The following is a 109,711-nucleotide window of genomic DNA, read 5'->3' on the forward strand; positions in this document are numbered from 1 at the left end:
TTTTTGGAAAGGGACATATTTTCCTCTCAGTGAAAACTGACACAAAATATTGAGGCTTTAAGGTAATTATGGCAAACAAGGGTGTATGAACACATGATTTATTTCCACAAGATAATGAACAAAGAGCAACTTTCCTCTTATCATTAGTCTCTTGATTTATTATGGATTGGACAACATTAAGCCCACAGAAATACAGCCTGGAACTATGAAAAACAAACAAACAAACATAAATACAGTAGAAGCATTTCTATTATTATTTATTTATTCTATTTTAAGGAGAAATTTGAGATGGGCCTAATAGTTTTTCGTGGAGGGAATCAGAGCCGGCCCTAAGCGAAATATGATTAGGGGGCCCCTCCAATTTTAGCGCTGCTGAAACTATAGATCTTTGTTAAATATAATTCACACACCCATTGTTTTCCGCTAGTGCCTCCACTGTGCAGCTGTGCGAAAATATTAGACAGTCGAGATTCAGACCCTCCTAGGGGGGTCCGGGTGTATGCCCCCTCCCGCCCCCCCCCCCCCCCCAGGAGATTTGTTTAACCTTTTTAAAGTGAAATGCATGAATCTGTTGCACTTTGAGAGGAAAATTAAGAGGCTAAATCTGAGAAATTTTGTGTGAACAAATAATTTGGAGACACTGGGTCAGATGAATTAGAAGCTATTGAAGAAGGACACATGGATTTTCCATAAAAATATTAATATTAAATACAATATTATGGAGGGTCCTCTGGGTTGGGCTTGGAGCTCTTTTTTTTTTACTGGACATATTAAATGCAGTGAGAGGAACGAAGCAGAAGAACTCTGTTGTCCTGCTACTGTATCTTTTTTTCCATAGACGAGGCTGAAATAGGCTATAGACTATACACAGTGCATGGGCAACTGAGGGCATCCCCATTTCCAATTGTTTTTAAATAAACTCAATACACACTGTTCATGGATGTGAACGTGACATGATAAGATAATTTCGGATTACCTCCCAGATGAACTGATTACATTTTTAGGCTATTAATTATCTTCTTGACCAAAACATTGTATTCTTTTTTTTGTATGAATACCTACATTTACATAATATGATGTTAATATCAAACACACAAACTGGAGGGAATAATAATAAGTGAAATACAAATTGCCTATGCTTTGTTTGAGGGTCAGAGCAGTTTGTTCTTTATTCACCCTAGAAGTTGATATAGAGAACAAAGAAAAAGACTCCGATACAGGGCCGGATGCCGACATATTTTAGACTTTTAGTATGTTATTTATTACTTATTCATGGGTCAAAAACAGTTGGAATGGTTTCTGTTGCAATTTTTTAAAGGTCCACCCCTATTTTCTCACAAAATGCCTGTACTATATTGGTCAGAATACAGGATGTACAAATTAAACAATAGTTAATTTCCAGGGAACACCTGATAATATTCATCATCACTGACAACAAGTTGTCCCAAACATAGACTGAACGGTCGCCACACTGTTAGGACCTCAAATTAACACGAGATCACTTTACCAATGGACAACATGGGGGTAGGGTGGGCGGGTGCATGTTAGTGTATTACTGTACTTACATATCCTACTACTTGTAGGCCTATTCACGGATAAAAACCTGTTAATATGTTGTCAATATACATGTGCTATAACTTCATAATATAGATAATGAACTGAATGTTTAATATGATATTTAATCACGAAGAAAACACCCCCACTACGTTCTAAAATGGTACGGCTCAATCGTTAGAGCTTCACTTTGGTTGAGGGAGCTTCCACACGCGATAGGGAAGTGGACGAACTTCTGTTATGGTTTTACTCAGATTAAAAAAGAACAATATTGCGTGTCTGAAGGAGATTTTGGAAGACTTGTGACTTAAATTTGAACTCATTCGCCTCGTCTAATGTGATGGTAAGTAACTTTCTTATTCTCAATCTAGCTAACTGAGTAGCCAGAGTTAGTGATGCACTTGTTGCGTGTGGTGGCAACGTTACCGTCCCATCCCAACCAAACATGCACCGTTTCCATAGAAAGCTGATTGACGTTGCTACGTTTGGGAGTAAAAAATAAAAGGGAACGAAAGAAGCAATAGCATACTAGCTTTAAAACTCGTGCTTTCAGACGTCAGCGTCGTCTGCTTCGTTTCAGATATGTCTGTAATTAACCAGTCTACACACAGAAACGTTGACATTAGTGGCGCGGCGGCTACTTGCTGAGGACCTACTGCGTTCAACAACTTTATCGCCCTTAAACCTACATACCATCCCACTGCAGACCACCGTTTGATAACTTCGGCAATGTGGGAACAAAATGTGAAGATTAAGTTTGAATCCCTCTCTCAGCCCATAACAAAGTTCGTATCACTCCGTTGCCGAGAACAGTTATTATCCTTCAAATGAGTCACCCCCTGATGTAAATCTGTCTGTCAGGGCTCTGAGGCAATACACCTTAAGAAATGCACTGGTCTGCTCCCCCCTTAAACTGAAGAAAAGCTTGCTCACTCTATTGTTTTCAAGTGGGATGCGTGTAAATGGTGTCCCCCTGTTTATAGACACTTCTTCTCCTTTTCCTCTATGGTTTTAGCTGGCAGTGGGGATGCCTGACACTTATTGGAGGAAGCTGTTTTTCCAACGTCCTGCAGTTTGCTCAGGGTAGGGATTATGACATATGAATTAAGACATGCAGATGGCTGCTCTCATGTGATGCCAGATTTTACTCTGGGCAGAAGCAAGGGGGATGTCTGAGGACGTCAGTCAGCGCTTTTTGATCTGATGGTAAACTATTGGGAGGTGTTATGCACTGAACACCAGTGTAGTTTAAATAGCCTACAGCTTAATAATATTACTCTGTATTTTTGGCTGATAAGGTTGGTAGGGCCTACGTCTTACCTCCTACATTACTAGTACTTATGGTACTTACTCAGTACTTCACAAGCTGTTTGTCTCTGATATTTCAGGCACATTTTGATGTATTAAGTTTTTATATAATTTAATTTATATCAAGGTGCCTAGAAACCTCTATGATTGAAAAGTATTTTCTGTCTTTGGTAGTGTTTTTCCAACATAGTATCAGTTAAAGGTGCACTGTGTAACTTTGGGTGTGTCAGAGACGTGAACATTTTCTAAGGTATTTTCTGATAACTGAATAAACAAAACTCTCCTCACAGGAAAATTGGTTCCCTGGAACACGGTTTGAAGTTAGAAAGCTACTTGAAACGATTATTTTTTGTTTATATGGAGCAGCAAGGCTTACAGTTTGGCTCCAGGTGCCTCAAATAAATTTTGTTTTGATTTATGATGATAGAATTGTTCAATACTAAGAATTACATGTAGGGCAAATATTTTTCGTAAACTATCTGCAGGCTCTGCAAATGTATACAAATCCCCCTCCTCTGAAACTGCATAGTGCAACTTTAAGTAAATGTATTGCGTTGAAGTCAAGTATGGGGAAAAAGTCTCAAATATGAACAAACGGTCAAAATTATCAGCCAAACATTGCATTGCAAGTACAGTGCAGATATGTTACAAGGTGCATACCTTTTTTCTTTACAAAATGATCTTATTTCGTTAAAATACACAGTGTAACACCGTTTTTTCAGAGTTAGGGCAGATACAAAAAGAAACCAACACAAAACACGACGCTCCTTAATCCTGAACAAAGCATTTTTTTCTCCTATTGGAAATATGTCTCTACTTTTCAGTCTTGTTATCACCATAGATTCTTTATAATAATACACCTGTGTCGTTGAAGTATACATTTGTTCTGTAAATGCAGCAGTGTTTTTATGATTTGACAGTAAAACTCACATTACAGTTTGAGTATAGTGTATTGTTTAAACGTTGACTCTGTTACGTTTTTGTACCATTTTCTCTAGTGTGAGTGAATGCACAGTATAGTTTGGCTTCGTCATAAAAGAGTCAGATGTTCGAGCTACCGGAATTTCAGGTTTTTGGATGTCTGTTACCACAGATGTGAGTGAGGCTGTGTTTCAACACGTTTATGAAATCATATTTGGTAGGACAAAGGTTTATTCCCTCGGAGCCAAGAAGATTCACTCATGTCGTTCCCATTAAGTGGTTTGAAAACTGGCAACACCTTTTTATTATTTCGATTTATTTACATATTATTTTGTCTTGAACAGAGAGACGCATTTGATGCTCTTGGACATATGTAAATAAATATATTTCTCCCCAATGTGAATGCCAAGCCAGTGAAGACTAGGAGTTAGGTGTTGAAAGACAAGCATGAAGCAAAGAAACTGCACTTTATTTGTGCAAGGATCTCTCTTTCCTTGCCGGTTGTTTGTTTTCTCAGTTGAAATTAAAATAGATTTTTTTACTTTTTGCTTGAAGGAGATTGGCTCCAGAGCAGGTTGGCTTTTTTTCTCTCTCTCTTACTGGTTATTATCCACAGCGGGATTTGAGAGGATCAGAGTCGGTGTACGGCAGTAATTAACCTGATTAATTGATTCTGAGACGTTAATCAGATGAGCCTCGTACCACTCGGGGCTCCGGGTCAGCAAAGAGTGGCAAGCTTCAGGTAGTCCCAGTCCAACGTGGCCATTTGTGTTTGTTAGAATACAATTCCTTTTTAATAATGTTGTGTTGCTTGTGGAATATGAAAGGTATACTATGAATGCACAATGATTATCTCATTTATTGATTCCTTGTTAATCACAGCTCCTTGGCCTTAAATATTTTCCCTGTTTTTTATACACTATTTTAGTGTATCTTTTTAAAAGTAGACTGTCATATTTTTTCAATCATTGTATTTGATTCATTGTTTGAATGTTACCTCTGGTGGATAAAAATATTTAAAATGTTTATTTTAAACATAAGCCGGCCTGTAACCCCTCAGAGGAGACACACCATGATAAGTTAATATTGAGTGTGGGGTAATGGGAGACCTGAGTGTGGTATGTTTTTGCTGTGACTAATTGACAGAATCCTAATGCAATATCAGTGCAATATCATGTTTCCCAGCCGAAACTAGACAATTTGTTTTGAATTCCATTGTGCTGTCTTCATCATTCACATAGAACTCCCTTTGGTTCATGTTTAAAAAAAATAAAAAAATTCTTATCACGCTATGATGTCATCCATCTTTCTTTTTTTTTTTAGATACAATATGGACGAACTGCCCTGGAACAGATAAAAAGTGAGGGAAAGGGGAAGCAAGAGAAGACCGGAGCAGTGTAAGAGAGGGAAAAGAACTTATTGCTGACACACACAAGACACCATGTCCACCTCGATAAAGCAGGAGAGAAGCATTTGTGTTTACCTCCCCAACAAAGAACAGCTGGACATCACTGTCGGGGTGGGTGTTTTATCTCTCCTAACAGAAGTTCTATTTGTTACTATAATGTTTTTCTCTGTACCATATCGTTTTTTTGGAATCTGTGAATGTGCATTTTATCAAGACTTCTTTTCTCTTTTCACCTGCTCCAGCCCAAGTCCACAGGGCAGGATGTTTTTAATGGTGTGGCAGAGCTTCTTGGAATCAAAGAACTGCACTTCTTTGGCCTCACAGTGGTGAAGGGTAAGTTCACTCTTATTCTAACCCCTCCAGCCTTTTGACCTAACAGGACTGAACACTTTGATCTGCAGGGTAGGGAGTTTTGTTGATCAGTTCACATAAAGGATTTTGTACCACACACCTTTCAGCCGTAAATCAGTTACTTTGTAAACAAGAGCGTCATCTCTGGATCATGACAACCATTTACCGCAGGGCTTTTCCAGTACCACTCTGTTGTTGGCGCTCGTTTATGTAACATTGTTGGAAAATGTTTTCTGCCAAAAGGCTGTCTGACTAAAAACCAAAAACAGCTTGATTCTGCCCTCCCCAGTCTGCATCATTTGAACAGCGTAATCCACCACAGAGCAAAGTTCTGAACTTGCTGTTTTCCCCCCGTGCTCCTGTTCTCGTCCTTTTAGTACAAATACGTTGAAATGCCTCGGTAATCTTGTGTGGCTCACCACTTGAACAGGCAGCCTTTTGTTTGTGCGTGGTGTTGGTCCAGCGATCACTTAGGCCTGGATTCCTGCAATATTAACTTCATTAAGCCTGGAATGCACCCCTTGCATTCCTCCTCTTCACTGAGGGGACGGATGGATTGATGATAGGAAGAGGAGGGTGGGGGGGGGACTAGTCATGACACAGGTCGACTGACTCAACTCCTACTCAAAGACCTCAATGAAGGATGAGTCAGGCGAGAGAGGAGAAATTGATGCTTTAAGGGAATGTTCAAAGTTTCCAAACCCCTCTGTGAGCATGATTAGTCTTCACAGAAGAGATAAGGGGGGTCGAATAGAAAATGCCAATGTCATGACTAGGGTTGCAAAGGGGTGGAAAGTTTCCGGTAAATTACCGGAAAGTTTCCAGAAACTTTCCACGGGAACTTTCGCTCGGGAATTTTGGGAATATTCAAAATTGGAAATTATAGGAATTAACCCATTGATGACTATGGCAATCTAGGATGCATGTCCTTAATGCCTGAGGGTTTTCTGAAAAAATAGTACGAATTGTCAAGTCTACCAAAACCTTAATATCTAAGCCTGTGTAGCACATAGAAACATGAAATAAAATACATTTAAAAGTTAAGGTTCACATGTTTTATTTAAACATGCTCCCTTAGCGCTTACAAACCAACAAATATTTCTAAAAATCTTATTTATTAAATATTGTTAATAAATAGATGCAATGTGTTGTGTGATTTTCGTCAGTAGTCTATAGTAGACCTTGATTCTGCGCACCAAACGCCACTAACTGTTCTGTCGCCGACATAGCTGGCGTATTTTTTTTATTATTATTTTAATTTTTTTTGATTGACATGATTTTCGGCAAACCACACAACTTTTGGGTGGTCACGTGGTCTTAAAAAAATCAGCAAAACCCACCTCATGTGTATTTGAACCAATGACAGTGCATTCAATGCTGGGAATGCCATGAAAATTAGATAAAGTAATAATGCTGCACGATGCAGCATCAGGCAGGAGAGCCAATGTGGCATCGCGCAGCAGCCGTCATCAATGGGTTAACACAATTGATTATTTTATGAACAATCAATAATTTCACTGAACAACAAAAAGATGAATGTAAATTATTACTCATCTGTCTGACCCCACCCATTCAATAAATAAAGTCAAATGCCCCCCCCCACCATGTGATGGAGGAATGCACAGAGCATGTAGGGGACGTGGCCTCAGTACCCCTGCAGTAGGATGTGTGCTATGTGCAATTTGCCAAGTGTACTTGCATAAAATCTGGTTGTTTTAGTCAAGATTATGCTAAAATATATTGTCCCCAACTATATTTAAAATCAAAGCTTAAGCCTCTGTAAACCTGGTCTAGTAAAAATCAATTTATGATATCAAGTTGGGTATCTCAATAAACTTTAAAAAAAAATCTGATTTGAAATTAAATGTTCATAAATATATTAAAACTTAGTTGAAAAAACTGCTTTTTACAGTCTAGAACGTTTGCCTGGACTGAAATAACATAGTTAGGAGAATTTAGTGCATTTGGGCTGCTTTAAATTTAGTAAATTCCCGTTTATTCCCGTTAATTCCCAAAATTCCCGTTAATTCCCATAAATTCCCGTTAATTCCCATGGAAAGTTTCCAACTTTGAAAATTCCCGGAATTTTGCAACCCTAGTCATGACTCATACAACCAAGCTGGGAGTGATACAGCCTCGCCTTTCAGCAGGTTGCAAACAGCTTTTTCAGTTTTAATTCACTGCCTAGGCTCTGTTATCAGGCATGTTGCTAGCTATGGTTGCCCCCATTTATTTACATACCCTCCGTTTACATATCACTTTACAGAGCCTAGGCTGTGTATTAACACTTTTTTTCTCCCAGCGCATACCCAATATGGACAGGTAGGGGATCGTGAGGTGATATTCACTGATTGTATGAATTGTTTTTTATCATCAAGTGTTCTCCAGAATTGCTGACTCCACCTTTTAACTTTGGTAAATGGCAGTATTAAGGGGTTTACATAATGGATAAAGATCAAAATAGTAGCTATGCTATGTTGAAAACATCTACCCATCTCCTCACATGTCTGCAGAATGTTTAACCAAACAGGCTCTTGCCAAAAGTGTTTTGTCTGTGCTGCCATTGTGTACAACTGGAATTAGAAATTGGATACGTCAACATTTGCATTGTTACTAGCTTCCTGGTATAGCCTCATTCACAAATGGAAGAACAAGGGCTTTTTTGAACCCTAATGAATCCCATTGTTGTGCACATTTTACGCTTGGTTACATCATTGTTTTGTTTGCATGCTAACTGTCTGCTTGTTTCCTGATTGTCTTTCTCCCTTCCAGACAATGAGCACATATTTTTAGACATGGACGAGAAACTGAATAAGTACTTTCCTAAGGACTGGAAGCAAGATTCAGGAAAGGTAAGGCAGCTTGTTGCCATGGGTAGCATGTTCTAGTGAAGTGGGGAGCATTTACTTTTTTGCTGTGTGTGTGACCCACTCCAAAGCATTGCACTTGTCAGTTAATTGGGAGGCACGGCCCAGTGGCTACATACCCCAACTTTTTATTTAGCATGACAAAAAGATGCCAACACACACACACACACACACACACACACACACACACACACACACACACACACAGGCTCTTTTTTTAACATGGGTCTTCCTGCTTACAGGGGTTACAGAAGAAACCGTTACCTCTGGTGCTTTTCCTCAAACTGCAGTACTACATAGAGAACGGTAGACTGCTTTGGTAAGTCTTCTGGTCTTTATGGCTATTCTTCACTTCTGGATAAGCTTGTGTTTTCATTTTATCGCTGATGTTCTTTTGTTTATTTTTCATCTGTCTCTGTCCTCCTCTCTGACATCTATTTGTTTGCCTTCCCTCCTACTGCAACCCCCCCTCCCTTATTTTTTTTTTGTTGTCTTTTTGTGTGCGGTACCAGTGAACGGAAGGCACGGCATCTCTACTATTCTGACCTGCGGGAGCGAGTGCTGCGCTCAGAATGTCGTCAGCAGGAGGAGGTGTACTTCCAGCTGGCAGGTTACGCATTGCAGGCTGACTTTGGTGACCAGCCGCTGCCCAGGGAAGACATGGAGGGCGCTCCTTACTTTGAACCCAAGGAGTACTTTCCCCCTTGGGTAGGTGTTACCATGATGTGTCAGGAGGAGCATTTACAAACACTTTGAATGTAACTTGACCGTCAGTTTTAAAGTTGACTCTGTAATAGATTCAAAGGTGGATTCTGGAGAAGGCTTGTTGTCAGAATCGCTTTTTTGTCAAATTCAGTGAATATCTCTTCATGATCCGCTACCTGTCTGTGCTGTGTGTGCGCTGAAAAAAATCCAGTGTTAATACACAGCCAATGCACTGTAAACTGGCATGTAGACAAATGGTATTTTTTAACAAAAGGGCCCACCGTAGCTTGCAACATACCTGTTAACAGAACCTAGGCTGTGTAATAACCCTGGATTGTTTGTCAGCCCACACACCGTATGGACAAGTAGCAGATGATGAGGAGATATTCACTTTTTTTCACTATTTTGACAAAAGGGGGAATTTGACAATAAGCATTCTCCAGAATCGCTGACTCCACCTGTAATAGATTTAAATGTGCTTGAGCGTATGTTGTGCTCTGTGCCTAATAACATGTGCATATAACATTCTTCTTTCTGTAGATTGTAGCTAAGCGCGGGGTAAACTATCTCCTCTGCCATGGGCCCAAAGTGCATCAGGAGCAGTGGGGCCTGTCTACACGTGATGCCATCCTGCTCTTCATCCGGGAATCATGTCGACTGGAGGATGTACCTGTCACATTTTACAGACTTCAAAAGGTCAGAAGTAAATTTGGTATTTCAGCGTAATTAAAGGTGCAGTGTGTAAAGGGAATTCACATTTTTCGGAACAGATTTGATTTAATATAATATTAATAAGTATTCTTTAACCCTTGGGTATCCTTAACTTTTACTACGCCTTGGTTACCTTATAAACTGCCATAAAAACATTATACATTAATATTTTTTTCTACTTTTTTTTTACAAACCTTTTATCCCACTTGACCTCTTCACATACATATCAAATATTCATTCATATGTAATTGCTTTTAACCCTTTACATGCAAGTTTATGTGATGACGTGAGCCATTTTTATTTAAAAAAACACAATAATTGAAAAATTTCTCATATAATAGATGCAAAGTGGATTTTTTTAAGTGGGATAATTAGACTCTAGGATATGTTAATGATTTGCAATAAAACTGCTTTTGATATATGTTTAGTATTTGTGCAGTCACAGATGCAAATAAATACTCCCTCTCATGACCTTAGAGGACAAAAACGTCCTCTCCCTATAAACTGCCATAAAAACATTATACATTAATATTTTTTTCTACTTTTTTTTTACAAACCTTTTATCCCACTTGACCTCTTCACATACATATCAAATATTCATTCATTTGTAATTGCTTTTAACCCTTTACATGCAAGTTTATGTGATGACGTGAGCCATTTTTATTTAAAAAAACACAATAATTGTAAAATTTCTCATATAATAGATGCAAAGTGGATTTTTTTGAGTGGGATAATTAGACTCTAGGATATGTTAATGATTTGCAATAAAACTGCTTTTGATATATGTTTAGTATTTGTGCAGTCACAGATGCAAATAAATACTCCCTCTCATGACCTTAGAGGACAAAAACGTCCTCTCCCTATAAACTGCCATAAAAACATTATACATTAATATTTTTTTCTACTTTTTTTTTTTAAAACCTTTTATCCCACTTGACCTCTTCACATACATATCAAATATTCGTTCATTTGTAATTGCTTTTAACCCTTTACATGCATGCTTATGTGATGACGTGAGCCATTTTTATTTAAAAAAACACAATAATTGAAAAATTTCTCATATAATAGATGCAAAGTGGATTTTTTTGAGTGGGATAATTAGACTCTAGGATATGTTAATGATTTGCAATAAAACTGCTTTTGATATATGTTTAGTATTTGTGCAGTCACAGATGCAAATAAATACTCACACTCATCCTCTCCCTATAAACTGCCCTAAAAACATTATACAGTAATATTTTTTTCTACTTTTTTTTTTAAAACCTTTTATCCCACTTGACCTCTTTACATAAATATCAAATATTCATTCATTGTTAGTTGCTTTTGACCTTTTAATTCCAGTTTCTTTGATGATGTCAACAAAGTAACAAAGTAAACCTGCAGCCACCTGAAAACCCACAAATTGCACATTACAGCTGCACACATATGCATGCGCACAAAGACACACACACATACACACACAGTAATTTCACAACACACACACAGACACAACCCTAAGGTATCCATATGGATCCACACTTTCCATTAATTTCTCATATGTCTTATGTTTAGGCCTGCAACTCTAAAAAATTACAAAAAAGTACAAAAATGGTTTTAGGGAGCATATTTGATCCTCAAAAAAAACTGGAGAAAATAAATGATTGAGCTAGATAAGGCTAAAAAAGCTATTTTGGTGTCTTAAGTGTTGGATTATTGCCTAATATCATCAAATTTACATGTGTTTGTCATCATGGCTATGGTTTGAAAAAATAAAGTTTAAATTGGGCCATTTTTTCCATACACGTTTGAGTTTGTAAAGTTTGGCTGTGTGTACACAAACACACACACTATATTTTCTCAATACACACATATGCACCTCACACTAGCATCCCTACCAACACACTCACACCATTTAGGTTGAATTTTTTTTTTCTATTGCACTGTGGGGGGCAGGACCGAAAACCTGGAAAATGCTTGTAATTCAACCCTATGCCAAATATAGGGAAATGGCTCAAAATTTTGATGGTGTTGAAAATGATCAATTTTGATGCTTTGTGTCTAGGATGAAAGCATAAAATCATTGAAAAAAATATGTTATGCTGTAATGACAGCAGGATCAAATTGGTGAAAAAAGGCCATTTTGAATGGGAGTCAATAGGGGACAAAAACGTCCTTAGGGAGCTGAGAGGAACAAAAAAGTGTACAGCCTTTATAATAGATGGTACAAAGTTGCTGAGTAGAAATAAACAAAATATTTGAAAAAAAAAAATCCCTGGCCAAAAATATTTCAGCTAACATAAGCACAGCCAAAGTTATACACAAAAAAGAGCGTAAAAAAAGTGCGAAAGGACAAAAACGTCCCCAAGAGCACCAAAGGGTTAATAAGTGCATAATCACATGAATATAGAAGTTGTTGTTTCTGTTATTACCTTGGAATGAGCGTTACATATCTACAGAGGGACGGGGCGCCCTCCACAGAGGCAGCCATATTTCTAAAGTATCACAGAACTGACAAACTTAACAACCGTATGTGTTTTCATACTGTTTATAGTGGGCCTCTGCAGGAAATGAGGAAGAATAAGTACAATACAATAAATAATGAAATACATCTTCACCTCATCACTTGATATTGTGGAACGACTTGTGGTGGTGGATGATGCCATCTTTCGTATCTAGCTTCCTGTCCTTGAAGGCCACCATAGCTTCTGCCAATTTTTAGAGACATAGGGTTGCAACCTAATGATAATGCCAAAGTACACATTAATACACAGTGTACCTACAATTGTAACGAGTTTCGTGAATTGTGTTTTTTTTAGCACATACCATAATGCAAGGTGTGTTTATTTGAATAACTGATTTTGAAAATTAAAAATAAGGACTAACATTTTTTTAGGCTGCCAGGGTATGGAGTTAGCTTTCTGTCCATTTTTAGTGCACGGCCAATTTAGTTGCATTTCTTCCCTCTGACTGACTGAAATGCTGTCTTTCCCAACACTAATACGGTTAGTTTTGCTTCATTTGAGCTGTGCTGGACAGATGATTATGGGGGTTACGTAACCCTCCCATCTATCTATTCCAGTTTATTGTCCTCCTTCTCATTTCAAATCACTCATCTAACGAGTGATGTTTTGAAAACTGGCCCATCCATTGCGTAATGTGCTCCCACTATTAATTTGTAGTTAGCAGCAGCCCAGTGTTTCCCTGTGAAGTAGGAGAGGGGGGGTGGGCAGGGGGCTCAGCTGTGGAATGGTTATCTTATCTGAAGCACTCAGATGCCTCTCTTGACATCTCATCTTTCATTTGCCCAGGACAAAAAGGCGGAGAAAGGAACAGCATTGCTCGGTCTGACCCTACGAGGAATGCAGGTTTATCAGGTACGTGTGAGTGTGTTATAAATGCACAGTATATGCGTCAGCACGTACGTACTCTTAAAGAGTGAACCTGGGTTTGCTCAAAGATTCGCTCTTTGTATCTGTGTGATGCTATAAAACCTCTGCCCAGACGTGTGAGGAATGTGTGGGATTGCCACGGACAGCAATGCATGAGGAGATAGGAGCCTGTCAGTTGTTTGATCTGTCCATCAGAGGCCATCTGGGGGGATTAGGGCTCCAGGCCTGGCTGATTAAAGAGCCAACAGACCGTGAGATGGCTCAAGTAGCCCTTGGCCTCTACGCCAAGTCAAGATGGCCCCTGCAAACAAAAAGCCAATTGATTATTGATCATGAATATATAAAACTAAAGAACTAACAATATACCGTACTTCTCGGACTATAAGCCGCAACTTTTTCCCAATTTTTCGACCCTGTTATTACACAGCACAGTATATGTTCTGTAGCTACTAGGGATGGGCGTTAGTAATCGAGTACTCGAGTACTCCTCGTTTCAAATGAACTCGATTGGTGGATGAGGAAAATCGTTTTTTTTTTTTTTTTTTTGTGTTTGTAGCCTTTAGGCCGGCCGGCGGGCCGCCCCCTATTTTAAAATGTTATATACGTGTACAAAACGGATAAAATAAAGTTTAACAAAATTAAATATTTTGATGCAAGTGCAATAAACTGAGCGTTAGGTCAAAAAGCAACTGCCACCTCTGGGCCACCGCAGCGCAGCCTGTGTTCTCCACAGCACCGCGGAGCTGAACACGGTCTCTCCTTTCTCCAGAACATTGTCAGGCATATAACTGTCCAATTATTTCAAAGCAGATGATAAAATTACGTTTATAAAAAGGGGAGATGACACCTGCTACTCTCAGTTAGTAATGAGTAGCCTAGACTCCAGGTGAGCATGCAAGGTGCTCTCCGCTTGGAAAGAAAAGTAAAGAAGAAGCAAGGCTTACTTCAAGCACATTCGCTCCGAGCCAACAACAATCCCCTCTGTGCACGAATTCTTACATATGATAATTAAACATTATAACACCTGCGGCTCATAGTCCAGTGCGGCTTATAGTGCGGAAAATACGGTATAGTATTTTTTTTAAATATCTAATAAATCCAAGTAAATGAAACCTCTGGAAATCCGTTTAGCTTTTTTCCAGACACTGAAGGTCACAAACCTTTGACCTATTTCTTTAATATTCCTTCTTTTGTATTGATAGGAGGTGAACAACATACGGCAGCTGCTGTACGACTTCCCCTGGTCAAATGTGGGACGTCTCACCTTCCTGGTTTGTACATTACTCATTTCCATCCTGTCTTAAGATAAGGGAGGAATCATCGTAATTATTTAACAGGTATTAGCTTATGTACGCTTTGAATAATGTGTTTTCCTCTTCAGGGTAAGAAATTTGAGATCCAGCCAGATGGCTTGCCCTCAGCCAGGAAGCTTGTTTACTACACAGGGTCATCGTTCCGCTCTCGCCACCTCCTCCTGCACCTGAGCACCAGCCATCGCATCTACCTGAGCCTCCAGCCTGCCCTCAAACACCTACGCCAGCTGGAGAACACTGAAGGTAGGAGGGAGGGACAAGTCAATACAAGGACATGTTTAGTAGCATTATCTTTATTCATTACAGTTTGGCTTGGGGCCACTCTTTTATTCTTAGCAGAACACTTGATTAGCCACTGGAAGGTAAAACACAACTTAAAGGAATAGTTCAAAAAAAAAAATGTTTGCCTCACTTTCCAGGCTCTAGAAAAGACGACAGAAACCGTTTCTGTAACTGTGTGTGCAATTTTAATAAGGAAATGGGCAAAGGTCGCTCGTCTAGGTTAGCTTAGCTGAAACACTGCTAGTCGAAGGGAGCAGGTCAAAAGATAAACTTGACAACATCACTAAACACTCCTGTGTGCTTGTTGGGACTTGTTTATGTACCACTTTGTATTGAGCTCCTATTTTTTTAGGCACTTCCTGGTTTCCTTCGCGTATGGTTTTGTACGGTTTATGTCGCCTTACTTTGGGACGGACAGTGAGGCAAAAACCTAAAACTCCAAATGTTGAACTATTCAGGGAGATAAAACTAAATACAAAAGGTGATATAGAAGATGTGTTATCAGTCTTATTCATGTCCCAATACTCAAAACTGCTTTAGTAGTTAAAGGAGAAAGCGGTGAGATTAATTAGTGCTTTGTTACTAGGGCGCAGCCATCTTGAACTGTCAAATTCAGTGATGTCTCAGGAATGGTGAGCTGCAGCTAGTTACAGCGGTGAAGATTTGACAGTTAACTGGTTTCCCGAAATGGCGAATCAAATCCCACAGGAGGAGGGTCATACTGTATTACTACATCCTGTAATATCGACCTTCAGAAAAACAAAGTCAGCTTTTCTATCCATACACTACCATGTTTTACCTCTAAAGCGAAAAAGCAGTCTTCAAATACTCGCTAGTAGCTTTAAAGGCATACTAAGCGATTTAATCTTTTGTCAAAATCTATCTACTCACCATCTGCTGCCTTTCTGTCGGTTGTTTGCACACATTAGAGGCTAGTGAGCATCAAATATTAATGCGGGTAGTATAAACATATTCAATTGTTCGCAAGCGTTCGCGGGAGATGTTCTAGTATGTCGTTTAAATGGGGAAAGTCTACCTACAGACCTCTGTAGTGATTACTTTCTGCCTTTCTGACTATGAGGAAAGCTACCAATTTTATAGTATAAGGCTGAAGGAGATCAGGACCAACAGACAGAAAAAGGCCATTTGAACCCCAGACATAAAAAATAGGGTCGCTGATTGATGACTAATTTTGAGCATTTCAATAAGAAACAAACAAAAAAAACTTGTATTTTCCTCTTTAGAGAAAAAGCGATACAGAGAGTCCTACATCAGTGATGACATGGACATGGACCCCCCTGGCAGCGAGAGCAGCCCAGGTCTGTCCCGACACTCCACCAGCAGCTCCGGTATTGAAGCTGACGCCCGTCAACACAGCCTCTCCATGGAGGAGGAGGGACACCGACAGGCAGAGAGGTGTCTCAGCTCAGCCACCAGCCACGGCAGCTCCTGTACCTCTGGCTTTGACGCAGGCAGTAAGGCTCCAATAGAAGACGAGGGCTGGCAAGAGGAGGGTGAGAGGATATTTTTTACTGAAATATTTTATTTTGGTGGCCCTGCGCCTTTTCTTAATGTACTGTGGTATTTGTGTTGAGTTTTCCAAATACTGTGCATGTGTTTTCAAATCGATGAAGATCTTTGCTTAATTTGCGTTTTATATATTTGCATGTGTTGTTGTGTGTCAAGGTCTCAGGGCAACCGGATTGTATCCATCCATACCACGGCACATTAAACCTTGTGCCTTATTTGTTAAATGAATAGGCAGTTTGTACATGAAAGCAGCTGTGTGCCATGCTGATCTTGTGTTGTACCTTTGTAATTTTCTTTAGAGAGTAATGTTTTACTTGAGATCCATTTCTGTGCTTTTTCAGATTATGGGCTATGCAAAGCATGTTGCTTAAAAAAGATAATACGATTTCATTATACCATATTTTGTTTCGTCTGCTTTGTATCTGTGCTCTTGCGTTGGCCAGAACCTAAAACTCTAATATATGCAGTCTTTAAAACAATCTTAAAAACATGTAAGGCCACAACAGATGAACAAGAGATTTCTTTAAGATTTGAATGATTCCTAAAACTTCTTCTCCAGTGATGAATATCAATGTTGGAAGTCCAGAGGAGGTTCTTGTGGATGACCCTGCTGAGATGTTCCAGTTGGCTGACCTTCTTGAAGGAGTGTCGGTCGATTGTTCAGAACTCTCCTCAGAGACTCTCTCGCCAGGTAGGAATAATTTGATCGTGACATACATGAAACCATATTGTATTTTCTCTCATCCCACCAGTTAAAAATACATTATTTAGCATGCTCAAATTGTTTGCCCTAATCTTTGTCAAAAATACTCTACAGAGAACCAAGCGTGTCCTTCAGACAGTGATGAAGATCTTGAGAAATTACATAACAAGGATATTTTAACCCAGGTTGGCGCTCTCTCATCTTTCCCTTGCCTTTCTTTGTCTTTTCCTTGCTTTGGATTTCTCTGCTGTATTTTTCTTACCTTTACACCCTGTCCTATGTCCTAGGTGCTGAATTCTAAGGCCCAAGTTTGCGTGGATCGACACAGTAGCCACAGTCTAGACGATGTACGTCTGTTGCCGCCTCCTGCGCCCCTGGGGAAGACGCTGCCACCCGATTCCTCCCACAGCTACACCTTTGGCCTGCCCGATGCCTCAACAAACACAAAGACCCCTGTTGATGACATTCACTACCCTCTTTTGCACTGCCAAGCCAAACCTACCTTTTATGGCCGCAGGTCCAACAACTGCCTCTCCCTGGACATGTTAGGGGATGAACAATTCCTGGAATTCATACTTTAAAACAACGTTAAGTGCTGACATTCACAGACACGCTTAATACGTAGGTAGGCACCACATGTATGTCTCAGTGTTTTCTCTGTGGTGATGGACAACGAGGGATGTGAGACATTATTAAAAATGGAGGGGGCCCCTCATTCCTCATAGAAAAGCTCTGGACTGGATAACTGAGATCTAAATAAGCATCTATGCAATCGGAGCATATTTATTTATGTTGTATATTCTGTACATACTACGTGCACTATTTTGTTTCATTTCACATTTCTGATCACCTCGATCAAAAACATTTCTATTCAGTTGTATTGTCTTTGTAAAGTTTACTCTGTCAAACAGAGTGTACATGTATGAATAGGTGAATGTCAAGGGCATAAACATTTGGCAAAAACAGACTTTTTTGAGATTTTACTATCATGCAGTCATGTGCTGCATTTAACGTGCATAGGATGGGACTTACTTTTCTCACCATTAGCCTTTTAGCTAATGTAATCAAACACTACAATTATATTTCCTTGTTTTATTTTCAGAAGCCACAGTGCTACTGTTTGTTTTGCTCCTATACGCCTTTGTCCTCCTTTTGTTTTTATTTCTATTCTTTTAATCATATTTTATAATGTACTCTATTTTTGTACTATGTGCTCGGTCATGCTTTTCCTATTAGTCTGCCACAGCAATGTAGCTGCCGATGTGGAAAATGTAACCTCTTTACGGCTGGTAACGCATTCATCCAAAGTTTTCCCCATTCTATACTCTCCTCGCACTGTTGCATTTACAACAGAGAAGTATTATTTGTACAGCACTATTTCTGTAAACAACAAGTGTATTATGCATCTGCAGTATTTTGTATTATGTAACACACAAACTAAGAGCCTTTCTGTCTTTTTTTTTCTCTGGCATTATTCTCACTGTTTTATAAACAATAACTGGTCTGCAAAAGAACTGATGTCATTAGCCAATATGAACTCACTTTGAAAGATTGTCAATGCCTTTAATCAATGAACTGCCAGTGTTAATTCACAATACTGAACAATTCATTTTTATCCAAACCAATGTTTTTTTTTATGATAGTGGAAATAAAATCTTAATTTACTACTTAATCTACTAAATGAAACCAGATGTTTTTACTTATTGTTCTGTTGCACCAGCATAGTGGTCTTTGTATGTTTGCTTTTGATATCCACTTAATGAGTAGGCGGCCTTTTAGGTATACAGTATTGTTTTCAAAAGCACAAAGCACCAGTACTTTGAATAAAATAATTAATAAGGCACTGTATTCAAATTCAAAAAAGGTGTTTCTGCATATCAGATGGATAGATACTTTATGGATCCCGAAAGTCTGACATCCAGTAGCAGCAAAAATATGTAATACAATTTTTTTTAAAACCCTCCGACCCCTAACCCTGTCAAGTTAACACTGTACAAAAACAAGAGAAATTAAAACTTAGTGTAAAAAATTATAAAATGTAACCTTGCAGAAAGATAAATAAAACACTAAGTTAAAAAAATAAAATAAAATCTAACCTTGCAAAAAAAAGATTTCCTATTTTTTTTTATAAAATATTCTAAGAAGCAGCATACATGAGCAATAATAAGTCTCACTGGGTTTGCTATTAACTACATTTGTTAATACAAAAATATTATTACACAAAAATTCAACCTCTTTGTTGTGCAAAAAAATACCAAACTTGATATGATACTTCAAAACAGGTGTAGGCTGTAGGTATGTGATTCACAGGAAAGCATGTTATATCGTATAACATGATTTTTAGCTAAACACTCGTCCAAAAAATGCCTTCCTTTTAGTGTAAAAAAAAAGCAGCTTTGCTTGTGTCACTACCACTTCTCGCGAGAGTTTGAGGTTACGTTTGCGGAAGTTTACATTCCCTTTGGAGACGCGTGTAGCATGAGCTCATGGCAGCTGCTGTCAAAGCCGGTAGTGGCGTAACTTTTGCTTTATTGTCCCTCTCAGTGTAACAACCCTACAAAATGTATTCCGTTTTAATGAACGCCGTGTTGTCCAGCTCTCCTGACTACGGCCTTTTGTTTGAGTCTCTGTCCTGGCCGAGTGACTCATGGCCAAGGACGGAGCGGGTGGAGGCGCTGACAGCTTTCATTGAGGGACTCGGACCGCTTTTATCCGACTCGGACACGACTCCGTTATCAGCTACGGATAGAAAATCCATTACAGATAAAATCGACTCGGTGGTTTGGACCCGGTGTTTGCCTCTCCTCTCCAGGATATCTAGGGAATCTGGTGATGATGTGCGGTGCAGGGAGAGCACCGCTGCTGTCTGCAGGCTGCTGAGCGTCTGTGTCCCGCTGTGTGATGATGAGGCAGTACCAGGCCGGCTGGCTCAGTCTGTCCTGCCTTCGCTTCATCTTTCAGAGGAGGAGGAGGTGTGCGGTCCGGGACGACTGGGTGTGGATGTTGCCAGTGAGGTCATGGCTGCTCTGTTGCCTTCTCTGACCGGGGATGAACAGCTCACACTTGCCACCCTGTCATGCGCCTTGTCCTGCATTAAAACACTCCCTGATGATGCACTGGTCTCCAAAATCACAGTGAGGCTTATCCTGACTCTCCTGAACTGCTGCCACGGCGCGAGGTTGACGAGCGTCCTCAAGTTGATCCTGGATGATCAGTGCAGCTGGCACTCAGCCGAGCGCACAGCTGTGGTCACGGAGAGGGCTCTGCTGTGTTTGACCGCTCTGTCAGACCACCTGCTGGCACCTCACAGACCTAACTCTTCCTCCGGCGAGCCAGACCCTCGTCTGACCCTCCAGTTCTGGAGGCTGGTCCAGGACGGACTGACTCACAGAGACAGCCTGTCACGCAAGAGGGCTTTGTACCTTCTGAAAAAGTGCGTGGCCCTTTCAGAGGAGGAGGGGGTGGACTGCCCTCTGTCTCCATCACGAGAAGGTAAAAATGGTCAGATTATTTGTTTTGATGATACTGTAGGCCAACAACATTAAAGGTGAGTACAGTGATTCTGGAGAATTATTTTTGTTAAAAACACTTTTTGTCAAAATCAGCGGATCTCCTCAGGATCCACTACCTGTCGGTACTACTGTGCGTGCACTGTAAAAAAACCCGGTGTTAATACCATAGATAGTAAATAAGGTTAATACACATCCTAAGCTCTGTAAACTGGTATGTAAACAAAGGGGGACCACTGCTATCTAGCATTTACAGAGCTTAGGCTGTGTATTAACACTGGATTTTTCAGTAGCAGATCGTGATGAGATATTCACTAATGATTATGATATGAAGCAATTCTGACAAAAACAGAATCACTGACTCCAAAGGTGAAGGTCATCAGTGATGAAAGGACTGTTTCACTCTTGCAGATGAGATCTTGTTCAGATGGGCCCCTGACAGCAGCAAGTTGCTGAGAGAGTTCTGGGAGGATTATGCGCTGGTGATGGAGACCCTGGAGGAAAACCAGGTAGAGAATCCCACACAAGTGTCAATGCACTGCCAGTTCAGATGCTATACAGTTTATACATGTTACAGCTGCCTTTCTCTTTTTCCCCATGTAGGTTCATGTTGTCCGGCCAGTTCTAAACAGAATAGACACGTTGATCCTCACAACGGCGAATGATAGTCAAGGTAACACTAGAACTGGGTAAAGTAATGAGTTACTTTCCTTTGTTTTTTTTTAGAAAGATTAGGAGATATGCGCAAATCTACTATTTTTCACCAAAACAGATACTGTCAAATATGATTATTATACATGTTTGCCTTTGTTGGTGATTGTATGTATAAGGTTATAAGGGCTTTATGCAACACATCATTAATTCTAATTCAAAAGAGCAAGAAATATATACGAAAAATGCGAAAAGGTTTAAATGTAGGCCTCATACATGGCATGTTGCAGTCTCGCTATTCTGAGTTTCGATTGTAACATCTCCAAACTAAAGACAATGTTGAGTTTGTCACACAAAGAAACTTCAACTTCAATAGATATCATATTAGCTGATCTTTGCAATAACTTAATTATAAGCTATGGTCTTCAATTGAATTTTCTTTCATAGTTAAAATAATTGTATTTTAAAAAAAGACTTTGGAATTTGGATCGGTACGTGGATCGGTGGCATCAGTCAGATATCTGGTTAATTTTCTAAGAAAATATGATGAAGTTGTATTTTTCTCAATGGAAACAGATATGCGGTGAAAGTGCCAGCGTGGTAGCCTGTGCTTGTTCTCTATGTGTGTTTTGCAGCCGCATGTGGAGGCCTCTTCCACCCCTCCTGGCTGCTTTGTGTGTACCAGCGGATGTTCCACAGTGAGAACAAGTCCTTAATGAGAGAGGGAGTGTGTCATCTGCTGGAGCTGCGGGTCCTGCAGCAGCCAGACTTTGCTTTGGCCTTTTCCCAGGTACGGACAGGCCTCAGACACATTTGTATCTTAGGTATACTGGTACACAAGTTGTGTTTCATTGAAGTTTGCTCTTCTGTTGCTCTGCTCCTCAGTTCCTCGTTGGCCCTTTTATGGACGTTCTGTCAGAAACTTCACTCTTTCACAGGTGAGGGGTTTTTTTTTAAATCAATGTGCAGAGCAAATAAATGAAATGCCTCATGAATGATCATGTTATTAGGTTTCTTTTTTCTTTTGCACCTGCTCTCATTATCCCTCCTTCTATCCTCGCGTAGGTCAGTCGGGCAGAATGTAGGAGATTGTCCCGAGCTCGGTGCTAAACTCGAAGTTTTCCTGGCCAGCTTCTTCAGTAGCCTCCCGTCAGAGCATAGAGGTAAAGAGAGAATGCAATGTTATCAAAGCTCTGCGTCACTTCTCATGGCTTAAAGAAAAAATGCTGTTCAATCTCTTGACTATTGTGTTTGCACTGTAGGGCGTATATTGCTGCAGATGATTCAGCAGCTTTGCTCTAAGCACTGGTGTGCCGTGCCTCTCCTCTTCCTCTCCCAGGCTCTATCCAAACTCCCGCCAAGTCCTCTGCTGGGGGTGGACGGGCTGGCTGCTCTCAGGTACATCATGGTCTTTATAGATAGACAGACTCATGTGTGTGTTGTAGCTGACATTGCAATGCTTGATGTGGATGTGTTGTTTTAACAGGGAGGTACTGCGCTCCACCATGATGACCCATCAAGTCCTATTGAGAGGTGCCGCTCAGTGCTTCCTGCTGAATAGCGCCCTCCGTCTCACAGATGTGGTAAGACAATAGTGCAGTCAGTGAAAATACAGTCTATGGTTTAAAACAAGTGAAACACCTTACAATATTAAATGATGGCAGTATTGTCGAACAGTATTTTGATCAACGGTTAATCATGATGTTAGTTTGTACCCCTGACTGTTGAAATGACCCAGTATATCATTGTGTGTGAATATGCTTGTAAGCTGATGCAATAATACAATATAAATGAATGCATAAACAATTAAGTAATCAGATATCATTTATCAAGTCATTTATCAATTCAAAATCAAAATAAAATAGCTGTTTTTTTTGCTGCTTTTTCTCTATTTTTTTTCTTTTCTTGAACACTAGTTGCAGCTCTAGTGCAAATACTGAAAAACATTGTATCTGTAAAAAAACAAACCACCCAAATGACAGTTAAACATTGAAGTGACTTTAGGGCTGTTGCACTGCATTGTAAGGTTTCTATTATTTTGTCACAACCCCTGTGCTCAGCTCTAACGTTAGTGAGCTCTACAATACAAAGTTTGCTTGTTCCAGAGCGCAGTGACCCTGGATGATGTTTTTAGCTTCCTGATGGATTTCCGTTCAGACGAGTCTCTGTGCAGAGGGACGCAGATCTGGAATCAGGTAAGCCCAATGCTCATCCTGACTAAAAGGTGACTCAATGTGGGGATGATGTATGATTTATTAATTTTTCCTCTCGACATATTTGTGACATTTGCTTGCAGACTTGTGCTTGGCTATCAGAAAATGAAGGCAGTTTCAAGCCCAGGGTTATGGTTGGAGACTGTCCCGATGTGGCCACAAAGACAGAAACTGTAAGAGACTATGTGAGAAGTGAGATGCTAACCTACCTCCGAGTCCCAGCTAGCACAGGTATGTCTGACAGTGAGACAAAGGTCAAGTGGACGATTCTGTCTGTAAACATGATCATTTAGGTTATTCTTTTTGGAGTTGGCGTTAATTATTCTCCCTGCTCCTCAGGTCATACTGAGACGTTACCTGACCCAAGAGAGGCTGATAAGTTGGCCAGGGCCATTCTGCTTTGCGTGGACATGGAAGGTAATCAACTGGAGGTAGAGACCGGTAAAACTCTGGAGTCCCTGCTGTCTCCGCTGCTGGAAACCCTGAGCAAAGTCAGTACCAACATCTACCTGCCTCTGCGTAAGAGTGACAAGAGCCTGCAGCTGATCCTGCGCCTGCTCCAGCTAGCAAGAATACCAAACACAGAGGAGCCAGGTTTGTCATGATTCATTTATATAGCTGTCAGTTTTTGCTGCACTTTTGGAAGAAATACCAGAATATCCTTGTATATACCACCATCATATCAATGTATGTAATGGTGGTGGTAATGCTATCATAAAAAGTGTTTTTTTTAAATCTACCGTAATTGAAAAGTATCAATGTGCTCTCTGAAAAAACAACTCTGTAACATTTCATGAATGGAGGGATACTTTGTTTTCACTTTTTGTCTTACATTTAGACACTTGTATTCTTAAAGGAAGGTCGCTAATATTATCCTTCTATCCATAGATTTAGTAACTCATGCCCTGGATTAAGTCTCTTTTTTTTGTATTGAGTCATTAAACACATAATTGGTAGTTTGCAGGTTGCAGCCAGAAGACCTACATAACATCATTTGTTTCAAGTTTTTTTTTAAATGCCCAGCTAGATTCCAGAACTTCTGAAAACGAAATTATTCATTGTAATTTTGGCAAAACTTTCTAAAATGTTTACCTTTAATTCATGCTCATTTAACTTATTCTAGTAGTACTTTTTTACTCTGCTCTTTCTCAGTGGACAGCGTGATGGCGTTCATGGAGAAGCTTGTTTTCAAAGTTGTCGATCCGATGGAGGATTTCATCTTGAGGCGTATGTGTGGGGAGCTGCAGGAGGTAAACAGCAAGTCAAGCGAGTCACCATCACTCCAATTAGCAGAGATCCCCCTAGGGGCTAACTCCAGGGTTCCCATGGTCATGAAATTATTGGAAAAGCTTTGAATTTACATACATTTTTGCCAGAGTTTAAAACATTTTCATACACAATTTCCCCAAAAAGTCCAGCGTGATGCAAAACTTGAGGATTACCATTGTTTAAAATCTTGCTTGACAAGAATGCCTGGTAAGTGCATGTTAAATAATGTATGGCTAAATACAAATAAAACACATGGCTTCATCGAAATGCGGTACAAATTTCATTATTGAGCCATTATGATTGCGAAATAAGCATAAACAAGGTTATGGAAATTCGGTAACATTCCATGGAAACGTTTGAAAATGTATTGGTGAAAATGTGTGGAAAGGGAACTGTGTAAATCTGATGTGTAAATGTATGTGGGTTTTTTTTCTTCAGCTGTGTGATGTAGAGCGGGCAGAGCTGTATCTGTGTGTCCTGAAGCAGCTGGTGGTCATGTACAGCTCTACACCACAGCACCACAGTAGAACTCAGCAGACATATCTCCCTAAACTCATTCAGTACAGCCTGAAGGTCCTGCAAGAACCAAGCCAGCAGGTACAAAGCTAAGTATTAAGCTGCCATTACGTCGGGCAGGAATCAAGGAAACATTTTTTTTTTAGTTGCTTGATAATTCAACACTTGTTTTTCTGTTGCCAGATCCAGTCTGTAGCAAACCAGGTGGCAAGAGCGGTTGCTATGGCGTCCCTGGCTACAGTATGCAGCTTTGTGGAGCAGGAAGTGATTGACATGCGATCAGAGACCATTTGTGCTCTGAAATCACTGAATGACTACTTCTACAATCCAGTGTCGTCCGCCTCCCAAGACCAGTCCCCTCTGGGAAACTTCAATAAACGCCTGCAAAAGCCACAAAATGAAGACGGTTCGAGGTCAGAACTGAGTGAGCCTTAAAGCTACAGTGCGTAACTGTGTCATATAAATGAATGTCGGTACATTCAAGCCATCGCCAAACGAGTTGACACAAACTTGATAAAGCCTATGTGCTCCACAAAAACCCTCTATGTATTCCCCAGTATGGCAGCTTTTACAAACTGATGCCAGCCCCTGTAACTGGCAAAGGTGCTCACACAAAATCCCATGAAGCGCCCAAGAAATGTTTCAGTTGTTTCAGTTGCTGCTACGAAAAAATCTGGACGTATAGCAGAAAGTATAAAATCCATGCCCGCCTGATCACCGAAGGCTTACCTCATGTAGATGTTTGGACAGTGTTGCTGTAAATACTCAGAATTCCTCATGGGGGCGACTGGAGTTACACACTATAGCTTTAAAATGTAGGATCAATTTTCAAAAAAACATGGTTCAGACGAGATCTGCCTTGAAGATGAATAAAAGTAAACACTCTGATTTTGGTAAAATCATTTTTTCCCTTCAGTGACGTTGGAGTGCAGGGTCCTCTGCTGCAGGAGTGGGGGCGCATTGCTGCCAGTTTCATGCGGGACCAGTGGATATGTCTGAGCGTCCTGATTAAGGCTGTTGGGATTCCACAGTCTGTAGAAGAGATTCCCAGAGTGTCGGAGACTCTCACGGCTGCTCTGAGCTGCAGCGTGGAGGCATTGGCTCTGCTGCCCAGTGACCTGGTGCTGCCTGCGCTCACCTTTATGGAGACAGTGCTGCCGCAAGTGAGTCTCACGTAAAATGAGGTGTATCTATGTTTATCTATCTATCCATCAAGGCAATATCTATCTGGTGTGTTTCTGATGAGCTGTCTGTCTTGTTTTCATCCCAGTTGATCCTTTATAATGAGCCCATCTGCGTGGAGGCTGTGAGTCTGAGCTGGGAGCTTGTGCAGGGGCTGAGCACCAATGCCCATGACTTCTGGCTGGCCCTCAAAGGCTTCATCTCCATGGCCTTCCACCGCAAACTGCTGGAGACGACAGACGCCCAGGCCCCCACACTTCTGGTCACCTTGAAACAGGTAGATTAAAATCAGGATAGTAGAATGGTGTATGGTGATTTGCATTTTCAACTTAGCTTTTCTGTAATATAATGTATATATGTGGTGGTGTTTTTTTTATAGATTGCCACCGAGCTGATGGAGCTGTCTCAGTCCAAGAGCGGAGTGTTCGGAGTGCTGCTTCAACACTGCTGTCAGACGTGGCTGCCCGCAGAGCGAGGCAGCGGTGACGAGGCTGACGCCATGTTTTCTAGTGTTTTCCAATATGTTGACATAGTCGCTAAAGCTTGTGTCTATGGACCAGTGTTTAGAAGAGATCAAAGGTACCTTTCAACTGCATTTCTTACATTTGTTCAACTCTTCTCTTAGGACCATTTGAATTGATTTAACTGTTCTTTCAAAGGCTCATCCAGGATGTCCAAACATATGTGGAGCAACTCGGTGAAGAGTGTGCCGCCAATGTTGCTGTCACAAGGTGAGCTGCAGGTTCTCTTTGCTAGCAAAAATAATGATTTAAAAAGTAGCGCCACTAGAGGTCTCCCTTGCTGTGCATATGTTTTCACATTGGAACTGATGCCTTTTAAATTTGTACAGTGATGACAGGGACGATCAGTTGCCCCGCACATGTGTACTGGCTTTCCTCAACCGCCTGGATCCCTCTAATCTGCAGCATGAAAGACTGATGGAGGAACTGGTCATGGATTTAGTGAAAAGGGTAGGCTGAATATATCTTCCAATATCAAAAAACAAGACGATATCATCTTAATCCCTTCTTGGACATTCTGATCCCTGGTTTAAAAGTCTGTTAGAGACAAGCCCGGCTGTATTGTGATTTGTCTGTTCTTGGTTTGCATAGTGTCAATAAATAACGTTCTGAACTACACTTAGGAATGTAGGGGAGTTTTTCATTAAGATTATATGTTGAGCATCAGTTATGGCTCATTAATCAACACTTCACACCAATTTTCATTATCTCCTTCTACCTCCCCCACACCCTCGTATCTCCAGGATAATGACATATCAAAGTCAAAAGTACGTTACTATACCAACTCTCTGCAACATCGTGTCAAAAACAGAGTGTGGCAAACACTGCTGCTGTTGCTGCCAAAACTCAGAGAGGTGAGACGGTTACACTAACACTCACAATTACACAGAAAAGAACAACTCAGGGAGTCAGACTTGTTTATTGTGTGTGTTTGTGTGTGCACATCCAGGAGTTTGTCGCCACTTTGCTGATGCGTGTATATGAAGCTGGATATTGCAGTAACCAGGCCTCAGTCAAGTACCTGATTGAGTGGATGATGATTCTGGTCCTCATCCGCTATCCACAACACATGGACAGCTTTTGGGACTGCTTCAACATGGTAAGGCTGGGCTCTCTCTGAAAATAAAACACTGTGTTATAAGTGTGACACAGTTGATGATCACTGAATCCCGAATGACTTGTGTTTTTCTGTACAGGATCATGAAAAGACCAAGACGAGCGTGTGCACCTTCCTGTCAGTCCTGGTACATTTCAGTGTCATCCTCCCTAATCTTAAGGATCAGGTAAAGCCTTGTGATGTTCTATCTCCTTCATAAAACTATTCCTCTGTACATCGCCTCTCAGTATTTCTAAGATCTCTCTCCCTGTGCGTTTTAAGGCTGCGCAGTTGCGCAAAGCACTGGACATTATCCTGCAGTGGTGTTTCAACCACAACTTCAGCGTGCGTCTGTATGCCTTACTGGCCCTGAAGAGGGTGTGGAGCTTGGCAGAGGTCTGGCCTCAGGATGGGGCTGAGGGTTTACGAGGGTTGTCCACAGTGATCAAGGCCTGTCTGAATCAGGCTGAGGCCATGCAGAGCACAGGGTGAGAGACAAACAGCTACAATAGTTACAAGAGTTTTTTTTGTATTATACCCATGTGCTTATTTGAGTATGTGTTTGCTGTGTCACCATTCAGAAATGCCAACAAGAACTGGATAAGGATTCAGGAGCATTTTTTCTTTGGTGCCTTTCAGCCCATCAGGGATTACAGTGTTGAGGTGTGCTAGTATGTTTCTGGCAAACAGATTAAACACAGTAATAACATGCTTACACTACACTACTCATATATTTTCTAACATACTTTCCTTTTCTTTCTTTCCTAGACCCTATTCTATACTTTTCCCAGTCTGTCAGAGTTGGCTGACGATGAGTGGATTCCACCCTGGAAGTTTGAGAAACTGTTGTGTTTTTCTGAAAGTCCATCTTTTCCTCTAAGAAACTCAGCTCCAGACCTGAGCCAGCTGCAGCCCGGGGACTGGATCCAGCAAGACAAAAGTAACAGTAGCAACCCCTCACAAACAGCAGGGACTACTTTATACAGCAAACCAACCATAATCTTCTTCTCCTCATCCTTATATCTCTGACTGTTCATAGTGTTGCATCTTTCTAGATGAGCAGCATAAAGAGGACCGCTGGGCCGAGGTGCAGAAGAAAATCACTCCGTGGAGGTTAGGGATCCAGGAGCAGGAGCCCGAGCTTCAGCTGGTCCCACAACAGAGGGCCGCTCGCCTGGGCAAAGCGCATGGGGCCCTGCTGGTGGTAGCCTCACTTATCGACAAGCCAACCAATTTAGGAGGTAAGGAAGCGGCACGGCACATTGTGAAATCATTTCATCGTTACTTCTTTGTGAAGAATTAATAGCTAAATGTCCAACAAATTCCTCCTGGATTTGTGTTCGATTTTGAAGAACCAACTAAAAGACAGGCTATTGTTTGCTTTCACATTGATAATCAGGGGCAAAGAGGTCAAACACAGCTGCCACCAAAATAAATCACTTGAGCTCCCTTATCGGAGTTTTGAAAAGGGAATGTCCAGCTTTCATCACAGACACTGCTATTTTATGTTCTCCGCCGACACCTTTTTTCTCAGATGATAAGGGGCAGAATCAATCAGAATTTGTTTATAGAGGAAAAGACTCATTTCCAAAGCCAATATTGATACTGGTGGGATGATGTAAGCAAGGGGCATAAGCTTGGGCTTTCTGTAAATGTTTCACCTGAAATCACCTTTCTGCCATTACAGGCGTATCTTTGCCTATCTGTCCGTGCCCATTATGATAGACTGGTATACGTATAATGAGTCATAAGTAAAAGAAATAATGATTATAAAGGAAAAGCCCCCCTTTTCCTCATTATAGATTGTGTTCATTGGGTTTGCTTGTTGTTGTTCTAGGTTTGTGCAGGACGTGTGAGATCTTCGGTGCCAGTGCTCTGGTTCTGGACAGCCTCCGTCACGTCACTGACAAACACTTTCAGTCCCTGAGCGTCTCTTCTGAACTATGGCTTCCTCTGCTAGAGGTAGAGCGCGTAAAAGATTCCCCATTTCCCTCCAGTGATCAAGATGTATGCTCCGATCTACCCAAGAAATGTGTTATTTGATTTTAAAATATTATTTTTTACATTTAAAGTTACGGTTTCAATAACTAATATTAACTAATTATGAAGTGTGCCTCAGTAGTGGTCATTTTAAGTTTATTTAGGTGTAAAGAGGTGCATGTTTGAGAGATGTCTCATCACTCCTCAGTTTAATTTAGAAGTGGTGGGTGTTTCTAAACGCTCATTCCACTTGAACTCCACACAAGCTCCTTCTTTTTTGCTCAACTTTTGAGATGCACGGCTCTAGTACAGTAACTGTTGCCATGGAGATGTGCTGCTTATTCCGTTGGGGTCGCTCCAGGTCTTGAGCGACTCTTCATTCACCACATGGAGCAGAAAGAGTGAACACATCTGCTTTCGATGATGTAACAATGTGATAGGCAGATTTCCACATAGGAAGCATTATGGCCCACCATAATACATGTATGTGTGAAAAGAGTTTAAAAAGTGTTGATTTCACAGTCCTTTTTAATGTAAATGGATTTACTGTTTGAAATGAAACGTTTATGTATCTGTCCCTCAGGTGAAGCCCATTGAGCTCACTGACTTTCTTCTGTTAAAGAAGAGTGAAGGGTACTGTATAGTCGGAGTTGAGCAGACAGCCAACAGTGAGAGCCTACAGGAGTACCAGTTCCCAGAGAAGACCCTTCTACTTCTGGGGTATGACGGCATTGAATGCTCTTCTTTCCCCATCTATAAAACTACACACAACAAGGTTCACATACTGTACATGCTTGCAAGCTTCTCCATTCCCGTGCCTGTGTGTCTCTCACGTGGGTAAAGCTGTGAGCTGACGAGGCTGTTTAATGTTATCTCTCCGGTTTAGTGTGTTTCCCTGCGGGGCCTCTCCTCCCCATGGTGGACCTGTCAGGACATGTTGGGCTGTAATTGGCTCTGGAGAGCACAGGAAATAAATGACAGTACAAGCAGTGTGATGACAGTGGCAGAAAAAGCCTTCCTCTAGTGGAGTTCAAGGCGGGCTGCTTCCGTTTGCCTGTTGAGTCAACAGGAAGCAAGAAATCCTTTTGTTAAACCGTTTGTAGCTACACAGAAAATAATAACTAATAATTATCTTAGGTTAAGTTGCCAAGTTATGTTGCTTTATTGTCAATTGAATTAACACAAGGCGACATTGAAATTTGTCTTTTTGCATATCCCCTCTCAAGACACCATACTCCAGAGGGCTCCTTGCTCAAGGGCACAATGGTAGAGATTGTGGGCACCGTATAATACCAGCCACCACTAGATTTACAACCAACAGTCACTTAATTATAAGCGGTTTGCTACTGCAGTAGTGTGATTCCCTCTCCTCGTCGCATGTTTACACAGCTGTTATTGCAGTCAGCCCGGTAGAGGGCAAAATATTAATATGTATCACGCCTGTTTAGGTGTTGTGTTTTGTTGTCTCAAATGTGTATGTGAGCTGATTGTAGTCGTGCTTTCACTGCTGTGCTCTCCCCAGCACGGCACGGCGCTGCTCCAATTTCTCATCAGGTCGCATATTATCTCAACCAGTTGCACTCGGTGATAAATGTAGCTCATCGAATCCTGCTTTCCCACTGCGCGGGCCCCCTCTGTAGACTCATTATTATTATCATAATGCCAAACTCATTACCTCTTTATGTTTCCTTAGATGGCCTGTATTGCTGGATCAAAGTGTGTACTTTGAGTTTGAATTACTCTTGGACTTGAGTCATCCGTGTAAAAATAAAAGCTTATTCCCTTATAGTTGTGAAAATGGTAAGTGATTAATTTTGCCTCTCATGGTAAAATGCCGCATTAAATAAATATAGATGGGAGCATCATTAAGCCAAATGAAAGGTTAAATGAATTGCACATTTATTTTGGTGTGTATATACGATTCACCACAAACAAATAGTCGGATGTTCGGATTCAGGAAGTCCATGTTGCCTTATTGCTGACATGATACACATTCCGATGTATTTGCTGCAGTAGAATTGATTTCCTTGACAATTTGAATACATTTCATTGATTCTTTCAGTGAATTAACGAAACACACTCCATCATGTCCCAAAGGGTGAGAAACCCTCTGACTTTTTATTGTCTATAAATTCTCTTTTTTCTCTGACACAAATAAACTTTGGAGGTAAACACTGAATTATTTCCATAGTAGGTATACAAATGTGGTCAGATTTTAAAAGAAGAATTTAATATTTCTGGAAATATGCTTATTTCTTCTATTTCCTGTACAATTAATAAAGCACAAAGACTGAATAAAGGGGGGATAGGTAGCTCCGTCCCAGCACCTCTACAGCTCTTTAATTAACACCTTATATCATTATTTTATATTGTTTGTTTAAGCCGTACAAACACCAATGTGTAAAATCAAAGGTTGCCATCAAGCCAAGTTACCAGATGCTGGCTGTTGCTCTTTATTTATTGTTCAAACATTAGAGTGGCATGATCAATCTTCCAATCCTAATCTCGGCCTTGCAAGCGAATAAGACTAAACTTCCTACATTTTAAATTATTCCTTTGAAGGTATTAAATCTAAGAACTAAAAAACGTCCTGCAAAATACTGCGCTGCAAACAGTACTAGCCATTTTATAAAGAAACAAATACATTTACACTTGACGCTTAATCTTCCATTTGACTTTGTCCTATACTCTTTCCCTTCTCATAGCAATGAGCGAGAAGGTATACCTGCCAATTTACTCCAACTGCTGGACGTGTGTGTGGAGATCCCGCAGCAGGGCATAATCCGTTCACTCAACGTTCATGTGAGCGCCGCCCTGCTCATTTGGGAATACACAAGGCAACACCTCACCTCCGGCTCAACTGAGGTCAACAATACACACAGCTGAAGAGGAGAGCAAAGAGTGTGACCTTACCATTATGGGACTTCCATGTTGTGTCTGGATGGGACTCCTGCCTGCCTTTTCAAGTTTTGAATGTGGTCAGCAGCAGTCATCATCAGTGTTGCTCTAGTGCCTTAATGACAGTCATGAATATACATCAGCTGTGGTTATTACATCTAAATATTCCTCTGAGCAAGCTGTTACATTAATGGAGGCGATCTCTATTCTTGGCAGAGCAGCACCTTTTTGAGGAGAAGGCATCCTGTTTATGAGAGCAATTAGTTTTTGCCTCGGAGCACCAGAACTGTATGCTAATATTATTTTTACCCAGGAAAACTGCTGGACATGAAATATAAATGCTGCTACAATTTGTTGATAGGCATAATTTTCTTTTTCCCTGCTGTGTTTTTATTGCAGTTTGTAATTTTTAAATTGTAAACTGTTTTTGATACACAAAAAATAAATAAAACGTTGACATTAGTAAACCTTTTATGTTGACGTTGATTGATTGAGATTGCAAGAACAAAGGAAGCACGGAAGGGGTTACATAAGGTGGCCTACAGTTGTTCTCGCACTGTTCACGCACCCTCCTACCTCCTTTTCAAACGCAAAGGAGGTTGTTCACCTGGAGACCGCGGGCATAGCAGATGGAGTAGCCTACATTGGGTGACACTTATTTCGTTGTGCTTCGGGTCGCGCGTGCCCGTGTGTCATGATGTGATGGCGTACGGGTTGTACCTACAGAGTGGGGACATGGCTGACCCGGATGGCCCCTGGTCGTCTCTGTTGGCGGCCCCGGCGGTCAACGCGAGCTGGACGGCGGGCGCAGGACTCGGCGGTGGGACCGAACGGGTCCAACTGCTCCTTGAGATCCTCATGGTGCTGATGTGTCTGGGCGCTGTGACAGGTACACAATTACCTGTTTTCTGTGTGTGTGTATTTATTTAACAAAGCATCAACAACACTTTTAACATATTCTGTCCCTTGATAAGAAAACATGACTACTTGCAAATGAACTAAGCAGGAGCGCATTCCTCAGTGATTTCACAAAGGATTAACACGGTGACCTACTTCAGTTTTATGCTTGTACAAAAAGAAAATTCTTAATGCGTTCTAATTAGTTGACATTTCGCAATAATTTGCAAGCAATGTGGTCATTTTAGGGTTGCCAGGTTTCTAAGTATCCCTTTGGCACGTGTATCCTCTTCGACTTCCAGCTTGTAATTTTAGCTATTTTAATTAAATTGTCCAAAATGTAAAAGTCAAAGGCTTCTATTTTGACACTTGAAAATAGGTTACATGGTTTGTCTGAAAGTTCGACCAATTTCACTAATTAACATTTGACTGCGACCCTTTTATTATTGAATGTTTTTACGGCCAAACTGATGTGTTTTTTTAACTAGATCTTCTAACTTTATTGATTACTAGAAGAAGAAAAAACTGACTGAAAAGAAGATTGTTATTACAATGAATGAATTAATAATTAGAAACTGATTTACTAATGCTTTGCAGCACCAAAACATTCCATTCACCTCTATAATGTTGTGGAAGCACGAGAATATCAGTTTTCAATAATACCTCATCAAATTCAAATATATCCATATTTATCTACACTGTATCTTGGATAAACTGATCTATGGACTAAGTTAATTTGACAAAAGCTACTTGCATGACTGCTCACCTAATTAAAAATAATGGGCTCAGCATTCTGCTGTCTCAAATAAGTACTTTTTTGTTCCATTTAAACTCAGAACTTTTTTTTTACATCAAATGCAAACTGTCTTCAATTTTCTGAATTTGCGTACTAAATCACAGATTTTCTGCTCTGCGGCTTTTGTCTCTATTGCTGGGTTACAGATGGTAAGGGGGCTGCGGCTGCTTTGTCTAGAATTGACGTCTGTGTCATTGTGTCTGTAGGTAACATTCTTGTCATTGCTATTGTGGCTGCAACCAAGACTTTCCACTCTGTGACATCTGTGCTGATAACGAACCTGGCCATCAGCGACCTCCTGGTGGGCGTCGGAGTGATGCCTTTTGTGGCTATGTCCATCGTCAACCCTGGATGGGTGGATCGCACTGTATGTCACCTCTACCCAACACTACGAAATACTTTTTTAACAATCATGTAACATCACAGCATTAATGTCTGACATGCCCTAACATTGACCTCTTATGTCACATCACCTATTATCTTTTTGACGCAGTGATCGTTTGGTGATGACATTCCGTCTCTCTCTCCTCTCTCTATCTAGGACCTGTGTTTGTACGTGGGTTACACCTCCTCTGTGTACTGTACCGCGTCTGTGTTGACACTAGCGGCCATTGCCCTGGACCGCTACCACTCCATCGTGGACTGCCTGCGCTACAGTTCGCGCTGCACCGTGTGGAGGACCTCCGCTGTGGTGCTGTGGATCTGGCTGCAGGCCCTAGCCACCAGCTGCCCCCCCCTGCTGGGCTGGAGCTCCGTCAGCTATGTGGCGCCCATGTACAGCTGTGCGGTCAACTGGGCCAGCAGTCCCAGCTACACAGCCTTCATGGCTCTCCTCTCCTACCTCATACCGGCCGCAGTCATCCTCTTCTGCTACGTGAACATCGTCAAGGTGGCCCGCAGTCACGCCAGGAGGATCCACACTCTGGAGGACTCAGTCCAGCGCAGTGGCAGGAGCTCCAGCTCCAGCTCTGCCTTCGCTTCGTGTGAGTCACCTCACCACCAGCGCTTTGGGAGCCTCCACAGCCCCTCCACACTCATCTATCACGTTAGTGGACAGTTTGTGTCTGAGGGGGTTTATCAGGATATCAGCCCTTCTCTCCCTGACTCTGCCGCGGAGCTGAGTAGCTCCTCATCCAGAGGTTTCTTCTCATTCCTAGCTCAGAGCTCCTCCCAGCCTCTGCCAGCACCAGCCCCTCAGAACTCCCAGCAGCAGCAGCACACACACCACCAGGGAGTGCTCCGTCTCTTCATGGTCATCACAGCCTTCTTCCTCTGCTGGACACCGTATATAGGCGTGGCTCTGGTTCAGGCCACGGAGACGGCAATCTCGGGCCAATCCAGCCTGGTTCCGCCCTCCGCCGTGACCTTCTCCTATTGGCTGGTGTTGCTGAACTCTGACATCAATCCACTGCTGTACGCTCTGCTCAGCAAGCGTTTCCAGGGCGCCTTCCAGGGACTGAGGCAAAAGATCAGAGCCCGTCTAGGGAGTGTGGTGGGCAGCAGGGGAGGAGGGGGGGAGGAAGGGAACAGCGACCCCTGCACAGTGACCACCACCCATACAGGTCCACCCGCCCACTCTGAGCCTTCAACTTGTGACAATTCAAGGTATTCCTCCTCTGTTTTCACTGTCAACTGCGCCAATTTTAAACATAATCCAGTGGAGCACCTGTGCAAAGTGTGTCAACGTGGAAACACCTGCCCATCTTGCTCCTCCGTGTGGCAACATGACTCTTCCAGTGGTGAGGGGATGGTGGATTGTCTGCAGGTCCCCTCACGGCCACAAGAGGGCAGCAGACTACCTTTCTCTGCTTTGACCAAGGAGCGCCAAGCCACTTTCTTCTACGGCCAGATAACATTGACAGTAGAGCATGATGTTGGTTAGTCTTATTCCTGCAATAAACTGTGGAGGAGAGATCTTCACCTGTGGCATTCAGACTAGGACCGCAACTAACACATGTTTTCATTATGGATTAATGGCACCACAACACTGAGGAGAAAGAGAAAAAAACCTGGGACAAAGTGATGTATTGAAAAGAAATATTTTATATAGTACATGTGATTACACTCCAAGACACGCAACAGTAGATCTAATAAACCCATCATTTATTCACGCTCTTTCATTATTTCTTTCCTCAAATGTGATAATCATATGTTGTATCTGCAGTGTAAAAATCATCATTCCTTACAAAGGTTTACATTTATGTCTAGCAATAATTCCAGAGGAATACAATATTATTATTTATTGTCATTGAGAATGACAATGGGGAAACAGTGCTAATTTACTCTATTGCAAAAGAAAGAAAAGGCAGTGAAGTGGACCCGTTGGCTGTTATCTGCTCGTACAGAATTTGCATGCTCGTCCTGCATCACTCACTGTCCCCTCAAGGTTAGTAAGCAACCAAATGCAAAACATATCAAAAGTCCTGCACATGGTGAGTGCATTAAGAGTTTTGTTCCAAAAAAATAAAAACAATAATGCAACTCGGTTAGAAGGGTAGTATTAAAATGTCTCTCTGCAGCAGACCGTGTTGGCACTGTCAAAAACAGACAGCCCGTAGCGAGCATGTGTGGTCGATGGGTGTTCGTACATTCACAGCAAGGCAGAGTTTGCATCGGTCGCTTTACGGCTACATACCTCTCCCTCAAGCCACAGTGGGACAGTGTTTACCTGCTGAAAAAAAAGTTTATTGCCAGATTAGACACTTTAATGTGATGGGTAAACGGAAGGGAGGCTCAGTGATAGCTATGGTTGATATTCAACATTATTAAAGGGGTCTTACAGAGTTTTGGATGAAGGTGTTAGTGCTTTTAGTCCGACCAATGATTGGGATACCTGAACCATTAATTGTGAAGGTTGGCTACATAATTTTTTTTTTTACCAGCTAATGCACAGTGGGGAATAAATCACAATTAATAGTATCTGAATGGCAATACATGTGAATACCTGTTTTACCTGTATTGCTTGTTTAATAAAATGTTAATAATGTTTTTCAGCCAATGTCTCTACAACAGAACATGTGAGCCAAGTGCTTTTATGGATGGACTGAACGCACACACATTTGAAACCAACTCGTGCACTGAAAACTTCCATCCAATAGAGATAATGCTTTAAGATCTCTCGTGACTAAACTGTGAAAGCCTGAGCACTGGGTGTCGGCATAGACAGAGTTTAGCCTCAGGAAAGCGCATTACCACAGGGGGCCAATCAGTGTGGTCAAAAAAGGACCTGACCCTCTCCTCTCAGTGAAGTGAGGCGCTTCATCAGCTCGCATTTGATCCTCAGATATCCAGACAGGTCCCCTCACACCAGATGTGCCCACACACAGCTTCAGGGGACGTTCAAGGTGTGAAACACAGCTATGTACAGTGCATGAAAGGCAGGTAATATGTCAGGATATCTTTACACCTGAGGGGGCGCCACTGTGGGCCTCTCTTTTCGTTTTCAGGCATTCAGCAATTTTAAGCATTCTTCTTTGGATCTTAAGGGTGTGCGAATGTGTACACATTAAAGACAGCAAGTCAACAACTGGGTTAGGCCCCCGCCTCGGCAAAGTGGGCAAGTCTTCCCAGGTGCAAGGATGTAGTGAATGGAATGTTTAAGAGGTACAGCAAAAATGAATTAATACATGAAGCAATCGGTTTTCACCTGATCATTGTTTGGGGGGCAAGAGGGATTACATTTGATATGAGTCCATGCACCGACTCGTCTGTGCCTCCTCCTGCATCTCCCCCCTCTCAGCCCAAACGTCTCACAGCTTATGATCAGTCATAAAGAGAGGGCAGGTCAAATGTCCTGACATCAACACTTAAGATGTGTCTTCTCCCTTGTGTGTGTGTATGTGTGTGTGTGTTGGCATGGTTGTATTTTACGGCGTCAGTGTGCAAATGTTGACATGGAGTTCCTGGTTCTCCCTCTCCAGTTGAGCCCCGTGGCGGCCCCTGCTTCGCCGCTGGCCTCCGCCGGCTCGTCACGTTTGCGTAGCTTGGTGTAGAGCTGGATGAAGCACTGGTCCCAGTCCTCGGGTAACAGCAGCATGAGGAAACCCAGGCAGATGATGAACACAGCGATGAGGCGTACTGTGTTGAAATGGATTTCACACGTGTAGAAATCCACCACTGAAAAAAATAGCAAGCATGCATTTGACTGAGCATTATGAAGGAATGTGTTAAAGCTCCCATATTATACACTTTTCGGTTCTATTATACACCATATTATCTGGTCTTAGTGGTCCCTAATATGTTTTTCTTTAATTGTTTGCTGAAAAAAACTTTCAGATAATTTATTGTACTATGCTGATGTTCAGCTAATCTCACAATGGCCTATTTTTTAAAAAGAGCTGCAGCTCCCCTCGTAAATATACAATCTTTGAGCTCCCCCCGCCCCCTGTCCGGAAGCGAAGCCAGATACGCCTCGCCCTCTGTCTGTCAGGGCCGTGGACCAATAAGAAATAGGGGTGTGGGCTGCACAGTGGAAGCTTCTGGCTTTCCAGTTTTTGAGGTCAGAAACGAGGAGAATTCTGACTGGAGTATATTGGGGGGGAGGGGTGGGGGTTTCAGAAAGGGGGAGAGTGAGAAAAGGAGAGATTGTTATTTTTTTAAATATTTTGGCAGTCTCTAGGCACACTGTGGACCCATGGATATGTTAGAACACATTTAAAAAGTGCATTTAGCATAATATGTGACCTTTAATGTTGTAATGAACAAACAAGGATTAAAGGTCACATATTGTGCTCATTTCCCACAAAACTGTAATTGCAATTTACTAGAAACTGTTTTCATGGTCTAGTGTCCAAAAAAATCCTTCATATTTCTAACAGCGCCATTGCTGGATTTCCTCTTTTCAGCCTATGTCTGAAACGCTCAGTTTTATACTCTTTATAAGCCCCGCCTACCAAAAAGCCCAGACTGCTCTGATTGGTCCTGAATCTAATTGCTGGTTTGAATCTAACTGCCACTTAGATTCAGGGGTATCTGGTGGTGTGCTTATCACAGACTGAGGTAGTGCTAAGTACAGTTGGTAATGGTGGTAACTCTCGAGTCTCTAGTCACACGGGACACATATTTATGTTGAAATACACATGAAAAATTGTATTTTTCATAGGAGGTGACTTTAATGTAAAAGATCATTATGCAATGTGGTATGTAAATCACCACAAACTATTTAAATATGGATGATAAAACAAAGACTTACTTGCGTTCACAGGAACACTTAAGATGATGCCAAGGGAGATTAATGTTGGGTATGTTATCGCGATGCCAAAGTTCACCAGAACGTTGAAAGCTGTGGGAGGAAGCAAAACCATAAAAACTTTCAAATATGACATTCATGGGTTACATAATCCTACCAGCATCAGGTTTATGTAAGACATTGATTCATGTTTCATCTTTGCGTACCAAAGAGCAGGCCCGCGACCCCACACAGGTACGCCCACGGAACGTCCTGAGGTGAGCTGATGTACTCCACACGGGTAAAATACAGGATGACCGGCACGAAGCTGATGAAAACAAAGTTAGCGCTTCCCACGATGCTCAAGAAGAGTGCGGCTTCTCCAAATTTGGCACTGCCCAGGACCATCTTGAAGAGCACCTGAGGATAAAGAAGGAGGTGGCTCACATAATAATCTACAACCCTTAATGGGATATTGCAGAAGGTGCACCTGCCAAGCACCTGTCGTGTCTTTGGCACAATGCCGCTGATGTCTGTTTATCACATTAGGGGCAGCACAGACAGCAGGCTTGAGCAGACCAGACCAGAGCTCCATCAAAATATAGCAATCTGTCCCGTAACCTTCTTTATCGGGGCATCGCAGCCCCGAGGCCAACAACCAATCACCCACATAACATACCACGCACCTGTCAGCTGAGTCTCACATTTCATAATCTCATCCTGTCCTCTGCCACCTGGTTACATAAGTAGACGGGAGCTAGTCCATGGATTTCTTATATAAAATGGGACTATTCATACATAGGTTAAGCTATTTAAAGAAAACCATTTTTGTTCCACTGCAAATGAAGGCATTCATGGACTCCACCTTTGAAGAAAGGTGCACAAGCTTGGTGATGAGTGTTCAACCAACTTACCTTGTAGAGCGCTGACATGGACGCAGAGGCCACGACCAAAGTGATGCCGATGACTGAGTGGCTGTGGAATCCGTCAGCATAGGTCATCATCACAATGCCTGCTATGGCAAAGATTGCAGCCACGATCTGCAGACAGAGAGAGAGAGACACAGAGACAGAAAGGAGTTGGAATGTCAGTGAGTGACGGATGGGCGACATGCTGCTCGCAGTGTGGGGATAACGACGCCAAAAGTTCTACTGCTGTGCAGGGACACAGCAGGCCCACATGGTCTCTCCACTTAGTCATTCACTGCAGACATCACAAGCCTCACAGGAAAGGGCTCGTAATGGCATAATTAATATGTGTTTTAGTTTATTGTCAGCAGGCTGCTCATTTGGTATTTTACGGGCATCCATTAACACACACACAAACGCGCCCCCCACTCAAATGAAATATGTTCACACAGTCACAGGGCAAGCGCTTCCAACATAGGACAGACAGGCAGTATCTACATTCTACAGTGTTTGCTTAATTGTCTGACATTGATTTTTAGTTTCACTGTCATCATGTAAACAAATCAAACAGCCCCCCCACCCCCTTCTCCACCAACCCACTACCTCCCAGTCGCTGCCTTTGCAATTATCACAGCTTCAAAACAGCACCAAAAACCATCTGTTTCATCCCGCTTTTAACTGAGCCTTAAACAATCCCAACCAAAACCTTCTCATCTTTGCTTTATCACATTTGTCTTTGCTGTACGTTGTTGAGGTTCATGCGGCTGTAGCTGTGTGCGTTAGGATACAGGGGCGCACTCCAGCTGAGTGGATTAGCTCTGCATTAAGGAGGTGTCAGGATGACAAATGAGTCGCGCATATTTTTTTTGCTTGGAGAAAGCCCTTGGGCACCTTTGGCAAAAACGGTTATTTCTGCACTGCCAGTCACAGAGACAGTACATCTTTCATTTTGACCGACTGTTTTGCTTCCAAGGCTGGCGATTCTGCGTGTGTCGGTTTTTCACTTTCTTGAGATGGTTCAGCACAATGTGTGGGTCGGACGGGGAGAGTATCATGACCCCCACACTGGGTTTCTGCGGTGTGTGGATGCTAACTGTATCTAACTTCCTTTTACTATGGATAAATCCAAACACAACTTGCACGTCAACCCCAAGGCTCTTCCATTCCAATTCATAACCTTCTGACCTGCTCCGACCCTGCCGTTGACACCAAACTGAGCCATATACTGTATTTATGTACTCTACATAATGCCACTGAACCATGCAACATCCCTGATAAACAAGGAAGGTTTAGCATTTAGCATCCCCTATCCTTCTCTTCTTCCCTCCTTCATAATCGTGACAAACCCGTCCAACATTCCCTGCAGTGCTGCAGACATCCAAACACTGCAATCCCCTCCACCAAGCAAGAGAATGGGAGAGAGAGAGAGAGAGAGAGAGAGAGAGAGAGAGAGAGAGAAAGAGCTGGGGGTGTGTAGGAGAGACAGTGGCAGGATTATTTCAGTACTTGTCTCCTACTGAGGCCTTTCATCGTAGATAGTGGGGGGTAGGGGAGTAGGGGCATACACCCGGGAGAGACAGGGCGGTTGCGATTGTACAAAAGAGAAGAAAAGAAAGGAGGCATGGAGGTGGGGGGGGGGGTTCATTCTGCAGAGTGCGGGACGGATAGATATCAAAGCATCTGTGGAGGTGCACTGGGAGGAGAGTACTTCAATTGACATAGCGAGACCCCTTCATCTGGACCAATCCAGAGATGAACTTGAATGCAGACCAAACACCAGGAGGCCAACTCGAATGACACAGTGAACATCTGGTGGGAAATCAAACCCTCGCACACAGGTAACATGCTCTTTACAAGCCCCCTACGGTGTTTGAAGCTCACACATAAGACTGTTAATGCAGTCAGAGCAGTCCAACATGTTATTTATTTTGGGAACAGGATTATTTTGTCGTCATGAGTGAACTCCTGCACAATAGACTGAGAGATAAACACTCCGATACACTGGGAGGAGGAGAGAGTGGTCTTTATCTCCAACAAAAGCCAATCAAGACATAATAAGAAGAAGGCTGAGGGCACCTGAAGGTTATCTTGTTATCTTCTGTTAGCCAACATACTGCAAGCCTTTGCAGCAGCATTGTAGTTAGGGTGGAATGACATATTGGTGAGTCAGTGTTATCAGCTTGATAAGAGACACACACACACACACACCGTAGGGAAAAATATTCACCATAAATTTTGTCCGAAATCACTTAATGTTGTAGAACCAAAAGCTACATTGATAGCATGAAACCTTATACGTATATAATGTAGGACACAAGTGTTGCAACATGTCATTATTCATGCTATTATTATCCTTCCGCAGGGGATAGCTGATTGCCCGAGGCACCATGTTTTTGTGTCCATGTTTTTGTGTCGTCCGTCTGTCCATCACTCTGGGGCTAATAAGCGCAACATCTCAAGAACGCTTGGGGAGGGATTTGAGGGATTTCCTTCAAACGTTGCACAAATGTTGAATGTGACTCAAGGAGGAGGTATTGGAAGGCATAGGTCAAAGGTATTGGAAGGCATAGGTCAAAGGTAAAGGTCACTGTGCCCTAACGCCTCATGAATGCAATATCTCAAGAACGCTTTGCATGATTTTCGTCAAATTTGGCACAAAGTCAGACTTTGACTCTAGGATAAAACATTTTGGAGGTCAAATGTCAAGGTCACTGTGATCTGAAATCTTCTGAGCACAATCATTCAAGAATGCATTGAGGGATTTTTGTCAAATGTATTGAGAATTTGCACTTAAAGGTGAACTGATCAGATTGTGGAGGTCAAAGGTTACTGCAACAGTACCATATTGCAGCTTCTTAGAAGCTTTACCTTCTACAAAGCAGTGTCTGACCACCACTGTACTTTCACTGTTCGGCAATTGTATCACTCCCGCATACGAACGCTAGCAGGTAGTTCTAGTTTTATATGAAGAGTGACAACAAAGCTCTCACATACACGACCGGCACATGCACTCACCCTGACCCCCATGAAGCGGTCTCTGAGTACAATCCATGACAGCAGGAAGACGAAGGCCTTGTTACAACAGAAGAGCGCCGACACGTCTGTTGTGTTGATCTTCCTGAGGGCCTGCAGGTACAGGTAGTTGGTGAGGATCCACAGCAGGCCGAAGGGAGCCACCTTGGTGAAGAACACCTTGGGGGTCAGCCCATCATCCCCGAAAAACCTACAGCACTCCCTGCACAGGGAAGCAATGCAGGGCACAGTGTTAACCAATCTGAGAGTTGACGACTTTATTGTTATACTTATTACGGTCGGGGACTATAATCAATACTTATTCATATAAACAGCTATGTCTGCACGAATGATTGCAGAGAGACCAGAACATGAAGTAATTCCCATTTTAACAGTTACATCTGAAAGAAAATTGCATTGCAGACAGTGCATTTGAGACCAACTCATTTTCTACTGCAGGGCATGAGAAATGTTAAGAAATGAGAGTGGCTGTTGTAACATTCATTATGACAAGACAGTTTGGCAAGACTCCCAGGGTTCAGTTTCTGAATATGATGTTCCATATGCGTATACTATTGGAGGATCAAATCTGTCAATGTTTTTTAAATACACTAGGGACAGACACACACATGTTTCTGGGGGCATATGGATGTGTTGGGTGTCTGTGGCGAGCTTGTGATGACTCAGTGTGTAAGGAATCCTAGTCAGCGCAGTCTTGCTTGGAGTGCTTTGAAAGCAAAACGAAAACATTTTGACACTTTGTCATCTTGATTCAACTTCAAGGGGCTGGATTACTGGCCAACCATGAAGCTAAGTCACATACAATTGTTGTTTTGCAGGAGCTATATCTTCACTCAATTCTGATCTGAAGTCTGGACTAGATCCCTTTGAGACTAAACCCAAGAAGCTGTAAGTATTCAAATTTTTGAAAACGATATAAAAAAAGAAATGATTAATCCTTTAGTTAAAGCAGGAATTCTAAAGCTATCGGCCTGACAGCCAATGTTTCACAATGTAATGTGAAAGGAACCAAACCATGACATAATACTGTGAATCAATATCAGTCACTATCTGATCCTACGCTGTGTTTCCAAAGGTTCTACTCAAATGATATGTTACGCTGCATTGATCTACTGTGTTGCCAAGAAATTGTTCTTGAACTCCTAAACCAACTATTTTCATGTTTTTCCTCTTTTCCTCTAAAAGAATCTCGTCCTGTGAAAGTGATGAAGCGGCAAAACAATTTGATTGGCAGGTAACATGACATAGTAACAAAGTCATGTGCAGCCTTCAGAGAGGACAAATGAAGTCACAGGGGTGTGTGCAGCTGAACTACAGAGCTGATCCCCACCCACCACACCTGCCACCCCATCTCCCTCTTTCTCTCCCTGTGCTGAAGTAGCAAAGCAGAGCAGAGATAAGACTTTTGCCTACGGACCATGATTTATGGACTGTTTTTCAACTGGTAAAGCACTTACATTTTATCCACTTACACTCCATTCTTTCTTTTTGCTGCAGCAAGCACAACTAAACAAGGCATTGGGAGCTCGATATTACACAACATTATAGTAAGTGCTGGGTGCTTTTTGGAAATCAAATAAAAAGGGAGTGACTGTGCATGATTACTCGGCAGACATGGAAGGTAAACACCTCAAGCTCATTAAGTGAGTTTTATCAGCAAGCCTAAACGATGAGATTCATACAATTAAACACGAGGTGTGTGTTTCCTCAGACACAAAGATTGTGGTCTTTGTAAGAAACTAGCACACCATTTCAGAAGAGTGCAATATTGTTTTTCCCCAAATGGAAACACTGTTATGTTTGATGTTTATTGTTGCTTTATGAGTAAACTAACTTCTTCCTTTAATCTGACTTTAATGGATTTATTCTTATAGATATCTTTGCTTATCCTTACTGATCTATTTGTGACTTTGGGTTGACAGTTGCCTATGTGTGGGACTGGGGACCACTTTAACCAGTGAGTGATTATTCTCTTTACATTCCATTCCATTTACAAAGGAAAGATTTTTGTTTGACATAATGTTAAACAAGTGATTGTCTGTTGTCTAGCCTATATTTTATGTTTCGGACCCCAGGAAGACTAGCTCTCACTCCGGTGTGTTGCTAATGGGGATCCTAATAAATCAAATCAAATCAACTGAGGGAAGGTCAGGAACAAATATAAATATATGATGTAATGTAAAAAATGTGTATTTCCCACAAGCTTTTAAAAGGTGTCCATTCAATTTGCCTGAGCACTTCAGCCGTTTAGGTTTCGATCAGTATAAAGAAGAAAAGTGAGATTATTTGTACTAACAACTGCATCGCATTGTTGTCTACTGAGGCTGCTGCTAATGGGCCAATTGCTTTCTCTTCCATGATTGCTGAAGCCTGTGCATCATTGGTGAGTGCATAAAGACAACCATTATCTTTGATCGTGGCTGAGTTGACATTGATGGTTGATATTTTACTTGAAGCCATTTCTGATGTAGTGGAATAATAATATCGTGACTTCATATTGTGGTGTGTGTATTTGGCTTTGTAGCCATGACAATAGGAAGAAACACTGAGATAAGTAAAGAGAAAAAATCAAGAGAATTAAAGCAATATCATTGGTAGACCTAGCCTGGCTCCGCCCGCCTACCTACTTCTGCTCAAATTTCATTTTCCCTTCAGTAGTCAGTCTGGGTCTGCGGTATATTCATGTGTTCCTGCTCGAACAGATTTCTACCGGTCCAAACAGCGAACAGAGGGAGTGGCTGAGAACGATGACGTCGAGGTTGTGCGCCAGTTTCAGTTGTAGTCATAGGAAGACAATGGATAAGAATACGAGAGAAGCTATTCAGTCTGTTGTGCCGAATATTGATAAATTAAAGCTGGGGTGGTTAACTTTTTCACTATATTATTTATTTGGCAAAAATGTCATATAAGCCATTCAGCTATATGTAGGTGAAGTGGTCTGAGAATATCTACTTATCACTTTACTCTCCCCTGCCTCTGTGTGCATGTACACTTTGACCAATCAGGGCGAGGCTCCGATTCTCCGCTCTTATTGGCTGTTGGGACCGTCCGTTCACCTTGGCAAGTTGAGAGAGCGTTCACGACCTTAGCAGTCAGACAGTTTGGCACTACGGCAGCCAACAATGTCTACAATGTCTACAATGTCCTATTTCCCGTTAAACAACAACTGCTTACATCGCTAAGACAGCAATGATACGAGGAAAGACGGGGGAAAGACACTAGTTGAAAAGACATTAACGCGCATAACTGTCGTTTGGAGGGAGGAGCTACAGCAGGTAGAGCGTGTCAGGTAGGGACCAGAGAGAACACAAGTGGAGCGGTTGAGGTATTTAGATTCGAATCTCTATCCCAACTGCTATTTTCTCCCAAATCATATACCCCAGCTTTAAAGCCGGAGCAAGAACAAGCTTTGCTGAGTTTTATTGGTTTCCGGCCGGCCCCGTTGCAAGTCATACGTCACGACCAAACGCTATGCGATTGGGCACTGGGCAGATCCAATCATTTTAAACCTCAACAGACACCCGCCGCCAAGTGCCAATTGAGCAGTTCCAGACCTTCTGTACAAATGATATGAAGTACGATGGTCTGGTAGAACCATGCTATGCTAGACCCTCATTTAGTGAAATTATTAATACTCTCCCCCCAGTTAATGGTACACTGATTAATGCTTTGTTTAAATCACTAAATAATACCACTGTTCATTGAGATTCAATTGCTCTGGTTCAAGTTCAACCTACATGTTTAATTCAATATGAAAACTCTGATTCAGTCCTGCTTTTTCCGCCTAAGGAACATCAAGACTTGGTAAAATGTCACTCTGGCTAGTCCAGAACTTGTCAAAACAAAGAAAATGTGCGCATTAACCCTGGTATCAGCTTCTCAGTGAGTTTAAGGATGGTCTTTTCTGACTCTAAAACATCCTCCCGCAAAGTCTTTCGAGAAGCCAAATCCAAAATCAATTGGTTGACTTACTTTTGCAGGTTACACATTTATTCTTCCTTGCTTTATGTATTGTTATACACATTATTTATGTTATATAAATAATGTTTTCATGTCCTGTCACAGTGATCTCACCTGAATCTCTGTCTGGGCGTCTGCCTCTCTGGACTCTTACACAGGTGTCCGATGTAGTAGAGGGGGAAGAAGAGGCAGTTCCAGGTGGTGGCGAACCAGGTGAGAGTGAAGGGGGCGTCGAACTGCTTAAAGGTCAGCTTGGCCAGCTGGGTGGAGCCTGCCCAGGAGGAGCACACACACATCACCATGGCGACCCCCCAGAGGGCTTTGCTCAGCTGCACGGTGGTCACTCTGATGCAGCAGTGCAGCCGTCTCTTGCTGGGACCGGACTCTGCTCCTCCGGCCGCACCGCCTGACGTCTGCGCGTCTGTGGGGCCCACCACACTCTCCCTGGTGCGCTCTTCTCCTGTGGATGGAGTCACACATACACACACACAAGCACACAGACACACACATGATTAACATGCTGATACTGCAAACTTAGTTTATAACAAGCGATGTGTTCTTCAATATTGTTTCAGCTGAGCAAATGTTCCTCTCTTTTAGACCTGATTCAAGCACATTTCTTTAAACTCAAACTGTAAAAACTGTATATGATTAATCCACGTGCATAAATTATTGGATAACATTTGGTAGTGATTCAGAACAAAGACTTCAGCCTGCGAGGGTGACTGCAGGTCACCCACGTCTCCCATGTTTCCAGCTATAAATAGCTGCTTCCACAGTTTAATTGAACTTGAGGGTAATCAATCAGACATCTGAGTTAAAAATGTGGTGATCAACTGTGACAGGCTGCAGGCAAACAGAGGACAAGTGAGGGCAGATCTGATATCCAATCCAAGGCAACCTCCTCTTTCCCTCACGAGTTACGACGACTGTGTGTGTGTGTGTGTGTGTGTGTGTGTGTGTGTGTGTGTGTGTGTGTGTGTGTGTGTGTGTGTGTTTGCCAGTGTGTGCAAAGGCACCCGCAAAAACACTTAACTTTTCTATTGCTCCTGTCAAAACCCAATAGCCTCCATACTTCAATCTTCAATAATGTGTGAATTGAAGCAAAGTGTTGACATGCTGTTTTCTCTCCCACCCACACTCACTCTGTACTTTCAAAAAAGATTCCCTTGCCAAGGTTATTTTGTTCCCTGGAGTCATTCAACTTAAGTGTGGATACACTGTGTATAGTCTACTTGAAATAATTCATTCATAGCTGTGTAATCTGGAGTGAATCTAAAAAAAAGTTCTCAAGATTATCTTGTTATGGTTCAAGTCCTCTGTATGGACATTCATTCTTCAGAAACTAGATAGCCTACATTATTCAGACAGCAGATGTGCCCCCATTTATTCTCAGTGGTATTTAGTATGAACGACCATACACATAACTTGGCAAAGACTAACAGCAACAAAGAACACCGATACTATCATCACTAAAGCCCCGATAAATCATTTGAAAACTGTCTTAAACGAAACGGGACCCAGAGCTATACTTTCACCCTTGTGCACAAAACTGCAAAGACCACAATGACAGTCCCTCATCTCAGCTTCATAACTGTTGTATAATTCTCTTCCATCCTCTTCTACAGCTTTCTGCCTTCCAACAAGTAAAAAATAAATAAAAGAGATCTCCCCAGTGTTGCCAGAGGTACCAATGTGCCGCAGGGAGCCTTTTGCCGATTCATCTGCTCTGTACGCTGCTGACTGGAATACAGAACGCACAAGAACAAATCCAACTTAAAGGTGCAGTCAGCAATTCTGGAGAATGCTTCTCTCATGATCTACGACCAGTGTTGATAAGCCGCCTAGGCTTACCCTTTGTTTACATACCAGTTTACAGATCCAACCTGTGTAAATAATTTGGCAACAAGCGTTCTCCAGAATCGCTGACTCCATCTTTAAAGGCATACTAGGTGATCTCCAGCAAACAATGGTTTATGTTTTATACTAACAGCGAAAATGGTGCAAGTGGGCCGTTCCCCGAGATGTCAATAACGACCTGGCCTTTGTTAGTATAAACACAAACAGCTGCTGGCTCTAATCCAGGCTTTTTAGATCGCTGTTAGCAGAGCCACGGCTGTGTGTAAACACCCAACTTTTTTCTCAGCGGGCACACATGACGGACAGGTAGCGGATGGTGAGTAGATCTTAGCAAAAATTAATTTGACAAAAGGTGTTCTAGATTACAAAAAGCTTATTACAGAGTCACACTGTTTGAATAATTTGATATTTGGCATCAAGAGGACATTGACCTACCTCACTCTTATAACTGCTTGGTCTTGTGTCCATGTATTGCCATGTACCTGCATACATTTAGAATGACACGACCTTCATTTTAATGTGATCTGTAATCAATAGTCTCGTGACGTATAATATAATCGGTTTAATATGTATTTCACAAAAGAGGGCGTCCATCATGGCCAATGAGGCGACTCGTTCTCTCTCTGACCTTGCCAGGTGGTTTCATCATATCAGAGATGAACTGCTCTGATGACCATCGCCTCCCATGCTAATACCCCGGCTTCCCCAGGCTCTCTGCTCAATGCACAAGAGATGCTGTTTGTGCACTGCGGGGAAAGAAAAATCATAAACGTGATGCAATCAAGATGAAATGATGCTGCTTTATTTGGACATCCTGAACAACGCACGAGCACCAGGCAGCTATGACGGGCCCAAGGCAAATTTGAGCAGTAATCAAAGAGAGCATTGTCTGCTATTGCGATGGTGTGATGAATCAGCAAAGACCCAAAAAAAGAAATAAAAGGAAACACATGGATATCTGTCACAGTCTTGGGCACAAGGGTGAGAGTTACGTTTCTCTATTCTGAGCTGGGAGCCTCTTTGTCTTGTTCTGAAGGTCATCTCTTGTTTACGCTGCTGCTCAGTTTTTTTTTTTTCCTTCCTGGGCCTCCGTCCCACATCCCCTGGCCCTGGCCACTACTCCATACTGCAGCACAGCTTAATCTTTCTAAATGCAGTGATGGGCCAAGCCAATCAGCCCCCAGTGAGGCACTGGGCTCAGCATTTCCAGCTCTGCCACATCACATGGGAAGACATAATGAACTGTCATGACAACGTTAAGGAGTCGTGATATTACTGTCACACCGCTCAAGCTCTTCAATGAAGCTGTTATACTGGAATATGTTTCATATATGATACGTTCTCTCTTCTATTTATTGAACACTGTTAGAATATTAACACTTTTATGAATAGATGCTGAGAAATCTATATGTACGTGTAGCCTATTCATACTTTGCCCAACTGAAGCCCTGGCTCAACCATTTTAAAAGGTAATGCACTTCTTTGAACATTTATCCTGACAGTGACTGTTGACACTGTATCAACCTTGAGTGTCTGGAATTAACACTATGAACAGCACACAGGACTCATCAGTTTGAGAGAGCTGGGTCAGTAGAGTGGCCCATTGACCATTATTACAATGACTCCAGAACCATGAAAGAATCGCCTTGTGTAACGGATAAATTAGTCATAGAAAGCTCAAACTGATATGGATTCCCCAATCAAATTTCAGCTGTCAAGGTCGGCCCGTGATGCCAAGACGACTGCAGCCTGCACTGCAATCTTTGGTTTGATTTAGAGTATTTCCCCGTTGATCTCAGCCTTTTTTAGTGGTAAAGCTGATTTAGATGAGGTGTATGTTGTAGATTGGTGTATTACTAAAGATGCTTCATTTAACGCTAAGGTAAGTTTTTCCACTCATTCGACACATTCTATATCCAAATGTCCTAAAATGAACCAAACGGGAATCCGTGAAATCACTGAAGAAAGTAAAAAAGCTCTTACAGCCTCTCGTGGTTGAAATGTATTAATCACAACCACCTCGGTGAATTGAATTGAGGCATACTAACACTGCATGAATAAATACACAGTTAAATGTGGTCTCAGGAATAGGGACAATGTTTACAGAAAGGATGATAATGTGTCCCCTGTTAATTAATATTTTAGGAGAAAACATCAACTTGTTTTGGTTGACACTTGAACCCCAACCTGTGAAAATCTATAGCTGAATCTCCTGTTTCCACAAAAAGCACAGTAAATCGATTGTTTCTCTTACATAACACTGCCTCTGGTGTTTTAGAACACTGATCTCCTCGTAAGATGGGTATTGAATAGATGTCCCAGTGGGGTTGAAGCACTCGCGGTGGTGCTTAGATCTATCTGGCCCTTAACTAGCAAGTTTTTCAGCATTTTCTTCCATCGCGGCCCATGCTTCCCCGCTTCCCTACACTCCTCATTCCTTCTCCTCCCTCCCTCCCCCACAGACTCTGCAGTGCAGATCTCTCCTGCTGATATAGCTGCAAATCCCAAACGTGGCGGTGGAGCAACTGCCTCAGTGCCTGCTCTCACACTTCACAGAACCCTGGCACTGACAGGCAAAACACTGCTGCAACTTCCCAGTGTACGTAGAGCCCCCTGAGCAGGCCACCGCCCACACACCATCCAGCCATCATCTCTCAGCCACTCCCGCTCTATACTCCCAAAGCAAGAATCCCAGCAGTCAGAAGTGACCATAGCATCAGGCTATATAGGGTTGGTTTGACAGGGTGGCGGTACAACTGTCAGAAGAGCTCTTCACTGGGGACCCATGCTATAGGTTGGAGACACTAGTGGTTTGTCTGTTTGGCGACACCTACGTGGGAGTGAGAGTGAATAGCAGCGGCGCTAGGCCTCAGTGATTCAAGAGGGTAAACAGATCAATCATCCGATACACACTTCAGAGAAACTCCTCTCCTTTGTTTTACTGTCTGCTGGTTCTCTGCTTACCGATGAATAGGAATTTACTGGTGCAACTTACTCATTCACTTCATTACAGTGTGAAGCCCCCTGTGTGTCTAAGAGTTGTTCATGTTAAACACCTTGAATGCATTAAGGTTACCTCTGGGTGCAAGAATTTTGATATTCATAAATGAAGAGCCTCTCTGCATGTCAGGCTAGAACAAAATGCTTGTTCATCTCCAAACTTCTCTTTGGCTGTCAAACAACACCAGTCATAGTATCAGTATTCTAAATAGAAATAAGCCCTTCATGTTGACTTGTGCAGTGTGTCTTGTAAATTAGAGCCTTGAACTGTATTTGTTGAAAAAATTATCTAAAAATGTGTTATTAACTACAGTATATACTACAAATGTCATATTACCAAAGGGAGGTAGTTTCATCATGGCAGACAGGCAGCAGTCACTGCCTTTGTGATCTCTGTGTTTCTGACAGACAATGGGAGTGTGTGATACTTGGCTGTGACAGCCTGGCCGGACCAAGCTGTCAGTCGGAGGCCTTTCAACACACCAGAGTAGTCTCATCTGACAAGCCTGTCCTGCTCAATAACGCAACAGGGAGACAGTTGGAAAACACACACCCTGCTGCGTCAAACAGCTGAGAGGTGGGACCACATGGTCTGAGAGGACAAAGGCCCACGAGGGCAGACAAGGGCGGCACGACTGTAACTGATCCCGCTCTCCTTAATTCCAGAGCGGCTTTCTCCTTCAACCTCACAGGACAACAACCAGAGCTACTTCTCCTCGCCGAGTGGCAAACTTGCTGTTTGTCACTGCCTGGACTGGCCCATCTGCTTCAACAGATGCTCATGATACAGGTCAATGCTGTGACCGCTCTGATGCCTCATTGGTTGGTCACACCGCAAAACACTGATGCAAGCAGCCCACAGTTTGTTTGTTTGTTTGTTTGTGTGTGTACGTGTAAAAGCTGAGCAATTAGCAATTACTCATATTTGGCAATGGGTCCCAAACGCATCCCTCCCTCTCCTCCTCTTGCGGTCCCTTAGAGAAGTGAATATAGCGTGATGGACGGGCCGTTAAACAGACTGGCAGGAGTCCCAGCACTTTCCGCGACCAAATCAATATTTAAAAGATTGGCCACAGCGCCTCTGTTGAAGTAATGGATAGACAACCACCACAGGTGTACATTCTGAGTGTTTGCCCAAACAGCAGTTTCAATCCCTCCCTGCATCCACTGATAGATAGTGCATGGAGGGACTCTGCCACACTCGCATGAATTACACTTTGATGACTGATTCATTTTTAATAGTAGCAAAAGAAAAAAGGAAGTCATTTCACAGATGAAATGCTGCAAAGCACACAGCACACATTTTTGCTGACACTCTCTACCAGGCTGATCACAATTATCAGAACTGCCGTAGGGATAGTGGAAGTATTTTGTTATACCAGCTCTGTAATAAGTAGCCTCCTAGTAGCACACCACAGCTGTACCATCTGGTCTACAGGCTGTGTTCCACATGTGGAGAGGATAGGCAGCCTTCCTGCACCCTGAAAAAAAGCTTTCGGATCTACTCCCACGATTTAGGATTAGAGCTCAGAGCCTCCTCTTCACATCTTTGTGCAGAGGATCTCACACACAGATGACACACTACTACACTGTAACAGAAGGCATTTGCTTATGAGACACAACTGGGGTACGAGGCAGTCACGACAGCAAAACCTGAAATGATTCAGTTTAGCACTCAACATGAATCCATCAACTCATATCTCATGCATTACAATGCAATTGATAGCTTCATGGCCGCACACACACACACTCTTCAATTGATGGAACTGAGCAAAAGCTTGGCCTCTTAATAAAATAAAAAGCCCTGTCATTTTGTATTAATTGCACACTTATCCAGCGAGATAAGCTTGCTCACTTGCTTTTAAAATGAATAAAGAGGGAAGGGAAAGGCTCACCGTTATTCATGTAACTACCTTCAAAGTCAACCCCAATTACATTCAAATGAGTAAAAGTGAGGCATTTTATAAAAGGAGCTTGGAAAAAAAATGTCCCAAATTAATTTTCAGTCTTTCATCACCACCATGTAAAGATGGCAGGTTAAACATACAGTACATGTACCTACTGTATGTCTGTATATCTTTGTTTAAAGCAGCCGCAACCTCCTCTCCTTGCTGAGGTTGTTACAATTGACACAGGCCTGGCGGTGCATTTACATACAAATAGGAACCATGCAAACAAGTACCGTACAAGATGCAAGATTGTTTTTGTGCGCTTTGCCCTTGAAGTAATGCACATCCTGCTATGTTTCATGTTTAACAATGACGATGATTCAGGTTAGTGTGTGTTGACAAACTCATTGTAATTTTTTCAGTATTCCCACTCATTTATTGTGTTACATTGAGGTGAAATTGACATTCACACACTGTGCACAAAGAGCCGGGCAGACTGACCAAGTTAACCCAACTATGCATCCATTTAGCAACTCATCTGATATTTGCCTCTCTTGCATTTTTCAAAACGTCTTTGAAATATTAAAGGCTGCAGAATAAACCAAACTGTCAAAGAGTACAATTCATTTATTGCACATTTTTGAACCTCTTGTCCTGTGTATTTGAACAGCTATAAACTGTATTTGCTATCATTCGGCATGGTGTGTACAGTGATCTGTGGTTGCGGTGCAGGGAGCGTCTCGGGGGAAAAGGTTCAGTAATAGAAGCTGGTGAAATATGACAAGCTTCCTGGGGGGACTCACGGATGCTGAATCACTTTTAAAATGACAGCCATGTTCTCTTTCAAAGCGTGTAATGACATTACAGAGATTAAAGGCACTTTTATGAACTTCTAAGTGCAATAAGCGTAAACGACACAGAAACAACACAGAGGTTCCCCAAAGACATGAGCTCTGAACACATTAGAAGAGGATATCAATAGTTATCATCCCCTGGACCCTCTGGTTGGGGGATGAATGTATCATGGGAAACTATAGAACAAGAGATAAATACTCCAGATGAAGACGGTGAATCAAACTTGTGGCTGTATGGAGACAGCAGTAGATTCCCAGAAATGGGCTTTTGTTACACTACAAAAAAGGGATTGTATGTATTTATTAGGGTGTATAACTTGGATGTGATGGCAAAATTGATAGGTGGCGGTTCCACCTTTTCCCCTCAAAGCCATAAATATGACTGAATTTTGACCTGACGAAATCTGGGTGATCTTGTGACAGAAGCAAATAGGAGAACAATAATCTGAAGTTCAAATCTGAAGACAACAAGTCAAAGTTACAAATGATGTCACAGTGTCTCTTCATTCTTACAGTATGTTGATGTTTAGATATACTGTGCATTGCCACGCCAGAATACCATGTGGCACTGTGGAAATGAACTGGATTAAATTTGACAGGTTGTTATTGAGGAGAACAGAGGTTTCCTGGGAGCTGGTGTTACATAAGCGGCAGAGGCTCTGAAAAATCTGTGTGTTGATCGACTGTGAATCCCTGTGATTCCCCCCCCCCCCTCCTTCAAAGCAGCTGCTGAAATGAGGAGGCGAAACGCGCACATCATAAACTCTACAGCTTTGACTCCCTTCAACAATTTAGAATACTCATTTACAATCCTTTCCCTGTGTCAGAACAACACAGCTTTGGTCCATTCTAAAGTATAGAAGCATGTCAAATAACAACCCACCACCGCAGCTAGAAGCTTAGAATCACATGTCAGTTACTCGGCTGCAGTGAATATATGCAACACCTTGTACACAGCTTCAGCATTCAGTTGGATAATTTGACAGATCCCAGTGCAGTGTCCATACATTCATGTTCTTCTAACATCTGTTCTAGTCATTATTAATGAACAGTGAACCCACAACCAACACAACCAACACAACCAACACAACCAACGGGAAAATAGACAGAGAGTCTAAAGCTTCACTGGCAAGTCTACGTCAGCAAGCTCTGTAGTCCAAGTTGCGAATCCCCAAACTACTGTAACAGGGGTTGGGGAATAAAGTATTTAAACTTGAAAACAGCATTTTCGTTGGAGGCTGACATTTTGGCAAATTAGTTCCACTTGCTGCTGGGACACAATTTAATGGGCCGCCGCTTGTGCTCATTTGAGCGTTACTTCACTGCACCACACTGCTAAAAAACACAGCCACCAGCAACCTTCTCCCACCAGAAGCTGATCAAACAGTAGTCACATCTGTAGGTCATCATAACCTCTAAGGACTATTCCGCAATATCATTTGTACGTGCACTTTAATCATGCAAAACAAGAATAATACAATTAAAGATAGAGAGATAAATAATGTACGCTTATATTGCAGGTTTGTATACAGGTTACTGGCTAGATGCACAAGGATTGCTTCAGATAATGAAATCAGCAGACAATGTGTTGTTTGCTCTGGGCGTGTGCCAAACAATGAGGCATTCGCTTGTCCTCTGCCAAGAGCCGGCTGTGCAGAATATGCACTGTACAGTCAGTCTACATGTGGTCAAGACAGGTGTGTTCGGGGTTGATGCAGCAACATACACACACACACACACACACACACACACACACACACACACACACACACACACACACACACACACACACACACACACACACACACACACACACAGTCAGAGGGGAGTTGTCCCTTAATGATGTCAGCTGGTAGCCCAATGTCCAATGTCAGATTTCCCATGTTTACTCTCAGACATCAAGGCAGGGAGACCAAAACAGATCCAGTATGAAGCCACTACTAGAATACAAGTCGGGACCGTTAACATGTTCACAGCATGGGGTGTATGTCCCAGCAGCCCTGTCGCGATGCTCAGGTATTTTAATTGACTCTGTGCAGCCAGTTATGGGTGGAGGAGTGGAGAGTGAGAGGGGAATTCCTGCTGCAATAACAACTTAAGATCCTCCCTATGGACCAGTATATTTAGCACATCGTTCGTCGGGCCACAGCATGAGTCACGATCATTCAAAAAACAAACAAACAAACAAACAAACAATCAATCAACAAAATCCATGCGGCAATAACATAACAATTTGGAAATGGTTTCGTTTGGGTTCTTCCAGACAATGACAGACAATACTATGTATAATAAATAGGTACTTGAGTGCAGAAAATCGATAATGACGCTGTCCGACGCTGTCCAATTGTTTACGTAAATGTTGCATTCCATGTTTCATGGTAAGTTGCGCGCGTGATCAATCCTCGCGTTTCTTTTAATCTCGCTCGCAGCAGGGTTTTCTAAAGTTGATCTGTGTCTCAAAAAAGCGACCAGTCTTGGACAAGATACGTGAGCGCAGCCTTAAGAGATATCAGCCTGAAAATGTTCTCACTAACAGACAGACTCCTGTGGGAAGGGATGCTTCTAAATTTAGAGTGCTCTGTGGAGAGAAAGAAAAACGCACACAACAGTCTTCCCAAAAAAAGACAGACGCAGCAGCCGCCCCCTGTTTACGGGGTTGCGGGCGGTCTCAAATGAACATGAACTCTCCTTTACCTTCCACTTTGGTGAGGGTGAGCACCGGACTGTTGCAGGCGGACAGCGGGGCAACCCTTGCGGAGTGTTTCTTCATGATGACGAGCTCGGTTGGGCTGAGCTCTGAACCGCTTCGACTACATGCCTGAAGCTGATTTGGTGCAGACACCAGACCTCTTGATGGGACCCCTTGATGTTTCTAGAGCCGCTCTCCTGCTCTCTGTCCCCTTGCATCCATCCAACACACTGTTGTGATGTATGGTTTTCTCTCACCCCACCCCCCGTCCTCCACTTGCCGTCCCTCCTCAAAACTGCCGTATCCAGTGCGTCCCGGCTGGTCTCTCCTCACGTATACACTTTGGAAATTGCTGCAATTCGCCAACGTCACACACCCATCAGTCCCCCACCCCCCAGCACAAACCTTCTTCCCCTGTCCCAAAGAAAGCAGGTCTCCCTGGGAGGCTTTGCATGGTAACTGAAGTGGTTTCTAATGATAGTGATACCAATTAATCCTCATTTTCTGTCTGAGGAGCACGTGAAATCCCCGCAAATTAATCTTTCAAAGTTAAAGCATTCATCCTGTTTATGCTCCTTTTGTATGTTTTGTACTCAACAGTCTATTGTTGTGTTGCTTTAATGACAATGACCGCACAGAATCTGTGATGAATAGCCAAAGGGCTGGTTATTGAAGCAAGGACAAGATGTCTGCTGAAATTTCTTCACGATGATTATTACTTTGGTACAGTTTATAGCATGTGCATTTATGTGCATACATGTACATATTTCATTCCACTCTTTGTTTGTTTCATCCAGCTGTGGGGATGTGGGTGACAAAGAGGAAATCATTTTTTATTAAAATGGATGCAAGGAGATAAAACCCATTCCTCGAATAATGCAACTGCACATTAAAGTCCATACTATTTACCTAGTTATTTCATTCTCATATCATCTTATTAGCATAAAGACATTTGCAAATCAACATGACAAGAATATGTTTTCTACTGTTTGTGTCTGCATGCGTGTTTAGTCCAATTGTTGTGATTTGCAATTTAGTGCCCATTGGTTTTGCTCCTATTTTTTCATGATGACATCAAGACTTTTTCTATACAAAAGGCCTATTTAAAAAAGAATCCGTTCACGAATGTGTTTAAATGTGCGTTAGTAAGAGTTTATGCTGTGTCATAATCCACCCACCTGACAGGTGTTGCATATCAAGATGCTGATTAGACAGCATGATGATTGCACAGGTGTGCCTTAGCCTGGTCTAAATAAAAGGCCACACTAAAATGTGCAGTTTATCTTTAAAGATACATGTATAAAAGGCACGGACCTATGGATTTCACAGATATGCCTCGCGCAGTGCAACACAACTTCTTCTCCTTGAGTTCATCAGGTTGTTGATTGTGGCCTGTGGAAAGTTGGTCCACTCTTTTGAATGGCTGTGTGAAGTTGGTGGGTATTCGCAGGAACTGGAACTACATGTCATATACGCCAATCCAGAGCATCCCAATGGGTGATATGTCCGGTGCAAGAACTGGGATGTTTTAAGTTTTTTCAGTAATTGTGTACAGATCATTGCAACATGGAGTGATGGTTGTGGATAAATGGCACAACAATGGACTTCATGATCTCATCACGATATATCTGTGCGTTCAATATGCCGTCAATAAAATGCACCTGTGTTCATTGTCAGTAACATATACCCGCCAATACCAGAACCCCACCTCCACCATGGGCTACTCATTCACAACGTTGACATTAGCAAACCGCTCGCCCACATGGGATCAGCCATCTCCCTGGTACAGTAAAAACCGAGATTCATCCATGAAGAGCACACTTCTAGAAAGTGCCAGACATTTACCCACTCAAGTTGGTTAGGACACCAAACTGGGGAGGAACTGCACTAGCGTGGTTACCAGAGTTTGTGAGGTGGGTTGGATGCATTGCCAAACATTTCAGCTTATGGTGCATTCATTTCACGGGCAACATCTCTGGTTGAAATTTCTGCAGTCAACATGCCAATTGCACGCTCCCTCAAAACTTGCTGTGACATTGTGCTGTGTGATAAACTGGCATTTTATTGTGTCCAGACCATTCTGCACACCTGTGCACTAATCATGCAGTCTAATCACCATCTTGAGATGCCACACCTGTCAGGTGAATGGATTATTTCTGCAAAGAAGTGCTCAATTACACATATTTAAACACTTTTCTTAACATAATTTGAAAGAAATAGACATGTTTGTGTAGATAGAAAAAGTTCAATCTTTTTCAGCTCGTGAAAAATTGGAGCTTAAAACAAAAGTGTTGCGTTTATATGTTTTTATTTTTGTTCAGTGTATTTAATGAAAGGTAACATGAGGTCAGAGATTGTTGTCACTAAAGGACTGACTCGGCAGCTATGTTGGCTAGTCATAGAGACTTATGTGACATACAGTTACAGTCCTGACAGCTTTGCTTTTCTCATCACTGCTTACATGTCCTGTCTTCGGGCAACATCTTCAGGCTTGTGCACGAGGCCATTGTGAGAAAAACATTGTTGAGTGTGCCGTGACTCTTGTCTGTTAGGTCTAGCTACCAGCAGGAGAAATTGCTTTTGAAAGCTGAAGTGACAATTCACACCTTCATATTGTATTTCATTACACTTTTAAATTGAGCTGGTCAACTGGAATTGCCCCCCGACACCCTCTCTGTACACCCTTATCATGTCATTCTACAGGCCGTTGGCCTTTTACTCTTGAGAAGCCATTATACGCGCACAGATGATACATCAAGCAGATCACTGTCCGTGCTACGTGCTGAGCCGCTCAGTATTGATCTGAGAATGCCTCTGCCGTCCCTGTGACCGTCTTTGAAGACATACTGTGTGTGTGTGTGTGTGTGTGTGTGTGTGTGTGTGTGTAAAAGCCGCAAAGTGTTAGCGAGCCTAAAGGAAGCTGCACTGAATAATTCACTGCTCATACTCTACCTCACACTCAAGTAAGAATCCCCTGCCCTGCCTTTAACTAGGACAGGGAGCTTTAAAAACACCCATGCCCAGACCCATTTTGACATCCCTCAGCAAATCCATCATCATTTTCCATTACCCCCCACACCTGTGTTTGGGTTGAAAATTGAAAATGTCAGGAACTGTGGATGGGAGCTAATGGATGAAGTGCAAGAACTTACTGTGACTGTGCTAAAAAAGCAGGACAGGATGTTTGATGGATAAACATTACAATGTGTTACTTATGAATGATATTGTTGTGTCATAATTAAAGACGTTGGTGTGTGTGTGTGTGTGTGTGTGTGTGTGTGTGTGTGTGTGTGTGTGTGTGTGTGTGTGTGTCTGGCCGATTTAGGAGCTGCCAGCTTTCGTTGGGAACTGATGTTTTCATATTTTCAGTAGCGCTATGTATATGGTAAGAAGAACAAAAATAAATAGGAAAATAGAATAGGTCGAGTTGGTGGGATCATTAAAAGATCCCAGTCAGTGACTCAGACTTTTATCTGTGCACACGGAGGAGGATCAAACCAGTGCATGCTCTTAGACAGCACATGACAACCCTCTCTCTCTCTCCCTCTCTTTCTCTCTTTCAAGCACAGTTGCATGGTATATGAATAGGGATGGGTGTGTATGGGCAATAATGAGGTATAAAAAGGTTCCTGAATTAGCACATCCTTTTGAATCCCCATTTTTACACCGTGACTTGTAGATGCAGATCCGGGACGAGAGGTCGATTATTCCTCCAGTACTTATAATGTACTAGTGTACTCCAAAGATATGCTGGTACTTAAAAATGTGTATTCAAGCTGAATAATGAGGGAAGCCACAGTGGCATTTTCCAGGTCAAACAATCTTGAACCGAACGAATCAGCACTGCCTTAACGTTTCTACTCTTGGGTCGCATTAGCCAAAACGTGGAAATGCTTCACACAAAATGAAAGTATTTAACACATTATGTGATTTCGACACTCTAAACAATGCTGCAGTAAGGCATTCTTGGGGATAAATGAGGTGGCTGTACAGAAAAGGACGGATACCTCAAAAACCGTTAACCCTGTAGCCAGCAAAAAAAAGCTCTAACAAGAGATTAGTGTGAAGCTGATCCTCAGAGAAATGGCTGGATAGTGCTCAGGAAATGCATTTGATAGAAAAGCTTTACGTACATTTTGAGACTTAAGGTAAATATGTTGTATACATTAGTTTAAAAAATTGAAATTAAATTGCTACATGTGACAAGACTAAATAATTAAACAGCTCTGAGAGAGAGAGAGAGAGAGAGAGAGAGAGAGAAAAAAATCATAAAAGCTAATGAACAATGTTAAATGGAGGTTAAACTAACTTTATCCAAAGATCCAGCATTGACATCTGCATAGATACTCGATACTTTGCATTTCACCACTCTCACAATAACAAATCCGCTGTTTACTGTAATCCAAACAGAGGAGGAAAGAAAATGAGGTGGACTGTGATCTATAGTATTGAATATGCATAAAGCTGCCTCAGCTGCAAATCTGCCTGCACTGAACGCCCGCTAGAGGAAGATGATTGACTTTGAGTGCTAGAAGGTTTGTGTAAGAGTAAATGATTTCTTGCCGTCCAATCTTAATTAACCAATAGTGCCATTGTGAGTAAATGTGCCCAGCTTAATTTGTGTCCAGCAGCTGTCAGTGCTGTTGCAGTTTTGTCTTTGCCAAAACACACAGATTTGGCACAGGCGTTTCCAATCCAATTAACAGCTAATCCTGATTTTAAAAATAAATCCACTCCTTGTCTCACATCAAAAAACAACCACCTAACATGAGCCTTACTCAGTTTGAAATTATGAAAACTCAGAGACACCCCATCATTGCTCGTTAGGCAGGGGGTGTAATTCATGGTGTAATTGCTCTGGGAGTTCCACATGCTCTTAATCAGATGTATCGTGTTCAAAACCAGTACAAACAAAATCAGAAAAACACAGGTTACATTAGAACAGTGATAACTCTTTGGGATGATCCGGTCAAGAGACACAAAAGCTTTATATTTGTGTAGAATGAAAATGAGCATGCTTATAGAGGTGTGGCTCAAGAGAGGGTCCGTCCCCTACTTTGGACCAAACTAGAACATCTAAAACAATTACTGGACGGATTGTGATGGAATCAGGTAGCTACATTATGTTAATGGTCCGCAGAGGTCAACATCCCAATGTTTTCATTTACTTTTGTACCACCATAATGTTGACATTTTCAGTTTTTAGGGAAATAATAGTAAAGATATTCATGGTTCCCAGATGATAATGCCTTTGAAGATCATCACCAGCAAATATCCACTTATCCAATGAAATGTTTCAACATCTATCTATGATCTATTTTTGTAGTTTTGTGACGGATCAGATTTTTCCTCAAGGCTGGAAAGTTTTTTTTTGTGCATGATGTTTCTTGACAGCAGTTGGATGGAATGCCATGAAATACAACTCAAAGTTGGTGCAGACATTCATGCCTCCTTTAGGATGAATTGTTAGAATCCCTCATTTGTTTTCAGTTAGTGCCATCATCAGTTCAAAATAAAAATTTGTCACACATTTCCAAATACGAATGACATTCCATGCACCTAGCATACTAACAAGATACACTCAGATGTTTAACAGGGCAAACCTTGTATATACACAACATCAGCATGCTATCATCATTGTGAGAATATTAGCATTCAGCTGTAAAGCACAGCTCACTATGACACAAGCATGGCTGTAGATGCTAAATCTTGCTGTGCAATGGTATTTTGAAAGATATAACTAATTTGGTTTTCAAGTCAAGTTTTGCAAACATTTACCAGCTTTAAAACTTTCAGAGGCAATCAAGTTTTGCAGTATATGCACATTGGAAGAGGTTCTGTAGACCAAATGACTAGGACATAGGACTTTTAATTTATGAATATTAATGGTGCTGTGACTAATATTTATATCAAATATTGGCAGTGTTCCTTTAAGTAAACTAAAGAGCAGATTTAAGTCTTTGTGGAGGGGATCTTTTTTTTGTATCTTCTCTGAACCATCTCTCCCTCCACTGTTCTAGGCCAGAGCGTCAAACACCAGAGCTGAGAGGGCTCATTACCAAACCAAAGAGTCCGCCTCACCGCGCTCACATTTAATCACAACTCCCTGGGCCTGAGTAAAGACGAGGGAGGGTTGTGGCATAGAGTCCATAAGTAACAGCTTGTTTCAATAGCCACAAAGGTCAAGACAAATTAACTTTCCCTCTCTCCTGGGCTCAATACATCTTCACAGCAGACCCAGCTCATCTGTGGAGGCAAGTGGCTGTCAAGCTACTGCAACTAACAGCAGTTTATTGGATTAATGGCCTCAGCGGGCTCCTCTGGGGGTGTAAGAGGGAGGAAACAAGTTGCCAAAACACTTTTCCCACTATCGTTCCATATCACAGAGCTACACAGTGGCCCAAACTTGCATTGATCTTTCACATGTATGAGTGGAACCTTGCATATAAAAAATGCTATGTCATACACAATAAGCTTCTAGTTCAGCTAAATTGCTGGATGTTTAAAGGATCAGTGTTAGATAGCGAGTTCTAAACTATCCGTAGATTGACGGATGGTGTAACTAAAGTACAAATAACATCCAGTATATGGTATTTTCAGGACACATTCATACTCCTGGAGGAGATATAAACAGTAACCCATGAGTGTGTTGTAGGGGAGAACGGGGTAAGTAGGCACACTTTTTACTCTAATGAGAATTGCTCATCACCTAAACATCTTTCAATAGTCATTCCTACATTAAATTGAAGCTTAAGGTGTTGGCTTGAAATGTGTACCCCTCACTTTTTCTATCTTATTGTAATAAAGAAGAAATTAATCATCAAAGACACCCTTACACATTGTGACAACCAACCCCATCAAGGGGTCGGTTGTCAAACACTATGGGGTTGTTTGTCACAATGTTATCTTAATGGGAATAATCTTAAAAAGAAGGCAAAAAAGTAGAACTAAATTTGAAAGTTTAATTGCATTGTCAAGTTGACAAATAGGCCTACATAACTTACTGTAGCCTTGGCAGCTGGTCTAGTTTGGGATGCACTGGGTTGTTTTGATTTTGTTGCCCTTTTTTCTTTTGCATGCTAGCTGCCTTTTCCTGCTCTATTCTTTCCTTCTCTGGGGTGTCAGTGAGGATACAGCTTGATGATTTCTTTCATTATTGGGTTCCTTTTCTGGCTGCAGCCTTGAGATAACATGTGACAACCAACCCCCCAAAAAATGTGACGACCAACCCCAACTTGAATTTCTTGCTAGCATCAAGGCCAACAACCATCTGACAACTAATTAGCTTGCTAACCACAATCTAAACTATAGTTTACCCTTCACACTTTGTATGGGTAACAAGTGTTTTGTTATAAACCCATTGTGTAAAAGCCTAGAAGAAAAATACTGAGGAGCTAAATATTTTCAATTTGACATGAAAAACACAAACAGTCGTCTCACCTCAAATTCAGCAGTCTAACTCCAAGGAAGACTATGTAGGTGACCTCTGATCCCAATTCTGGATATTTACATACCAAAATTTCACAGACAGCGCCTTCTGGTTCCGAGATATACCGATTGTGACAACCAACCCGTGTGACAAATTACCCGTTCTCCCCTACTGTAATCAGAAACCGGGCTCAATATAAAGCTTATTAAATGACTCTTGATAATAAAGGGTTTTCGTTCTGTTGGTTGATAGTCCAGACTGGGTGGTTGTCAGAGAGCTTATAGCATCCCACTCAAAACACAGAGCTGTCTTACAAGAAGATTACCATTGGCTGCCACTTCAAAATAAAAGTAATGTGAGACTTCCTCTTAATTACACCCACAGCTTATAAAGTCCAGCAGCATCTATTAAATGCCATTAAGTTTTTATACCTAGTGACGGCCCTTATAATCACACTCAACCCCAGTGGCCCATGCTTATTTACGAAGAGTGATTCTCCATTAAACATACATCCCACTAGAGGATTCAGCCACTGACAGAACCTTTTTTATTTCTAAGTAAGGTTCTTTCAGGGTGATAAAATGTGATTAGGGAATGTTTTTTAATTGTGCATGTGTGCAGGCAGGCCCCAGAGCTGTGGTCCAGCATATGGCCAAAAAGACAACAGATCCTTGCAGGTTTAAGAGAGAACTTTACCTGAGATAGTCGATATCCTATAGAGCAGGGGTTTTCAAAGTGTGAGAGAGTGAGCCCCCCCTCAGAGAACAAATTTCAGCGGAGCCCCCCCCCCCAAAAAAAAAATTATTATTTTACAAATTTAAACATGTTTTTGAAACATTCTAAACATTTTTGTGCGTTTTTAAACACATTTAATACATCTTAACATCTTAATCCAGTGTTTTAATCCTGCTTCCTTTAAGCATGGATAATACTGACTGAGTGTGCATCGGAGTGAGAAAGATAGGCAGACAGACTTGCCCAAATTATTGACTAGTTAAATGTCATTCACACACCCAGTGTTTTTTCGCTAGTGCCTCCAATGTCCTGCTGGAGGAGAATAGTAGCCAGTGGAGAACCAGACCCTCCTAGGGGGGTCCGGGGGTATGCCCCCCCGGTAGATTTTTTTTCACCTTTTTAAAGTGAAATGCATGAATCTGGTGCACTTTGAGAGGACAATTAAGAGGCTAAATATGAGGAATTTTGTGTGAACAAATAATTTGGAGACACTGGGTCTGATGAATTAGAAGCTATTGAAGAAGGACACATGGATTTTCCATAAAAATATTAATTTAAAATAAACAAAATGTATGCAGGGTCCTCTGGGTTGGGCTTGGTGCTCTTTTTCTTTAACGAGACCTATGTCTCTGTAATTTACTGAATGCATTTAAATGCAGTGAGGGGAACGAAGCAGAAGAACTTGTGTCCAGCTATGCCGTGATCTTAGTATAAAAAATTAAAACTAAAAAAAAAAAAAAAAAAAAAAACATTTTTTTTTTTTTTTACATATTCATCCGCGCCCCCCCTGCCATAAACCCGCGCCCCCCAAGGGGGGCGCGCCCCACAGTTTGAAAACCGCTGCTATAGAGATATATTTTCTCTCAAATAGATGTCACCGGCTCCCTCTGTTGTCCACCTACAGTATGGCAATATGATATTTTTTGACAAGCTAGGCAATAAGGCCAGAAAAAGCGTCAAGTATATGACTTATGCAATATACTGCTTCGTAAATTTGATGTACATTCTGCACTTTTTAACAATAGGAGATACCAACCGTTTCTGCAGATGCCACTCAAATGTAAATCACCCTCGTCTCACTGAACTAAACACTATTCAAATTCTTCTAAATAGCTGTAATTATGTGGTAGCATTTCCATAACTGCTCTCCGCCAACTGCATTCATATCAGGCTATTACCCCAACATGTGATGTTATGCAATCTTTTCCATTAAAATTATGAAAACTATTTTTATATAAAGAAAATACCCCCCTGTGTGTTGCATTTTGCTCCAGTTATGACAATTACAGTACTTACTGTATTTTAGAACAACAAGGCATGTATACATGTGTATCCAAAAAATCTATCATTTAATACAACATATTTAATATTATGTTGTTGTGTTTTGGCATTAGTGGTTCATTCAAAAGAATGTTCTCTTGACTTGACACCAATATGTTGACATTATGTTTTTACTGCAGAACCTCTGTTGTGCCTGTAGGGGGCACTATGACCACATGAAATCTATGATTACTGTAATTGGTTTGCGATGAACACAACAAGAGACCCCACACAGAAACACACACACACACGCACACACACACACACACACACACACACACACACACACACACACACACACACACACACACACACACACACACACACACACACACACACACACACACAAAAACACACAGGTGAAAAACCTTCGACAAACAGCATGGTAACTCTTCAGTAATCACTTCACACCATCTCTCTTCTTGGTCCTTTCACAGGACATTGTTACAGCCCTGTCTGTCACACACTGTGAGGCACTTGAGTCCATTTTTGATTTGAGAATTCTGGTTCATATTCAGGTGAGGACAAAGGGCACAAGTCCAGAGTGACCTGCAGAAGTCACTGACAACTGTAAATTGGGTCTCCAAAAAAATGGAAAATGGAATGGAAAATATATTGGAAAATTATACTTCACGCTACAGCAAAAACACTGCTAAAAAGACAAACCTGCTGTTATTCGAAATGTTTCCATATTGTCCAATAAATGCCTTAAAAAGACCAACACCAACCATGTGTTAATCCATCTCTTAATGCTTTCCAACTCTCCTACATCATTTGGTCCTTTCCTCGGTTTTTACTGATACATTTATATAGTTTAAAATGGGGTTTCATTTTTCAGCTGGACACTAGTTTCTTATCAAATTTAACATTTGTTGGGGATTATTTTCTGCCACGGTTTAATACACTGTTTGCAGCAACTACAGCGCCCATGTTCATTTTAATGAGGTTTCAAATGCTATTAAATGATTGGTGTTCTATGGCGCAGGGAAATTAAAGGTATCTGGGACAATACTTGTAAGCAGAATTGTTAGTATTACAGTAAGTCATGGCTCGTTTTGGTCTTTACATGGATAAGGTTGCATATACCGTATGTAGACTATTTTCAGTTTAATCCTCTTTGTTTTATTTAACTGGAAATCACATAAAAATGAATGACATCATATCCCCAATACAGACAACTTCTGACCGTGGCCACAAATTCTAACTAAAAAACACGGACATATGGGCGTAGTGTGTAGAAGGTGTACACCCTTCACCCTACCATCTGTGTGTCTGAGGCATACACAGGGATATGTTTGCATATACAGTACATCACAGTATTGATGTACTGGTGCATTGCAGGTTGGTTTACGTCAAGGCAGTTAAGGGTTAATTAACATTTATACTTATATGAATTTCACCGGGCCACCACATCATTTATTTTCCTCCCTTGAGTTTTTGATAATGCCTTTATTGATCCCTCGAGCAGGAAAATCTTCTTTTCCCCCGTTCTATCTAGAAGGGAGCATAGAACAGCCACTGAGTTACTGCTGATTTAAAAGGGCTGCAGACGACCGAAGAGTTATTTAGGCTGCTAATGGATGCTTCACAACACGTATGGCCACACAGGGGATCGAACCTCTAACACTGAGTTAGGAGACACTGAATACACCATAGACTCACTACACTTCAAATATGCAGGGATTTGAAGATGTGAATCAATTGGTTTGCACATATGTGGGGCTGGCAGACTGACAAAATTGGGCAGAGGGTAGTGCCTTTTGTGGTAAATAATTCAAATCATAGGGAATAGGCTCAAACCAGACAAAGCCACTCAAAGTTAAGTACTGCTGGCATTTGCAGCAGAAACACTATGAAAGTCCCCGTCATCACACGAGGGAGGAAGGTTTTTTTTATTGACTGCCACATGGAAAGATGAGGTGAGCTCTATGCTCTGTTCTATCAAGCCTCAGATCTGTTCGCCTGTGTCTTTGAAGTGCTCGGATTGGATGGTGAGTGCAGCCAGGTAGCTTTCAACAGTGATCAAACTGCTTCCTGATTGCTTGTGAATCCAATCTTTTTACATCCACAACAACAGCAGGTGTTAGGAGGACCTTCAAAAAAGGCCAGGTGTGTGTGTGTGTGTGTGTGTGTGTGTGTGTGTGTGTGTGTGTCCTGTCGGTAGTGTAAAATTCACATCCTTTCCTCTCCTCAGATCTCTGTCGCTCCCCTGGGCAAAATAATAGAGATACATGATGCTCGTGGGTTCCCAGCTAAGTAAAGGGCTTGTTTTCTTTATGACCAGGTGATGGATCCGCTACAAAATGTGACGGTTTATCGCTCCAAAGAGACCGCTTCTCATTAGGAGGGAAGTCTCCTCATTAGTGAGTGCGATATAAGCGTCACGGCTGACTCAATGTCACCTGAAATCATGTTCCATTCTCCGTATAATTGCACTGAATAAACACTTGGGCAAAGGAAAGATGTGCTCTACATCTGTAGGTTGCTTTGGCATGTGTTTCAGCCCATATGATCGGGATAAGAAATGAGCCTTCAAAAGCTGCGTGCATGAAGAAACTTTACAACTTTTATTTACAGTAGACAAATAAATAGCCTGTTAAACACTGCACAATTGTCTCGATGATCTTTATTAATATATTTATCTTTGGTCAGAGACAGCAGAAGCATTTTCAAACTTGCATTGATCTGTCAGCCACTTGAAAGAAACAGCACAGTAATCAAAGCTTTTAAATGCTTGATACAATTTCCAATTTTGTTAAATTTTGTCAAATGTGCTGTGTTCTGTCATGGAGTGATCGTGCATTGGCTTGATTTGAATAAGCATTGTGATTTAAGTGGTGGCTATGTACATGAAGTGGGCGTGATTAATGTGGACCAGTCAGCTCCCCTGAGGGGCAGAGGAGGTCCAAGCCTTCCTGGCTCCTTCTGCACTCCCCCATTAGCTGTCCACTCTTGTACATGTCCTCCACTGCTCCCTTAATTGCCTGATTTTCTGAGCCCAAGTTGAACACTTTGTATGCTAAGGGCTGGGGGTTGTACTGTAATAATGACTTGTAGTGACATGCATGGGGAAAACACCCCTGACTCCCTTTGGCTATCACCGCTCTTGTCGAATTACTGTGGCCCCATTGCTGACCTCCTGATTCAATGCCTAAATTAAATCCTCACATTAGACTGTACACTAGTGCTTCTCACGCAAATATTTTGGGTCCGTGTAAGGACCATGTGGGGACAAAACTTTCTCCTCTGACTTTTCCTCTAGCACCCCCATGAGGTTTGACTTTTTGGTTCTTCACTATTTCTGTTCTGTATGTTCTGTCTCTGTGTCACTGTGACATTTTGAGACACACAATGGTAGCCAGTGGATGAATTGTAAAAATTATTAACTGCTCACTTTTCATGAAGCTTCATTTAGTTTATTTATGTCTCAGCGTTCCTATTTGTATTAAAAGTTTAGTATGACAGAGCAGCCAGCATGGCTGTTTACTCGTGTTAAAGGTGACATTTAAGGAAATTGTAACAGGCAGTTTAAATCATTAAAAAAGTCAATAAAATTTAATTTATTGGTTCCAGTTTCTCAAATGTGATGATTTGCTGCTTAAGCCTTTTTTTCTTCATTGTATATTGAACATCTTTAGAATGACTGGACTGGATTGGACTATTGGTCGGACAAAACAAGTAACAAGTTTGAGGATCTCACTTTGGTCTGTAAGAAAATGTGATTTCTAAGTTTACTGTTCATTAAGTTTAACAGCAGTGGTACCATTACATCCTTATATGATTGTACTGTAACCTCCAACCTTCAAAAACCTAAAATACCCTTTTATTTTTGTTGTGTTTATGCAAAGAAAGCAGCATCTTCCCTCAAACCAATATGTGTCTGCCAGTTACTGAGCTTTGAAGGAATACATTAGAGGGAGGCACATGAACTATCTCTAAATCATGTATTGCTCTTTAGGTCTGTCCCATTCGAGGGTCCGCAGCCTACGAAGGCTGCATTTGAAGACCGATTGCGTCATAGCGGCGTGCAAAGGCTTGTCCCATTTGGAAGGCTCCTTCATATGTGGCCGAGAAATGCAGCCTTCGTTTCACGGTTTTGAAGGGTCCAACAGATGTATCCTTCGCAGCCCAACATATCCCAAGATCCATTGCGTTTTTTTCAGAGATGGCATAAAATAAAATAAAAAATTACAAAACAGCAGCGTGTTGCTCCATCTTCTTAACTTTTATCTTCCTTTCTTTTTTTCTTGTATTTTCTTTTATTTCTTCTTGTACTTTTTTTTCTTTTCGTCTGGTAGGCAACTTCTTTTTCTTTTTTCCTCCGTTAACAAGGCTGTTTCCGTTGGCAGCAATCAGGGTTGCTAGGCAGCACAGGAGCGGCGAGTCGTCACGCAAGGTAACGGCTTGTTACGCAAACCGTAAATGAGACCTGCGGAGACCGTCTCATTTAACAGTGCTCATTCGGCCTTCGATTCGGCCTTCACGGGCTATGGTCTTCATAGACCGCGTAGACCGCGTACTTAGAAGGATGCGGCCCCTCGATTGGGACACGGCCTTTGCGTCAAGACTTTAAAGCACCCAAGAGCTACGTCAAATCAGGACACGCAATACTAGTCTGGGGAGTTATCCATGCTTATACTGTGCCTCTGTTCACTAGTTATGAAACTCTTTGTGCAGTGAGGAACCAGAGAGATGGTCGGGCTCGGGTGCGCCTGCTCATGGCTTTCGAATTTCAAAGGAAATCAACTGCTTACACTCTGACCGTCATTAGTCATGCTCCTGGGAGAACACCGATAATCTAGGAGGATTTGCCAGAAAACGAGTTCTACCTACAAATGTTATTCTGTTTATATATTACAATTTACCCCCCACACCTTTCATTATGATTTGAACTAATGACGCCTACCAGCTGGTTGTGGTCCAAATGTTTTAATATTTTCAATCTTGGCCTAATCAGCCCATAAAAACAAAAGGAAAATGTTCAAAATGATTAAAGATGGTGAGCCGGCAGTCTTCAGGGAGGATTATTGCCCTTTGAGCAATTTCACACGTGAAGGGATCGGCTGTCAAGCATTCAACAATGATGTTTTTTTCTAATGCACACACCAATTAAGCGGCCTACACACAGTACAAAGGCAGAATGGATCTCTCCGTCATCTAGAAATAGATTCTTCCAGTTGGTTGTGTATCTATGTTATTGTTGTTCGGAACCTCTTTCTGTCAACAGATTTGTGCAGACTCGTGTTCTGCTTTTACAACAGTATACTAGCTTGTGAGTACACCGTCCACATGTTATTAGGAAACGACTTAAAGGACTAGTTTTCATTTGGGTTTAATTTCTGGGGAATGTGCCAATTCCCTTTCTTGTATGGGGTGCCGTCTAGGCCATATATTAAACAAATACCACTTTCAGCTCGCACACACACAATACTTGTTCTTGGAGGAAGTAGTGTATGTGTGAGGTGGGAGTGGTGTATACTATCTACATGCTTTTCATGTGTGTGAGGAAAAAGTAGTGTGTGTGCAAGGTGAAAGTTGTATATGTGAATGCTTTCTTGATATACTACTATGGCCTAAACAACACCTCATATTCTTGAGTTACAACCCCCTGAGGAAAATTGTGATTTGTGATATTTTGCTATATAATTAATATTCTTAACTTGAGAGGTCAGTTTTTTTAACCTTTAGACCAGGGGTGTCCAAACTACGGCCCGCGGCCGATTTTAAAGATATAATGTAATATGGCCCTTTTAATTTTTTTTATTTTTTTTAACCCACTAGTGCAAGGGTGTCAAAATTGATTGATTGGCCCGCGGCACATTTAAAAAATATAATGTAATATGGCCCTTTTAGTTTTTAAATAATTTAAATGCATTCATTATATTACAAAGAAATATGTCCCATAAAAGAAAAAGCACCAAGCCCATCCCAGAGGACCCTGCAAAATATATTTTTTCAAATTAATATTATTATGGAAAATCCATGTGTCTTTCTTCAATAGCTTCTAATTCATCTGACACAGTGTCTCCAAATATTTTTTTCACACAAAATTCCTCAGATTTAGAACTTAATGTTCCTCTCAAAGTGCACAAGATTCATGCATTTCACTTTAAAAAGTTAAGAAAATCTCCCAGGTGGGCATACCCCCGGACTCCTCTAGGAGGGACAGGAACTCGGCTGGCTACTATTTCCACCCAGCTGGACATTGGAGGCAACAGCAGAAAACACTGGGTGTCTGAAGGCATTTAACAATAGTCAATGATTTGGGCAGCGCTAAAATTGGAGAGGGGCCCCCTAATCAAATTCTGCTTAGGGCCCCTTGAAGGCTTCAGCCGGCTCTGAGGGGAAGTGTGTCTGTTTAATTTGCAAGGAAAGTGTTGCCGTGAAGAAGGATTACAATTTACGAAGACACTATGAAACTAAACATCAGAGCAGCTACCTGTCCTGATAAATGTATTATTTTTGCCAAGTGGCCCGGCCCTTCGTAGATTTTTCTGTATGTGGCCCTCTGTGAAAAAAGTTTGGACACCCCTGCTTTAGAAAGAATACGACTCTGTGTCCCTCAGTTTCAAATATTTGAGCTAAACTAACAGGCTGCTGGCTGTTCATTTATTTTGAATCCCCTTTTATCTCTGTGTGTTATCCCTATTGTATGCTTGTCTATCTTGTTTATTGTGTTTTTTTCTTGCTCGTCATCACTGTAAATAAGGGCAACCTCAGTGTCTCACGAGTTGAAATAAAGGTCAATGAATTGAATCTAGCTATTGCCATGAAAAAGGCTGCATTTATATCCCAAAGCGTTTAACCTTTCCTTTTGATCCCAGGTATTAGTCTGTGACAAAAGAAAGATTGCTTTGCCACTATGGGTGATGCAAAATGTCAGCACAGCGGCATGGATCACCATGCCTGTGTGCAACTGATCCTGAATTGTAACACAGAGCACAGTATCCCGGGGGCTCAACTGTACTGGTTCCTCCCTGCTGCTTTACCCCAGGCTGCACCAACCATCGCAGCCTCCATCCCCTCCTCCTCCGCAAACTCTCTAAATTTTTCCCAAGCGTGAGCCATTATACCTAAAATCATTCTAATAAACAACGGCGTGAAAATAATCTGAGGGTTACAATGCCTTCAGAATTTACAACATTAATTGTAAATACTGACTTTTTTAAGAAAGCAAACATGTTACTGAATGGGTAGTTGATGAGAACCATTCTTCCCACACCATGCATCCTTGTTTCTCATTAGCTGTAGACAACAGGAAGCCTCTCCAAAATAATCTCCCACATATCATTATGCTTGATTCCCTTTTGCAGTATTGTGGCAGAAAGGACCACACTTGTTTCGCTTCTCTAAGTCCCTACCTGCGTTAACCTTGAATAAGAAAGTGACTCAGGCAAAGAGAGGGGATAAAAAAACGAGGACAGAGTGGATCAGACTACAGATTTTGGTTCAGGAGCAGTTGGTTGGATGGATGGGATAACAGCTACCACCCTCTGTTGCAAACAGACAGAATTTTAAAAAAGGTGACGCGGTATTGCCAGACTTTGCAGGGAACAAGCGTTTTTTTTTTAATGATAGATCTGTGGAGAAAACATGGGACATCTGGACAATGTCAGCTGTTTGCCGACCCAGGAGAGCTTTTGAAGGGTAAAATACTGTATGTGAGACTGTGGCACATTACATCTTTGCTACCAGCAAAGTCCTGTATCTGGACCGTTATGTAACGCTGACAAGTAATGCCTACTGGTGCAGTACAGTGATGTGGTGTGGTGCACAGCAGTCTATGTCAGTGGGTCAGTGGTTGCAATGTGTGTTCTTTTTAAGTACTTAGTATTTCACTTTGTTCATTCAGCACAGCAACAGCATAACACCACACTGTAAACTACTACATGTAAGTAGAGCTAGAAATATAAACAGCTTGCAGGTTGGGTTAAATAAGGCCATCAAAGATCTTGGTTGTAAATATGTGGCAAAACAAAATTGAATAATATCTTAATAACAGAAGCGGCAATCATCTATCAAGAGACATTGAACAGCGGACAGAAAATGTGCAGCAATACAGTTCACCGACAATCCAATCAAGCATGATTACAACTTTCCCTTACATAAATTCTCTGCGCAATTTATCCTTGGGGGCAAAGTGTCAGGTGTAAAACGAACACGCATTAACACATGAAGAATAGTCATCACCTCTTTACTGTCAGCCTCAGGACAACATGAGTCACTGACGCTGATGAGAGGATCATTGACCCTGGACAAAGATAGACTGCACACAATATGTTAACTCACTGTTCACCTTGTAGTCTGCCCTGTGTTATGATTTGTTTGAGGAAAAGTGACTAATTTTGATCTCTAGTGAGTAAGGATTACGTCTTCAAAGTAAGATGAACGTATTGTACAATGGGTGTTATACAACGGCAACAGTTGTATATGCACTCATGGTTGTCATTCAGTTCCAACAAGTGCGCGAGTCACACTGAAACAGTCTTACTGTTCCCTAATGAGACTCACCATCTGGTATGAGACTCATGCCCCATTCAGGAACATCATTTATTGATGAATTTGAATTTGAAAGATGCCAAAATGCTCCACAGAGCTGAGCGCCACAATTCTCTGTGGGTTTATCATGATGACAATATAAAAACATTGATCGGTGCAGCTCAAACATGTCACTAGTGAGGTGATGAAGTAGTTATAAATGGGCCATAACTATCCTCTGACTCCACATTGGGTAGTTAAAAAAAACATTGACATACAGTACTTCACAAACCTGTGTGTCTTATGTGGGTTGGGTATCTGGTCTATCTGGTAAAATAGAACAAGAACCATTTCATTACAGGAGCTGAACTGTAATGAAATGATTAGATATGTAATACTGTCAGAAAGGTTGGAAGCTTACAGAGAAGAGAAGAGACACAGGGATATGACAGCAGGGCCTAACTTCTTATAACTAAGTCAGTTGGTAGAAGACTTTTCATCAAAACGGATGCTAAAACTACATCATTGAGATATAAATAGAGCAGACTTGTTTCTTTTTTACTATCGACACTTCAGTCCTATATCTTCTTTGGACCATTATCATCTATCTTAGAAAGGATTGTCTGCACTCGCTGTTCTAATTGCTTAAAGCAGCGGTCCCACACTTGACCGAAATTAAAACTAGTTAATGGCGCTTGTAGAAGGCATGATTTTGTGGTGCATCAGTGCTACAGGTTGCCATCAATACTCAGCCTCTCCCATCACGACGGCCTCAATAAGCCTTCTTATTACTTGCACAAGTCTTAATTCCACAGAACTCTCACTGTTCCCATAGCACCGCTCTTCTGTGGCCATGCACAAATAAAGATGTGCTGTGCGTGGCCACAGCACACCCTTGATTAATTACAGTATGTAGGAGTCATCACTTCACAACCTCTAATTAGCAGCAGCAGATAAAAGGAGCGAGGGGGAGAATGGGGTGACAGCAGCACAGGATATGGCATTTAAAATGATAGGATTTCCATTACAAGGGAGAGTGAACACCGAGGACGGAGCACTACAGCTGCAATTGTCCCTGAACACGAGCACTAAAACTACCAAGCTTAGGCAACCAGTTGTCTGCAGGTATCACGCAATGTCAAAAAGTGTCTATGTGCAAGAAATAATAAAGAAGTGTCCTAGGATATATCCAGCCCTGTACTGAGGACAAATATGTTTTCCGAAAGTCTGTTTCCAGCCTACCATCCTTATTTAAAACAAAGGTGACAATAGGTTCATGGTGTGCTCCTCTGCATTCGCCCCTTTATCCTCGTCCACCTTTCATTTTGGATGAAACCGAGAGAAAAGCATCAGAAAGCCGCTGACAGAGACAAGATGTCTTCGTGGTACGGCTGATTTGCAGTTCCTCCATGTCCACCCGGCACAAGCTGGGGACTTGAAGAGCAGGTGTGTGATAATCTATGCATCCCTCTCAATTATAGATGTGGTGTTACGAAACAGAAGCTGCTTCGACTGTACATGAGACCTGGGCTTGCACCACTTGAACATAACATGAAAATATAGAATGTTCCGTTCAAACACAGTGGGGAAAACTATGTAAGTATCGGTGAGAGAGTTGGATATTCTTATGATTTGGTTCGCCATTACACTGACTTTGTTGTAAAAGACAAGGCAACATGCCAACTCTCTAAAGCCCTTACAACACTCCAAAACGTACAACAAACAGGGTTTTCATTAATATTTAAACATGTTAAACCAAATCAAAACATGTTTTTACTTCCAAAATGCTTGCTAGTTCACTGAATCTACAGTAAAGTCACTTTGTATTAAATCAGGATAAGACTACTGCTCTGAAATGCAGGTTTGATGCTTTCATTGCTGACTCTCAAGTTTCTCTGGTGAGAGACTATAGACCGAGAGCTGAATCAGGATCCTTTGCCGCTCAGTTCTCATGCGTTCTGCCGGGATAATGCCTCAGTGCCTTTGTTGATGAGTAAGAACCCACAGTAATAATACCCACAACACCCACAAGTGGAAAAAAACTGTAGGTCTGAATAATCTTGTTCAGAAAATATGTTAGAATAGATACAGGCACTCCAGAAAAAAGGGGCACTTTCTCTTGTTCTCTCGAGGAAGAGAAAGGCCAGGGGCTCAAGATTCACCCTTTAAATTCACTACGAGTAAAATGGCACGTTGGCGTCCCCTTTGGACAAAAGCGGTAGTATTTTTACGACGCCAGCTGTCGTGAAGCTGTTTTCTAGCTTGTGCTGGGCGTGCGAGATTCAAATGATCAGGAAGCAATATAGTGCATGTCCGTGTGTTGAAAGTGTGAGGGCACCGGACTCTTTTCGGCTCCGTGAGAGTGGTCAGTGACACAGCATCAACTAATGCCAGTCAGTGCTACACACACACCTGATTGCAATGAGTTGATGCAGTGTCACCTCTCACGGAGCTGAAAGATTCCGTGTCCTCACAAAAAGCGAATGAACGAGAGACGGCAGTTAGTATGGATCACGATGAGGTAATGTGTTTATGTTGTTGTAGGCTAAATAATGACTATTTCCGATGAATAATGGTCATCTGATGATGCTGGTGAGGCAAAGTAAACTTTGTTTTAGTAGGCTACCGCTCATTCATTTAGGAGTAAACACTGCAGTCTAGGTTCGCTCCGTGAAATTGTGTATATGTTGCTTGGCAACACCCTCCCGCCCGCCTATCACTCTCCCTTTTAGCTTTTCTTCATTGCATTTTCTTTTTTTTCTTTGATGGTTCAGCCCCGTTATCAGTCATTATGACGACAAATAACTGTCTCAAACAAGGCTCCCGCTCCCCTTCCCTCACCTGGAGGGATAGGCTTCTCAAATCGCGTTCCTGCGCCACACTGAAATCTGCGACCAATATGGATATGTGACCATAGAGCATGCACGCGTGAACCGAAAATCGGACTGGGTGTGCGACCAGACCAAACGCAGTAATAAAAACTATATTAAAATGTATTTCTTTGCACTGATGGTCTCGTTTGCTGTTAAAGGTAATTTATGATTATGTGAGGAAACATGAGGCTGTTTAAAAGATATTTAAATGTTACTCGTAGCCGCTTTAATGTCTATGTGTTCACGTGCAGGTGGTCATAAAAACCCATTTACAATCAATATTAAATGATGAACAAGTCCTATAGGACTTGATTTTTCTTTGTATGTTGTCTGCTATTCATATCACTGAGACACGATGTGTTTTAAAAATGTATGAATGTATGCATAAAGGGAGACCAACATTATGAAGACAGATCTCTGCATGGTAATGAATTGTTTATCTAAATGTTCAAGTGCTGTTGTCTCCATCTGTTCATGGTTGAGATTGCACGTGTGCAGATTGCAGTGTAACAGGGACTCTGTTTACACATGTAGCAATTTTGCCCCTGGACTGAACATAAGCCTGCATGAGAAGGCTCGTGCCCGTTTCTGTGCGAGCAGCCACTTGGCTTTAATAAGGGCTACAGCTGTGCGAGAAGTTAATCAAGGTTGCTCAGGTTTAACTTCCAGTCTGATGCACATCGTGATAGCTTCACATCACACGAAGAACAAAGGGATGTAGTTATTTCTTCTGTGTGGCTGTGAGAAATGAACTACAGTTCTCTTAGTATGCACCATGTAGAAACCACTGGGTGAATGATGACAATGCTGTAGATACTAAAGAAAAATGTCAGCCATTGAGATTCACTTTGTGGACATTCAATTCCTTTTTTAATTTATTTTTCTATTTGAGTTTGTGGTTGACCGCATTGTTGTGGTACTCAGCTGTGGATTATATTTCTAAGAAAACACAAAACAGTCCTTCAATGAAAGAAAGTACTACATTGTCTAGCTGTATTGCATTCTGCTCTGCCTCTATTGACGATTTTAGTAATTAGTTACTGAACACTGATGTTAAATATGGTGATTCCCCAAAAAAGAGGAGTTTGCAACCAAGCCTGAATGCAAGCCAAATGTATCTGTAAGAAGCTGAGCGAGGGAGAGCGTGTCTTCCTAGCTATTCCTGTCTTTCTCCTCAGCTCCAGCGGAGTTGAAATTAGTGTTTCTCATCACCATTCACAGTTGGCCCATACCTTGCCCATCCCTTCCAGCTGTAGTGTCAACATTACCAGCAGTGAATGTGAAGATTTGGTACATATGCTCTCTCCAACGCTACATTTTTGTGATGGATAGTGCAAGTAAATTAAGAAAAGAAAATAAGTCTGTTAGTCTGATAAATGTTTCACTTCTCGTTGGAACTTGAGAAACCAAAAGGGACACTTAAAGAACACCAAGTCCTACACACTTTTTTGCAGCCTGAACTTCTTTGTGGACTGAACTCATGAAAAGCCTGAAAAACCTACGTGAGCAAAAAAAGCTTTAATGAATACATAGAAATAAATACTTGATGCAGCAATTGGCAACTAGCTCTCCATTTAGGGTCCGGTTATCTTCAAAAGGACCTGCTATAAGCATACACATATAAAAGTCATACTTTTTCAAATTACTGGAAGACCAGAGAAGAGAGAAACCTTTTCATTTAAAGTGCCCTTCATGAGTCTTTGTTACTGTATTTGCTGTATATTCTTTTTAATGCATGTAGAAGACAGTGACAAAATGGGAAGGGGAAAATAAACGATGCGGAGTAAATGCACCGAAAAAGCATTTAATTCCAGTTGATTTCAAGTGGTATCGTTTTAGCTTAGAAGGTTGTTTGTGTCTCCACCGGCAAAGGGGAAAGTGATTACACTCTCAATTTAAAAAGAGGTTTTCACTTTGCATTTTTTGCTGCATGTGAAAAGAGCTCCTTTTATCTTTTAAGAGTTAACCTCCAGCAGCAATATCAAATTCAATTTCTGTTGGGGAAAAATTCAAATCAGCCTGCGAAGAAGACGACTTTCATTTTCATTTTCAATTAATCATGACAGTTCTCTTATTATGCACCATGTAGACACCACCGGGTGAATGATGACAATGCTGTGTAGATACTAAAGAAGAATGTCACCCATTGAGGGAAAAGGTTTTATAAAATTACATCTTGATGGAATTCAGCAGGAGTAATCTCCCATGGTGGATGGACATACAGTAGGGGAGAACGGGGTAAGTAGGCACACTTTTTACTCTAGTGAGAATTGCTCATCACCAAAACATCTGTCAATAGCCATTCCTACATTAAATTGAAGCTTAAGCTGTTGGCTAGAAATGTGTGTCTCTCTTTTTTTCCAACTTATTGTAATGAAGAAGTAATTTACCATCAAAGACACTCTGACACATTGTGACAACCAACCCCATCAAGGGGTCGGTTGTCACACACTATGGGGTTGTTTGTCACAATGTTATCTTAATGGGAAAAATCTTAAAAAGAAGGCAAGGAGGCAGAACCAAATTTGAATGTTTAATTGCATTGTCAAGTTGACAAATAGGCCTACATAACGTTCTGTAGCCTTGGCAGCTGGTCTAGTTTGGGATGCACTGGGTTGTTTTGATTTTGTTGCCCTTTTTTCTTTTGCTTGCTAGCTGCCTTTTCCTGCTCTATTCTTTCCTTCTCTGGGGTGTCAGTGAGGATACAGCTTGACAATTTCTTTCGTTATTGGGTTCCTTTTCTGGCTGCAGCCTTGAGATAACATGTGACAACCAACCCCCCAAAAAATTTGACGACCAACCCCAACTTGAATTTCTTGCTAGCATCAAGGCCAACAACCATCTGACAACTAATTAGCTTGCTAACCACAATCTAAACTATAGTTTACCCTTCACACTTTCTGAGGGTAACAAGTGTTTTGTTATAAACCCATTGTGTAAAAGCCTAGAAGAAAAATACTGAGAAGCGAAATATTTTGAATTTGACATGAAAAACACAAAACATCCTCTCACCTGAAATGCAGCTGTCTTCCTCCAGGGAAGTCTATGTATGTGACCTCTGATCCCAATTCTGGACCTTTTTTATATCAACATTTCAGAGCTAGCGCGCTCTGGTGGCGAGATATAACGAATGTGACATCCAACCCATGTGACAAATTACCCCGTTCTCCCCTACATGAGATAATGTGTCAGATCCTTTGCAGCACTGGTAGTGCCGTTTTACAGCAGCGCTTTCTTTGAAACACACATAAATGCCTCCATTTACCGCCATTTTGAAGGAAGACATTTAGAAAAAACAGATTCAAAGTGCAGTAAGACTGTTTTTTTTCTATCAGGTAGAGCACTTGCAATGATAGTGGGAAGAGAATTACTGTAATTTTTTGGCTGTATTCATCATGTGTTTTCTATTGCAGCAGTGGCTAGAGAAGAGAGGAGGGGAGTCTGAGACAAGAATCACACAGAACACATTGCAGGTATACGTGCTAAACACAGGCTGAATGCAAAGCTGAGGCATCCTGGGATAAAAGGGATAAAACTGCAGTATAATCCACTTATATCTACTACACCAAAAGCAAATAAAAAACCCTTCTTCTTGGATTTTGCATGTACACTACTCGGGGGAGAGTTAATGGCAGGCAGGTATGATAAATGGGCAAGGTTTTCATGTTGTGTGTGGCTCTATTACACATGCAGCTATGTGTAGAGGGCTATTAGAGCACCATTAATGTGTTTGATGTCTCATATTCAGGATATTATAGGAAAACAAGCTGAGTCCCACAGTCACCTTTCATCCTCTGCTCGAGTCATTGGTTACTACAAGCTCCTCTCTCCCTCTCACTCTGCTTACTACCGTATGTAAGAGTACATGTGCCAGTTTGGAAAGGTAGGTAAGTGCTAAATGAAAGAAAGAGGTGTTTGTTTGGGATCCCATTTTCAGTACTTAGCCTCCCACCTCTCATGAAATTGGCCGCCTTCATCCCTCATCCCCTTCACATTTTTAGCCATTCGTCAATGCTTTTTAGTTGTTCCTGAGTAATCATGTTGTGCGTGCTTGAGAGGGCAGCATGCATGGCAAATTCTGCACAACACACATGCCATGCAATGTGTGTGTGCAGTGTGTGCTGAGAGAGAGAGACTCCCATCCCAACCAAGCACAGCTGCAAACTGCTGTGGGTGGTCCAGTAGGAACTGAGCACTGTATGGATTTAGAAGAAGGCATATTTCAATAAAAATTAAGGTTAGGTTTGTTAGAATCAAATCAAAGACTTCCTGAAATGCAAGCCACTTTATCAATTCATTGAAAAGTGACAGTTCTTCAGATGGCCACGCGCACAGCATTTTTTTTCTGATGCAACAGTGTAACTCATCATGAAATATTTCATTCAGTTCAAAAAACACAACCACACTAACAAGCAATCATTGCCGTTAAGTTAATATATAAAACACATTTCATATGTAAAACATGAATACCAGGACTATTTGTTGATGCATTTGGTATTTTAACAGTAATGGCCCCTGCAGAACCTTTCAATATGCAGCTCTTTTAAAAGAAGGTCAGTAAATAAAAAAGTAAATACTCACGTCTATATAATGGCTTATAGCATTAGTATTAAGTATGTAAGATATACCACCTCACTTCACTATCCCTCCCACAACAGTAAGAAAGGAAGCAAAGTCAAGTTCATTTCTGAACAGCAGCTGTCTCCTGAAGTCTGCAGTGTTGAGATGTTACGTATAGCCAGGCCTATGAATTTTGAAATAGCTGTTTAATATTGCAGTCCCTCATATGCAATTCACAAAATGTTCCATCCACTACCAGCTTAATGTCATCCGGCAGCAAAAATCCTCCCGAATGTTTTAACATGGGGGGCGGCGATAACAAGAAAATGGAACAAAGACTGGTAGTTATTGAGACTGTGGTTTGTCCTGGCACCACCTCTGCCAGATAGAGGGCAGCTCTGAGGGCAAGCAGGTGATAACATACTCCATCATCCAGCCAGGAGCAACAGCAGCTCCAGCTCAGCTATTTCAAAACTGATGCAAATGTCACTGCAGTGATGGAGAGGAATAAAACCAGAGATTGAAATAGAAGGTGCCTTGACAACTTTTCTCTTCAAACAATCAACTATTCTGAGCAACTTTCCCGCTGTCTGACCTCAACCTCTACAAGCTCCAGTGCAGCAAACAATAGCTCCTGCAGTGTCTGCTGCAACCAGCGGCATTGGTGATCCTTCAGCAACCAACTCTTAGAACTCTCAGAACAAGCCAGGAGCAAAATGTAGATACAGTTCAATTTCAAGGTCAAGTTCAAAATAATTTATGAAGCCCATTTAAAACAAGCACCAAAGTACTTTACAAGTCAAAAACAAATGGATAAAACACAAACAACAGCGAGATCCCAAGAATACAGTGGGTATTAAGCCATGACTTTAAAGTTTCAGCAGTCCGGGCAGTTCTTATGTGAAACACAGGCTCAGGGAGTCAATGGAGCTAGGCTAAAACGCAGGTAATGTGTGACAGCAGCATCAAGGAGACTGGCCCCACATGGAACACCAGCCCTTGCACTGAGTTACACCAAATTCAGTTTGATGCCAGATGGATGGATAAAATGATAAATAATGCAAGGATGGAGAGAAATAAATTGAGTCCTGACTGAGATTGGGGCACATCACCTTTAATCCAGGGTCCCATAATGTCTGTACATGTGTCTGCATGTGGTTGGTAAAACAATGCAGCATCTTCCTGTGAACTCTCACAATAACAATGACAAAAGCACACATAAGGTTACAGTGCCATGCATGTGACTGACTCACTATTGTAGCTTGCACTCCAAGGCTGATATCCATAATAGCCGGTGATTCGCAGTATCCGCTCCTCTATGGACGCGCTGTTGATGTCCTCTACTGAGCGGGAGGACTTGAGCTCCTCCTTGATGGCCTCGTCCACCACCAGGTATTTGAGCTGCCTGAGTTGGGGGCTGATGTCGGAAAGCCTTCTGGGGCTCACGTCGGGCGACCTGCGCATCCCGCTGGGAAGAGAGAACAAGGGTTGTCTGTGTTACAAAGTGTGAGGGCGCTTGGCACAGTGATAGGGGAGCCTGTAAACCTAGTAAATGACACGAGTAACCCTCCGCTAAACTGGTGGAAGTGTTTTGCGTGTCCCACAGAGAGCGGCGTTAAGGCCCCCTGCAGCGCATCTCTTGCACAGTGCAGGATTCATCATCCTTCACTGGCCCTGGGTCCGCACTCCGCAGTACAACAACAGGGTGAAAGACGCTAAGCCAAAGTGACTGGTCCTGCAACAATTGTATATATATACACTGCGCTGTTCAACTCCTATTATGGGTTTATAGCTATTTGAATCGATCGCGAGTGATTTGCAGAGACGGAGAGGGGGAACTAGTGACAGCTCATTTAAAGGCACTGGAGAACACAGAACTGCGCACTGCCCACTCACTCCACAGAAGCACATACTGTGTCATTTTAATGCAGTGGAGATACAGTAAACCCTTGTTAAAAACACTGGCTCAGATGTTTTGAAAGCCTCAACATGTGAAAGATTAATATGATTTGCTGACCCACTCAGATAGAATGAGCGCGTAACCCCCCCCCCTGCCCCCCGTGCTGCCGTTTGTATCTTAGTCATAGCCAGTAGGCCTATCATATTTTATTATTATCTGATTATAATTACCTCAGTTAAATTCTGAACACTAATCATATTCACAGCGGGAAAAAGTAATGCTGCACACCTCTGCTGGACGGTTATTTACAATACTTTTTCTAAATAAAGTAAATTTACTTTATCAATGCGTAAATATCAAGTGCGCAACAGGTGCGACCTGCCTCCTCTCCCTGTAAAAGTTGAAAAGTCTTACATCGGCATCAAATGATTAGGTGGTCCGAGGTAGCACATACAGTCCCTGTGGGGCCGTCCGACCCGGTCCCACACTGTGCCCTCTCCATCCCCGTACATCCTCACGGCCGCTGAGCAGAGCAGCTACAGGGAATTTAAATCCTCATCGAGGCTGACAAGAGCCCTGTACCATTGTCCTGCTCCTCCTCACCCCAACATATGCCTGTCTGCCCAGCACAAAACACAGCACAGCGCTCGCTGTTGCAACATGAAAAGGCTGTGCTCTACTCTGACTGGAGGCTGTTGGTGTACTGGAGGCACAGCAACAGCGCCATCTACCGGATTCACTGGCATTATCATGATCATATCTTAAAATCCATGCAGGGAATAAATTGCATCAGCTGTAATTTTCTGAACGGGGATAGCTGAACCACTACATCAGTACCTTGATGTGTAGCCTACTAACTAGAGGGCCCAACCATTTTATGTGCAAGTACATATAAATATATATATGGGACTTACAGTTGCTATACGACTACTCTCTCTTCTTTGGTGAAATATAAGATGAGAATGGAAATTGATGTCCTCTTCAGGCCACACAAGCACACCCTGGTGGCCCCTGAATCTCAATCTGACATTTCCCACCTCCACTGACTCAGCTTTTCCATGGCTTTGTGCTTTAGAAGCCCAATCAGTTACCTGTGAAGAGCATGCTTAACGACAAAAGTATAGTCTAATTTGCAACAATTTAAATAGTGCCAATGATTTGTGTCTCAGAGGAGTATCGGGCGTTTTGGATGTTAATCAAAAGACCATCAAACAAAGAAGCAGATGGGAATGAGACACAGAGGCACATAGATTCTTTTTTTTTACAATTGTCCCATTAAATACATTTTTAGAACATTTAATGTCAACACATCAGTATGGGAAAGAGAGAACAGTTATTTTTCTGGCAGTTCACAATTTGTTGTTGTTACTCTTAGTTCTCTCTTATGTGTGGATTTCTTCCTTCCTCACACATCATATCACAGGAATATTGACTGCACAAGTCCAGGCTGTTTCAGGTGTGAAAACATAGCGCTGTTAACATATATAACCTCTTCTTTTCAGTATAGATTTTTCAACAAGTCACTGTGCACTGGGGGGAGGCCTATAATTCACAGTGTACTTTACCAACAGCAATTTATGATGATGGCAAGGCCCGTATTTCAACTGTCTGTGTGAACGGAGGTAGAAGAGAAAACAGTTTAAATGTTCTTTCAATTCTACCACAGAATCAAAAACAATTTCAGGGACATGATTACATTGAATCAGAGGTAATTGGGTTATTATGTTCACTGGGGGTGATAATATCTAACTAGAATTTAAAATCAACAATACCACTACAAGTAGTTTTTCCGCACTCCTGTCAATAAGATATTGAAATTATTTTGAATCTTTTTGAAAATCCCTCATAACACTGATGAGACTATAAATAACCTATACCTTTGATGCTTAGTCTGTAAGCCTGGCAAGATGTAGATGCAATGTTGTCTTCTGTCCCTAGATAAACCTGAGCAGTACATGCATTCCAAACCATGAGGAAGAGTGAAACCCTATACCTTGTATGAAGTGGGTAGTGTTGCCCATAGGTCCCGGGTTCCTGGTCCAGTCCCTGCATTGCGTCGGCATCCTGTGAGCTCCTGACTGCAGAGAGCAGCAGCACAAGTACCCAGACTGATTTTTGGAAGACAGGTTTTTTTTTGCATCGATCAATGACCAGCCACCCCTCACACCTCTGTGCTGGGGGTGGATGGGGGGGGGGGACAACCTGTGCTTACTCCAGCAAAAAAGTGTCTAGTCTAGTCATCAATACGCGGGTCAACACCTCCCATCGGCAAATGTTGGGGAGGAGAGAGGATCAGGTTCATCTTGCATAATGCACCTCTCGACTTCACAGCTTCAGCCAAAGCCCAATCAATTCTCATTGTTTGACCTTCTGCTTTGCCAAAACTACAATTATGTGGCCACCTCTCCTGTGAGACTCAGCCCACATGAATATTTAAAAAAACAGTTGAAACAAAAAGAAGTGCTGATATATTCATGCCATTCTTTTGCCACCCAGTACGCCATCTTCCACTTCAGCACTCCTCTAGTAGTCATTTAATTGGCGCCCCGAACTGCAGGGTGCTGTGCTCTCTTCTAAGTATAGATCAGAGATGAAGTGGGAGCCAAAGCTCAAGGCCAAGAAACATAAAATGAACACTGTGAGATTAATCCAAATTTGGCTCCACAGGGAAGACACAAGTGACAGATAAAAAATAACAACTCATTGGTCATTATCATATGGTCATTATTAAAGTTTTCTGACGATCAATAAATTGACGGGCCTTTAGTTGGACCTTTTCAACAGCAGATATATTGAGATTTAGTAAAGGGAAAGGCACAGGTAATAACTAAAATGGGTTACAATGAGTCAGCTTCCTAATATATGAAAGTTCAACGTGCAACAGTTCCATGTTACTGGTGGTATCATTGTGAAAACAGTAAAAGGTTTCATAGCCTTTCATCATAACATCCCCCTTATTGCTAAGTCGGAAACAAAATGCAGCATTTAAAAAACTTTGATCTGCTTTCTAAATCTCTTCCATCTCATCCTCCTTCATCCACTTTCAGGCATTTAAAAAAAATGATATAAAAAATCCTCTCGCCTCTCACCATCAATATTTAATTCAGTGCTCAGCCTGGAAACAGTGTGGCAGGCCACTGCTGATTGGCCAGTGAAACCAGTACAAAAAACGTCTGTTCCTCTGTTCAAATGTTATTCTACCCAGAAGGAAACATAACCTTTATGGGATCGGCACCCTGCGGTCCCCAAGGCCTCTGTGATTTCTTCGGGGTATGTTTTCTATTCAGCTGCCATTATTGGTAAGGTTGACACACAGCTTGAAGGTAAAGCCAGAATCTCTGTGGATGAGGGGAGGCGCTGAAGGTATTGTGTGTCAACATCATGAACCAGTTAGCTGTCCGGTGGGAAGGGGAAAGATTGGCATCTTCTGTCTATTTTTGTCTGGACAGCTTTAACTGCCCTGATTTCCATTCTTAGATAATCCCTTTCTAGTTTGGCTGACAAATGAAAAACAAGACAATACATGTATGATTAAGGTCCTAGAGGACTCCTTGCCATGTCCCATACCAGGGATATGGCATCTTAGCTGGCAGCCTCACAATAGTTCACACAGAATGTGTTAAGGGAATTTTTACACATAGATGATTAAATATGATCTGCTTATACCCATCTAATACATTTAACCTGTGACTGAACTACACTTGATAAACACTGACGTTGACCATTAAATATTCAGAACCATAATGTTATAATATATAGAACATGTGCCAGATGGAAACTTGGACTATTGTTATTTATTTTCATTGACTCTGTAACATGCCCTATTAAAAAGCACTATCCTATTGGATTAAAACATCTGTCTGCTACCCTTTCCATGGACATCTTCTCCTGCGATGAATGTCTGCTTTGCTTTTTTTAAATTGCCAATTTGCAGAAAGGGATTTGAAGTAATTGGTCAGACCATGTTGGCAACAGAAAACTCTTGAAACATGCCTCTCCATGTCCCTAAGGTTGTCCATTTGTCACATGAGAGCCAATCGCTCCTTTTGAATATTTATAACCAATTATGTTGTTTGTGAAGTCTTGGTGAGGAGAAAATCCCATGAAGGTTATTGGAAATGCACTCTGATGCTGATACAGTATATACATGACATATACATTTGCCTTTTGTCATCCAATTAGCGGCCACAATATTTCACCTACATCTTCACATGCTTGCCTGCTGGAAATCAGATCTGATGCACCCATGATGTTGGCTGTAGTGGGATGACAAAGTGGAAAAGATAAGACAAACATACTGTTTACCTTGCTGTTCCATTCCCAAGAGTTTCTTCTTGTGTTTCAGCATGACTGCTGATGGTTCAACCTGTGAAGGCTTTCGTCAAAAGACTGCACTGTTGGGAAAACCACATCAGCAAAACCACAGTTTGTCTGTTGCTCTCTTTGTGTATTCATATTTGTTATCATGTTCATTCAGGCCTTTTTTTGTATGTTACATCAGTGCAGCTAACTGTTAGTCCCGATAACAAGACAAACTCACACTAAAGAGATGGAGGTTTCACTCCAAAATGGTTGCAAGAGAGAGAGAGATAAAGAGAGAGAGAGAGAGAGAGAGAGAGAGAGAGAGAGATAAAGAGACACATGCCCATTTCTGCTGCTGCATCTTCATCCACCCCTCCTTCTCTTCTCTCCACCGTTCTTCTGGTCCTGTCAGTTTGTCTCACCTCTCATACATTCACAAGAAGGGTAACTGGGGCTTGGTGCTAATATTTGCTGTGTGCACACACACACACACACACACACACACACACACACACACACACACACACACACGCACACGCACACGTGCACACATACATATATATACATATCTGTCAACCTAAGGTTTTCATGCACAATTATATTGTATATTGCATCGAAGTTGTTGCATCACGCTGTCGTTAATAAAACGTTAATAAATATAACCAACAGACAGTAAAAATGAGCATCGTGTTTGCTGAAGCAACTGAGAGCAGTTGCACAGTTTGCAGTGGGGAATGTGTGTGCTTGAGGCCCCCTGCATTCCCACAGTCCCAGGGTGTGTGTGTTGTGTGTGTGTGTGTGTGTGTGTGTGTGTGTGTGTGTGTGTGTGTGTGTGTGTGTGTGTGTGTGTGTGTGTGTGTGTGTGTGTGTGTGTGTGTGTGTGTGTGTGTGTGTGTGTGTGTCAGTATATAAATAGAGTTGCACCACCACCAGAAAGCAGTGCTATGGGGTTGATGCCAGTCCTCTCAGTCTCAGTGTAGTCCTGGGTGACCCCTGAGTCACTGGTCCATTAGTTAAAGCTGCAACAATGGATCTGACTGACCTGTGAAACATGAATGATAAAATGTCACGCATTACACAATGTTCTCTGGGGGCGATTCTGCAGTGCATGTCACTCTTGGGCTTTGCTGGAGTGACAGTTTGATGCATGCACAACAAGCAGTACTTAAAGAATAACTTTAGATACAGTGCAATGATGCATTTCTCACTTTCTCAGACGGATATATTAGATCCTTCCAGTTGCAAGTTCTGAACTGAATTCATTTTGATCCTCACAGCTGCAGGCTTAGGTATAGTGCGCATATGAATGAAGCAACAAGATCACATAGCAATATTAATGACGTGCAAGGCGAGTGGGCTATATTTCTGTCCTGTGTGTAGGGATAAGCCTTAAGGGAATAGTTCCGTTCTGCCTCGATACCCTCCTGACTGACAGCATGGCTGTGCAGCCTGACAATTCTACTGTATGTTTGTGTTTGTGTGTGCTTCAGCCAGTCACTTGCCAAATTTGGAGGGTCATTTGTTGGGAGTCTCTAAAGTCAGATCTCATTCATTCACATGTAGCTCATGTGCCACCTCCCGCTAAAGGACAGTAAGAGCAGGAGCAGATGGCACATGCCCATAGGCTATTACCATGCTGTATTTTGCAGTATAGGCTATGTAAACCAGCATGCTATTTTGGCTTTTCTGACTAACAATCCATGCCGAGAGAGTAATGTAAAATGCCACCACTATAGGGAATCAAGTTATTGTTGTAGAATGTTACACTGTCACCTGCAGGCAATGAGCTATACAGTATAGGCTAGATGCGTTTGCATAGCTCCTTTTTATGCGTTTGCAGTTCATATTGCATAGTTTGAACTTGTTATGTACATTCAAAAGAATTATTGCAATTAGTAGTCAGATCCGTGACTCCCAACTGTGGTGATTTGTAAAACAATCACATTATGTAAATGAACAGACACAATTCCTTGCTGATTGTGAATATGGTAGATTTGTACTGTATCACACTTGTTTTCCATTACTGCACGCCCACAGGTCACAACATATACTTCCAATGAATACATCCCCCACTCATCTTTTATTCAGACATGCTTATCTTGATAACACGGATGTCGGCTCAGTGGTTACGCAGTGAGAGGTGCCTCCTGCATGTCAGACGGGATCACACTTCTGTTCAATAAGAAGTAGAGCTGTTGAATAAAACAAAGGTGTCCCATTTATTTTAGCACCCTAAACATACCCTATTAAATCCACTCTCCTCACAGACATGGAGGATGAACTTAGAGGTTCAGATGAATGACTGACTGAGGAATGAAAACACCTTAACTCACTGTGTTGTTGCCTATTTGACAGATATTGTACAGCAATACCAAAGCCCGTAAAATATACAACGCACATTCTAGAGCTGTGTTGTTTTTCGCGGATTCTCATCATAAATCAGTGTCTTTCAACACCTAGCGATGTCCTCTCTTTTTTTATCAAGTGCTGCATATAATACGTCTGATGTGCAAATGATTGCTTCTTATGCTCAAATAAGGAAGCATTTCTTCTTTGTCACTGGCTGGAATATGTTTGTGCCTCTTGTTGACCGTCAACTTCAATTACTGCTCCTCTGTGATGGAGACAAAGATTTGCCAAGCACCTCAGTCCACAGACTCCATGTTGTATTCAAAGATGAAATGAACGATTCAAATTGTCTATTCAAGTACCAATAATTTAAACGTCACTTTATAGATGCTAGCCTATACCCTACAGATAATCACATTCATTTCCATTTGTTTTTGCGCCTTTCTCTTATTCGCCAAGTGGTATTATGTGACCTGGCAATTGTCCACAACTCCCACCCTTACATGTACTAATTTAAAACAAACTTGAATGGTAAACACACATACACACACATGTAGCTGTAGGCAGGGAGGGAGCTGACAGAGCACAATACCCATGACCTCCTATAGTGGATAGCTCTGGATAATACAGTAAGACAAAATTTGGAAATAAATAAAAAAGACATGTAATAACAAAACCAACATTTTATTGAAGACACACTGATATATTACAGTTCATGGATTCACTTCTTAAGCTGAAATTAATTGTACAGTACATAAAACCTTGCTGCTCAATGGCAATGCTGTATTACAATATGGCTATTGTAACAATATAATACTCAACGGTTCATGTTAATTAAATTGTTCACCACAACAACTGAAGACATATGTACAGAAACTGATTGCAGAAGTATAAGCATAAATAATGTCAGTGTGCTTCCATTTTTTATCCTTCACACAACGTTTACTGAATAAGAACTACTGTACCTGACAGCTCTCACCTTCAAGACAAAACAAGTAAATACTGTGTGTGTGTGTGTGTGTGTGTGTGTGTGTGTGTGTGTGTGTGTGTGTGTGTGTGTGTGTGTGTGTGTGTGTGTGTGTGTGTGTGTGTGTGTGTGTGTGTGTGTGTGTGTGTGTGTGTGTGTGTGTGTGTGTGTGTGTGTCAGTCAGTCACGACACAGGACCATAAGGCTAAAGCGTCCAAGCCTCGACATCATCCATTGAATGCATATGCAAAACAGTTTACTAGCCTAGATCTTACAGTAAATGAGAAACCCAGGCGGGGCAAAATTCAAGTTCTCCTTTTTTCTCTCAGCAGACAAAATGAACAGTATCACTGTTTCACAGGTTGGACACATGAAGGCATAGACTGGTGGTAAAAAAAAATGAATCTGATCTATAAAATACATCAGTGAGTAACACGGACTAAGCTTATTCCTGCAAGCTTTCATGACGCTTTGCCACAGCTCATCCGCTTCAAAGACATTGGTCCCTACTAAACTAACAGAGCCAGCAAGGAATACCCCTGCACTCCGCTCCAGCTTTCAATCTCCTTTTAGCAAACAGCATAAAAAAGCATTACAAAAATGTCATAAAAGACAGCGACTGCGTCTGGAATGCAGTGATGTAGATGAGGTCAGAACTTAGGCTCCTTACGTAGAATGAGGCCAAGCTTACATTTATAACAAACGCATGTTGTCCTGCACTAAAAAGTATACATGATAAATAAGTTTGCATTACAGTGGTGTGCTTAACTGTAGGTGTGGCAGTCTATTTGTGCCAGAATGTGAAGAGGACGGATAAAAGGCATGAAATGAGTTCTTCTGTCGCAAACATTTTTCCACCAGATACAAATATTATTTTCTAAATACACAGAGGAGTGCAATGCCAATGTTGTACAAATTTGAAAGTGCATATCGACTGGTTCTAATTCCAGTTTCCAGGAAAGTAATCCTCAGTTAATGAGCAGATTAAAAACTGATTTGGTAGGTAAAGAGAACTGGGGCGTTTCACTTGCACTACTGCTGCTTGAGTATTAAAACCATTTCTAGTAGAGAAATATTTATTTGATTGCTAACAAAATGTTGTAATCCTTTGTTAATACAGTAAAGGAGTTTGTCTTGAACATCTCCAGTCTTGCTCAGATCCTCTACGATAAAAGTAAAGTATTCAATGAAAAATATATCCTGTTTTTACGGATCAAATCTTTGGGACAATGTTCCCTTTTTCTTTCAGCAAAATCCTAAACAGCTTTTTTTTTCTCTGTACCAGTACATGTGCAAACTGAGCTCTTTATCAGTGAAATGCAACAGGCCGACCAGCCCATTGTGATTCCCTTTTGAAGAAAGACTAACCTCACTTCCCTTTTTTACAGTCCAGCACACACTAAGCCATTCATAAAAATCAATAAGTTATAGTGCATATCAATCATCACGCATGGACAACTATTAAAATAGCACTGCAACACACATCTGCAGACAAATGTTTTCCCTCACAATACAATGGGACAATGCAGAGTGCAACATAAATAATAAACGCATCTACAAAGATGAGCCAAATATGCTACAAAACAACTACATTATTATATGTAGCGTACATCGTTTCTTCTTGACTGTTTCTTAAACAACTGTTGTTGCTTTTCAAACATATACCACTGTTTCAGGATACATTCTTCTGAGCTTCTTCATAAAATTCATTTTCTACTCTGAACCCAAAAGATTAAATGAATAACTTGAGATGGTTTTATGCTTTGGCTCCAATTTGACTCATCTTGAATAGATGTGTTTATTATAGGTGGCACTATTCTGTACATCTCAAAACATTTACCTGATTATTAACATTCAGCATATGTGTCAAGCATTTCTATTCATAAAATACACATACGTACTATTTTGTGTTCAGCTAGATTCAAGAGACCATTAACTACAGTATGTTCCTAAATATGCAATAAATAATACAGCTCTTAAAGAAGCGTTGCTCCTGTCAGTCATAAATACAGTTGAAGGCTTTTCAAAACCACTGATTTTGTCTTTATAGTCACAGTTATAATTTGAATTCACTCCCTTTTTAATGTGCATGCATTTAATCTCTGCCGCAAAGCACTATATTGTCAGTTTGGTGGTTTCGCTAAAGGAGATTGTTAGCTTGATCCGAATAACCTCTTCTAGTTTTACTACTAAGATTTGCAGAATGCCTAAAGCTGAGACCTATGATCTAACTCGGTCTATCTACTTATAGTCTTGCGTGCGCTACCCCAAAGATTAAATATTTTCATCCTTCATTTACTGAATCATGGGGTCATCGTTGGGAGAGAGCCCAGTGGGGACACTGACAAAGGCCTGGGTCTTGTCTTCATGGTAGGCAGAGGCTCTTTTGGACACAGTAGTGAAGGACAGGTGGTCGTGCTCCAGAATGGCGAGGCGGTCCTGGGGCTTCTCCTTCTTCAGGTAGAACATCTTCCTCAGCTGCTTCAGCTGCTGCAGCTCGCAGAAGGTCTCCAGCACCACCAGCATAACTATCAGACCCAAGATCAGGTAGACTGATTGGACAAACAAGACAGGGAAGGAAAGGAAAGGGGATTACATTGATTTATATGACAAAGCACAATTTGTAGGCTACTTCTTAACTCTTATCTTATCTTTTTTTACAGCTGCTGATGAATGTTTCCTGTTGTATTCATACAGTACCGCCAATTTAACAATTTTTTCCATCTCTGTATGTGTTCTTCAGAAAAACACATGTAATGCATTTCTTAATTGTTGTGTCCCAGAACCTGCTGTTTATATGCACTGACACAAGGGGGCAGTGGTTAGCTACCATGCTAACAATAACAGTGCAAGTTCTTTGTTTCAACGAGATAGGGGGAAAAACACAGAGAAACAAACAACGCTGAAAATCCCCTGTAAATGTAAATAAGTAGCCTACCAGCTGTACAGTCTTTCACTGATTTGCGCTAGGCTGATACGCACCATCTGTGGCATCCTCTAACATGAAAAACACCGGAAAATCCCCAGAAACAAAAGGTGTTTCTAAAATGTATCAACCAACTACTGTGTTAGTAGCATTATTACCAAATTAGGAATAGGTCTCATGAGCATGTTGTGTAGTGAATGAATTAGAACATGTTTAAAATAAATTTTAAATCCCCATTTCCTGGTATTTGCAGGAAGTGACATGTATTACTGGATTACTGCATATTTCCATTCAAGTTACAGTCTTTCATTTAGAATAATGGCAGAACTTATTGCATGTATTATCACACAGAACAGTGCTACACCTTGAATGCAAATCACAAAATCAGTGGCCGCTTAAAAAAAACACATCAGCAAATTACCAACACAATAGTTTCCTTATTTGTGGCAAACTCTGGTGTCTTTAGCTCTTCTGTTTTATCAGCTTCTCAGTGTTAGTATAGATAGTGCGGTTATGTCACTTCCGATTTGGAGGTGTAATGATTCACAGAGGAAGCCGTACAAATGTGTCTGGTGTTAGTAGTGCTAGCAAACATACTCTGTCACACAGCCTCCTCTACTCCTACGGGCTGACACATGGCGCCTGCTGAATGACGTCCCTACCACGCACACACATGCAGGTGACAGTTCACTTGGAGTAGCGTTCAACATTCATACGCGCCCACAGCTTGACAAGAATGCATCAGTTTAAACAAAAATTCGACTTTAAAAAAATAAAAAATGATTCCAGTCACCATCAGCCCTGCCCCTGACAGTGCTGCTGCTAACAGCACGCTGCACAAATCAGCCAGAAAATGCAATCGATGTCTTGCCATACTCCTTAAGGCATTGGCTTAATTGTGTTACCCTGCACAGCACTGTGTCGCCTGTCCTGACAGATTAATAGGCCATGAAAACACACAGGGAAGGGCAGAAGGGGTGTCAAACTTGTGCTTTGTCAGCAGCATGCAGCAGCTCAATAATATCCAAAGTGTGCGAAGGCTATTCAATATCATACTGAGCCCTTTTTTATGAGCTCTGTATTGTTTAGAAGTTTGCAGTGAAAAAGTATTCAGCCTAATATATATACTGTATACTACATATGATGACACACATTTGTAAACTCTAATGTTAATAGAAAGAGTATTGTTGATCAGTTACCGCTTGTTGTAGGCTGACAGGGTTTCTGTTTTCTAAATCAACAGCGATGATTCCAGCTGTATCTCTCAGGGACAGTAAACTATACTTTACATGTCTTATAATAACCCATAGCTGTTTTGTTTGGATTATTCTTATATCAGAGTGCAATAACTGATTTGTGGTTTGAATGTGAGTCCAGCTGTGATAAAGCCACTAGCACCTAGATATTTCAAGCTGAGTTGAATATAATCCTTAATTTGATTCACAATTAAAATTGCTCTTATAAGAGCTAAGTATATCGAGAAAAATCGACCCAGTTGATTATGTCACACCAAGGAAGGTCAAAGTTCATCATCGTTAAACCAGCTATATCAGTAAATCATTGTCTATTCATTTTTGAATAAATTGAGACCATCACTTTACTACATGTTACACTGTGTAGCATGATGTAATATATAAATATATAGGGTTTTCAGGGTGTTTTTTTGTTTAATTTGCTGAATTGCTTTATGGTTCAAAAGGCCTAATAAAGTAAGTGAGTGTTGTTCTTGCTGTGCAAACAAAGCAATGAGTAATAACGGACAGAAGAGGCAATAAACACTTTAAAAAATGAATTATTAAATCAAAATTGGGAACCATTATATAAAGAAGAAAATATTGATAAAGGTTATGAAATATTCTTGGGGATATTTAAATTGTTGTATGATAAATATTGCCCAATAAAAGAAATTAAAATTAAATTAAAATATTCAGATAGTCCATGGATAACTAAGGGATTACAAAATGCCTGCAAAAAGAAAAATACACTATATAAAGAGTTTATAAAGCTTAGAACCAAAGATGCTGAACATAAATATAAGAAATATAAAAATAAACTAACTAACATTATGAGAATTAGTAAGAAAGAATATTATAGAAAATTAATAGATAATAATAAAAACAATATTAAAGGTCTATGGAAGATACTGAATAATGTTATTGGAAACGGTTCTAGACAAGTTAATTATCCGCATGAGTTTATTGAAAATGATATGACTATTGATAATATGGATGATGCAGTAAATGGCTTCAACCAATATTTTGTAAATGTTGGACCAATACTGGCTGAAAAAATACCTGTTCCTGTGAGATCTGATGACAGGATTAATGATTTCATAGACATTAATCCAAAATCAATGTTTCTAACAGCAGTGGAAGAGAGTGAAATTATAGAGATTGTCAATAAATGCAAAAATAAAACTTCTACTGACTATAGTGACATTGATATGAGAATAGTCAAAGAGGTAATTCACGGAATTTCGAAGCCATTAACGCACGTCTGTAATTTATCATTTAAAACTGGTGAATTCCCAAGAAAAATGAAAATTGCAAAAGTCATACCGCTGTACAAAACTGGAGACAAACACCACTTCACAAACTACAGGCCTATTTCACTGCTTCCTCAATTCTCAAAAATCTTAGAAAAAGTATTTGCTGCTAGACTTAATAAATTCATCAATAAACACAATTTACTAACTGACAGCCAATACGGATTCAGACCCAACCGATCTACTTCATTAGCAGTCATTGAGCTAATTGAAAAGATTACAAATTCCCTGGACCAAAAGAAATATGCAGCTGGTGTTTTTATTGATCTCAAAAAAGCATTTGATACCATAAATCATGATATATTAATTAATAAATTAGAACGGTATGGTATCAGGGGGGTTGTATTAAACTGGCTGAGGAGCTATCTACAGAACAGGCAACAGTTTGTGAAGATGGGTGAATACGTGTCAGCTTGTTTGGACATTGCTTGTGGGGTCCCCCAGGGGTCAGTGTTAGGGCCAATTCTTTTTATTCTCTACATAAATGACATATGTAAAACATCAAATATTTTACAATTTGTGTTATTTGCAGATGACACAAATATTTTTTGTACGGGAGAGGACTTGCAGCAGCTTCTGGAGTCAATTACATCTGAAATGAGCAAATTAAAAAGGTGGTTTGACAATAATAAATTATCATTGAATTTAAGCAAAACAAAAATCATGTTGTTTGGAAATTGTAATTTAAATAGTGATATAAATGTCAAGATAGATGGTGTTAATATTGAAAGAGTGTATGTAAATAAATTCTTGGGTGTGACAATAGACCACAAGCTATGCTGGAAACCTCACATAAATCATGTTAAATCTAAACTGTCACGAAGCATCTCAGTCCTGGGTAAAGCAAAGCATATATTGGATCACAAATCATTGCATATTCTTTACTGCTCAATGATCTTACCTTATTTAATTTACTGTGTGGAGGTCTGGGGGACCACTTACAAAAGCTCACTGCAACCACTAGTCACACTTCAAAAACGAGCCATAAGAATAATCAATAAAGCTGGATATTATGATCACACCAACCTCCTCTTTTTACATTCCCGTATCATAAAGTTCAATGACCTGGTTGAATATCAAGTTGCACAAATCATGTTCAAAGCTAGAAACAAACTGCTACCAGGTAACATTCAAAAACTTTTTTTTGACAGAGAGGGTGGTTATAATTTGAGGGAACAATTAAACTTTAAGACACTGGCTGCACGCATGACTTTAAAATGTCATTGCATTTCAATTGGTGGTGTGAAACTGTGGAATGGTATGAGCACGGAGTTAAAGCAATGTCCAAACATGATTCAGTTCAAAAAAAAATTCAAAGCAATGATTTTTAACAGGTACAGGGATGAGGGAGAGATTTAAGACGGAAAGTATATGTATGTGTGGATATGGATATGTGAGTTGTACAAATATGGAGATATGGACGTATGAATTGTGTTGATGCATATGGTGGATGTATTTTTGTATGGATGTATGTAGTGGATATTTCATTTCATTTATCGTTTGACTTTTGTTTATCCTCAGGAGACCAATTGAGGGGTGTCCCTCATTTGCAATGGCGTCGAGTATATATGGATATATGGATTGTATAAATATAAAAAAAAATATATATATATATAAAAAAATATTATAAAGTTATTGAGCTGTGGAAAAGGGGTAGGATTAAATAAGTTTATACTTCTTCCTACTCCTTTTCAGGCATATCAATTCAATGTTATGTTTATTTTTTGTTTATTTTGTTTATTTTTATTTGTGAAATCATTTGAACATATTCTTTGTGTTGTGTTTTCATGCTTTTAGTTTTTCATTTTTTTTTTGATATGTCTGAAATAAAGTTTAATCAATCAATCAATCAATCAATATCCTCTTTGCAACAGGAAGCTATACACAGTTTATGGAACTGTGTGCCGCTGTGTGGCAATCGTCTCATCAATAGTTTTGGCAACAGTTATTGGATCAAAGTTTCAGATTTAATTTGACAATGGTGGATGCTGTTTACAATGCTCCACATATACCATTATAAACACGTAAATAAATAATATATATAAAATTAAATATAAAATAATAAGGAAATTGCTCCAAATTAGGGTTGGGCAGTACTTACTTACTTACTGCCCTTTATGCCTAGTGGCATGTTGGGCAGTATCCATTGTTTAATAACTTTATACCTTCCCCAAATTATACCCCGGTATACGGTGATACCTTTTGGTATAGGCTTCCTATTGCTACATTTTACAAGATGACATTGAACCAATCACTATGACGTTACCCCCGCCAAATACAGATTTTAACAGATAGCACTTGAACACATCACAATCTACGTTCCAAACAAGGGAAAAGAACGCATGTAATTTACTTGTAAGGTATTTTAAGCTGCATTCTTATAATAACATGCACACTATCTTCAAACACAGGCATTGGTGCTGCTGCTGGACATGGACACACTCGCACCAGACATTACACACCACCAAAACATTTTATGACGGTATCCACGGTAATTGCTATTTTTTAATACACCGCTATACGGTAATACCTTAATACCTCCCAACCCTACTCCAAAATACATATTACGAGCAGCACTCACCAGTGATGCCCACTTTGTAGATCTCTCTGAACTTCTGATTGCTGGCCTCTCCGGGGACGTAGTCTCCCAGGCCGATGGTGCTGAGGGAGATGAAACAGAAGTAGAAGGACTCCAGGAAGTTCCAGTTGTCCTCCAGCGCAGAGAAGATGGCGGCGGGGATGAGGAAGAAGCAGGACACGGCCACGACGGCGAGCAGAGTGGCATGAACGATGGCCACCAGCGGCTTGGATATGCCCCAGCGCGTGTGGATGTAGGTGATGGGCCGGCGCGTGCTGAAGACCATGATCCTTTGCACCACGGCGGTGAGGAAGAGGAGGGTGAAGGGGATGCCGATCATAGAGTAGATGATGCAGAAGGCCTTCCCGCCGTCCGACAGCGGTGCGGTGTGACCGTATCCTGGAAGGAAGCAGACAATGTTTTAATATTGATGGAGCCGGTTTCTATTAAAAGCAACAACAACAAAAGTATTCATTTTGAAAACAAGCTCTGCTTCATTTTATTGTGATGTTCACTTTTTGGAAACTAAATCATTTCCTGGGGAGATTTTCAACATGGCAGACATCTGTAGACTGCGTATGAAACATTACGTAATAACACACACACACACACACACACTTGATTATTTTAAAACAAATGATCAGTGTCTGTAGTTTTATAAGCACATGCGTCTATCTGACTGGATGGCCGAAAAAGCTTTTGTCGTGTCAATGTGTGAAAGATTGCATTGTACTGCTTTAGAAACTAACATAGGACTGAGAAGTGGACCTACCGAGAGTGTCAAAAATAACATGGCTCACTACAAAGAGTGCGGGAATGAGGAAATAGCACCAGGTGTGCTTGTGACAATTTACTCTCAGTTTCTGCTTACTGCCACTTCTGCTCATAATGATTCCTGCTTCCTGTTTCCTCTAGTGAGAATGAAACAGGTAAATTCCCCCATTGTAACTGGTATTTGTTTTGTGTAACTATTCTGTCGGTCATCACTGCTGAAGAACAAAGGTACAAGGAAATATCCAACAGCAGGTGTTTTTAGCAGGAAAAAAAGAGAAAAAATAACTAAACTAATTCCTATAGTATCATTGTGATTAATAAAAGCAAAAAATATTGGAAATAACTATCCCATAGAGTGGGATCCCTATCTAGTCTAGATGTCTGTCAAGTCTGTTTGGCCATACACATTGTTTTGTTGAGACATACACAATAAAAGCTGTCTGCTGTGTACATTGTATCTGCACAATCGGTATGTTGAAATTTCACAGATAACTGCTGCAATATACTCAAGAGCTCAGACTAAAGTTCCCCGAGACAAGCGTCAAGACTGACAAGCATCTGCAAGGCTTGTTATTTTGAGCGATGCTAGATAGCGTGATAGGACTGATTCCAAAGCATGGTCTTGTGCTAAACAGCCCAAATAGTACAGGCATTTTGTGAGAAAATATGGGTGGACCTCTCAAAAATTGCAACAGAAACCATTTGAACTGTTTTTGACTCATGAATATGTAATTTATAACATACTAAAAGTCTTAAGGAATCCAAGTGGTGGAAAGTTATTTTCTAAGGGGTTTCTTAACCATACCTTTATGTCAATTTTCGGCTTCCTAAAGTACTGTTTTATGGTAGAGGGGGTATGTGCAAAATTGTTAACCTTTTCAGAAAAGCTTGAAACTTAGTACACTTATACAGTTTGGGGCTCTGAACATTTTCAGATATTAAGCCATTGCAAAATTGAATCATGGTTGCCATGGAGACCATTTTACTTTCCGCCATAGCCTAATTATGCATTTTTCATCATAACTCCTGAACCAAACACAATACCACATAACTAGTGATGTCTAACACTATGTTTTCATGGTCAGGGATTACTATGATACCACATACAACATCAGAAACAGTTAAGGTCAATAGTTAAGGGTGAATCCAATGTTAATTTGTATTTATTTATACATTCTTTTCTGATATCCACACAAATCGTTCATTACTGTCCATCAACCGACAACTTTGTTTAACAAGAGATATGGTACAATGCATGTGCAAATAAATGATTAACTATGAAGTCATAATATTAATTTGATTTAATTTTCTTGCCATAAATGTATTAAATGTTTTCAAGATAACAATGTCAAGTTATTTTTGGGTAATTTTTGCCTTTATTAGTTAGAGAGAGAGATCAGAACCATATGATCCGACAGCAGACCTGGAACTCATATGGAAAACTGCCATCCTGTTTGTCTCACAAAGGCCAGCATGGTCTAGTATGATGCAATTTGCACAGCATGGCAATCACCCGGGGTAAACATCCTTTGTGTTTACCCCATTGGTTGATATGAGACGTAGTGACCTTACATGCATCTACTCCGCATGTAAGTTCATATGTGAACATGCCCACTGCCACAATTCCACCCCAATCATCAAATTTGATCAACCACTGGTGGAAGGCATTTTCTTATGAAAGCAGCTGAGCCAGAGGTTAGTGACTTGGGGGCTTCCACACTGATATTAGTTGTTGGGGTCCATTGGGCATGTTATGGTTGATGCTGGGAAGAGGAAGTGATAATGATTTTCTATGCAGCCGTTGTGCACATTATGACAGGGAAGATGTTTGGATGGGATTTGCATTGAAAGAGTCCTTAATTGCCTGATTCTGCCTGATGCACTTGTTGTAACTCCCCATTAGCTGCAAGGAGATCCAAAATACTATGATGAAGAGATGTCATCAGCAGATGATACCTGCTGGAGATCGTTTATAAAACTCTGGTGTCAATTAAGTTGCTGCAATATATGCAAAGCTGATAGACGATGTCTGCAGAGAAGGCTTGCCATTCTGATGTGATTCTCAGAATAAGATGACTTCTCAAATGCAAAACTGAATCCTTAAAATCCATTGGTAGACATATTTTGCAAGTTTCTGAGAATTGGGAACTTCACCTTGAAACAATATCAGAAATGCTTCCTTTCATGGCAGTATCAGGGCATAATCTCTACACAAAATCAGCTCACATCTACAGTATGTGCAGACAGGGCCGCCCATAAGGGGTAGAAAGTGTGAAAGCTTTCTGACTTTCTGAAAGTATTTGACTATAACTTCTAAAGGCTTTGACATAAGTCTTCAGGTTGACACGGCCAGCCAGGTCTGACCAGTTTTTCAGAAACCTGGCCAATTGACCAACCACCCGAGTGATACCACAATGAAGCTGACGAGAAGCATCATCCTGTTTTAATCATTGTAACCACCAAGATCCTGCTTTCTGTATTGTTTCTAAAAATAAAAAATAAAAATAGACCTTAAAAAGTTCTTAATGCAAAGAAAGATACAAGGCACAAAGAAGTTGGAAATAACTGAAGGAACAGATTTGTGTTCAAAGATTAAGAACTTTTTTGTAATGATTTCAGTAATGTTTTCAGTAATTTTGCAGTGATGAGAGCAGAATGAACTAAGCCTAAATGTTGCAACCAAATATAGGCCAACTTTATAGTTTTGAATGGTAGGTTGGTTTGGTTATTCAAGTAGAGAACCGCCTTTTTTCTTTTTTGTGTGAAGAATTTGTTGTTGATGTTAATTTTTAAGCGTTATTTATTTCAACAATACCACCAAAATATTTCAAATGATTTATTGTCATGTGCAGAAATACAAAAGAGTGCAATATTTGGTGCAGTCAATTAGTGGAAATGTATCTTATACCAGAAACTAGTAGCATAGAAAACGTGCAAATTGTGAAAAAACTTTTAGATTGCTTTAGTGGATACTAAAGAAGAACAATGTCTCTGTGTGAACTGATTATTTTGTAGAGATCTGCTGATCTGTTAAACAATTGTGTGAGTGGGTATTCAAAATAAATTGGTAGGTATGCTGGGCTAAGTCAGAAATGTACGTGCTACTATTGTAAAATAATAAGCTCTTGCTCCCCCAACTGTCCCTGCAAATCCCTGGTTGATAAGATAGTTATTCTCTCTACAAATACATGTATGTGTTTTTTTAAGATATTTGTTGGGCATTGTTATGCTTTATTGATAGTGTAGAGAGACAGAGGTGAAATGGGGCAGAGAGGGGAGTGACATGCAGAGAACGACCGCGGGCGGGAATCGAACCCGGATCTGCTGCTGGGCCCGGCCCGGGGGGGACGCCCTACCAACTGAGCTAAGGGCGCCCAACCTTAACTGTTTCTGATGTTGTATGTGGTATCATAGTAATCCCTGACCATGAAAACATAGTGTTAGACATCACTAGTTATGTGGTATTGTGTTTGGTTCAGGAGTTATGATGAAAAATGCATAATTAGGATATGGCGGAAAGTAAAATGGTCGCCATGGCAACCATGATTCGATTTTGCAATGGCTTAATATCTGAAAATGTTCAGAGCCCCAAACTGTATAAGTGTACCAAGTTTCAAGCTTTTCTGAAAAGGTTAACAATTTTGCACATATCCCCTCTACCATAAAACAGTACTTTAGGAAGCTGAAAATTGACATAAAGGTATGGTTAAGAAACCCCTTAGAAAATAACTTTCCACCACTTGGATTCCTTAAGACTTTCAGTATGTTATTTATTACATATTCATGAGTCAAAAACAGTTGGAATGGTTTCTGTTGCAATTTTTGAGAGGTCAGGTTATATAATGCCTGGACTAAAATACCTTAAGGGAAAATATACAAATCCACACACATGTCTGAATTGTGTGTGCTTCTGTCCCAGACACTGGCCTTCAGTCTGATTTTTTGTATAGTACAGCATATACAATTTTGTGTACTATACTGCAGGGCTGTTTGCTTAACAGTAGCTTAATGTTATCAAATGCACTGTGCCAACTTAAATAAAATAATTACAAACAGCTTTTGCTTCTGAACCTACATAACCAGAGATGGTTTGATTGACATCAATATAATGTTGGGATAGTTGCTAATGTAATAGGCTACATGTCAAAGTGATGAAAGAAGGGACATTAAAAAAACGCTTTTGGTAGGCTTACCCAATAATTATCACATGCTGTGTGATACATTTCAGTATCCACTGTCTCCATAGTTACATAGGCTATAGGTTTGTGAGACCTAGTAGTGGTTCATTCACCCTGCAAATCTGACACCATGGTAGTTGTTGTTGTTTATTTTTTTAATGCTGAAATAGAAAAGGTCAAAAACAGGAGCCCACTTCAGACTGGTTGAAAATGCTTCGCACCTGGTTTGCTGCAGTATCACTCTGCCTAACAGTAGGCTACATTGTCCAGCCTGAGACCAGCACTCACCTGTGGTGGACAGCACGGTGCTCGCGAAGAACAGCGCGGAGGTGAAGTCCCAGTTCCAGTTAGCTGAGGCGTTGTTGAGGATGGATACCCCATAGTTGCTGGCCTCCAGGGCTTTCTTTAAAAAGCGCTCGAGACGCTCCTCAGACAGACAGTCATTCTCCTGAAGGAACTGTTTCTTAATGGCCCTCAGCTCCTGGCGCAGGAGGTCCTCGTAAGGCAGCTCGACCGAAGAAAATACGACGGCGCCGAATACGAGAAAGAGGATATACCCGAGGACTAGAAATGCAAAATACCACGTCGATTTGTGACTCTGTATCAACCGCACACACGAATTACTGGCTAAAGACTGGAGCATTTTTGAGAAGGTAGCCTAATATCCCCTCGCTGTAACGTTACAGGTTTCAATGAACACAATAACAAAACAACGTTATTAATTGAATCGCTTCACGTGTTGTAGCCTATTTCCGAAATATGTCCTACACAGAGTGATGTTGCTAGAGACAAAGCTGCTCTTCCCCCTCAGCGAGACCTTCTGTGGCTTGAGGCTTTCAGGTGCAGTCGGAAATCATACGATGAGAAGAAAAATGTTTTGACTGGAGAAGCAGAGATCGTCCGTCTCTGATAGATAGGCTGGATATATTGCGTTATTCTCCTTTTTCTCTGCCGTTAGGCTACACTATCCTGATAGGACATGAATTCTAAAACAATAGTAGGCCTATACGACAACTACATTTATATTAATCTACGATTTTGATATTATTTCGGGAAAAACATCAAGTCCAAGGCAAGGGACCTGAGGGTTGTAGTTGTGGTATTTCCGAGCTTTAAACGACACATGAAGGCGGCAGGTGATGTGGCGGCGACAAAGGCCGTGTGTGACGTAGGAACTTCCCTTTCTCGCCTTTCAGGTAGGCTAGCCTAGACTTTCGGATTCTATTATTAACAATCTTAAAACGTCAGAGAGCTATTTGCACTCTGTCCCCGCCTATTATTATGTTACCAATGAATGTGATTAGGGCGGATGAAATGCTATGAAGCCATTTGGGGCGTGTGGCTCCTTGAAGATCTGGTCCGTCAGGCTTCAGATTAACCAAAGACCCAGTAGGCTAGCCTATAAGACTACACCTTGATACACAATTAATTTAATGAGCCCTGGGCCAAATGAGGTTCGTTTGTAATGTTTCCATTATCATATGCAGTCGTGTTAACTGTTTTGTTCATGTTAATCCACTTCTTAAAATGTGAGGCCTAGAAGTTCAATTAGGCGTATTATTAAACCTAACTATTGTTTAAGAGACATAGACCAGTGATTAAACCAGCACATATTGCTGTATTTTGCTTCTTAGGCCTGTATCTCCTATAGCTGAAATACTAGGCTACTTAAATGTACACCAGCGAGTCATAGGTGATAGACCTAGTAGATTGAGATAGGTCTACATATTTATCTTAAAGAAATATCAAAATAAACAAATAGGCCTGTATTATCAGCAGGTTATTATCTCTGATCATTAAAGGCATACTATTTAATTCTGGAGAATGTTGGTTGACAAATCACTTTTTCTCAAAATCAGTGAATAACCTAGGCTATCTAAAATCTGGTGTTAATAGAGCCTATGGCTATGTAAACTGGTAGGCCTAAAACAAAGGGACTGGGCCTGCTTTGTTTACATTACCTTTGTGTACCAGTTTACAGAGCCTAGGCTGTGTATTCCTACAGGATTTGTTTTCAGCGCACACACAGTACAGACAGGTAGCAGATTGTGAGGAGATATTCACTGATATGGACAAAAAGTGATTTGTCAACACATTCTCCAGAATTACCTATGCCTTTAATAATGTCACTTCATCCTGAGGAAAAATATATATCTGATAGTTGTGGAATGTTACTATCAGTATATTATATTACTTAGTGCATAAAAATAAGTTTTAATTTAATTGATTTCTTCTATTTTGTGAATGTTTATAACTGTAGCGTAATCCATTATTTACATCTAGGAGAAAAAAAAGCATTGTTCTTTTTACTCGACCGACAGATGATGAGTAGGGGTGGGAATCTCTTGGCACCTCACGATTCTATTCGATTCCGAGGTCAACGATTCGATTCAAAATCGATTCTCAATGCATCTCGATGCAATTTTTTTTTTACTTACAAACCTATGTGTGATTTTCAAAAATATTTTTATATACACATCTGAGTTTGCTACTCAGTTTGCTAATCACTTCCTACTTTTGTGATGATCATTAAATACAATCAACAGATGAATTAGCTTCTCTAATATTGTATTAGAGAAAAAGCTTTTCTTGTCACAAATATGACTTTCTATGACCAGTGCAATAATCAATGCAGCTTGCATTGTAACACAATATGGAAGTATGTAAAAACTAAACCGATTCAGTTTAATTTTCTTTCTACTCTTGTGAATCATGTTTCTATAGGATTTCTATTCTATTATTTTCTCTGTCATTTCAACACATTGTGCAAAAAGTATGGCTTGGAATTCAGCTCTCATACAAAAACGTAAACAGACACAAAGCCAGTGCAGGTCTTATGGGTTTGCTGCTCTCTGCCCTTTTGTCGCCACTTTTAACAACTCACACTTGTGTTGTGTGCATGCGCAGTGGCGCAGGAAATACTAATATTAAATAGCCTACTTTTTTATTATTTATAAATCGATTATTAACTTTTATGAATCGATTCGGAATTGTTCGAGAGAGAATTGCGATTAATCTGAAAATCGATTATTTTTCCCACCCCTAATGATGAGTGGGCTAACTTTTACTTTTGATACTTTACATTTAACTGGTAACACTTTTTCTTATGAGGTTTTGAATGCTGGACTTACCTTTAGCCTAGAGGAGTATTTTCACTGTGCTATTGCTACCTTTTACTTAAAAAGGATCTAAAAAAAATTCACAAATTGTTTTACATTGTTTTTTTTGAAACATTTAAGAACTGCATTTCGATTTCATTTTTGATGCTGCCTGCATCTAAGGTTTAGTACAAGTTAGATTAACTAGTTGTTCTGAATTAATTTGACTTTATGATCCCAAAGAGATAACAATCAATGAACGTTTGAAACACATCCTCTGGTGTTTTCTTTGATATACTTTCTATGGTTTTACCTGAATCTGTCATGTTACTGCATACTATATTCATTGGACTAAAGGCAGACACTGCATTATCAGTATAACATCAGCTCATATTATTTCACGATGTGTGTCATGATAAATCAAACAAATGTAAACATAAAGCTTTGCCTTTATGTAATAAATTTAAAAAAGGAAACAAAAAATTAAAGTGTGAGATACATGTTGCCTTAGCAAGATCCAGCCAAAGACCACCAGGGGTCCCCAGAGCACCCACAGTAGGCTATTATTTGACATAAGCTGGGCCTGTTTTATTATATGGTCTTAATGACTTACCTTGAAAGTGTTCCCGTCATAATTTCCATTTTATGCTACACTACTAAATTACATGCATGTACTTTTACTTTAGGTACTTTAAGTACAGTTTATGTCCTTTTACTTGAATGCATGATTGGTAGGCTTAATGAGGTATTGCTACCTTGACTTAAGAACATTTACATTTATTTATTTATT

General features: G+C 41.1%; 5 protein-coding genes across 8 annotated transcripts; 3 read left to right on the forward strand and 2 right to left on the reverse strand.

Annotated features, from left to right (window-relative positions):
• Nucleotides 1–1,771: 1,771 nt before the first annotated feature.
• On the forward strand, nt 1,772–18,687 carry LOC307257268 (FERM domain-containing protein 6). 2 transcript variants are annotated; one of them, XM_080036443.1, is made up of 14 exons: nt 1,772–1,897; nt 5,107–5,302; nt 5,434–5,524; nt 8,315–8,394; nt 8,652–8,728; nt 8,922–9,117; nt 9,655–9,810; nt 13,113–13,178; nt 14,396–14,464; nt 14,575–14,749; nt 16,033–16,302; nt 16,878–17,009; nt 17,136–17,206; nt 17,309–18,687. In XM_080036443.1, exons 2-14 carry the CDS (start codon nt 5,225–5,227, stop codon nt 17,600–17,602), a joined length of 1,755 nt encoding a protein of 584 aa, XP_079892569.1. In that variant the 5' UTR covers nt 1,772–1,897; nt 5,107–5,224; the 3' UTR covers nt 17,603–18,687. The 2 variants fall into 2 exon arrangements, with proteins under 2 accessions (XP_079892569.1, XP_079892570.1); XM_080036444.1 differs by lacking the exon at nt 17,136–17,206 and having other exon boundaries at nt 17,309–17,468.
• Nucleotides 18,688–19,514: 827 nt separating this feature from the next.
• tarbp1 (TAR (HIV-1) RNA binding protein 1) lies at nt 19,515–33,302 on the forward strand. 2 transcript variants are annotated; one of them, XM_080037309.1, is made up of 30 exons: nt 19,515–20,513; nt 20,942–21,039; nt 21,134–21,203; nt 21,817–21,971; nt 22,067–22,119; nt 22,247–22,344; nt 22,444–22,579; nt 22,668–22,764; nt 23,287–23,376; nt 23,478–23,625; nt 23,734–23,988; nt 24,547–24,644; nt 25,102–25,260; nt 25,363–25,592; nt 26,096–26,342; nt 26,450–26,638; nt 26,741–26,940; nt 27,021–27,092; nt 27,212–27,332; nt 27,626–27,736; nt 27,832–27,981; nt 28,079–28,165; nt 28,261–28,466; nt 28,560–28,641; nt 28,747–28,918; nt 29,034–29,219; nt 29,816–29,940; nt 30,542–30,678; nt 31,652–31,758; nt 32,664–33,302. In XM_080037309.1, the coding sequence occupies exons 1-30, from the start codon at nt 19,583–19,585 to the stop codon at nt 32,738–32,740; spliced, it is 4,887 nt and encodes a 1,628-aa protein (XP_079893435.1). In that variant the 5' UTR covers nt 19,515–19,582; the 3' UTR covers nt 32,741–33,302. The 2 variants fall into 2 exon arrangements, with proteins under 2 accessions (XP_079893435.1, XP_079893436.1); XM_080037310.1 differs by lacking the exon at nt 31,652–31,758.
• Nucleotides 33,303–33,558: 256 nt separating this feature from the next.
• On the forward strand, nt 33,559–36,431 carry LOC307257634 (5-hydroxytryptamine receptor 1D; the record flags this gene model as incomplete). Its single annotated transcript, XM_080036893.1, has 3 exons — nt 33,559–33,745; nt 34,756–34,916; nt 35,091–36,431. 3 exons carry the CDS (start codon nt 33,559–33,561, stop codon nt 36,429–36,431), a joined length of 1,689 nt encoding a protein of 562 aa, XP_079893019.1.
• Nucleotides 36,432–38,423: 1,992 nt separating this feature from the next.
• Nucleotides 38,424–85,716, reverse strand: slc35f3b (solute carrier family 35 member F3b; the record flags this gene model as incomplete). Of its 2 annotated transcripts, XM_080036394.1 has the most annotated exons (8): nt 38,424–38,665; nt 39,741–39,830; nt 39,944–40,136; nt 40,631–40,756; nt 43,640–43,859; nt 47,732–48,077; nt 84,558–84,772; nt 85,619–85,716. In XM_080036394.1, the coding sequence occupies 8 exons, from the start codon at nt 85,714–85,716 to the stop codon at nt 38,424–38,426; spliced, it is 1,530 nt and encodes a 509-aa protein (XP_079892520.1). The 2 variants fall into 2 exon arrangements, with proteins under 2 accessions (XP_079892520.1, XP_079892521.1); XM_080036395.1 differs by lacking the exons at nt 84,558–84,772; nt 85,619–85,716 and adding an exon at nt 57,915–57,990.
• Nucleotides 85,717–92,575: 6,859 nt separating this feature from the next.
• Nucleotides 92,576–106,593, reverse strand: kcnk1b (potassium channel, subfamily K, member 1b). Its single transcript, XM_080036641.1, has 3 exons — nt 106,112–106,593; nt 100,875–101,270; nt 92,576–95,374 (listed from the first exon to the last, which is right to left on the reverse strand). Exons 1-3 carry the CDS (start codon nt 106,464–106,466, stop codon nt 95,118–95,120), a joined length of 1,008 nt encoding a protein of 335 aa, XP_079892767.1. The 5' UTR covers nt 106,467–106,593; the 3' UTR covers nt 92,576–95,117.
• Nucleotides 106,594–109,711: the final 3,118 nt, after the last annotated feature.

Source organism: Ammodytes marinus (genome assembly GCF_949987685.1).
Source record: "Ammodytes marinus genome assembly, chromosome: 11".
In the NCBI taxonomy this organism is placed as follows: Eukaryota; Metazoa; Chordata; class Actinopteri; order Uranoscopiformes; family Ammodytidae; genus Ammodytes; species Ammodytes marinus.

Coding starts and splice junctions, on each gene's coding strand:
- LOC307257268 (XM_080036443.1), top strand. CDS start 5,225: ATGTCCACCTCGATAAAGCAGGAGAGAAGCATTTGTGTTTACCTCCCC. Junction 8,395..8,651: donor GGAAGCAAGATTCAGGAAAG/GTAAGGCAGCTT, acceptor TCCTGCTTACAG/GGGTTACAGAAGAAACCGTT. Junction 17,010..17,135: donor CTCAGAGACTCTCTCGCCAG/GTAGGAATAATT, acceptor AATACTCTACAG/AGAACCAAGCGTGTCCTTCA.
- tarbp1 (XM_080037309.1), top strand. CDS start 19,583: ATGTATTCCGTTTTAATGAACGCCGTGTTGTCCAGCTCTCCTGACTAC. Junction 20,514..20,941: donor TCTGTCTCCATCACGAGAAG/GTAAAAATGGTC, acceptor TCACTCTTGCAG/ATGAGATCTTGTTCAGATGG. Junction 26,639..26,740: donor TTCTGGTCACCTTGAAACAG/GTAGATTAAAAT, acceptor TTTTTTTTATAG/ATTGCCACCGAGCTGATGGA.
- kcnk1b (XM_080036641.1), bottom strand. CDS start 106,466: ATGCTCCAGTCTTTAGCCAGTAATTCGTGTGTGCGGTTGATACAGAGT. Junction 101,271..106,111: donor CACCGTGCTGTCCACCACAG/GTGAGTGCTGGT, acceptor GCTTCCTTCCAG/GATACGGTCACACCGCACCG. Junction 95,375..100,874: donor CTACAAAGTGGGCATCACTG/GTGAGTGCTGCT, acceptor TTGTCCAATCAG/TCTACCTGATCTTGGGTCTG.